General features: G+C 41.3%; 1 protein-coding gene across 1 annotated transcript; it reads left to right on the top strand.

The window, feature by feature from the left end:
- Nucleotides 1-18,288: 18,288 nt before the first annotated feature.
- Nucleotides 18,289-91,413, top strand: LOC142149957 (hydroxylysine kinase-like). The gene is made up of 5 exons (XM_075205233.1): nt 18,289-18,449; nt 50,629-50,974; nt 68,487-68,629; nt 79,094-79,277; nt 90,551-91,413. The coding sequence occupies exons 2-5, from the start codon at nt 50,632-50,634 to the stop codon at nt 91,018-91,020; spliced, it is 1,140 nt and encodes a 379-aa protein (XP_075061334.1). The 5' UTR covers nt 18,289-18,449; nt 50,629-50,631; the 3' UTR covers nt 91,021-91,413.
- Nucleotides 91,414-144,179: the final 52,766 nt, after the last annotated feature.

Raw genomic sequence — 144,179 nt, forward strand, 5'->3', positions numbered from 1 at the left:
GGTTATTATTTGTTTTAGGGTTAATCTAAAACATATAATATGAGGGGTGCTACTGGGAGTAGAAGAAGAGCACTAGCCAAGAGATGGATTAAGGCTCTGGGGGGTATTAAAGTTATTTTATCGCTTACCAATAAAACATTGTCCAATGCGATTGTTGTGGTTCCAACACACAATGTATTTAATTGAAAAATATAGCAGGATTTTACAGCAAGCCATTGTTACACATTAAAGATATTTAAAATAAACCAGGAAAGTATAAAAACACCAAAAACATTACATCTTCCTTATAGGGTTCACCCAGATTTAATGAATGCAGCCATGCTCTCATGTTGCCAGGATCAAAGAGAGCCAGTGGCGGATCAAGGGCGCCCCCCCCCCCCCCTAGCGGGGGCTTGCTGCCGGCGGCTGCACACTATGTGCAGGTCCGTTCGGCAGTGACAGTGTGCTGCCCGGCTGCTCTGATTGTGTTTAAAATACAATCAGAGCAGCCGGGCAGCACATTGTCACTGCCGAGCGGACCTGCACATATTGTGCAGCCGCCGGCAGCCTTGAAGTAAAAAAAGGGGCGGGGCCTAAATCCCCCCCCCCCCCCTAAATTGCCCGGGGTAGGATACTTTCTAGATCTGCCCCTGAAGAGAGATAGAACAAAATCCAGCATGCTTGTATATACTGTACAGATAACACTAAGTGAGGTCTTCATTGGTCCAGGGTTAATGCTATTCCAGTTCCTTGCAAGTTATAGGTCAGTTCATTTGATCCTTACAAAGAGTGAGGGGTAACTTTCCCAAACCCATTGCTTACATGTTTTGACTCTGAATGACCAGTTCAAACTGACCCACACAAAAGTATTTTTGAGTATTTCATCTCATATTGCTTGTATCTTGCGATCGCTAGATGCGATCGCTACTCTGTCCACACCGGGTTAATGCTGGTGAAATAAGCTTTAATATGAGACCAAACTCTTTACCTTTTATAACACCTGAACCATAAATACCTGTCACACGCCGGTCCCATAGTCAGGTGCCGGCGCTGTGACTTTCCCTTTAAGAACCATGATCCTGCTTGCTCCTGCTTCAGAGACATTGCTTTCACAGGTATTCCTAGTTACTGTGAGCTGGACCTCTCCCTAAACCTCATTGGTCCTGGAGCACTATATGAACCTCCCAAGGTTATGGGCTCATGGCCTGATCTTCGTGTTACTCAGTTTGCCTTGGTCCAGGCTGCTTACTGTATCTATTCCTGCTGTTACCTGTGTATTGGACTTCTACATCTACAACCACTACACCTGGTACTCGTAGTTCCACGCTGCTTACTGAATCTATTTCTGCTGTCACCGGTGTACTGGACGTCTACATCTAAAACCACTATACTCGGTACTTGTAGTTTCACGCTGCTTCCTGAATCTACTCGTGTTACTCACTGCTGTGGGTTCTGGCTGTATATCGTACTCCCTGATTATCTCCTGGATACTATCGGTTGGCGAAGTTACCTGTCATCGTTGCTCTCCATCGGCTCCGCCGTATGCCAGTTCATGGTTCATCCACAAGCTGAAGTTACTTGTCGTTTATCATCTGCACACTGAACTGTTTCGTGAGTTGTCTACTACATCTGCGCTCATATTGTTTGGCTCAAGTTCCTCCCTGCTCGGCTGTCTGTATTGCTGTATTCTATACTGAACTACTATCAAGTTTCCTTGTTATCTGTGGTTCTATGTCTGGCACGGCTATTATTATTACTCTGCTGATTATTGTGCTGGACTGTTACTAAGAATACATTGCCGAGCCGGTGGCCAGTTCCTCATTTCAAGTTCTGTGCGTTATCAGCTGTTCTCTATTAATTGATGAACTTATGCTTACCTGTGAACCGGATCATCTGTGACTTCTAGTTCCACGCATCGTTTGGATTTCTGTCTTCATGTTGTTACTTCTAGGCAACACCCTATTGCATGTGCCCTGTTACACTCAAGTTCCTGGACAGCATATAACGGTCTCTGTTCCGCTGATATGAACTATTGTGATACCCATACCACCTGCTAAAGTGTATCATATTATCTATTTGGATCAGCCAAGTCTACTTACTATTCTCATTGGACTTTCAGCTGTGTCAGTGGTTCACCTTTATTGCTGTGTGTATTGTGAAGGGTCCAAGTGTTCTGATTATCACCTCTGCCTTGAACTGTCATATTGTCTATCTCTCATGCTGTTGCCATTGGTTACCAACTGAAGTACTTTCGTGATTACATTGTATTTTGTGAACTGCCGTGTACTCAGCTTTGCTGAGCTGTACATATCTTATACTGTTGCTCTTATACCATCTATCAATATACTATATTGCAACGCTACCAACATCTTCTGTATTTTGTTCAACCTCCACCATCCACTACTGATAACATCTAAGTAGTGGTAAAGGGATCCACAAATTACCTTGAGCCGTGACAATACCTTTACTACAGTATTATACATGCATAATAAACAATCTAATACATTTTACTAATAAATAAATGTGGATTGGAACCTTAATAAATATGAACTATATATAAGTGAATGTGTAAGTGTATGCGTGCATTATTTATCGTGCGATTGCGTCATGACATGTGGCGTACTGAATGCAATCGCATGGTAAAACAATATTAATCAATATACTTTCATCCAATTATTCGACTTTGACAGCACCACCCTTTGATAGTACACAAAACTATCACCTTAAAGATTTTATTGCAGGATCTCAGTAGTACGTTTCATTGTTCTGTAATGTATGTCACCCTTGGCGTATGACAGCAGTGTCTGTAGTTATTAGTTGGGTTACCATTAAAAGAGTGTCACAATCCTAGGAACAATTTTTCTTTTACTATGAAACCTATACCTCTGGAGCTTGGAGATAACCTTTTTATGCCCTTCAAGGGTGCGATAGAACATATATCAACAATATAGAATATTCTACTACAGTTCTTCATGCCTAACATGTTCATCTGTCCAAAGCATGTCTTTTAGCTCAGACAACGTTTAAACACTGCATGTTCATCAATAACATCATCCTATGTTTATCAACAATGTCATTTACGATCTCCTTCAACCTGAGTTAGTATAAACACTCTAATAATATCAACATTTCTTGTCTTCAACACTTGTGGGGCGGGCTATTGTCTGTTCGTTCTTCCCAGTCTCCCAATACTCAAGTTTCTTTGTATGTGAAACAGTGATCGGCCTGCCAAATATTGGGAGACTCCAACCTAAGGGACCTAGCTGTTTTACATTTCCCCTACTGACCTCCCACCCCATAATACTGGTACTTCAGGAATATTTAGTGAAAAGAGAACTAGTCCTACTTGATATAATCTCTGAAGCATGTGAGAGCACACCCAGCACTCAGTTTGGTCTAAAACCTTACCCACCCAAGAATGATAATCATTCTCAAGGATGCCTGCTCAAGTCCGAATTATTACTGGACTGGCATCGCTGGATCCGCCTCTATTCAACTATGGGGTCAAAGTACTTACGGATGTAATACTCCTCAGACAATAGCCCCTCACACTGTCTCCAAGATCCAAGGTTACCAATTTTTCCTTTACCCCAGAATTGAATCGAGTAATTGCCTGGACCGATTGTACTAACAACTTCTCCTTCATGTCCTACTTCTCAATTTCACTACCTGAACCAGCCTCTGTCACCTGTTCATAATTGAAAGAATTGTCTGTCCTGAAAAGAGAATGAAATGAGAGAAACACAGAACAGGAAAAACAGGAAAAACTACTAATTCATGCTGGACAACAGCCTTTGCAAAATCCTTGGCTCAGGTATTGTTAACTGTAATTGGAGTCCCCCAGAGCAGATTCACGAGTGTAATTGGAACCTTCTCCGGGTGTTGACTTCTCTGCAGTGGATGGAATGGGTACCAGTGTCTCTCTGCTGCCCTTAAGGACGTGATGCTGGTCGTCAACACTTGGTACCTGTCTGTCAAACAACATGAGCATAGGAAATTACAGTTCCACAACTTACTCTCCCAGTCCAACATACTGACAGTTAGTGTAACACCTCAGGAGACAGTGTTTTGAACGTTCTCGGTTGCTGTCTCACTATTTGCCTTTCCTCTCAAGGTCTAGAACAACCTCTCCGTTACAAACTCGTCACAAGAAAAAGTCAAAAACATTTCAAAAGATGACAGGTTAAGAGGCAGTTTAGTAGTGATTTTGATAGTGGGGAGGACTAGTGGCCAAATATACCAGCCACTCCAATCAAGTTTCAACCCTCATTCCATTCAATTCATTCTAGCTAGTAGCGTTACTTTATTTTCCCACTGGTTTGTGGCTGATCAAAAGTATGTAACTTGCTATTACTGCTCCTACATTATACAGTTATTGCCAATAACATGAATACTCCTATCACCTTTTATAACTCTAGGGATACCACATTTACTAACAACAACCCTGAGTATGATACAGCAATACATTAGAAACATTTCAATACATCTTTACCCAGATATATTTCATCGGTACACTAGTACATATTTGAGGATTCTGCAAGGTGGTAATTGGATGACGTGGATTTGTTTTACCTGGCGAAAGTCCATCTGTAGGAGGGGTATGAGATGGCTCTATTGGTATCATCTTCCTGACACTCTCTCATTCAAGACAGGACATTGCCTTCCTACTAGCTTGAGAAGAAACGTCTGGTGCACATCAATATACTCTTACCAGCTCGCACATACCTTCTGTACCAAGCTGAGCCAGACCATGTGCTACCTCCGCTAGTCCTGGAAGATACACTCTGTTTATTATTGAAGTAGCACAAATCTCATATATTAACTAATTTGTGTGTGTGTGTGTGTGTGTGTGTGTGTGTGTGTGAACACAATTCAAAGCAATACAAAGAAAAATAAAACAAAACATAGATTTGTCAGCTGTCACATAAAACTCTGCTGTATATTTGACAGCTATGTCCACCCATGTGTGATAGGCATGTGTGTAAGTGTGGACTTAACTAACAGCTACTTCAGTTAGTAACTGTGTCAAGTCAGTTTCAAATAACAAAAAAACAAACATGATATTTCTTTTTGCTTTCAATTCTTATCATCGGCCAGTGACAGGAACCTAAACACAAGTGTTAGGAACCCCTCCAGCCGGCACAACACAACCCGGAATCTACTCCGCCAGTCAGGTGTTCACTGGAGCCCCTGATGGTGGGGACAGACTGGGCCGCAGACTGACAGAGGGTCGTGAAGTGCGTACCAGCTGGGGAGAACCCAGGCCAGAGGAGGCAGGTCCACGCAGAGGTCAAGGGCCGGCAGCAGACAACGGAATCGATGAACAAGCTGAGGTCAGGGGTCACAGGCAAATATCAGAACGGGTAAACAGGCCAAAGATCAGGGTCACAGGAAACACGAGCAAGGTCCAAATCAAAGCCAAGGGTCATACACGGGGAGTCAAATAGAGATATCAGGATACAGGACAGGAACTAGCAGGTCAGCAGACTGGAACACAGAAGCTATAACCGGCAATGAGGTGGCAGACCTCATTGCCTTAAATACTTGAGACAGCCAATCAGGGCCTGGCTCAGATAGAAACCAGCCCCCTAACTTCATTAACCCGCAGGCTAGTAATTCTGTAGAGCGCATGCGCCCGGCTTCTCAATGCCGGGACGCAGCGCTGGAGCGTCTAGTCGTTGCCCCGGCAACAGCCGGGACATGAGAGGAAGTGACGTTCCGGTCGCCATAGCGACGGCCGGGACGCAGGTGAGTGAGTCGCGGCGGCTGGGCACCGCCGCGGCTCGTAACAACAAGACATCATAAAACAAATAAAAAAAAACAAAACAAAACACAAAAACAAAACAAACAAAAAAAAAACAAAAAACAAAACTCTCAGTCTGCTTTCATTCCTTGGTGACCATTTCTTATGCAGAATAACTCCTTAGCAACTGCTATCTCCAGTCTTTTGTGTATTGTTCTAAGGCCATATAGCCTCATTGCAGTCAGGGTCAATTAACTAAGACCATTTGTCTGGACACAATGGATATCTCTCACCTACATGTGAAATCTGATTTTTTTTCTAGGATTCCTGAATATAAGCCATTGCATAGACACAACATATTTATTTTGTTACACTTCTTTCCCCTGGCTGTACTTTATGCATGGAATAAAAACAAAAGTTTCTTCAGACTGTTTGAAAAACCTGGTCTTTTATTTTTTTTCTATTGCAGGGTTATTTTCCTAAATTCAATCACACCCACCATACACAAACACACACAAAAAATATACATTTAAGTAACTCAGCCTTTAAACCTGAATAGTTACACATATTATCAGTTACATTTGCTATATTTATAAGTTTTTTTATTATATTCGGTTTTATACTTTCCTGATTTGCGCCCGCTTCGCTTCGCTTGGCAACGCTTACTTCCACTATGCATGTATTACCCTGCCATGTGTTACATTCCTGTTGCCACAGTTTTAAACAGTCATTATGTTCAATTCTCATTTTTGTTGATTTAATCAATCAATTTTATCGCTAACATTATTCAGCACCTCTGCATTAAAACTACCGATCAATTTTATCGCTAACATTATTCAACACCTCTGCATTAAAACTACCGATCTTTAGGAAAGGTCTCACACACTCCCGGGTCATCTTGACCCATTTGTCGCAGTAAGCAGTTGCGTATGCACCATATTTATTATGCATAATATACCTTGCCGAAACAACCAGCCATTCCTTAGGCAGCACACAATTGGCCATCTCTTATTGACCGTGGACGATTTCAACAGGTACATCCCCTCAACTCCACATCACTGAACAATAACACGCGATTGTTAACATGCTCAATGGAGAAACAACCTAACACAAATGGGATCAGACAAGTACCAACTTCGCAATACCCTGCCTTTCCTAGTTTGAGTACTTAACAACTGTTAGCACCCGATATTTATCAGAATATCAGTGGTTGCAGCGTATTTCCTCCCACATCTCCCAAGTCACAAACAAGGCTGCACAATCAACCATGCGGTCGGATCACACTGCTTACAGATACTAACTATCAGTAAGCTTTGCGATTACTATTGGGAATGCTGCAAAAAACCTGTTGTTTTCACTTCGAGTATACCTGCCATGTATACTCTGTGGCGTCTCTTTTTCCCCTGTTCTTTGTTAGACCAGAACGCCACTCACACAAAGGTTTCTTTATATCCTGTTTGCCTTTCAAACAGAACCTTTGTTTTCAGGTCATATTTTTACAGAGTTTCGTCAAACACACCTAAACAACACCCCTGTATCATTTCATCAGTAAATCAGCTCTTGTCTGTCTCTTTTCAACAGTAAATCAACTCTTCTCTTATCTGTCTCTTTTCAACAGTAAATAATCTCTTGTCTTTATGCATACCATTCACATACACATACACCTTTTGTTTTCTGTGCAGAAAATTAATTTTCCAAACAATAGTAATATCTTTTCAGAGGCTTTAACAAGTAATTATACTATGCATATATTGCAGACTATCAAAACGACTGTTTAAACATGTGGCAACATAGAAACACATATGCGTATGCTAAGGGCATAAAGGCATAGCAATATTTGCGTTCTCATCCCACCCTTTGTTGGTAAACCGAAATCTGGCAGTTTTGTGAATCTTTGAGCAATGTAGTGCCTTTCGAGTACCCAAATTATTAAAGTTATTTTATCGCTTACCAATAAAACATTGTCCAATGCGATTGTTGTGGTTCCAACGCACAATGTATTTAATTGCAAAATATAGCAGGATTTTGCAGCATGCCATTTTCACACATTAAAGATGTTTAAAAAAAAAGCAGGAAAGTATAAAAACACCAATACATTACATCTTCCTTATAGGGTTCACCCAGGTTCAGTGAATGCAGCCATGCTCTCACGTTGCCAGGATCAAAGAGAGCCAAAAACAAAAACCAGCATGCTTGTATATACTGTACAGATAACACTAAGTGAGGTCTTCATTGGTCCAGGGTTAATGATATTCCAGTTCCTTGCAAGTTATAGGTCAGTTCATTTGATCCTCACAAAGGGTGAGGGGTAACTTCCCCAACCCATAGTTCACATGTTTTGACTCTGAATGTCCAGTTCAAACTGACCCACACAAAAGTATTTTTGAGTATTTAATCTCATATTGCTTGTATCTTGCGATCGCTAGATGCGATCGCTACTCTGTCCACAACGGGTTAATGCTGGTGAAATAAGCTTTAATATGAGACCAAACTCTTTACCTTTTATAACACCTGAACCATAAATACCTTTACTACCGTATTATATATGCATAATAGACAATCTAATACATTTTAGTAATAAATAAATGTGGATTGGAATCTTAATAAATATGAACTATATATAAGTGAATGTGTAAGTGTATGCGTGCGTTATTTATCGTGCGATTGTGTCATGACATGTGGCATACTGAATGCAATCGCACGGTAAAACAATATTAATACTTTCATCCAATTATTCGACTTTGAGTTAAATCAAAATAGCACCCATATTTTATAATTAGGCCTCTCTCCAGCCCCAACATTAATAGTATTCACGTTTGATAAATTGATCTATTTCCATTCAACTTGCCTCGATATTAAATTAATAGCATACACATTTAAGTAATAACCCTATTTCCCTCCCTCCAAATAGCCCCAGCAATAATTTAAATAGCATTTACATTTAATAAATATAACTATTTCCTACAACAATCCCAGGTATTAAATAATTCATAATCACATTTAATAAATATACCTCATGTTCCCCACAAAGCCCCACAATCAATTAATAACTCCAAACCATTCCATTAAATTAAAGGTCCAATTACTCCATCTTAAATTCACCCCAAAAATAAAATAGCACTCAATAATTACCCCCCACCTGCACGCCATGATTTAATTAAGACCAGCCTCCCTCACACACAATACATTCATTTACTGGCACCCGCACACACAATACATTCATTTACTAACCCCCCACTCCCCCATTTAGCTGGTTCCATCCAGGCATGCTGTGTAGTTTCTTCACCTCTTCGCACATAGAATGGCACCTGTCACGTGGTGCGCATCCCATGTGACACCAATAGAGGTGCAGTGCAAGGGAGGGACAAATTATAAGGATCAGCAGCAAGTGAGAGAAGGTGACTGGTCTTGGGGGAGGGGCCAGCCACCAAGTAGAGACGATAGGTACAGGCCCAAAATAATCTTTTTTTTGTCCAGCCCAGTCCGCCCTTGTCCAGCCCAGTCCGCATCCTTTAGAGGATACCTCAATAGGCCCTGTTAGGTCCATTCCTATTTTTCCAAAGGGAACCCCAACAATGGGGAGAGGTACCAGTGGTGAAGGGGCTGGATGTTTCGTAGCTGGTCTTTTAAATCAGAACAGGCTGCACAAAATGTAGCTGCCTCTGCATACATAAAACCTTGCCATGATCCTATTCATCGTTTTATCCCATCCCAGGTGTTCACCCTAAGGAACTGAGTGGGCAAAATCGACACCTGTTTTCTGAAAGTGTTGAAAACAGCCAATTGACCTATAACCTCACCTGCTTGTTTAAGCTTGTCCTTTGCAGTATAATATATAATTTTGCAAAATGAAACTAGGGTAATTAAGCTCTTTTACACTGTGCAACATTTTCTCATCAGCAGCCACAACATTTTCAAATGCTCTTTTAAGCGCTGGGTCTTTTCCTTGGGCTGCTCTGAGGTTAGAGAGGGGCGCAAGAGGAAGAGTTAATATAATGCAAACCAAAGTCATCATTGCTATTAGTATGAACAGCAGATGTTACAATGCTCTCTCCTACCAGAGTGTTTGTGAGAACCAGTGCTTGTGGTCTTATCTTCTCAAATAATCCAACATTCAACTTGATCCCTCTCTGACACCAACTTGTAATGGGTTTTAACATCAAGTCACCAGACTAAATCTTTAGTCAGGGTTAAACAGGAGCTTTATTTTGAGGATCCATAGCACAACATATCAACACACACAAACAGCAAACCAGAACTATGCACAAAGTACAGAGTATGTTGGCTCCTTCATTGGAGAGGTATAAGACTTCCATTATTCCCAGTCACCAGTCAAGACTAGATTAAATTTGAACCCTAAAATATGCCCAAACTCCTCCCCTATGAAGAATGAGTGGGACTTCCACCTTCCTTTTCTCATATGTGGTATTTGCTCACCCTGCCACGTCTCCAATGATATTCTTTAAGGAATGTGCATTCTGATTGAAACAAATAAAATAGTTAGAGAGAGTTTTAAGATACTCCTCTGACTGGATCCATCTTGCCCCACACTAAAATGGGAGAAAATGTATTCATACTTGCCGACTCTCTGACTCTGTCCTCCGGGGAGTAGGAGGGGGGCGTGGTGACATCTTTCCGCAACCATAACTCAAATAAGCCCCCGTCCCTATATTCAATGCCGTGATTTTCGGCAATTTTTTTTTGATCCGGGTTTGATTGCCTACTCTTCGAAATTCGGGAGAGTAGGCAAGTATGTGTATTATTTCAATGTATTTATTTTATTGACACAGTGTGTATATTTTTGTGAATGCAACAGGTACACTTATTTCTAAGGTAGTACTGTATGCTTACACCAAAACAGGAAGTTACATGTAAATTAGCATCAAGCCTCAGCTAGATAGGGAACGGAGAATGTTGGAACTTTGGCACCACATTTCTTTGCTAGCATGCGATCCCCCTGTGTCTGTGTGTGTGTGTTAGAGATCATAGGAACACTGTCCTAACAATTGAAATATGTACAGTCATGGCCAAAAGTTTTGAGAATGACACAAGTATTGTTTTTCACAAACTTTGCTGCTTCCAACGCGGGTATCTCAAGTGATATATACCCGAACTGTTGGCCAAGAATCACATCTGAGATACACACTTTAACACACTGAAGTTTTTGCTAATTACGTTCCATGAACTTATACCGTACTATTCTTATGTACGTTTAAAGTCCATATCTGACTGAATAAGAAATTATCTCTAACCAGCAAAATTAGAGCCCTGCCTGGACTCCCCACATAGCTAATCATCCAATTAACCACAGGGATAACAGGAAAACATATACAGTCATGGCCAAAAGTTTTGAGAATGACACAAGTATTGGTTTTCACAAAGTTTGCTGCTTCTGTGTTTTTAGACCTTTTGTCAGATGTTGCTATGGTATACTGAAATAATGACAAGCATTTCATAAGTGTCAAAGGCTTTTATTGACAATTACATTAAGTTTCAATATTTGCAGTCATGACCCTTATTTTTGAAGACCTATGTAATTTGCCCTGGCATGCTGTCAATCAACTTCTGCTGTTGAACACCTCTAGAGGAAATCTTGCTTTCTGATCGACTTCCTTCCCTTCAAATTTATCTTCTCTTCCTATAGCTCTGCCCTCTTCCTCACTAAACAATATTTCTTTAAATCCATAATTTCTTCTCAATCCTCCAATCCCAGACGCTTTTTTGCCACATTCGAATCTCCACCCTCCAATCCCGCCATCCTTTTTCTCTACCAAAATTGAGGCCATCAGATTCGATATCTCCTCCTCGCCACCATCATCACTCCACCATCCTTTGCCTCCAGCAACCAACTCTGGTGCTCTTTCTGCCCTACTTCGGGTGAAGAAGTCCATATTCTCTCCCCTGTCTATCTGTCACCTGAATTCAATCCCCTCTCACCTCCTTTGCTCCCGCTCACCCACTGCCTGCTTCTACCTCCCACACCTCTTAAACCTGTCACTCTTCACTGGCATCGGCTCCTCATCCTTGCCCTTATCTCTCCCATTCTCAAAAAAAACAATCTTGAACCCTTTCTAACTACAGCCCCATTTCGCTTTTCCCCTTTACTTTAAATTACTCGAGTGGATTGTCTGCAACCGCCTCACCAGGTACCTCTCAGACTACTCCCTCCTTGATCCTCTCCAATATCGCTTCCACCCCCTCTCCACTCCACTAAAACTGCCCTTGCCAATGTTAACATCGATGTTCTCTCGGCAAATCCAGGGGTCATTTCTCCTTGCTTATCCTCCTGGACCTCTCTGCAGTCTCCAACACTGTGGACCAACCCCTCCTGCTGCAGACCTTTCTTTCTTTTGGCCTTTCTGGTTCTGTACTTGCATGGTTCATCTTATACCTCACCAACCACTCTTTCTCTGTATCCACTTTTGGTTCACCCCCCTCCTCTTTCCTCTCTGTACTAGTCCCACAGGGCTCTGTTCTCGGTCCCCTGATCTTCTCTCTGTACACCACCTTACTGGGTGAATTCATCATTTCCTTCGCTCTCTAGTATCACATATACACCAGTGATAGACAACGCTACCTCTCTTCTACTGGTCGTTCCCATCCCCTCATTTCTCATGTATCTGATTGCCTCTTAACCATCTATTCCTGAATGTCCTCATGGTTTCTCAAAAGTAACATAGCCAAAACCGACCTCAAAACCAAAACCGTCTTCCATCCTTCTAGATCATCATCTCACCTTGATCTCTCTATCAATGTTAACAATACCACCATCTCATCTGTTCTCCAAATTTGCTGTCTGGACATCACCCTTGACTCCTCCCTCTCCTTTGCCACCTACATTCAATCTCTTACCCAATCCTGTCGCTTCCAACTACACAACATCATTCATATTTGGTCCTTTTTATCCCAGGATGCCACCAAAACTATTGTCCATGTACTTATCATTTCCCTTCTTGACTACCATAATCTTCTCCTCACTGGCCTTCCCCGCTCCCACCTTTCCCCTTTACATACTATACTTGATGCGGCTGCTAGACTTATCTTCCTTTTGCTCTTCTACTGCCTCCTCTCTCTGCCTTGCCTTACACTGGCTCCCCTTCCCTTACATAATTCTCTTTAAATTATTCATATCCATACTTACAAGGCCCTCTCTCTCTTCACCGCCCCATACATCTCCAAACTCCTCTCCATACACACTCCCTCCCGTCCCCTGCAATCTGCCAATGACTATCTCCTCTCCTCCTCTGTTTTCTCATTACCTCATCCCACCTCTGAATCCAAGATTTCTCCTGAGATACCCACCTCCAATGGAATGAGTTCCCTCATCCTATCTGACTCTCCACTAGTCTGTGCACCTTCAGACGGGCTCTGAAAAATCACCTATTCTTAAAAGTCTACCAACCATCCGCTTGATTACCTCACCCTCTCTCTTCCCCATCCCTCATTTATGCTCTACTTGGCCTAGATCTTCTCCACTGACTACTCCTTGTGCCTGCTGTCTGTTTGCCCTCCCTTTAGAGTGTAAGCTCTTATGAGCAGGACCCTATTCCATCCTGTCTCTATAACCAATACTTCTGCTTCTGCTACACAGGTACTAGCTATGCTTGGAGCTTTTGGAATTTTAGTATTACTCATTTATAGTTCTGTGCTGTTATACCCTATATGGTCTACTGTTTGTAATATGTACGGTGCTGCGGAAACTATGTGGCGCCTTATAAATAAAGGATAATAATAATAATAATAATATGGTGTTTGTGTACATTCGGCATTGTGATCTTAATAATACGACAATTACCCTTAATCTCAGTAATAAATTAAAACAATACTGTTAATTACGTATCTGTAATAATATATCAGAAGGCATTTTAAACAAGTGTTACAAGCTTTAACAAACAACTCTGACAATAAAACAGGAATTAACTGGGGGCTGCAGGTAAAAGCTTGGAGGCCCCATCACTGGCTTAGATGTTCTCATTTTCAATACTGACACTGTATTTCAATTAGAGATGGACGGGCTCGGTTCCCCGAGATTCGAATTTATCCGAGTTAAGCCTATCCGAGTACCGAGCCGAGCACGCTCTGTACTCTCCCACCCCTTCAGAATTGAAATCGATGCAAAACGTCCATCGTGACGTATTCGTATTTCTGAGCTCGGTTCTCGTGAGATTTGAAAAGCATAAATACCAGCCTCCACAGCAATCCATAGCCATTTGACAGAGGGAGAAAGCAGGGCTAGGTCACACAGGCTATATCAGCGCAGGGACAGATCAGTAATTGGACACATTATTTTTTCTATTCAATACCATTCTAATCTTAATACCAGTCGTTACAGCAGTAAGAGGAGGATAGAGGAGGGTTTTTTTGTTCAATTTCTAGCACTCCAAGTGCTTTTGGGGTGTTCCTCATTCTTTTGCATTAATTTTGCTGGCTGTCAAAAGTCATATTTGTCAGCAGTATAAAAAACTATTTTTAGCACTCCAAGTGCTTTTGGGGTGTTCCTCATTCTTTTGCATTAATTTTGCTGGCTGTCAAAAGTCATATTTGTCAGCAGTATAAAAAACTATTTTTAGCACTCCAAGTGCTTTTGGGGGTGTCCCATATTTCCCAGTGTTTTACTGTAATTTTTCTGCCTGTCGAAAGTCAGATTTGTTAGCAGTATAAAAAACATTTTTTATCACTACAAGTGCTTTTGGGGTGTCCCATATTCCCCAATGTTTTACTGTAATTTTTCTGGTTGTCAAATGTCATATTTGTCAGCAGTATAAAAAACAATTTTTAGCACTCCAAGTGCTTTTGGGGTGTTCCATATTCCCCAGTGTTTTACTGTAATTTTTCTGCCTGTCAAAAGTCAGATTTGTCAGCAGTATAAAAAAACAATTTGCAGCACTACAAGTGCTTTGGCCTCATTATAATGGATTCAAAGCAGTCCACATATGAGCAAAATCAGCAACCAGGTTCTGTCACCAGTCCTGATGGTAGTGTTCCCAGTACGTCATCTGGGAAAGGTGATGTCAAACTACATAGTCTTTTGAAATCAGGCAAAAAAACACACATAAAAAGAAAATTTACAGCGTGGAAGCGAAAAAGAGGAAAAGTTAACTGCCGATAAAAAAAAAATGCCAACATGCCATTCTACACACGCAGTGGCAAAGAGAGAATGAGGCCTTCGCCTTTCTCTATTAGTGGCAGATCCAAAAATTTTACCGAGCCTTCTTCTTGTACGGTCACTCGTGACCAAGCAAGACCAAGTAATTTGGAGTCTACAAGTGGTGCACAACTACTGTTACGCGTCAAAGTCGAGCTGAAAGATAACAGTAAGGCATTAGAGGATAATGTATGCTCTGAATCAGAAATGACACAATCCCTGTGGAGGGTCCATCCACCAGTGGATTGTCTAATCGTGAGCATTCTGTTAGTGCACCCATAAAGAAGGGGCCTTTCAGCAGTTCTGCTGATGTGTGCCTGAACAGTCCGAGTGTAGCCGGTGATACACCAAGTGAGGATGACACTTTGGAAGTAGAAGAGGATGAGGGGGAGATTTGGGTAGCCGACGAGGGCGCTGATGAGGATGCGGTTGATTGTGTAAGTCCTGCGCCAGTGGCAGCAGGGTGGCACCAGTGGCAGCAGTTCTGGCACGTGAGGTTCTGGCACCAATTTGCACTTTCCAAACACAAGCAGAGATGACGCAGGTGGCAGACCACAACAGTTTGACATCTGGGCTGGTTTGAAGGATTTGACAAAAAAAATGTGTGACCTTGCCCAAAACTGCAACCAATCCTACTATTAACATGCAAAGGATGGTGGAGGGCCTAGCATCATCATCATCATCATGATTTATTTATATAACGCCAACATATTCCCTAGCGCTTTACAATTGGGGACAAACATATTAAACTAATAAACAAACTGGGTAAAACAGACAAAGAGGTGAGAAGGCCCTGCTCGCAAGCTTACAATCTATGGGACAATGGTAGATTGACACATGAGGCAGGGATTAAACTGTAGATTTCCTCATTTGCACTAATACGGTTTGGGTGTAATATACACCCAAAGTCGAGTGCTCAATTGCTAAGAGTCATTGATGAAGAGGAAGACAAGCAGGCTTGTCTGTAGAATTTGCAGGCAAATTCTACCTCGTTATATAGGTAACACCCAAAGAGAAGAGCTCCATTGCTAATTGTAATTGCTGAAATAGAAATAATAGGGCTGACACTCTTAGTGTAAATCTACAGTTACATTTTATTGTACCATAGCTCACTCAGAAACAGGAGAGGTGGCAGGGTTCAGTGCTAATCTTCCTCAAACAATACTAATTCATCCCACCATCATAGAAGTCTGTGTACTATGATGTAATTGCCAATAATGTCCTTCGAAATGGAATTAGTAGTTAATTTTAGGGCAGAGCTGTCACGATTTTTGGCTAATTCTTTTAAATATCTAAATGTTGTGCGGAATCATCTGCATCACCACTGGGTGCCTTGGGAAAGAAATTTTTTGTACAACAAGCAGTTGCCTGAGAAACTGAAGGAGAAGACGTCTAAACAAGATGTCGATAGGTCTTGGATCCTTGCGAAGCAAATTAAGTTTTTCGTCTACAATTAAAATATAGTTAGCACATTTACTTTGTTTTATGTCACACGTTAAATTTCTGTAGCTCCTTGTCAAAATGTATTATTAAGGCAATCACTTGACTCAAGCTAACCGTGTCTGCACTCTCTTCACAGGTGACTACTTCGCTGGACTAAAGTACATTCCACTCAAATGCTAGTCTTCTTGCAGCTGCTGCATTCTCCTACATGCTGTTGCAGAAAACTGAAATTGCCCCTAAATTTTTACGGCAAAAATCAGCATCTCCTGCACGTAATTTTTTAAAAGTTCTGTAACACCAAGTTGATTGTGTGTGCAAAACAGGAAATGTGATGGAATTCACCCCTGTAATGCTTGAACAATATTGGGGTCGTCATCAGAAATGACATATCCTCAGGAGAGTCCAAGCAGGATTAGCCATCTTTCAATGACATCCCTTAGTTTTTGGAACAGATTGTCAGCTGTATGCCTGTTAGTGAAGCTGCTGATACACAAAGTAGCCTACTTCTGAAAAATGTGACGTACTTGGGTACATGCTGCTGCTGTCCCTGCTGGTGAAGGCGAATGACCAACCCAGTGGCCTGTCACAATCATATAATCTATACTTTGCCCAGTTCCGTTGCCCACATATCTGTGGTTAAGTGTACAGTGGGTAGAATGTCATTTTGTAGCCCAATGATTACATTTTTAAGAACTTTCTGGTAGAGGTGAGGAATAGCTTTTCGAGTAAAATGGGGTCGTCATGGAATTTGGTAATAGGGACAGAACACCTCAAGTAACTGTCTAAAACCAGCTGCATTATTAATGGACATTGGACGCAGGTCTAATACTAGCATAGACCTTATGGCGTCTGTGATCCACTTTGCGACTGGGTGACAGATTTCATACTTGCTTCCTCTTGCAAAGGATTGTTTAACTGTAAATTATTGGTTCTGGGGATATTAATGATGAAGGTGTTGGGGGGGTAGATTTCAGGTGCTGGGATGTAGATGAGAGAAGGGAGGCAGATGATGTTGGACTGCTTGTTGTTATTTTTTTTAACCTAAGTTTCTGATTTTCCCAACAGCTTTCCAAGAACTCGCTGAAAAATGATGTAACATGGATGAGGATCTCAGATGGTTAAGGTCCCTACCTCTACTGTGTGTGGCTTTAAAAACGCCACAAATGGCCAGACAACTGTTGTCAGGATTTCTGTAAAAATAATTCCACACTTAAGAGGTGGATTTTTGGTCTTATGCCCAGGCATGACAATGGCCTTTTTCTTATCACTGGCAAGAACTGCAGCAATTTCTCTTTGAAAGTGTATGAAAATCATATTGTGATCTAGGAGGTGGTCAAAATTGAATGGAAATGACTGGAAATTAGTGTTAGTTGAGGTTAATAATAATATAGATACAATATAATACCTAAATTATGTTATTTTAGGCCAAAAAAATGTAATTTTTTTTAACAAATAGCATAACAAAACCAAACAAAACCAAAACAGAAACCAGAACACACAATGGCGGTTTGGCAAAACCAAAACACGACGGTAATCCAGATCCAAAACCAAAACCAAAACACGGGGGTCAGTGAGCATCTCTAATTTCAATTACTGTGTGTTGGAGCCACAAATGGTATGGGAAAGTTAAAGACAAAAAACACAGCATTATTTCAGTGGTAAAAATATTCCAAAACAATAGTAGTAAAAATGTGTTATGCATTTGATAGGATTCTGTTTAGCACTGCATTCTACATTTTTATCCGCAGGATAATTTGTAGCTTAGCTTGTTTATAGCAGAAAGAGCAATGTGCTGAGTTGATGAATATTTAACAGTACCACACAACAGGTAAAAGTAATCTGAACATGTAGCAATGCTCCTTGCTACCTTGTTTATCAGGCATGTAAAGTTCATTTCTGCCCTAAAGCCTGTAAGGAAATTTGCAGCTGCTCCATTTATGGTTTTACTGGCCAAGAACTCTGTTTTCTGATTGAAGCAAGCCTCCCACATTGAGTCACATGATTCTTAAAAGCAGATCCTCTGTGTGTTTTTCTAAGTGTTTTCTTTACAATCATCTCAAAAACATTTTAAACAGAAAATATATGCCTTGTGAGTGATTGACAACAAGAACTGTTTGGTGAAACCACTGGGAATTCAAGGTATGATTTTAATGCTTATGTTAAATGATTGGCATAAAATATATTTTTAACTGTGTGCCGTTATTCACTTTAATGTACTGACTCTTATAAGAAATAAATGAAAATATTGTTTTAACACTTGCTCTGCTAATTTAATCTATTGCATAGAATGTATACTATGGAATAAATGGTAAACTTAAGTCAGTTTATGGATCTTCAGAAGCTGTTAAAGTTTAATTCCCAGATGGTCAACGATACTTGAAGCAAGAAAATAATTTACCCAGAAATACAAAAAGTATAATGTTAATTTAATTAATTTCAAGGTTTCTATCTCATGCTGGTAACAACCAGAGAGCCACAGGTTGTTTTGTGTTCTTGGATTCTGGTCACTGTTAAATGCATAGAGTAAGAATTCAGGCAGTTCATCACCTAAAGTGGAATGTCAATCATAATAGTTAATAACCTGAATAGCCTGAATAAACTGAACCTCAAACTAATTCATTCAGCTTCCAGGACACACTAACTGCTAGAGATGCTCACTGACCCCCGTGAAGTGGTTTTCGCTTTAGTTTTGGATCTGGATTAGCTTCGTGTTTTGGTTTTGGTTTTGGCAAAACCTCCCTTGTGTGTTTTGGTTTTGGATCTGGATTTTTTAGCTAAAATATGCTAAAATCACATAATTTTGCTCTTTTTTTGATCCTACATCATTATTAGAGATGGTCACTGACCCCCGTGTTTTGGTTTTGGATTCGGTTTTGGATCTGGATTACCGTCGTGTTTTGGTTTTGGTTTTGCAAAACCGCCATTGCGTGTTTTGGTTTTGGTTTTGGTTTTGTTTGGTTTTGTTTTGCTATTTTTTTTGGAAAATCCATGTTTTTGGGCCTAAATTAACCCAATTTAGTGCTCCAACTGTTTTAGAGACAAGTAATCTAATTGTTGAGGTAATAAATCATCCAAAAAAACAGTTTAATTCTTTGTTGGTAGGCCTATTCTACACACAAAACAGATTGTCTTCCTCTCCATCTATGCATATTGGCAATGCAGCCATCATCTTTGAATGTATATTACACCCTACACTTATAGTTAAATATGTAAAGAAATGGAAAAAGCCAGTTTGGTTTCTGTCTCTCAAGGCCCCCCTCCACTTGTATAAAATACCAAAAAATTCAGCCATTATAGACTGTACAATATTAATTGACATGGAGAAAGCCAGTTTGGTTTCTGTCTCTCTAGGCCCCCCTCCACTTGTATAAAATACTAAAAAAATTCAGCCATTATAGACTGTACAATATTAATTGACATGGAGAAAGACAGTTTGGTTTCTGTCTCTCTAGGCCCCCCTCCACTTGTATAAAATACCAAAAAATTCAGCCATTATAGACTGTACAATATTAATTGACATGGAAAAAGCCAGTTTGGTTTCTGTCTCTCTAGGCCCCCCTCCACTTGTATAAAATACCCAAAAATTCAGCCATTATAGACTGTACAATATTATGAAAAATGGACAAAGCCAGTTTAGGGTCACTCTGTCTATGACACCCTACCCTTAAGGATAAATTGCCCTAACAGCAGCCTTTCAAGATGGTATGTGATATGGAAATGCCACAAGTCCCTTTCCTCTTTGGGGGTAGATTGCACCCTACACTTACATAGAAAGTTTTAAAAAGATGTTATCGGCATCATCTTCAGCTTAATCCTCACCCTCATCAGTGTGTACGTCATCATCACAGACTATCAATTCATCGCCGCTTGAATCCGCCATTAGAGAACAGTCAGTGCTTGGATGTCTTGGATGGTGAAGGCCTTCCTCGTGGAAGATGTAGTTCATTTTTATAAACATCATTTCCTCCACATTTTTGGGAAGTAACCTTCTACGGCGATCACTGACTAAGTTCCCTGCTGTGCTGAACACTCGTTCAGAGTACACACTGGAGGGTGGGCAGCTTAGGTATTGCAAAGCAAGTTTGTACATGGGTTTCCAAATGGCCTGCTTTTCTTCCCAGTAAGGAAAGGGACTGTCTGACATTTCCATATCAACTACCTCTTGAAAAGTAATCCTCCACCATCCTTTGCATGTTTATACTCATATTGGATGGAGTTATGGGCAAAGTGACACATTTTTTTGAAAAATCCTTCAAACCAGCCCAGATGTTAAATTGTTCTGGTCTGCCCCCTGTGTCTTCCCTGCTTCTTTTTTGGAAATTTAATTTTTTACGAGCAACAGCTTGAGAAAGTGAAGGAGGACACGTCGTCAAGCCGAGGCCCAGTTCAGCGGCCAACTTGCTGAGCAATAGCTCCTTGCAAAAGTTCACATCTCGCTCATTTACAAGTAAAGACTCAATGTAGGTTTTAAACCTTGGATCAAGCACAGTGGCCAAAACGTACTGATCCGAGTTCAAGATCTTAATAACTCGAGGATCATTGTGAAGCGAATTAAGTACTTGATCGACAAGGCCAACATACTTTGCTGAATTGCTTGCTTTCAGCTCCTCCTTCATTTTCTCAAGCTGCTTTTCCAATAGTCTAATTAAAGGAATGACTTGGCTCAAACTAGCAGAGTCTGCACTGACCTCACATGTCACAACTTCAAATGGTTTCAGCACCTTGCACAGCACTGAAAGGATTCCCCACTGTGCAAGAGTGAAATACATCCCCCCTCCTTTCCCAATGTCATGACTTGTGCAATATGCTTGGATGGCTTTGCGCTGTTCCTCCATCCTCTGAAGCATGTACAGGGTGGAATTCCACCGAGTTACCACCTCTTGCTTAAGTTGGTGGCAGGGCAAGTTAAACTGCTCTTGGAGCTGCTGTAATCTCCTACATGCTGTGGCTGAATGCCTGAAATGGCCTGAAATTTTACGGGCCACCGAAAGCATCTCCTGCACCTCACGGTTATTTCATAGGAAGCTCTGCACCACCAAGTTGATGGTGTGAGCAAAACAGGGAATATGTTGGAAATCACCCAGCTGTAATGCTCGCACTATATTTGTCACGGGCACTAGGAGTCTTTACCCAGGGATCACCAGATGGTAGGCTTACCAGAGCAATGTAGATGGTAATAGGGTACTCTGGTAGCTGGGTGATCACGGAACATGAAATGATGGCCGATGAGATGCTCAGGAAAGTCTATGACTAGCAACACTGGTAATAATGAGGTAAAGATACACAAGGAACTGTATGGACAAGGACACGTGAAGGCGGTCAGTGGTCTGCGATAGCAAGTTGCACCACTGCTATAGTGAGGAGGAATGTCCAACAGAAACAAGGAGGTGATGAGAGTCAGCGGTCTGCGGGTAGCAAGTTGTACCGCTGTCTGAGTGAAGGAATGGAATCCAAGTGGAGGTATCCAGGTAGTCAGTGGTCTGCGGTAGCAAGTTGTACCACTGCTATGTGAGAGGATAATGGAACAGGTGATACCGGAAACAGGGATCAGTGGTCTGACATCAGCAAGTTGTACCACTGAATATATATGTGAGGAGGTGCACGGGGGAAGACTGCAACACAGGATATACACAGGCACCTTATACACGATCCACAGTAATTGCACAATATAGGTATATATATATATGTAAATGACTGATCAGGTCTGCAATCTAGAAAGTCTCTTGAAGTAGTCCAGCACAATGATAACACAGTCAATGATGGCAATAGACTCAGCGGATAGCAGACTCCAGAGAGAACCAAACACAGTCCAGCAAGATATGCAATACACAGCACAGTCAATGAGAAGTATGCATACCGTGGTTCAGCAGTAGCAGTCAGATGGGATTGCAGCGGTACCTGAGCGGCTGGAGGCCGACTGGATAGGAAGTCCCTGGATAGGAGAAGCAGCGGTCTAGCAGGTGCAGCGCACAGGTGAGTAGACCGACAGGGACACGAATCCACAGGAGTTAGCAACACGTGGAACTGGACTCATAGGAAACCCAGGAGAATGGAGATGATCCAGCAGAGGGTAGTAGAAGAGATACAAATCCAATGCTGACAGGAGGGTAGAGACCAGTGGAACACGTGAAGGCGTGGAGAGTGGATCAGCAGGAGATGGACGATAGCGCTGACCACAGCGGCAGGACTCAGCGGCACACGGAGGTAACCAGTAGCAACCACAGGAACCAACAGCGATGGGAAACAGGAGTGCAGCGCAGGGCAGGAGCAGTAGATCACGAAGTGTAGCAGATGGTAATGAAAAGCGGCAGTCTCGAGGAAGCCACAGCAAAGATGAGATGAGAATGTAGTGCACGGAGGCAGCGGATAGTAATCAGCTGGCAGTCACGATGTTGAACACAGGCGAGTTGCAAGCAGGAGACTGTAGTGCACAGAGGCAGCGGATAGTAGTCAGCTGGCAGTCACGATGTTGAACACAGGCGAGTTGCAAGCAGGAGACTGTAGTGCACAGAGGCAGCGGATAGTAGTCAGCTGGCAGTCACGATGTTGAACACAGGCGAGTTGCAAGCAGGAGACTGTAGTGCACAGAGGCAGCGGATAGTAGACAGCTGGCAGTCACGATGTTGAACACAGGCGAGTTGCAAGCAGGAGACTGTAGTGCACAGAGGCAGCGGATAGTAGTCAGCTGGCAGTCACGATGTTGAACACAGGCGAGTTGCAAGCAGGAGACTGTAGTGCACGGAGGCAGCGGATAGAAATCAGCAAACAGACTTGATGAGAAGCAGGTGAGTGAGGTAAAAGCTGGAGTGCACGGAGGCAGCGGATAGCAATGAGCAAACAGTCACATTGATATAAAATAACATTGAAGTGGTGTAGAAGACTGTAGTGCACGGAGGCAGCGGATAGGAATCAGCAAACAGTCATGATGATACAGTTGATGGTAGAAGTGGTATGGAACCACAGTAGTAGAAGTGGTTTGGAAACCACAGGAATCAGCAGCGCTGAATAAACGAGTAATACAGGAACACCTTCAGAGACTCATGAGGAATGAGACTCCAAGATCAGGCAACGTGGTGGTGACCACAGGTGCTTAATATAGGGAGGTTGCCTGATCTGCCAATTAAGTTAAAGGAGTATACACTGAAGTATAGAAAAGGGCTGCGCATGCGCAGACCCTCAGGATGGTGGACGGCCACGGTTCCTAAATGTCCGGGAAGAGGCACTCACGGTCCGGTGAGTGACAGTACCCCCCCTTTTAAAGGTGGGCACAGAACGCCTGGAACCGGGCTTGTCCGGATTTTTGGAGTAAAACTTCTTCAAAAGGGCAGGAGCATTAAGATCTTCAGCTTTGATCCAAGAGCGCTCCTCAGGACCAAAGCCCTTCCAATGAACGAGGAAATGGAGGACTCCTCGCGAAATTTTTGCATCTAGTACCTCGGTAATCTCAAAATCCTCCTCCTGGTGAACTTGAACTGGCTGCGGAGCTGAGGGAGGAGTTGAAAAACGGTTGATAATAAGAGGTTTGAGTAAAGATACATGGAAGGCATTAGAAATCCGAAGACTCTTAGGAAGAAGGAGTTTCACACATACTGGATTGATAACTTGAATGATCCTATATGGACCAATAAAACGAGGGGCGAATTTCATGGATGGAACCTTCAAACGAATATTTTTTGTGGATAACCAGACACGATCTCCAATTTTTAGTGGTGGAATAGCCCGCCTCTTCTTATCAGCGAAAGATTTATATTTGACAGATGTCTTCTTTAAACAGGTTCTGACCTGAGACCAGATATTTTTAAAGGTCTGACAAACCGTTTCCACCGCAGGAACTTGGGTGGGCGGGAGGGCAGGAAATTCCGGAAAAGACGGATGGTGACCGTAGACCACAAAGAATGGAGTTTTGGATGATGACTCATGGTACATGTTGTTATGGGCGAACTCAGCCCAAGGGAGTAACTCTACCCAGTTGTCTTGATTGGCTGATGAAAATATCCTTATAAAAGTCTCAAGATCTTGATTGACACGTTCGGTTTGTCCATTGGATTGTGGATGGTAAGAAGATGAGAGTGCTAATCGTATGCCCAAGGTTTTACAAAGGGCTCGCCAGAATCTGGACACGAATTGTACTCCTCTATCAGACACAATCTCAGATGGACATCCATGGATACGGAAGATCTCTTTAATGAAATGTTCAGCCAGGATAGACGAGGAAGGCAAACCAGACAGAGGGATGAAATGAGCCATCTTCGAAAATCTGTCCACTACCACCCAAATAGTGTTATGGTTCTTACTAGGTGGTAAGTCAGTAACGAAATCCATACTAATATGGGTCCATGGTTTGGACGGAATGGGTAGTGGTCGCAGCAACCCTGCTGGGGTTCTGCGGGAGGATTTGAATTGCGAACATAATTCACAGGAAGCAATGAACTCTTTGACGTCTCTCCTCATTGAAGGCCACCAGTAACTTCGAGAGAGGATCTCAAAAGTCTTGTGTTCACCGGCGTGTCCAGAAAAACGAGAGGCATGGAACCACGAAAGGATTTTCCTCCTTAGAGTAGGAGGCACGAGGGTTTTCCCAAATGGTAGCGTTTTGGTGGATGAAGCAGCCAGTGAAATACATTTGGGGTCTAGAATGGTATGGTTGGAAACCTCTTCTATATCAGAGGACGTAACAAAGGCTCTAGATAAGGCATCAGCTTTTTTGTTTTTGGCAGCTGGTTTGAAGGTAATTATTAATTCAAAACGGGAAAAGAAAAGAGACCATCTTGCTTGACGAGGGTTCAAGCATTGGGCAGACTGGAGATATGACAAGTTCTTATGATCCGTGAAGATCGTCACCGGATGGCGAGCTCCCTCCAACAAGTATCTCCATTCCTCTAATGCGGCTTTGATAGCCAGTAATTCCTTGTCTCCGATGGTATAATTCTTCTCTGCGGGTAGGAGACCCCGAGAATAGAAGGCACAAGGGTGGAATTTTTGCTGTTCCGAGCGTTGGGAGAGAATAGCTCCTAAGCCCACATTAGAGGCATCTACTTCTAGAAAAAAGGGGAGTGTCACATCAGGCTGACGAAGGATTGGAGCCGAAGAGAAGGACTCTTTTAATGTTTGAAAGGCTTGAATAGCCTCAGTAGACCATTGCTTAGGATTAGCCCCTTTTCGAGTCAGGGCCACAATAGGAGATGCAATGGAAGAAAAGTCTTGAATGAAGCGTCTATAGTAATTGGCAAAACCTAAAAAACGCTGGATCGCACGAAGAGTAGTTGGCTGGGGCCAATGTAGTACAGCATTTACTTTGTCAGGATCCATCTTCAGACCAACTCCGGAAACAATATACCCCAAGAATGGAATCTGGGGTAATTCGAATGAACATTTTTCTAATTTACAGAACAACGAATTTTTCCGTAGCCTGGAGAGGACTTCTGCCACATGTTGGTGGTGAGAAGGCAGGTCCTGTGAAAAAATCAATATGTCGTCCAGGTAGACGACGACACATACATATAATAAGTCCCGAAAAATCTCATTGATGAAGCCCTGAAAAACAGCGGGAGCATTACATAGCCCGAAAGGCATTACCAGATATTCGTAATGCCCGTCTCTGGTGTTAAACGCCGTCTTCCATTCGTCACCGGAACGGATTCTGATTAAATTGTAGGCACCACGAAGATCCAACTTAGTAAAAATACGGGCTCCCTTGATGCGGTCAAATAGCTCAGTGATCAACGGAATGGGATACCGATTCTTGATAGTAATGGCATTGAGTCCACGAAAATCTATACAAGGGCGTAATGATCCATCCTTCTTTTTGACAAAGAAGAACCCAGCTCCAGCGGGCGAGGTGGAAGGTCGAATGAACCCACGCTGGAGGTTCTCCCGTATATATTCAGATGTAGCTTGAGTTTCAGGTAACGAGAGTGGATAGACCCGGCCCCTGGGAGGAGTCTTGCCAGGAAGAAGATCAATCGGACAATCCCAAGAACGATGAGGAGGAAGACGTTCAGACTGAGCTTTATCAAAAACATCGGTAAATGAAGCATATTGAGGAGGGAGTCCCGGTGAAATAGCTGAGATGGAAGCTTGCTGTACATTGAGAGGAATGACTTGGGAAAGGCAATGATGGTGACATTCAGGCCCCCAAGACGTGACTTGAGGGGTGCGCCAGTCAATCTGGGGAGAGTGACACTGAAGCCATGGAAGGCCTAGGACAATCGGACTTGTCGTAACAGGAAGAATTAAAAACGATATCTCTTCATGATGCAGAGCACCAATCTGAAGGGTTACTGGAGACGTACTCTGGGTGATGAGACCGTTGATGAGACGTGATCCATCGATAGCCGTCACAGTAATGGGAGTTTTTAAGGTAATCATTGGTAGAGACCATTGATTAACTAACGATTTGGAAATAAAATTTCCTGCTGCTCCGGAATCAATCAATGCCTGTGACTCAAAGGTCTTGGTAGCAAAGGAAATAGTCACATCAAAAGCGCAGACTTTAGATTTCATAGACGATGGAGAGGACTCCAGGGACCCTAACTTCACCTCTCCAGAACTAGTTAGGGCCTGGCATTTCCCGATCTCTTAGGGCAGGAGCTGAGGACATGAGTGGAATCAGCACAATAGATACAGAGTCTATTCTTGACTCTTCGTTTCCTCTCCTCAGAAGATAACTTGGAACGTCCTATCTCCATGGGAATCACAGCGGGTGACACTGGACGAAATTGAGGGTTAGAGCGAAAAGGTGCTTTAGCAGAAGTCGTTTTCTCAGCCTCTCTTTCACGAAATCTCATATCAACACGATGGCATAGAGAGATCAAATCTTCAAGTGACGAGGGAAGCTCTTGGGTAGTCAGTGCATCTTTAATTTTATCGGAAAGCCCCTGCCAGAAGGCGGCAACTAGGGCTTCAGTGTTCCACTGAAGTTCAGAGGCTAAGATCCTAAATTGAATGACGTACTGGCCTACAGTATGAGATCCTTGTCGCAGACGGAGGATGCTGGAAGCAGCGGAGGTCACACGACCTGGTTCATCGAACACACTTCGGAATGTAGAAATGAATTTGGCACTATCTTGTAATATTGGATCGTTCCTCTCCCACAGAGGGGAGGCCCAAGCCAGGGCTTGTCCTGAAAACAAAGAGATAAGATAGGCCACTCTGGAACGATGGGTAGAAAAATTTTGAGGTTGGAGCTCAAAATGGACTGAACATTGGTTAAGGAAACCCCTACAAGTTTTGGGGTCTCCATCGTACTTTGACGGAGTAGGCAGGTGAAGCGTGGAAGCTATAGACACCTGGGATGGCAATGGGGAAACGGAGGAAAGCACAGGAGCTTCAGTAGTAGCTGTCACAGTCTGTCCAGATGTTCCTTGGGAGGTTAATGACTGATAACACTGAAGTAACAGCTGTTGGCGGGCATCCTGTTGCTCCACACGGCTAACCAGATGTTGCAGCATCTCTTTGGCGGTAGGTTCCACATCTGGGTCTGTCATGGCCTGATCTTACTGTCACGGGCACTAGGAGTCTTTACCCAGGGATCACCAGATGGTAGGCTTACCAGAGCAATGTAGATGGTAATAGGGTACTCTGGTAGCTGGGTGATCACGGAACATGAAATGATGGCCGATGAGATGCTCAGGAAAGTCTATGACTAGCAACACTGGTAATAATGAGGTAAAGATACACAAGGAACTGTATGGACAAGGACACGTGAAGGCGGTCAGTGGTCTGCGATAGCAAGTTGCACCACTGCTATAGTGAGGAGGAATGTCCAACAGAAACAAGGAGGTGATGAGAGTCAGCGGTCTGCGGGTAGCAAGTTGTACCGCTGTCTGAGTGAAGGAATGGAATCCAAGTGGAGGTATCCAGGTAGTCAGTGGTCTGCGGTAGCAAGTTGTACCACTGCTATGTGAGAGGATAATGGAACAGGTGATACCGGAAACAGGGATCAGTGGTCTGACATCAGCAAGTTGTACCACTGAATATATATGTGAGGAGGTGCACGGGGGAAGACTGCAACACAGGATATACACAGGCACCTTATACACGATCCACAGTAATTGCACAATATAGGTATATATATATGTAAATGACTGATCAGGTCTGCAATCTAGAAAGTCTCTTGAAGTAGTCCAGCACAATGATAACACAGTCAATGATGGCAATAGACTCAGCGGATAGCAGACTCCAGAGAGAACCAAACACAGTCCAGCAAGATATGCAATACACAGCACAGTCAATGAGAAGTATGCATACCGTGGTTCAGCAGTAGCAGTCAGATGGGATTGCAGCGGTACCTGAGCGGCTGGAGGCCGACTGGATAGGAAGTCCCTGGATAGGAGAAGCAGCGGTCTAGCAGGTGCAGCGCACAGGTGAGTAGACCGACAGGGACACGAATCCACAGGAGTTAGCAACACGTGGAACTGGACTCATAGGAAACCCAGGAGAATGGAGATGATCCAGCAGAGGGTAGTAGAAGAGATACAAATCCAATGCTGACAGGAGGGTAGAGACCAGTGGAACACGTGAAGGCGTGGAGAGTGGATCAGCAGGAGATGGACGATAGCGCTGACCACAGCGGCAGGACTCAGCGGCACACGGAGGTAACCAGTAGCAACCACAGGAACCAACAGCGATGGGAAACAGGAGTGCAGCGCAGGGCAGGAGCAGTAGATCACGAAGTGTAGCAGATGGTAATGAAAAGCGGCAGTCTCGAGGAAGCCACAGCAAAGATGAGATGAGAATGTAGTGCACGGAGGCAGCGGATAGTAATCAGCTGGCAGTCACGATGTTGAACACAGGCGAGTTGCAAGCAGGAGACTGTAGTGCACAGAGGCAGCGGATAGTAGTCAGCTGGCAGTCACGATGTTGAACACAGGCGAGTTGCAAGCAGGAGACTGTAGTGCACAGAGGCAGCGGATAGTAGTCAGCTGGCAGTCACGATGTTGAACACAGGCGAGTTGCAAGCAGGAGACTGTAGTGCACAGAGGCAGCGGATAGTAGACAGCTGGCAGTCACGATGTTGAACACAGGCGAGTTGCAAGCAGGAGACTGTAGTGCACAGAGGCAGCGGATAGTAGTCAGCTGGCAGTCACGATGTTGAACACAGGCGAGTTGCAAGCAGGAGACTGTAGTGCACGGAGGCAGCGGATAGAAATCAGCAAACAGACTTGATGAGAAGCAGGTGAGTGAGGTAAAAGCTGGAGTGCACGGAGGCAGCGGATAGCAATGAGCAAACAGTCACATTGATATAAAATAACATTGAAGTGGTGTAGAAGACTGTAGTGCACGGAGGCAGCGGATAGGAATCAGCAAACAGTCATGATGATACAGTTGATGGTAGAAGTGGTATGGAACCACAGTAGTAGAAGTGGTTTGGAAACCACAGGAATCAGCAGCGCTGAATAAACGAGTAATACAGGAACACCTTCAGAGACTCATGAGGAATGAGACTCCAAGATCAGGCAACGTGGTGGTGACCACAGGTGCTTAATATAGGGAGGTTGCCTGATCTGCCAATTAAGTTAAAGGAGTATACACTGAAGTATAGAAAAGGGCTGCGCATGCGCAGACCCTCAGGATGGTGGACGGCCACGGTTCCTAAATGTCCGGGAAGAGGCACTCACGGTCCGGTGAGTGACAATATTGTTGGCGTTATCTGAAATGACATACCCTGGGGAGAGTCCGAGTGGTATAAGCCATGCATCAATCACATCTCTCAGTTTGCGTAACAAATTGTCAGCCGTATGCCTGTTAGTGAAGCCGGTGATACAAAGAGTGGCCTGCCTGTGACAAATGTTACGTAGTGGTGTACATGCTGCTGCTGTTCCTGCTGGTGAAGGTGAATGACCAACCCAGTGGGCTGTCACAGTCATATAGTCTTTGGTTTGGCCACTTCCACTTGTCCACATATCTGTGGTTAAGTGAACAGTGGGCAGAATGGCATTTTTCAGCGCAATCTCTACATTTTTACACACTTTTTGGTATTGTTGTGGAATAGCTTTACGGGAGAAATGGTGTCGCGATGGAATTCTGTAACGCGGACACAAAACCTCAATTAACTGTGAAAAACCAGCTGCATTTATTGTGGAGATTGGACGCAGATCTAACACTAACATTGCAGCCATGGCGTCTGTGATTCGCTTGGCGACTGGGTGACTGCTGTCATTTTTGCTTCCCTTCGCAAATGATTGTTTCACAGTTAATTGCTGAAATGTAGGACTGCTCATTTTATTAACCTGCCTCTGGGATGACGATTCACCCCCAGCAGCAGCAACAGCAGCAGCAGGACTAACGCTTTCTTCAGAGGAATCAATAATAGTGCCGGAGTCATCCAGCCTTAAGTGGGATGCCGGGCTAACTCCGAGCGCTACTGAGGATATTGATGAGGATGGTGTGGTGGGTGTATTTTGTAGCTGTCGGTATGTCGGTGAGCGGAGGGTCTTAGCTGATGAGGGAGTGCTTGTATTCTTTTGGGAAGAACTTTCAGCTTTTCCCAACACTTTGCCATGAACTCTCGTTAAATGGCGTAACATAGACGAGGTTCCAAGATGGTTAAGGTCCCTCCCTCGACTGACTGTGGCTTGACATACACTACAAATGGCTATACAATTGTTGTCTGGATTTGGGTAGAAATAATTCCACACATAAGAAGTGGATTTTTTTGTTTTATGCCCAGGCATGACAATGGCCTTTTTCTTGTCACGTGCCAGAACTGCTGCCACTGGTGCAGGACTTACACAAACAACCTCATCCTCATCAACATCCTCATTAGCGCCCTCGTCGCCTACACAAATCTCCCCCTCATCCTCTTCTAATTCCAAAGTGGCATCCTCAATTTGGGTATCACCGGCTACACTCGGGCTATTAAGGCACACATCAGCAGAATGCTCACGATTAGACATCCCACTGTTGGATGGACTCTCCACAGGGATTGTTGTTTTTTGTGAATCAGAGCAAATATTCTCCTGTAATGCCTCACTGTTATCTTGCAGCTCGGCTTTGACGCGTAACAGTAGTTGTGCACCAATTGTAGGCTGGGTAACTTTTTGGGATCTGCCACTAATAGCCAAAGGTGAAGGCCTCATTCTCTCTTTGCCACTGCGTGTGTAGAATGGCATGCTTGCAATTTTTTTTTTATCGTCACTTAACTTTTGCTCAGTTACACTTCTTTTTCGCTTCAATACAGTAAATTTTTTTTTGGTTTTTGTTTTTTGCACTAATTTGAAAACACTCTGTTGTTTGACATCGCCTTGGCCAGATGACGTACTGGGAACACTAACATCAGGACTGGTGACAGAACCTGGTTGCTCATTCAGATCATATGTGGACTGCTTTGAATCCATTCTGAGCGCAAACCACTGGGGAGTGCTAAAAAATATTTAGTAGATACTGCTGACAGATATGACTTTTGACAGCCAGAAATATTAATGCACAATTAGGGAGGACACCCCAAAAGCACTGAGGAGTGCTAAAAATTATTTAGTAGATACTGCTGACAGATATGACTTTTGACAGCCAGAAATATTAATACACAATTAGGGAGGACACCCCAAAAGCACTGAGGAGTGCTAAAAATTATTTAGTAGATACTGCTGACAGATATGACTTTTGACAGCCAGAAATATTAATGCACAATTAGGGAGGACACCCCAAAAGCACTGAGGAGTGCTAAAAAATATTTAGTAGATACTGCTGACAGATATGACTTTTGACAGCCAGAAATATTAATACACAATTAGGGAGGACACCCCAAAAGCACTGAGGAGTGCTAAAAATTATTTAGTAGATACTGCTGACAGATATGACTTTTGACAGCCAGAAATATTAATGCACAATTAGGGAGGACACCCCAAAAGCACTGAGGAGTGCTAAAAATTATTTAGTAGATACTGCTGACAGATATGACTTTTGACAGCCAGAAATATTAATGCACAATTAGGGAGGACACCCCAAAAGCACTGAGGAGTGCTAAAAATTATTTAGTAGATACTGCTGACAGTTATGACTTTTGACAGCCATTAATATTAAGGCACAATTAGGGAGGACACCCCAAAAGCACTGAGGAGTGCTAAAAATTATTTAGTAGATACTGCTGACAGATATGACTTTTGACAGCCAGAAATATTTATGCACAATTATGGGGGACACCCCAAAAGCGCTGGGGAGTGCCAAATATGAAGAAAAAATAATAAACCTCTATCCTCCTCTCTGCACTAGCGATTTTGGTTAGAGCAATTGCAAGAACAATATTGTATTCTCTGTCCCTGCTCTAATTAGCCTATGACTACACCCTGCTCTCTCCCTCTGTCAAATGGCGATGGATTGCTGTGGAGGCGTGTATTTATAAAGTTGAAGTATCGCGAGAACCGAGCCCCGAGATCCGACAACGTCACAATGACGTTCGGCCTCGATTTGGATTCGGAACGGGCGGGAGAGTACCGAGCTGCTCAGCTCGGTACTCGGATACCCAAAGTTCGGGTGGGTTCGGTTCTCGGAGAACCGGACCCGCCCATCTCTAATCATTATTAACCTCAATAACACTAATTTCAAGTGATTTGCATTCAATTATGACCACCTCACAGGTTACAATATTATTTTCATACACTTTTGGACAAATACTGCAGCAACCTGGCTGGATGCTAAGCGACAGAGCAATGACTCAAACACACGGCAGTTCCTAGCACATCTAGGACACATTGACACACAGCAGTGGCAGAAAAGTTGTGCAAGATGGAACTGTCCTTGGGCCCTCCCATCCACCCTTATGTTGGATCTAAAAAAGGACATGCACACTTTAACTAACCAAGCACTTCAGCCACAAAAGTGCCACTCTTTGTGGCTGAAGTTCTTGATTTGTTTGGGCCCCCACAAAACAAGGTAACAATGTTTCATGTAACACACACATATCGACTTTAAATTTCAGTGTACAAATAAGCTATCAAGTATTTGTGTGTTACATGAAAAAACAGTCAGTATTTAACTTATGTGCAAAACAGAGCACTCATTTGCACCCCTTGCATTGTAACATGGTTTTGTCCAGGAGACTGAAATAAGGATCCTCTTCATTTAAGATCCTTAATGAATAAGGCCCATAACTCTTAAACCGAGGATCAAGCACAACGCCAAAATGTAGTGATCCGATTTCAAGATTTTGACAACTTTTGGATCCTGGCGAAGCGAATAAAGTATTTGGTCTACAAGTCCGACATACTTAGCGTAATTGCTTTGTTTAATCTCCCTTTTCAGTTTCTCAAGCTGCTTTTCCAAAAGTCTAATTAAGGGGATCAATTGACTGAAGCTAGCAGTGTCTGAACTCTCTTCACAGGTGACTATTTTGAAAGGTTTCAGCACCTTGCACAACACAGAAAGTATTCTCCACTGCGTTTGGCTAAAATACATCCCCCTCCTTTCCCAATGTCATGGCTTGTGGAGTAAGCATGGATGGCTTTTCGCTGTTCTTCCACCTGCAGAAGCATATACAGGGTGGAATTCCACCTTGTCACCACCTCTTGCTTCAGTTGGTGGCAGAGCAGATTAAATTGCTCTTGCAGCTGCTGCAATCTCCTATCCGCTGATGCTGAATGTCGGAAATGTCCAGATATTTTACAGGCCACAGACAGCAACTTCTGCACGTCCCTGTCCTTTATAGAAAAGCTCTGCACCACCAAGTATATTGTGTGAGCAAAACAGGAAATGTGATGCAATTCACCCAGCTGTAATGCTCTCACAATATTGGTGGCGTTGTCAGAAATGACATATCCTGAGAGTCCAAGCAGGATGAGCCATGTTGCAATGACATCCCTTAGTTTTTGGAACAGATTGTCAGCTGTATGCCTCTTAGTGAAGCCAGTGATACACAGAGTAGCCTTCCTCTGACAAATGTGACATACTTGGGTAGATGCAGCTGCTGTTCCCGCTGGTGAAGACGAATCACCAACCCAGTGGGCTGTCACAGTCATATAATCTTTAGTTTGCTGAGTTTCGCTTGTCCATATATCTGTGGTTATGTGTACAGTGGGTAGAATGGCATTTTGCAGCCCAATAATAACATTATTACGAACCTTCTGGTAGAGGTGAGGAATAGCTTTTCTACTGAAACAGTGCCGTGATGGAATTTGGTAACGGGGACACACCACCTCAAGTAACTGTCTAAAAACCAGCTGCATTAATAGTGGATATTGCATTAATAGTGCAGATCTAATACTAGCATTGTCGCCATGGTGTCTGTGATCCGTTTTGCGACTGGGTGACAGCTTCCATACTTGCTTCCTCTTGCAAAGGATTGTTTAACAGTCAATTTTTGTAAACTGCTAGTAGTCTTCTTCTTGGTCTACTTCTGGGATAAAGATCCAGCAGCAGCAGCAGGGGTCTGAAGCTCAAGGATTCTTCTGAAGAATCCTGGATACTGGAGGAGTCATCTAGCCTTAGCAACTTGGATGCAGGACTAACTACGATCACTAATGAGAATATTGATGATGAAGGTGTTGTGGGTGTAGATTGTAGGTGCTGTGATCTAGCTGAGAGAAGGGAGGTAGCTGATGCTGGACTGCTTGTTGTTATTTTTTTAGCATGAGTTTCTGATTTTCACAAGAGCTTTGCATGAACTCGCTTCAAATGGCGTAACATGGATGAGGATCCTAGATGGTTAAGGTCCCTACCTCTATGACTGTGGCTTTGCAATGCTACCAATGGCTAGACAACTGTTGTCAGGATTTGGGTAAAAATAATTCCACACATAAGAGGTGGATTTTTTGGTCTTATGCCCAGGCATGACAATGGCCTTCTTATTATCACTGGCAAGAACTGCTTCCACTGGTGTATGACTTGTCACTGTAGAGTTCATTAACAGTACTGATAGCTTAGGTGCCTTAAGCCCATTGTTAGCTTGTTTTGTGGGGGTGCAAACAAACCAAGCATTTCAGCCACAAAAGTGACACTCCTTGTCACTGAAGTGCTTGGTTTGTTAAAGTATGCATGTCCTTTTTAAGATCCAACACAGGGGCAAACGCAGGATTTGTAGAGGGGGTTTCCAAAACACGCCACCAGTGTGCGTGACCAGCATGCATGGGGGCATGGCTATAATATTAGACAGTGCTTGGCTGCTCTCCAGCTCTACCTATCTCTATAATATACATGGGCAATGCTGCGTGCACTACTGTTAGGTGCACGCAGCTCTCCCTTTTCAAGCAAAGCTGTGTGAAGGGTGGGCAGGGTCCAGCCACCTCAATTATACAGTTCCCCGGGCTTGGAGGGGGGTTTCCAGGCACTTGGACCCCCCTCGGTTTGCCTATGCAACAGAAGGATGGGTGGGAGGGCCCAGAGACAATTCCATCTTGCACCACTTTTCCTTTCAGCTACTGGCGTGTGCCAATGTTACCTACATGTGCTATATACTAAAATAAGCAAAAAAGAAGAATCAATTTATGGCTCTCCACTTCACAGCTGCTTGTAGCTACCTCTGGGCAGAGACACCTATTAAGCCCCAAGCATACAATATAACAACAAATAATGAGGAACTGACAAGCGCTCCTATACAACTAAGAGATCTAGGGCAATGTAAATGCGGACTCTTTTATGTTGGCCGCACTTCCCGTCCTCTAAAGATCAGATTAACTGAACACCTTCGCAATATCAGGAAGGGTTTTGAGAACCACTCAGTGTCTGCTCATTTTAAAAAAAATGTCATAATTGTTCAGTTGCAGGCTTAAAAAATTGGGCTATTGATAGAATTGATTATAATTGGAGACGAAAAGACTCCTCTATCAGTCTAGCTAAGTGTGAAATGAAATGGATCCACCGTTTAAATACACTTTCCCCTAGAGGGTTAAACTTGGATTTCAAATTAAAATGGTTTTGAACTCATGATTAAAGATTTTGTTTTATTTGATTTGATTTATGTAAACAGCTTGTCAAACTAATATATTTATATACGGTTATTCTATAGGAGTCAGTGTATATAAATGTCTGGATTTTTATCCACCACTATCTAAAAAAAGGCTCAGAGTGAGCTGAAACACGTTGATGGTTTAGTGGGAAATTTTTGAATGTCACATTTGGACTGTTTCCTGTGTACTGTTTGCCGCATGTTGATTTCAGCCCGACCCGGGAAGAGCTTGATGTATTTTATGCGCATTGCAACTGTAATCAGGTACGAGTCCACCTTGTATTTTAATAAAAGAAATACCTTTGTTGCTTGAAGATAAGACACTATGGCCCTGATTCATTAAGGAACTTAAATTAAGAAGTTTCTTATTTAAGTCTCCCGGACAAAACTAAGTTACAATGCAAGGGGTGAAAATTAGTTTTCTGTTTTGCACATAAGTTAAATACTGACTGTTTTTTCACGTAGCGCACAAATACTTGATAGCTTATTTGTACACTGAAATTTAAAGTTGATATTTGTGTGCTACATGAAAAAACAGTCAGTATTTAACTTATTTGCAAAACAGAAAACTAATTTTCACCCCTTGCATTGTAACTTAGTTTTGTCCGGGAGACTTAAATAAGAAACTTCTTAATTTAAGTTACTTAATGAATCAGGCCCTATGTGTTTTTGTCTTTTTTAAACACTCTTAAACATAATCGGATACATGGACCTATGAGAGAGAGCCAATTACCATAAGACGCTGAAGGACTGGAGGTAGAGATTACAACGTCACTGCAAGGCACCCTGGGCGCTGAATCGGAGCACTGTTAGAAATGATGCACAGAGAAGTTTTCCTTCTTATTCAGTGATCGATACAGTGGCGCTTCACCTTTTACCTACTGCCGGATCCCTATTTAATCGTTTGAGGATCTATATGATAAGTATTATTATTATTATCTTTGACTTATAAGGCGCCACAAAGGGTCCGCAGCGCCATACATTACATATACAGAAAACAGAACCAAGACACAACATGATACAAAAATATATACAAACACAGGTGACCGGGTAAAGCAAATCAGATTATATCTGACAGATAGTGAAAGGGATGGTAGAAATCAGCAAGAAGAAGGCCAAAGCATAAGAAAACAGGGCTAGCTAAGCAGGCCAAGAGGTACAGAGGGCGAATGAGCAGTAGAAGGAGCACACAAGGAAAGAGGGCCCTGCTCATGAGAGCTTACATCATAAAGGGGGAGACACAAAAAGGGTGGTACTAACTGGGGGAGAGAGCCAGGACAAGGAAGTTAGGAGGAGGACTGATAGACTTGAATAAAGAAAAGTCTTAAGGGCACGCTTGAAGCCTTTGAGAGTAGATGCTAACCTGCTGGAACGTGGAAGTTCATTCCACAGCAGGGGAGCATCCCGGGCAAAGTCCTGAAGACGAGAGTGAGAGGAGGTGATCAGTGAAGTAGTGAGGTGGCGGTCAGAGGCAGAGCGGAGGGGACGGGTAGGAGTGTAGGTAGAGATGAGATTTGAGATGTAGGGAGGGAAGGATTGACTAAGAGCTTTAAAAGTGAGGGTGAGGAGTTTAAATTTAATTCTGCAGGGTATGGGGAGCCAACGTAGTGACTGTTGGAGGGAGACTGCAGATACAGAGCGGGAGATAAAAATGAGGCGGGCAGCAGCATTGAGGATAGACTTAGGAGGATCAAGGCGAGAATCAGGTAGGCCAGAGAGAAGAAGCTTACAGAAGTCAAGGCGAGAGATAAAAAGCGAGTGAACAAGGGTTTTCGTGGCTTCCGTGGTGAGAAAGGGACATTTCTTAGATATATTTCAAAGGTGGAAGTAGCAGGACTTTGAGAGGGACAGAATGTGAGGCTTAAATGAGAGGGAGGAATCAAGGATGACCCCAAGGCATCGGACTTGGGGGACAGAAACGAAGGTAGTGTTATTAACAGAAATAGAGAGGGGGGTAGGTGGGAAAGTCCTGGCAGGGGGGAAGACTATAAGCTCGCTCTTGGAAATATTGAGTTTAAGGAAGCGTTGGGACATCCAAGATGAGATGGCCGAGAGACAGGAGAAGACATGAGACAGAAGGGAATGGGAGAGGTCAGGGAATGAAAGATAAATTGGGGTATCATCAGCATAGAGGTGGTACTGGAGGCCAAAAGAGCTGATGAGGACACCAAGGGAGGACGTGTAGAGGGAGAAAATCAGGGGCCCCAGAATGGAGCCTTGAGGAACATCAACAGGTAGGGGAAGAGGGGGTGATGTAGAATCATGAGTAGAGACTGAGAAGGAGCGGTTGGTGAGGTAAGAGGAAAACAAGGAGAGGGCAGTGTTACATAGGCCTATAGATTTGAGAGTGTGCAAAAGGAGTGCGTGGTCAACGGTATCGAAGGCAGCAGAGAGGTCAAGAAGGCTAAGAAGGGAGTAGTGTCTATTGGATTTAGCGAGGAGAAGGTAATTAGTGACCTTAGTGAGGGCAGTTTCAGTGGAGTGGAGGGGGCAAAAACCAGATTGGAGCAGGTCAAGGAGTGAGTGAGAGGAAAGAAAGGAGGTGAGACGGTTGTAGACAACCCGTTCAAGGAGTTTGGACGCAATAGGAAGAAGCGAAATAGGGCGGTAATTAGAGAGAGCGGCGGAATCAAGGGACGGTTTCTTGAGTATGGGGGAGACAAGAGCATGTTTAAACAAAGAGGGGAAGATTCCAGAGGGGAGGGAGGGGTTGAGGAGGTGTGCAAGGTGGGAGCAGGCTTTGAGAGAGAGGGAGCAGAGGAGGTGGGATGGGATTGGGTCCTATGTGCAAGTGGAGAGGGGAGAGGAAGAGAGAAGGGTATGGACTTCATCTGCAGATACCGGAGTGAAGGAAGAGAAGGAGGGTGAGCTAGCAGAAGGGGAGGGGAGAAAGTAGATAGCAGCAGCAGAGGAGGGTGAGAAGGGGGACAGAATGGGCATGGAGAGGGGAGAGGGTGGGGTAAGAAGGGACTGCTGGGAGATGTCATGACAAATAGACTCAATCTTGGAGGTGAAGTGGGTAGCAAAGTCGACAGCAGAGAGCGTGGGTGGGAGGGAGAGGGAGAGGGGAGTCGAAGGTGGCAAAAAGCCGACAGGGGATGGAGGCGGGGCCGGTGCTAGGGTCCACGGCGCCCTAGGCATTTTTTAAAAAGCGGCGACCCCCCCCCCGCAAAAATCACCGTCCCTCCCTCCCCCACCGCAAAAATCGCCGCCCTCCTCCCTCCTCTCCTTACCTTGTCTCACCACCGCCGCCTCTCTGTTCCGTCTCCTCCCCTCCACTCACTGACACTAGTGCTTCTTCCCCTACCTCCCCATGCATCTGAATGCTGTGCGGCGGCCGTGACAGGTATGGTCAGCGGTCGCCGCACAGTTTTAAAGTCTTTTAGTATTCTGTGGCGCCCTCCAGAGCCCGGCGCCCTAGGCAAGTGCCTAACCTTGCCTAATGGGAGCGCCGGGCCTGGTTGGAGGATTGGGAAGAAATGAGAGCTTTAAAGAAATATTGTTTAGAGAGGGATAGGGCTGACCTGTAAAAGGCAAGCATGAACTTGAAGTGGAGGAAGTCAGCATGAGTGCGTGACTTTCTCCAAAGCCGTTCTGCACTGCGGGAGTATTTTTGAAGTTAGCGGGTAAGTTTAGTGTGCAGCGGTTGCGGCGGGGACCGGCGAAGCTTGACAGTGACAGCCGGGGCGACAGAGTCAAGTGCAGCGGAAAGAGTGCGATTGTAAAAGGAGACAGCCGTATCGGGGCAAGAAACAGAGGTGATGGGGGAGAGGAGCGAGCCCAGAGAGGAGGAGAAACTGATAGGATCAACTGTGTCAAGATTACGCCTGGTGAGAGTAACCTTGGGGGACGGGGATGATGAGAGGGAGTTTTACCAAAACCAAAACATAAACTTAATCCAGATCCAAAACCAAAACCAGAACCAAAACACGGGGCTCAGTGAACATTTCTAGATTTAAGTAATGAACCCACCTACCTCTTAACTTCTATAGGTCTCAAAGAGAGAACATATCAGGATTTACCTACCCCCCTACCCCGAAGACATCTATCGACTACTGGATTGCAAATCTTTTTAAATCAATCAAATTATTTTATAAGTAATTTAAACGTTTCACATGTTCTCAGACTAACCCTTTGATTTAAAGGACCGTTCTCGACTTTTGCCATTTATTACAGAATGCTTAATCAAGTTTGACATATTCATATCCATATTTGTATGGGTCCACATACTTTGTACACTTCTCATGCTATGCTATCCATGTCAGCAGGGCCGGATTTACCGCTAGGCAACCTAGGCACCTGCCTAGGGCCTAGCGGCTCTCGGGGGGCACAGCTGGGGGGGACAGGAGTAATTTTTAAAAAAATGAAAAAAAAAAAAAAAAAATTCGGCCCCTCCCCCGACTCGTGGCACCCCCCGCGACTCGTGCGGGGGGGGGGGGGGGGGATGCCGCGAGTCAGGGGAGGGGGGGGGTGCCGCGAATCGGGTCCCGGCAGCCTCTTCTCCTCTCAGTGTCTCAGTGATAGAGAGAGGAGGAGAGGCTGCCGGGACCCGACGAGCGATCACGTGACTCTTTCTTTTTTTTTTTTTTTCTTTACATCTGGACTGACGGAGGAGGAGCAGCGCGCAATAGAAAGGTAAGTAAAACACAGAAGTGGTGATGGTGAAGGGGCACAGAAGTGGTGATGGTGAAGGGGCACAGAGGTAGTGAAGGGGCACAGAAGTGGTGATGGTGATTGGCACAGAAGTGGTGATGGTGAAGGGCACAGAGATGGTGATTGGCACAGAAGTGGTGATGGTGATTGGCACAGAAGTGGTGATGGTGATTGGCACAGAAGTGGTGATGGTGATTGGCACAGAAGTGGTGATGGTGGTTGGCACAGAAGTGGTGATGGTGATTGGCACAGAAGTGGTGATGGGCACAGAGGTGGTGATGGTGAAGAGGCACAGAGGTGGTGATGGGCACAGAGGTGGTGATGGTGAAGGGCACAGAGGTGGTGATGGTGATTGGCACAGAAGTGGTGATGGTGAAGGGCACAGAGGTGGTAATGGGCACAGAGGTGGTGATGGTGATTGGCACATTGGTGGTGGTGGTGATTGGCACAGAGGTGGGGATGGTGATGGGCACAGAGGTGAGGGGGAAAGGGCACATGTGATATTGTGAAGGGGCAAAAGTGACAATGAAGGGGCACAGTGTGATGATAGAGGGACAAAAGTGACAAGAGCACATACTTGGATTTATGCGTATTATTTTTGCAAACAACTTAAGTATTTCTGCCCTGACTTCAATATTTATTATGTTGTTTTGACCCAACTACTTAAAAAAACGGGACTGCTTGGTAATTATTTAGGGGTGCCTTTTTCTGCAGCAGGGTGGCCTTGCTCTTTTCACATGTTAGGTACGCCCCCAAAGATGCAAGCCACGCCCTCACCTCCTTTGTCGGCGTGCGCGGCGGCACATGCTTTCATATCTACGTAACTATAGGGGTATATGATAGGCTGCAAAAATATAGTGCTATAGATTGTTTCAGGGAGGGGGCCCAAAAACAGTATCCTGCCTAGGGCCCTATGAGGTCTAAATCCGGCTCTGCATGTCAGACAGTAATATGTTAAGCACCACGTGGGCTTAACCACAGTATATGTAAAGTAACAATCTGCACCAGATTTAATTTTCAGCTATTTTTTTTTAACCATATCCGGAGATTCAATGTGACCTTGAATAATATTATCCCCTATTCTTTCTTGCTGTATTTGGAGTACCTATCGTTGTACCAGCATACATGCATCTGGATAAGGCATAGATTACATAGTGAACATTATTCATGTATCTGACATTTCCCTTCCAGTAGTATTGAGAAAGTGGTTTTGATTCACAGCTGTTATCTCAAGTGACATATACCCGAGCAAGAAACACATCCGAGATACACACTTTAGCACACACTGAATTGTTGCTGATTACGTACCATGGACTTATACCATACTATACTCATGTATGTTTAAACTCCATAACTGACTGAATAAGAAATAATCTCTAACCAGCAAAATTAAAGCCCTCCCGCCTGGACTGCACACAGACCTAATCATCCAATTAATGGGATGGCTGCTCATTCTTGCCTAATCAAAGCTTGGAGTTTGACAGAATTTGTGGGTTTTTATTTGTTCACCCGCCTCTTGAGGATTGACCAAGTTCTCAATGGGATTAAGGTCTGTAGAGTTTCCTGGCCATGTACCCAAAATTTTGATGTTTTGATCCCCGAGCCACTTAGTTATCACTTTGCCTTATGGTAAGGTGCTCCATCATGCTGGAAAAGGCATTGTTCGTCACCAAACTGTTCTTCGATGGTTGGGAGAAGTTGCTCTTGAAGGATATTTTGGTACCATTCTTTATTTATGGCTGTGTTCTTAGGCAAAATTGTGAGTGAGCCCACTCCCTTGGCTAAGAAGCAACCCCACACATGAATGGTCTCAGGATGCTTTACTGCTGGCATGACATAGAATTGATGGTAGCGCTCAGCTTTCCCTCTCTGGACAAGCGTTTTTCCAGATGCCCCAAACATTCTGAAAGGGAATTCATCAGAAAAAATGACTTTATCCCCATAAGTCCAATCCCTGTACCTTTTGCAGAATATCAGTCTGTCCCTGATGTTTTTCCTGAAGAGAAGTGACTTCTTTGCTGGCCTTCTTTTTGACACCAAGTCATCCTTCAAAAGTCTTCACCTCACTGTGTATGCAGATGCACTCATACCAGCCTGCTGCCATTCCTGAGCAAACTCTGCACTGGTGGTGCTCGATCCCAAACCTGAATCAACTTTAGGAGACGGTCCTGGCGCTTACTGGATGTTCTTGGGTGCCCTGAAGCCTTCTTCACAACTATTGAACCTCTCTCCTTGAATTTCTTGATGATCCGATAAATGGTTGATTTAGGTGCATTCTTACTAGCAGCAATATCCTTGCCTGTGAAGCCCTTTTTGTGCAAAGCAATGATGACTGCACGTGTTTCCTTGCAGGAAACCCTATTTAACATAGGAAGAACAATGATTTCAAGTACCACCCTCCTTTTAAAGCTTCCAGTTTATTATTCTAACTCAATCAGCTTGACAGAGTGATCTCCAGCCTTGTCCTCGTCAACACTCTCACCTGTGTTAACAAGAGAATCACTCACCTGTTGTCAGCTGGTCCTTTTGTGGCAGGGCTGAAATGCAGTGGAAATGTTGTTTGTGGTATAATGGTCATTGTCGTGAAAAAGAGGGACTTTGAAATTAATTGCAATTCATCTGATCACTCTTCATGACGTTCTGGAGTATATGCAAATTGCCATCATAAAAACTGAGGCAGCAGACTTTGTGAAACATAATATTTGTGTCATTCTCAAAACTTTTTGCCATGACCGTATTTTCACAAACAAATGTTACACAGAAACTCACACTAATCCCTAAAGAAACCTAAGATAAAGTGAACCACATAGATAATTCATTTATTACACATATTCAGTGTTCATACCTGTAAGTAGAGATGAGCACACTCGGATTTCGTGAATCCGAGCCCACCTGAACGTTGCCGATCCGATTCGGATCCGAGACAGATCCGGGTATTGGCGCCAAATGAAAACCTGAAACCGAGGCTCAGAGTCATAATCCCGCTGTTGGATCTCGCGATACTTGGATCCTATAAATTCCCCGCTAGTCGCCGCCATCTTCACTCGGGCATTGATCAGGGTATAGGGAGGGTGTGTTAGGTGGTCCTCTGTCCTGGTAGATCTCGTGCTGTGCTGTGTTCTGCAGTATCAAACCATTGGTGCTGTGTGCTGTGCTCTGTCAATTTTGAGTTCAGTGGTGCTGCTGGGTCCTGTTCAGTCCAGTGGTGCTGTGTCCTGTGCTCTGTCCTTCTAAGGGCATTGTTATTTCCCCATTATTCCCAATTTATAAAAAAAATCAAAAAAAGTTATAAAAAAAATTACAAAAAAAGAAATTATATAAAAAAAATAAAAATATCCCAAAACAATCCTGCAGTATAAGTCCATTGGTATACTGCTATATTACAAAGTTCACTGATTCTGCAGTATAAGTCCAGTGGTACTGCTATATTACAAAGTTCACTGATTCAGCAGTATAAGTCCAGTGGTACTGATATATTACAAAGTTCACTGATTCAGCAGTATAAGTCCAGTGGTACTGCTATTACAAAGTTCACTGATTCAGCAGTATAAGTCCAGTGGTACTGATATATTACAAAGTTCACTGATTCAGCAGTATAAGTCCAGTGGTACTGATATATTACAAAGTTCACTGATTCAGCAGTATAAGTCCAGTGGTACTGCTATTACAAAGTTCACTGATTCAGCAGTATAAGTCCAGTGGTACTGATATATTACAAAGTTCACTGATTCAGCAGTATAAGTCCAGTGGTACTGATATATTACAAAGTTCACTGATTCAGCAGTATAAGTCCAGTGGTACTGATATACAAAGTTCACTGATTCAGCAGTATAAGTCCAGTGGTACTCTCCTGTGCCACATATAATTTTTAAAGGCTTTGCCGAGTGTGTGTGGCTTAGGGGTACGCTCTCTTGTGCTACATATAATGGAAAACCAAAATTTGGAGGATAAAGTAGGGAAAGATCAAGACCCACTTCCTCCTAATGCTGAAGCTGCTGCCACTAGTCATGACATAGACGATGAAATGCCATCAACGTTGTCTGGCAAGCCCGATGCCCAATCTCCTAGTACAGGGCATGTAAAATCCAAAAAGCACATATTAAAGTAATTTTATCGTTTTCAAATAAGCATTGCCCAATCAATTGTATGTGTTTCCAAAGCACAAAGTGATTTTATTTTAGCAGATGTAAATAGTCAACAATTCAATACATTATTATATTATGATACAGTACAGTACAGCCAATACCAAAAGATAAATACATACATACCGCTGCAATCGCTGCGCTTCCATGGGTCCCAATGGAACAGTATATCTTTAAGATAACTGTGGTCAGAGTAGACTGGCTGGCAGCTGCAGCTGTGATCATATATATATTCATTCAGTGTTACAGAGAACAATGCAAATGACGTAGCTTGCTTCTATAGGTCCAGACAAAGGGTATCTCCAGGGCAAACAGGCCATAGGCTGATTCAATCTAAGGAATCCAAAGGTGGGGGTCGTCCCTCTAGGGGGTCTGCTCCTTTCATGGCCAGCATCATACAAAGGTTCATTCCCTAATATCAATAACTAAAGTATGCAATGTGCGATCTCTTCGCTGACTGCACCGGACAGCTGCTGATGAATAGGGTTTCAGTATGATACCAGACATGCCACCTTTCCCACAACCTGAACCATATATATCACTGAAGTGCACATATAATCTTATTATATAAACTAATAATAAACCAAATGCTATCTGCTCATAAATTACAGTGTAACGGAACCAATATGAATATGAATTATATAAATAACTAAATGTTGTAATGCAAGTGTGTGCGTGCGTATTTTACCGTGCGATCGCACAACGTGCTGTGTTAGGTGACGTACGGATCTGTGTTACGTGGCGTACGCATTGCGATCGCACGGCAAAGCAATATTAACCAATATACTTTCGTTCATCCAATTATACGACTTCGACAGTTCCACCCTTTGATAGTATAATAAACTATCACCTTAAAGATGTTATATGCAGGATCTCAGTACCACGTTTCATTGTTATGTAATACAAATCCCCCTTGGTGTATGACCACGCTGTTTGTAGATCTAAACAAGTTATCATAAGAGAGAGAGAGTCTTAATCCTCTAAACGATTTCTTCTTTTACTATAGACCGTACATTTCTGGAGCTTGGAGATAACCTTTTGTATGCCCTTCAAGGGTGCAATAAAACACGTAATACATTATTTGGAAATGTACAGAGTATAACAGAACATGTATCAGTTATACAGAATACTCTACTACAGTTCTTCAAGTTTAACAGGTTCATCTGTCCAACGTATGTCTTTAAGCTCATAATACATTTAAACACTTCATGTTCATCAATAGCATCATCCTATGTCTATCAATAATGTCATATACAATCTCCTTCAGCTTGCGTTAATATACACACTTCTAATAATGTCATCAGTTCTTTTCATCAACACTTGTGGGCGGGCTATTGTCTGTTCATTCTTCCCAGTCTCCCAATACTCAGATTTAACAGTGATCGGTTTGCAAAGCATTGGGAGACTTCAGACTAAGGGACCTAGGTGTCCTACTTTTTCCCCTAGTGACCTCCCACCTATAGTTCGGGTACCTCAAGAATATTTAGTGGAAAGAGAACTAATCCTACTTGATATAATCACTGAGGCACACGTGAGCACGCCCAGCACTTTGTTTGGTCTAAAACCTTACCCTCCCAAGAATGATAATCATTCTCAAGGATGCTTGCTCAAGTCCGAATATTACTGGACTGGCATCGCTGGGTGTACCTCTTTTTTTTTACTATGGGGTCACCGTACTTACGGACGTAATGCTACTCAGACAATAGCCCCTCGCGCTTTCTCCAAGCTCCAAGGTTTCCAAATTTTCCTTTACCCCTGAATCGAATAGAGTAATTGGCTGGACCGATTATGCTACTAACTTCTCCTTCATCCCCAATACCTCCTTATCATTACCTGAACCAGCCTCTGTCACCTGCTAATAATCAAAAGAATTAACCGTCCTGAGAAGAGAGTGAAATGAGAGAACACAAAACAGGAAAAACTACAACTTCATGCTGGACAACTGTCTTAGCCTTTGGCTCAGGTGCTACTAACTGCATTTGAGGCCTTCCAGAAAAGACTCATGAGTGCCCTTGGACCCTTCTCTGAGTGTTGGCCCCTCTGCAGTGGGTGGAATGGGCACCAGTGTGTCTCTGCTACCCTTGAAGCCGTGATGCTGGTAGCCTACACCTGGTACCTGTCTGTCAAATAACCTGAGCCTAAGAAATTACTGCTCCACAACTTACTCTCCCGATCCAACATCCTGACAGTTAGTGTGACTTTTCAGGAAACAGTGTTTTGGACGTTCTCGGTTGCTGTCTCACTATTTACCTTCTCTGAAGGTCTGACCTAGCCTCCCAGTTACAATCTCATCTCACGAGGGGTCAAGAACATTTCAAAATCGTCAGGTTAAGAGGCTACCCAGGAGTGATCTCTTGGTGGCGTGGAAGGACTAGTAGCCGAAGCTATCAGTCCCTTCAATCGAGTTCGAACTCTTATTCTATTGTCACGGGCACTAGGAGTCTTTGCCCAGGATATCACCAGATAATGGACTTACCAGAGTAATATAGCTGGTACTATGGTTCTCTGGTAGCAGGGTGACAACGGAACAGGAGAATCAGCAGATGGTGAGAGAATGCTCAAGGAAAGTCTATGACTAGCAGCAACTGGTAATGAGTAGATGTATGTACACGAGGAACCAGATGGACAAGTAAACGTGAGGAGAGTCAGTGGTCTGCGTATAGCAAGTTGTACCACTGCTATAGTGAGGAGGAATGTCCAGGAGTAGCGAGGAGGTAGTGAGAGTCAGCGGTCTGCGTATAGCAAGTTGTACCGCTGTCTATAGTGAAGGAATGGATGGAATGGAAGCATACTGAGGAGGAAGTCCCGGTGAACAGGGTGAAATGGAGGATTGGTGTATTTTTGTCACTCACCGGACTGTGAGTGCCGTTTCCCGTGTGTTCAGGAGTCGTATCTTGTGGTAAAAATCCTATTCCAATATTCTATACAGAGATGCATATCTGTATGTCTAACCTCCAGCAATCTCCTATCCACCCTTTGTGCATCCATATAAAGGCACAATTTTGTACAGGAGGCACGAATCATAAAAGGAAAAAAAACAAAAACGAAAAAAAAAAAAAAACAGATATGCAATCTATAAAACATGAATCGTATTTCCACAACAGAACCTTTCTGCTTAAAATCAGCAGTTTCTATACGCATGAAAACAAAACCCCTGACTGTTTCTGTAACTCATGTTAATCTAGTGTGTGTATCTCTGAACTTGTCTTATGTAAAAAAAATAAAAATATGTCTTAGCCCCACTGTTGAGACTGTGTCTAAATTTTATCTCCACCAGAGCAGAGAGAGAGAGAGAGAGAGAGGGAGAGAGAGAGGGAGGGAGAGAGGGAGAGAGAGAGGGAGAGAGAGAGGGAGGGAGAGAGGGAGAGAGAGGGAGAGAGAGGGAGGTACTAGCATTTGTGTAAAGAATGAGAAATAGGAAAGCAATGAATGATGGGAATACAAAGATTTGAATACAAACATACATGCAGAAAGGGAGATTTTTACGACAAAATGACAGCTGGATTGGACTCTGACTCTATGGGGAAATGGCTGTATTCATTTAACTATGATCCCTCCCAAGAATGACTAGAGGGTCTTAACCGTGCAATCCAGTGTGTCCGTCATTTGTTCATTAAGAACTCGGTATCTCATTGACTACATACCTTTTCAACGGACTTTCCTAACTTATAATAGAGAAATGTAAAAATTAACTGTTGATGACTCATCTGAGATACATAAACGATATTTTGGAGCAAAGTATGTATATACTTCATTGTTGGATAATGATTCTCAGCCAAACAAATTATCATGAGACACTGCAGCCTAAAACAAAGAGTGTTCCATTTGTCTATTGTTAATTAGTCTTTCAAGAGTAATTCTTCTATTTCTCTATCTCACCCCTTTCAAACACTACGTCTATACTTCTTTTGTCTACCTTTATCTGTGAAGAAAAGACAAGATAGTTATCTTTAAACAACAAACAAACCAAACATTCTCATTCTTTACCATCGGCCAGCGATTTAGGAAAACAAACATTTGACAACATAAAACAAACAAACAAAATCAACAAAGATTACCTTTTAAAATCAGTTTCTTTCTACACTTTGCACCTTAATACATACCACAGTTTTAAACTTTACTTTGTCTAGTTGTAGGATTACAGGTCTGACCTGAACTCTAGAGTTGATTATTGCTTTCACGCACAGCATTTGCTGCTATAACATGTGCGGGCAGGTGTGAGTTTTCTAGTCTATGTGAATTCCTTCTTGGATGATATCTATGTGACCCACCCCTATGTGTATTGTCACTTTCCTTTTTACAATCTCTGCTAATGTGTCCTTCTTCTCTGCAATTGCAACATCTCACTATTCTGGGTTTCCTGTTATGTGGGTTGTATGCTGGTGGTCGTGTGTGCAGTCCCTCTAGTGCTGGGATACTTACCATCATTACCCTATTACTTAGTGTCTCTTTCTGTTTATTTTTATCATGTCCTATAGCTGACTCCCTGAGAACACTTACAGTACTTCCTCTCCAGTACAGGTGCATTTTTTGGTGGGATTCAGACCATTTGAGGGTTTTTAAATTATATTGTGGTGACCACTCCTCTACGCAGTCCAGATACAATTTTTGGTGTAATTAAGACCAGTTGATGGTTTTCTTATTATATTGTGGGGGCCACTCCACTAAGCAGTCCAGAAAGATACCTCCTTGCAACGTTTTGGACTAATAACAATATTGTGAGGTGTTTAGAATACACTGTAAATTAGTGGAAATGATTGTTATTGAATGTTATTGAGGTTAATAATAGCGTAGGAGTGAAAATAAGCCCAAAAACTTGATTTTTGAACTTTTTATGCTTTTTTCAAAAAAATCTGAATCCAAAACCTTAAATCCGAACCAAAACCTTTCGGCAGGTGTTTTGCGAAACAAATCCGAACTCAAAACCTCAAGAAAATCCGAATCCAAAACACAAAACACGAGACACCAAAAGTGGCCAGTGCACATCCCTACCTGGAAGTACAGGTAAATCGAACATACAACAGGCAAAGCCGCTATTAGTGGGGTAAAAGAACAGCCAACACTGCAGCAAAGACTCATCATCCAGGAAACTTAAACACAAGAATTCCCACGCGCATGTGGAAGACAAGAAGAGGTGCAGAGAAGGGGATCAGAAGAGCCAGGCAAAGACCGCTGAAGACGTTAAGGATTACCCCTTATTTCAAGTTGTTATTCCTGTTCTTATGATATTTGACATTATGAAAGAACTAACAACAGAAATCATTTAACAGAAAAGTCAAACTCAACCATCAAGAAAAACTTTTACACACTTTTCTGACCGTTATACTACAAGAGACATTTCCTTTTGGAACTGTTAAAATTCACACCAAGATAAAACACTTGACGGAATCTATAAAGTAACTTTTTAAGTTCCTGGATAGAGTTACAGTTATTACTTGTTACATTTATTCAGTGCAAATGTATAAATGTTGCTTCTGTCTTTGATTAAATGTATTGTTTTAACTTATTACTGAGATTAAGGGCTATGTGCGGCCCATTTGAATATTGGAGGGCTGCATTAGGCGGCCCCTGAAGTGTATCAGGTTGCCTGTCACTGTTCTAATGTATAACAAAACATATTCATTTTCCTTTACTGGACTACTAGAGAATGACTTCTGAAAATGATTCTGGAAAACCATGCATTGCCAGTAAGCCAGCACTTAGTGAAGCACAGGCCATTAAGCTTGTGAAGACGTTGTTTGGCTTTGAAGTAACTGCTGTGAAGTCTCTGCCGAGTTATGTTGATCAGAATTTTTATATCCAGGCTTGGAATAGAGGGACCACTGAACAAATGGAGTATATTCTGAAGATCATTAATGGTGAAGACAGTAAGAATATGGAGCTAATTGAAGTGCAGACATATGTCATGAAGTTCTTGTACGATGAAGGACTTCCTATACCTAATCCAGTATTCACAAAATTTGGTAAAGTCATGTCTATAGAGGCTATAGGTAAGATATCATATAAACATCATTCATCGGCCAATAGTGAGTGTTCATATAAAATAATATTTTGTTTTATGTAGTATTATAGTGCTGTTTAACTTCATGGGTATGGAGACCCATACTTTTACTTAGCCACTAGAAAGAAATAAAATAGAAAATGGAAATATTGACTAATACTTGTGTTCAGATCTTCATATGCAGAAACATACCGTTTTTCACATCAAGTATTGCCTTACACTAGTATGGTCATCTACTCTGCATACAGCCATCCACTTGGTATACCTAATATTTAAGCAGCACAAATAGCTTACACAAATGATTAGAACCAGTGCCTTCCCAATTGGCAGGATGTACCAGATTGCACGATACTAAATTGCTCTGTTGAACCCAAAAAAAAAGGTCCATAAAATTTGCTTGGTATAACAATTCCTCCATATCTGTTCAACCAACCTGCAAATCTCTCTGACCCTGTCACTCTACTGCTCAGGGGCGGGCTGGGCCGGGGGGCATGGGGGCAGCATGTCAGTAAAATGTGTGTGTGTGTGTGTGTGTGTGTGATGGGCAGCATGTCAGTATAATGTGTGTGTGTGATGGGCAGCATGTCAGTATAATATGTGTGTGTGTGATGGGCAGCATGTCAGTAAAATGTGTGTGTGATGGGCAGCATGTCAGTAAAATGTGTGTGTGTGTGTGTGTGTGTGTGTGTGTGTGTGTGTGTGTGTGTGATGACCAGCATGTCAGTATATTGTGTGTGTGTGATGGGCAGCATGTCAGTATATTGTGTGTGTGTGATGGGCAGCATGTCAGTATAATGTGGGTGTGCTATGGGCAGCATGTCAGTATAATGTGTGTATGTGATGGGCAGCATGTCAGTATAATGTGTGTGTGTGTGTGTGTGTGTGTGTGTGTGTGTGTGTGATGGGCAGCATGTCAGTATAATGTGTGTGTGCTATGGGCAGCATGTCAGTAAAATGTGTGTGTGTGTGATGGGCAGCATGTCAGTATATTGTGTGTATGTGATGAGCAGCATGTCAGTATATTGTGTGTGTGTGATGGGCAGCATGTCAGTATAATATGTGTGTGTGTGTGTGTGTGTGTGCTATGGGCAGCATGTCAGTATAATGTGTGTGTGTGTGATGGGCAGCATGTCAGTAAAATGTGTGTGTGTGATGGGCAGCATGTCAATTTAATGTGTGTGTGTGATGGGCAGCATGTCAGTATATTGTGTGTGTGTGTGTGTGTGTGTGTGTGTGATGGGCAGCATGTCAGTATAATGTGTGTGTGTGATGGGCAGCATGTCAGTATAATGTGTGTGTGTGATGGGCAGCATGTCAGTAAAATGTGTGTGTGATGAGCAGCATGTCAGTATATTGTGTGTGTGTGATGGGCAGCATGTCAGTATAATATGTGTGTGTGTGTGCTATGGGCAGCATGTCAGTATAAGTGTGTGTGTGTGTGTGTGTGTGTGTGTAATGGGCAGCATGTCAGTAAAATTTGTGTGTGTGATGGGCAACATGTCAGTAAAGTGTGTGATGGGCAGCATGTCAGTAAAGTGTGTGATGGGCAGCATGTCAGTAAAGTGTGTGTGTGTGTGTGTGTGTGTGTGTGTAGCATGTCAATACAATGTGTGAGGGAAGGGTGGTCTTAATTTAGTGTGGGTAGACTATTTAATGGTGGAGTGCAGGAGGGGGCTAGTTATTTAATGGGTTCTATTTTGTTTTTGGGGTGGTGGCGGCAATTTAATTTATTGGTGGGGCTGTTTGGAGGGAGGGAAATAGGTGTATATATTAAATGTGTTTGCTATCTAATGTCAGAGTTGGTTGAAGGGAAAGAGATCTATTTAGCAAATGTGAATGTTATTATTTTAATGTTGTGGCTGGAAGGAGGCTTAATTATAAAACGTGGGTGCTATTGATTTAACACCAGGACCCAACTAGTCTTTCCCGACACCACCTCTGCACTAATTGCTCACACCACTATTTGGGCAAAGGGGCTATAGCTTTAAAATATTGCCATTTCAGTCTGTTCAAGCTTAAATAACGACATTTTATACCATTTTCAAGTTTATTTTCATTTTAACAGCGGGCATTACAGTGTTCGAATTTGATTAAAAGCTTTGGAGCTAAAGGACTGTGCATACAAACCTGAACACATGAGGCTAACATAGATAGTGACAGTGGCTCTATTCATGTGCTAGTTCTAGTAAAGTTTCTTTTTAACTTTAGCTTACCTTTAGCAACCATTACATTTGGCTTCATTAAAAGCACATATATGCATATCTCCTAACATTACAAATGGTGATAGAAGTAAAATATCATAATATCTTAAAGTATTATGAAACCATACCTTCTTTCATTTGACGCTGCAGAGACAGAGAAATCCGTCTTCTTCTCTTCCCTTCTGAACACGTGTGGTGACACACATATCATGTGGGGTGGCACCAGAGCTGGATTAAGGCTCTGGGGGTCCCGGGCACTTTAGACTGGGGTGACTATGGCTATAATTTTAGACAAATACACAGACAATACTGTGTGCAGCACTACTATTAGGTGCAGGCAGCTCCCCCTTCATGAGTAGAGCAGTGTGAAGTAGGACATACCTCACAACTGCCCCTGTAGTCGGGACAAAGTCCTGACTAAGTGGGTCAGTCCCAAAACTCAGGACTGCCCCACCAAAATCAGGACCGTTGGCAGAATGTCCTGCTCTTTCCTACCTGTTCTTCCCGCTTTCAATACTTGTTGCTGTCGCTTGGGTCCTAAGCTCAGTTGTGCTTGTCTGGATCCTGGAATGTTGGTTCCCTGTTTGAAAATAGAATAGGTACATGACATATAGAAATATCAGCGATGAGTGAACACAGTAGGCCTCCCTGCCTCTATGCAGTCCAACATTAAATCAAAACAATTCATGTTTTATTATTAGTGCCCCTTTCCTGTAACCAGCCCGACTGTAAAATAATTTTATTCATCTTTAATAAAAAGACCCATTGCCCCAAAACAACCCCAACATTAAATTTATAGTAATCACATTTATTAAATAAACCAATTTCCTACCATACATTAAATAACTTGCATTCACTTTTAAGAAATAGCAATCCTTTTTCCAAAACTCTGCCACACATTTAATTAATAGCTCCCAAACCACCCCAACATTAAAGTAATCATCTCAACCTACATTGATAAGTCTGCACCAACCCCACTATTAAATTAAATTGGCCCACCATCACCCCACAAACAAAATAACACCTATTAATTAGCCACTACCTACCTCACACATTACATTGACTATATTGCCACAAGCCCCCTGTGCCCTCACACATTATGCTGCCACAAGCCCCCTGTGCCCTCACACATTATACTGCCACAAGCCCCCTGCTGCCCTTACACACATTAGACTGCCACAAGCCCCCTTCTGACCTCACACATGTTAGACTGCCGCAAGCCCCCTGCTGCCCTCACACATGTAAGACTGCCACAAGCCCCCTGTTGCCCTCACACACGTTAGACTGCTACAAGCCCCCTGCAGCCCTCACACACATTAGGCTGCCACGTGCCCCCTGCTGCCCTCACAGCAGTTAGACTGCCACAAGCCCCCTGCTGCCCTAAAACACAGACCACCACACGCCCCCTGCTGCCCTCACACACAGACTGCCACAAGCTCCCTGCTGCCCTCACACACAGACTGCCACAAGCCCCTATGTCAAAAACCACACACACACACTTACCTTGCTCTCTGCTGTGCATCACCTGCGCTGCTCAGACAGGAAGTGAAATGAGCACTTCCTATCTGAGGCCAATCAGCAACAGGCAGCCTCACAATTGGCTGCCTGTTGCTGCCACTGACCACCAATAATGTTTTCATTAACTTTCTTTTTCACACCCACCCCCCCCCCCCCCGCATCCCCCACTCGCGGGTGCCGCGAGCTGGGGAGGGGGTGTGAAAAAGATAGTTAATAAAAACATCCAGTAGCTTCTCTTCTCCCAGGCGGCGGGGAGCCCTTTTGCATTTCTGTTTGCTGTCTGCTCTTGACCGTTTGCTTCAAAACTGATTATACTCTGTATACTGCCTGGTGGGTGTACTATTGCTACCATCAGTTACTACCAGTCTCTATACCTCTTGACTGCCTGACACCAAAGATAAATATTTACTATGCTGAGCTTAAGTTCTGGGGGCATCTGAGTACCTGAGAGAATATCGCTGTCTAAGGGAAAGGCGACTGCTGTAGATGATTACCTCTCTCTCATAACTATAGATTTGTCTAGGGACCAGTGGGGGCTGTTACAGGAGCCTCCTGAGTCTTTAACAGCTAAGAGGTTGCAGGATTATATTGTGGCATAAGATTTAATGACTAGTGGGCTTGATTCATTAAGGATCTTAAATGAAGAGGATTCTTATTTCAGTCTCTTGGACAAAACCATGTTACAATGCTAAGGGGTGCAAATGAGTGTTCTGTTTTGCACATAGGTTAAATACTGACTGTTATTTCATGTAGCACACAAATACTTTATAGCTTATTTGTACACTGAAATGGAAAGTTGATATGTGTGTGCTACATGAAAAAACAGTCAGTATTTAACTTACGTGCCAAACAGAACACTCATTTGCACCCCTTGCATTGTAACATGGTTTTGTCCAGGAGACTGAAATAAGAATCCTCTTCATTTAAGATCCTTAATGAATCAGGTCCTAGGAACTTGTCTGTCTTATCACCTTTCTCATGGTAAGGCTGCCATTCCAGCTTATTGGCTGCTTATTGAGAAAGAAAAAGGTTAAGTTCATTTCTAGTTGTTCGTAATTCTGAAGGGTGGACAGACCAGGGGAGAGTTTAAGTTATGCCCCATCATATGTAAAGTCGTAGTTAATTGTATTGTTTTAGCCAGGGGAGGGCTGGCAGACTATAGCCCGGGGGGCAAACACACAGCACTGGCCCACAAGTAGCGGCCCATCCTTAATGGGTACAATATATATTTTTGGTACAATATATATTGGTATTTTTTTGGTACAATATATATTTATCTATATAAAAAGAGGCTATTTTAGTGTTGCTTAATCCATATATATATATATATATTTATGGGCACTTTAGACAGGGTGACCCCCTATGATGTAACATGGTTATCATTTTAGACAAATACACAGACAATACTGTGTACACAGTTCTGCCTTCACGAGCAGTACACAGTGAAGCTGGACATACTGCCCAACTGTCCTAAGCGTAACAGGCACCCAAATTCGGGACTTTCCCACCAGATTCAGGACAGTTGGAAGACTGTCCTGCTCTCTCCTACCTGTCTTATCACTGTCACCACTTGTGGCTGCTGGTTACTTTAGCTTATTTGCTGGTTGTCTGGATCCTGAAATATTGGAGGCCCTATTTGGAAAAAAAATGGGTACATAAAATTTAGAAAACTCCAAACAGTTCCAGTGTTAAATCAATAGCACTCACGTTTTATAATTAGTCCTCCCTCCAGCCACAACATTAAAATAATAATATTTACATTTGCTAAATAGATCTCTTTCCCTCCAACCAACCCTTACATTAGATAGCAAACACATTTAATATATAAACCTATTTCCCTCCCTTTAAACAGCCCCAGAAATAATTTAAATAGCATTTACATTTAACAAATATAACCATTTCCCACAACAATCACAGGCATTAAATAAAACATAATCATATATTAATAAATAGATCTAATTTTCTACAAACAGCCCACAATCAATAAATAGCTCCCAAAACACACCAGCATTAAACTAGGTCCAATTACTCCATCTTAAATTCATAGGACCCTCTCACACATACATACATTCATATACTGGCCCCCTCTCACACACACATACATTCATATACTGGCCCCCTCTCACACACACATACATTAATATCCTGGCCCCTCACACACATACATACAGTCATATATTGGCCCCCTTCTCACGCATACATACATACATACATACATACATACATACATACATACATACATTCATATCCTGGCCCCTCACACACATACATACATTCATATACTGGCCCCTCACACACATACATACATTCATATCCTGGCCTCTCACACACATACATACAGTCATATATTGGCCCTCTTCTCACACATACATACATACATACATTCATATACTGGCCCCTTCTCACACATACATACATACATACATACATTCATATACTGGCCCCCTCTCATACATACATACATACATACATACATACATACATACATACATACATACATACATATATTGGCCCCTAACATACACACATTAATTTATTATACTGACACAAACACACTATATTAATAAAGTACTACCCCCCCTGACACTCACCTGGTTCATCGGCGCGCAATGTGCAGTTCTTCATCTCTTCGTTCCATGTGACACTTGAAGGGATGGAGATCCGCGCCGCAGCTAGACTGGATGAGGTGGCTGGCCCGGGGGAGTGGGCAGTCACTAAGTACACTGCACAGGGACCGACCCAAATACATCTTTTTTGGCCCGGCCCAGGGACCATGTGCCCCCCTGCCCCCCGGCCCAGCTCGCCCCTGGTTTTAGCCAATCTATCATTTTTGCTCTGAAGCCATGGAAATCAGAAGGCCTCTTAACACAGCTTTGTGGGCGTCTCAGAGTAGTATTAGGGATATTTCAGGACTGTTGTTAATTTCAAGGTAAATTAAAATAATTGTCTGAAGTTTTGTGATGATCGTAGAAACATGGAGGAGAGGGTCATTAATCTTCCAGGTGGACCTAGGGGATTTAAGAGCCAGGTTGCAGAGATCAGCAGCAATAGGTCCAGTATCCGACAAGATCATGGGGAATATAATTTTAATATGAGCTTGTGGCTGAGCAGGACCATGCTTTATGGGGTGGAGAAATGGAATAATAGTCTTTAGACAAGGGGTCCTTGACTCTCTAGGTGTCAAACAGATGTTGCAATTTTAAGAATTCCTGCAAAGCTTTGGAATTTTGTGTCTCCTGGCATCAGGCAGGAAGGAGGCTCTATTCTAGCCATAAAAACAGCATTAAAGTCTCCTGCAACTATTAACTCATCTTTTATAAGGTGTGAAAGTAAGGCTTTCAACTTCTTAAATAATTTTTGCAGATCTTTGTTGGGAGCATTTTTCAAGAATACATGGGGGATTATTCATTGTGGCTATAATAATTAGATACCTGCTCTCTTTATCTCTATAAATTTTCAAAGAGTCCAGGTTAAAATGATGAGTTACCAAGATTGCTAACCCACATTTCTCCAGCCTACTATCACACACATGGAAGGTATTGGGGAAATTTTTAGGCGAACTCAGGATCAAGATGCTTGTTTTTTAAGAAGCACCAAAGCGCCTTTCATGCTACGTAAGCAGGGTCGGACTGGCCCAGCGGACTACCGGTCAAACCACCGGTAGGCCCGGCTACCGTCCGGCCACACCCCCTTTCACCAGTGGGCGGTGCTTACCTGGAGGCCCCTCACGTCGTCCCCGCTGCATCCCCGCTGCTCAATTGCGATCACAGCTGCGATCGCAATTGAAAGATGACTGGCTGTCACTGACAGCCAGTCATCTTTCACATGTGATCGCAGCTGCGATCATGTGACCCGCCCCCCTCACCCTGTCAGCTAATGTTCCCGCGCCGCTGAAGGGAGAAGAGCAGAGAGGCTGCAGCTATCAACTTTTGGGTAAGTATTAATGATTTGTTTATATTGTTTGTGCTATATATATATATATATATATATAGTTAGTGTGTGTGTATATAGCTCAATGAAACACAGAGTACATTTAGACAAGGTATGTGGGAGGAAGAAGAGAATCACTGCTGTTACTGCAAATCTAAAAGCACAACCCATGGGACGCTCTATAAATGGAAATCGGTTTACAATTGAGCTGATAATCTGTCCCAGACTTTGTAATAATGTTCTATATTTGAGCAAGGCAATAATATATGTTCTTTTATACAACTGACTTTCATAAGAAAAGTTGTTTACATTCTTCACTATGTGGTACTGATTACATTGTCACTGCTGCATACTGGAACTTTATGCAAATGTACTGTGATTTGTATGTATAAAGTATTGCTGGTAGAGTCACTAAGCAATGTTTCGTCTTTTAAAGTGACAACCTCTCGACACAGTGGAATGAGGATATTTGCAAGTACTTTCCAACACACAGAGATTCTCATATACTTGTTACCAAGTTACAGTGAATAATTTGCAGTTGTAGCAAAGGTTCCACACATACAGCAAATCAATATGCATAGTAACAGAGCCGTTAAGTATTTTAATGGAACCCTTTTTCTATATAACAACATATTAGCAACCAACTATATTGTTTTTCCATTTGTTATGTTAGGATATGTTAGGAAATGTGGGAAATGGATGTAATAAACGTAAATGCTAATAATTTATTGCTGGGGCTGTTTGGAGGGAGGGTAATAGGTTTATTTATTAAATGGGAATACTATTAATTTAATGTTGGGGTTGGTTGGAGGGAAATAGATCTATTCATCAAATGTGAGCACTATTACTTTAATGTTGAGGCTTGAGGGAGGCCTAATTATTAAATGTGGGTGCTGTTTATTTAATGGCAGTGATGGTTGACGTTTCTAGATGTACCCATTATTTTTTCCAAATAGGGCCCTCAACATTACAGGATCCAGACAAGCCGCAACTAAAGAAACCAGCAGCCACAGGTGGTAAAAGTGACAACAACATGTAGGACAGTCTGTCAAATGATCTGAGTCTAGTGCAGGCTTGGCTAACCTGTGGTACTCCAGGTGTTGTGAAACTATAAGTCCCAGCATACCCTTCCAGCAATAAGCTGCTATATATTGGCAAAGCATGCTGGGGCTTGTAGTATCACAACACCTGGAGTGCCACAGGTTAGCCAATCCTGCTCTAGTGGGACAATCGTGATTTTTGGTGACTGCTCTGCCCAATCTAAGGGGCAGGCCAAGACTGTATTCTTTATACACACACTGCATTGTTTATATACTGCACTAAGGTGCTAGCTGTCCTTCGTGGACTGACCACTCCCCCTCTAGTGTCTGGTCCCGCCTCTATGATGACTGACCACACCCCCTTTGGTGGGCCCCTAGTGTTGCATTCCCCGGTGGGCCCTTCATGCCCCAGTCCGACACTGTACGTAAGTATTGAAGAGTTTGAAGCATTTTGGGGGGTGCCCCTTAAAATTATAGGATATTAGACACAGGGCCATCAGAGCGATGCAAGTGAACTGTCAAGCAGGAAGATAGCAAGAACCCAGGGAATATGGGGGCTCTCTATAGATTGTGGACCAGTAGCTTAAGTAATATGGGAAAGGTAATTTGGCAACTGTGGAAGGACTAAAACTGGAGAGAGGGAGGGAGGAACGAAAAGAAGCAGGGAGGATAGAAGATAGAGGTGGCTAAGTGAGGTTCATTTCACCTGCCAAAGGTACTGGAATGGGAGAGGCCAGCAGAGAGCAAAAGGCTCCTGGGGGTTTTGTAGTGCAGACTATATAGATGCGCAAATATGTTGTATTCTGTTCTGGGGGGGAGGTAATTTTACTCTTCCAAATGGGCCATATGGCAAAGTTATGGGTAATACATAAGCATTCAAAAAGATAACAGTAATGTTAGAAAATATATTTTGTAACACTATATATAATACAAACCGTGTGGATCAAACCTTGACCAACATAAGTTGACATGGTGGCATAAATCTCCTTGGACACTGTGCAGGGGAGAATTGGGGGGCTGCGGAAGCAGCTCCTGAATTTAAGAAGAGATTCGAGAGGAGGACAACAATAGGGAGACAAAACATTTTAAACAGTTGCAACAGTTATAAAGTTAACTACAGGGCACTGGTAGAATGAGCCCTGGTAAGTAAATACCATTGGGGGCGGTTAAAAATAACAAGTTCAAGGATAAAATTAGAAACACCTTGAGACATGTGTTAGAATCTCGAGGAAAGGGTGGATTTGTCTTGCAAGATTTTGAGACTGTAGTCTAATCCCATCTCGGTTCTCTCTGAGATATTGATGTAGATGATGAAGAAGGGATGTTGGAGGGTTGTGAAGGGTTTTGAGTCCTCAGCGAGAGGCCCAATTGTTGGAATAAGTCCTGGGCTTTGGGCAAAGATCTAGTTGAGAGGTGGCAGTCTTGATGCAAGAGAGACAGGCGGAGAGGGAATCCACAAAGCTATTGGATATTGTTATTTCTTAGGACTGTGGTCATCGGTTGAAGATCACGTATTTTGACCAGTGTAGTAGGAGAGATAGGGGAGCTAACCTGAAAGATAGCACATTAATATTGGGGATTTTGGAGTTTCCTGGATTCCCTCAAGATAATCTTCTTAGATGTAAAGTAATGAAAACATAGCATAACATCTCAAGGAAGGGACTGATTTGGGGATCACAGCTAAAGTGCTCTGTGAGCCATATGGAGTAGGAAGTGTTCCTCCAGGATTTCTGGAGCTAATTGGGCAAAGAGCTTTTATATGTAAGGGTCCAAGTGGATTGGTTCCACAGCCTCAGGAATGCTTTTGATACGTAGGTTGTTTATCCATGTCCTCCTGATGTGATGTTCCTGGATGGCCTGTAGCTCTAATTACGACTCTGCCTATACTTTGTATGAAGCAGCAGTACCTCAATTCTACCAGAGGTGCTGCTGTTCTACTCCTGACCTTTACACCTTGACTGTAGGAGTTAATCTCCTTACCTGATTAGAACTGCACCTGTCTCACAGCTTCAAATACCTGTCTCACTGCTTGTTCCAGTGATTGCTCTACTGCTGTTTGATCTCCCCTTATGACCTCGGCCTGATTACCGGTTTATACTTGTTTGCTTGTGACCCTAAACTCTGCCTGAACTCTTGTTGCCCAGACCTCTGCCTGGTCACCGGACTCGGCTATTCTGTTTGCTTCCCTTGACAAACTCATGTGTCCTGGCAATAGGGTAACTCAATATACTTGTTCCTACATTTTAACTGTATTTGTAATTGCTTGGAACCTCTTGCTCTGTGGGCTTTCCTGCCATTCATCACACCTGTTCATATTTGTGTATTGGAGTTATACCTGTTTATGCTGCTACCTGAAAATCTGCATATTCCATGAAATTAATCCTTGGTCACATATGTTGCCTAAATAAAGACACTTGGTTTCTATACTTCCGTTGCCACTTCCTGAAGTCGCTAGGAATCATAAAAGAAAGTTGAGTCTTCTTCATCAGAATCTGTATCCTCGGGGCATTGAGGTGAGGGAGGCCTTGTTGGGCAAGGTTTTCAGAGAGACTACGCTGCAAAAAAGTGAGGGAGACCTTTAATATGTAATTGTTTTCCCTTTGGTTGGTTATGTCAGAAAAAAAGTATTTGAGCAGCCTGTACAAATTTTGAAGAGTGTACAATATTGTTTATGATACAGCAGGTAGAAAAGAAGGGGCCCACTTATTTTTAAAAGCTTAAACTGAAGTTAGATGTAGTTAGATTACTGTCCACTCCTACAAAGTTTGCTATTCTGGTTAGAGCATGTATCAAGACACCCTTAGCTCTTGGAGCTTGATAAGTAAGGTTAGTTGGAAAGTTAGGGGACGGGGTAAAGTCTTATCAATATCAAAGGTAATATAGAAAAGTGTCCTATCTGCGCTCCTATAAGATGGGGAAGGGGGTAGGAAATGCAGCCCAATTCACTTGAAAGTACCTACTAAACTTCCAAAATTGCAGTCAAGTTAATACAGAGGGTTGGAATAAGGCGCAAAAAGGAGGTAATTGGATAATAGGGTTTCTGAGTATCACAACATCAATACAAGTACTTCAGTGTCAACAAAAAAATGATATAATAGAATAGTCCATAGTCACAATAAACGTTATTAATCCAAATGTGCAGTCTCTCTAGATCCTCTGAATAAGGTTCCAGATAATCGCTCGGTGTATCCTCACATATTCTCCCAGAATCCACCATAAATTTCATATATATGCGGGAGACAAAAAGGACAAAAAATGCCCCAATAGTGTAGTAGTTCAATATAAAATGTTTATTTTACAACGATTAAAATTCGCTTACATTTAGTAAGGGTTGCAATGCATGTCAAGGTATCTTTAATCACGCAGAGAAGTTTCTGTTCGTAAGCTGCAGCGTGGTCAGATCTCCGTAGTAACTTCCGGGTATGATTGTCCCGGTAACCAATCTCAACACTTATTGGACCCTACGCGTTTCGTCACTGGGACTTCGTCTTCAGAGTACCCCTGAAGAAGTCCCAGTGACGAAACACGTAGGGGCCAATGATTGTTGAGATTGGTTACCGGTTACTGGTTACTACTTATGACCCTGCATGTGCAGGGACCCCCTGATCATTTATACCCATGCCCATCAGCTAGCCAGGGCTTGAGGAGGTGCACTGTGTACCCTTTGCACCCCTCACTACACACAGTGACAGGGGGTTACATAAGGAACCCTCTGACCACCTACTTATGACCTCAGATACACAAGTGAAATCTCAATGTTTAAAACTGGTCTTTAGAAGCCACACAGGCACACTTATTTGTAGAGTCATGGGCCTCTAAAGTTTTTTATTATTACCAAAAAATATACTTCACCATAGAAAAACTTAATTTCGAGGTAGATATGTAACAATGAAAATACTTTAAACCTTGGGCAAGAATTAACAGAGCAATTCTAAGACACGAGAAAAATGTATATGAATACTTGAACACAATTTGTACGTTTCCCCACTTTCTATACTCTACCACACTAAGAGATATGTCTGACACACTTATCTATAAACTTGTCAAAACATGCACAATAATCTAGTCACATTAATAGCATCTTTTGATTATAAACTGTTATCACATTCAACCTCGAGCAGAACAATATAAATCATGCAATACAACTTAGAAACATGTACAAATGGTCAAATCCTTGATGTCAGAAAGTGGCAAAGATGTTGATTCTTGTTATTTGCTCCTGACTTTGACGTGCACAAATACAATATATAGGAATGAATCAATATCACAGTCCCTCTTAGTCGCTGGGCTTCACAACACACAAAAGAATGACCAATAATTTTTCGTATAGAGTAGAAGAGTAAAAGAGGGAAGTGGAAAGAATAAAAAATAGAGAGATAGAAAAGAATGGAAAGGTAAAAATAAAGAGGAGGGTGGCTAAATCCAAATTAAGAGATGCATGAAGCTAGCAGAAAATAAGGGGGGGGGGGAATAGATAGAAGGCAGTACTAAGTTATGTGAATGGTGAGTGAGCCTGAAAAAAAAAAGCCACGGGTCCCATAACTTGGCGAAAACTCTAGATGATTTGCAAATGTGATGCTGGTCATATATTCCAATCGCTGCGTCTGCCAGACTCTATTAATTATAGTCTGGAGGCATGGGAAAGTTTGCTGCTGCTGCTAGACCGCTTCTATTTCGCAGGTAGCTGCTGAAGGAATGTGTCTAACTTGCTTTGATGTCGGCATGCCGAGGGGGTTCTCAGAGGATGCAGAAAAATGTTTGGCTCCAGGGGAACATCCACCTGAAGAATTGCAGTGTTTGGTATCTTTTCCTGGTAGAATAATGTTTTTCTCATGTAGGTCTATTAAATTACACACCTTCTCTTTCCAAAATAGATGCAGAAACACATTCACTCCTTTTTCATATGATAACGCAGCTCAATGTTTCTCTTTCTGTAAACTGCATCACAAAGCACAATACTAATGCTTTCCACTGAAAAGGCTTTGTTTTCATGGTTTTACACACTCTTTCTCCTTAATTTCTTAGTTACAAAATTACTATCTCTCCTTGCACTATCATGAGCAGCAGCTATTTATATAGCACCACTAAATCTGCAGTGCTGTGCAGAGAACACACTCACATCAGTCCCTGCCCCAATAGAGTTTACAGTTTAAATTCCCTATCACACACACACACACACAAACACAGATTAGGGTCAAATTGATAGCAGCCAATTAACCTACTAGTATATTTTTGAATTATGGGAGGAAACCCACGCAAACGCTGGGAGAACATACAAACTCCACACAGATAAGACCATGGTCGGGAATCGAACTCACGACCCCCTTGCTGTGAGGTAGAAGTGCTAACCACTAAACCACCATGCTATACCCTGGAGAGTAAATAATAGTCCTACAACAGGGTTTTTTAAACAAATCTTCAGGTCTCCCCACCAGTCTCCTATCTCCCTAACAAAACTCAGTCAATGTAAATAAGTAATATAAGAATTGGTTTCTACTTCTACCTTGTCCACCTTCCCACTCTGCACCTCCTCTATGCAGTGCCGTAACTAGATATTTTAGTGCCCTGGGCTAGACGGGGCACCGGCGCGCCCCATGTAAGTGGGAGTGACATTTCCCAAGTAGGTGTGGCCAACTTAATGTGTGGGTGTGTCTAGCACTTTACTGAAAGAATTCTGTCTGTATTTCTCTAGTTGTAAGTATTCCAGGGAAGTTTTAGATTTTTCACCTCAAGATGGAACGATCTACAGATTGATATCTCATCACCTTTTCAGACTTTAGTGCATCTCTTATGCTTGCTCACAAGCACAATTCACTTACTTTCAGTCTGAGTGGAAATTTGTCAGAGGAAGAGAAGGTCTAGGTTAGGATTCTGCAGCATTGGCACATGTCCCTCCCATTTATTTACCAATTTCCAGAATTTGCAGTCAGGAGACCACTGATGTTATCTGTGCACCAAATTTAAATATAGGCTTCATTCTTGCTCCTGCATTCTATCACTAATGTGATTCCCTGTGTTTCAGACCTCGGGTAGTTTGATCATCCTACACCCACACTGTACCTTTGATCTTGCAACACTTTGACTGTAAACAGATAAATTAACATTTATCTACTGAAAAAGAGGAGCGCAAAATAGATGGATGCAATATGGGCATGTAAATTCTAATAAAACAAAGGATGGGATAGTGCAAGTCAACAATACAATGTTTATAGCCTTCTGCCGAAATTTCTGACTAACTGCACTTACCCTATTCTCCGGTACCGCATTTGATCGGGGACGATGTTCATCCAAATCTTCTTGTCGAGATCCACTGGTATGCATGCTTCCTCTGTGTGTCCGCGGCTTCTCTCAATGGAGATTTCCTGTGTAACAGTGTCCGCATAGGGTCACAAGGGTACAGTCAGTTTCAATGCGTCCCGCTTGAGGACTTTGTCAAGAATACTGACATAGTGAAAGGGAAGCTATTTATTCATTCCTCCCTATTTCACATTATTGAGAGTAATAAGTTAAAATAGCACTACTTATATAAAAGTAATTCAGAATCATGTAAAAAGGAAAAGAATATAAAATTGTGAAAAATGTAAAAAAATATAAAAAATATATAAAACATTTATCTACTAATTTACTGGCTAAAATGACAAGCAATATATCACTTACTGACAGACAAATGTTTAACTACTAATTCACTGACTAAAATTACACTTTTTTACTCAATAACGGATTATCACTTAGCTACTACTTATTCATTTTATAGGTGTACTTTCCACACCCCCGCCCTGGAACAATACATTTTCAACTTTTCCCAGCCCCTTCCCTACTTCTCCATTCCCCCAGTAGCTTACTTACGGTTTCATAATGTCTCTTCGCCTCTCCATGATGGCACGTGTCGGCTCTTCTGCATTAGGTCACGTGACCACGTCAGCTGCAGGGAGCCGGCGCCGCTAGCCTCTTTGGTTGTGGCTGACCGTACAGGTGCTGTCTGTTTTGTCATACTTCAGTCTTGGGGTAAATTGCGCCCCCTTAGTGCTTTGCGCCCTGGGTGGTCTCACCGCCCTCGTTACGGGTCTGCCTCTATGTGACTCTGAATGTCAGATCTCATCCCTAGGTATGCTTAGTGATATAGTTCTGTGACATCCAGGACCTGGTCAGTTGCGTATGCGTGGCCCATCTCGCACTCGCACTGCAGAGCTAAAGATATTGCAAGGTTGAGGGGGATAAGAGAGAATGAAGAGAAGGGGGGGGAGATGATGAAGGTAATGCTGAAGGGACTGATGGAGGCTGAAGAGTTAATGGAGAATGAAGGAGGGTTAATGATGGAAGATGAGGGGATTAATAATTGGATCAATATTTGCCTTAAAAAAAATATTTGGGCACACCTTAATGAACTGTGTTGTTTATTGATTTCAATGAATACACTGTAAGCTCTCACACGCAGGGCCCTCTTTCCTTGTTTTCTCCTTCGATCATCGCACCTTCTGCCCAGATCTCTGCACCTCTAGGCCATTTTCTTAAGCCCATTCTCCTGGGCACAGGCCTACTTCATGCAGGTATTACTCTGAACTTTGTTATTTCATTATTGACTGATCTTAATATAATTATGTACAGAGCCGTAACTTAGAAAGAGAGACAAATGCCATCCCCCTAGCCCTCAATTTTAACCAAATTAACCTAAAATATTCCTAAATTGCGCCCCCCTTCAGCGCTGCGCCCTGGGCGGTCGCCCCTGTCGCACAGCCCTAGTTACAGCCCTGATTATGTATAGTATAATTATTTATTTTTCATTGCTGTCTGTATAATGTGAAACACAGTAAATGTCTACTCTGTTCACCCCCTATTTATAGGTCAGACCATTTGTACTGTTTATAAATAAAAGATAATAATAATAAAAGTATAGCATTTAAACCAGAGGCAGATTTAGCCTTTGAGTGTAAAAATGTTGTAATGTTTTTTGAGGTAGTAGAAATTTGTGTAGGGGACACTTAAATCATAAAAGATCACTTGATTTTATTTTATTAACAGACTCAAAATCTTGTTCAATGATGGAACAATATCATTCTAATTCTGCAGTGTGTATGCACTCATGACAACATCTCCATAGAGTTTACAGAGTCAAGATCTTTTCAGCTGATGGTTATGACAGATAAAGAGAACAGATCTGAAGGTGGCTTAGTGGGTAGCGCTTCTGCTGCACAGCACTGAGGTCCGGTTTCCATCGAAAAACATACTAGTAGGTTAATTGGCTGCTATCAAATTGACCTTTATGTGTGTGTGTGTTACAAAATTTAGACTGTAAGCTCCAATGGGACAGGGACTGATGTGAGTGAGTTCTCTGTATAGCTCTGTGGAATTAGTGGCGCTATATAAATAGATGATGTTGATAAAACATGTAAAGTGTGTACACATGAATCAACATGCTGATCTTGACTTTCAGTCCTTGGTAAAATCATTAATGATATTGCACAGGGAGAAATTTTCTGTAGTGTGTACCCAGCCTTATTGTACCACACTATAGATTTGAGGTCGACCAAAAATCTTAAGGGTACTTCTCAACTGTATTCCACACAGCTGACTCTGGGTAGTAGTGGACTCACAATCTGGTGCGAACAAGTACCCTTGTTGATAGAGGAGATGTTCACTGATCCATCAGCATTTTATCTGCATTTTGGTACCTAAAGAGAGGCAGCTAGCTGACAGAGGTGGGTAGTCCCTTTAGAGCACAGTATCACAATATAAAAAAACAGCAAACCATAATTGGTTTCTTAGATAGTCTATAAGTCCCATAATGTTAATATAATTTTTACTTATTTTGTAGACTATGGACGTGTAGTACAATATCACATGGTGAGACTTCTTACTTACCTTCCCGGTACACCCGCAGCTGAAATTGTACCAACATCTGAAATTTTATTTGACATCGGTAAAACGGCAGCAATTCTTAATGAAAAATTAACCAAGGTATATTGTACTTTTAGAAAAACTAGCTCTGTGTGTATCTCAGTATCTCAGTAGTTACTCACTTTTTAATGTCCTGGTAAACAATATTTGCCTGTAGAATCTGTTGACTGTGTGGAGATTGTGTGCTGAAGTTCTTCTTAAAATACTTTAGCATTACTTCCTTATTTAATTTAAACTTACATTTTCTTCTAAAATAGTGGCTGATCGAGCAATAATAATAGTTTTGATAACTCATGAGGGCAAGGTGACATCAAGACTTTGTTTATTTAATATGTCACATTTGTACATTTTAATGGTTTATTATATTGGGATTTGTGCATATAAAAATGCTCATGTGCATATTAAATACCTGAAAAGTGCATAAGACATATCATTGAAAGAACACACAAATGCCTGATACCCACCTCCTCTGAGGACATTTAAAATCATGTATTTTGTGAACAGGAGAGAATCTATTGCCTCTCTGTTAAGTAGGGAATGCCCTGAAAAAACCTCCACTTAAGCATGTGGTCATAGTTGGATTTAAATCTTTTTGTCCTGATATATTTTATTTTAATGCATTTAATTTGCCATAAAAGCATGTGAATTGGATTATGCAGGGTAGAATATTATTATTATAAATTATTATTACCATTTATTTATATAGCGCCACTAATTCCGCAGCGCTGTACAGAGACCTCACTTACATCAGTCCCTGCCCCATTGGGGCTTACAGTCTAAATTCCCTAACAAACATAGAGACAGACTAGGGTCAATTTGTTAGCAGCCAATTCACCTACCTGTATGTTTTTTTAGTGTGGGAGGAAACCAGAGCACCCAGAGGAAACCCACGCAAACACGGGGAGAACATACAAACTCCTCACAGATAAGGCCATGGTCGGGAATTAAACTCATGAACCCAGTGCTGTAAGGCAGAAGTGCTAACCGCTAAGCCACCGTGCTGCCAATACACCCATAGTGTAAAGTATGGGTGTAACATGGCAAAATAATCAAGCTGTAAGGATCCTGAAGATCAAAGAGAGTGGGTATGGTCATGAGTGAGCCCCACCCATGACCATATCCACCCCACCCCAGTTGTGTTCTATAACACAACTGGGGCTCAAATTCAAGAATTCAGCTACAGAGATAAAACACAAATGAATGTTGGTATATCTTTAAATGGAATAAGATTTATGATTCTACAATATACTTAAGATAGAACAAATAGAATTCTATGAAATTAGCTGTTTTCACATTCTTTTTATAGATTCTATTTAATGTTTAATGATAATCATAATTCATTTACTGTGTACAATCTTGAAATCATTGTTTTAGTGAAGAGTTTGGAAAATTTGATTTCATTTTAACATTTACTTATGTATTTACTATAATATTTTTAAGTGATAAAGGTTGGGTAATGCCTACTGGTTAAGAATAGCAATATTAGTGCACAGTGTGAGTGAAAGTCTAATGTGTAGGGTTTAGTGGTATGTAAAGAGGTTTTAGATTAGGTGGTGGAGGACTGTGTAAAATGTGGGGTTTAGTATTATTTTAAAGCTGATGAAATAAAGTATTTTCAAGATCACATTTTAAAATATAGTTTTAACTGAATTTATCAATTTTTAAAAGCATTGGGCCTGATTCATTAAGGAAAGTAAAGTAAAAAATTAAATTTGAACCTTGGCAAAACCATGTTGCAATGAAAATGAGTTTATTATTTTGCACATAAGGAAAATACTGGCTGTTTTTTTTATGAAGGATGCAAATACTTGATAGCTCTATTTTTACACTGACATTAAAAGTTGGTCTAGGACATGCTCTACCCCAATTATAAATTTGTCCTCAAATATTAAATTTACCTCCCCCTCCAGTGCAACATGGTTTTGCCAAGGTTCAAAGTAACTCATTTTTTTGCTTTACTTTCCTTAATGAATGAGGCTTATTGTGACCTATTTGAAACACTATAACTGATACTATAATTCAAGGGGACAGGCCTCAAATAACCTGGAAGCAAACAACATCTATTTTTATAACTTTTTTTTGCTGAATTTCTACTCTATTGATGCTCAATGTGTTGCTTATGTTTTAAATAAACACAGTTTCTACTTTCAGCTTTGTGCCAAACTCATAGTTGCCTACTCTCCCGGAATGTCCGGGAGACTCCCAAATTTTTGGGAGTTCTCCTGGACTCCTGGGAGAGCAGGGCAACCTACCGGGTCCAGCTCACCTTGTTTGTGAAGTGGGTTTGGGCGGGGCTAAAAGTGTCATCCTGCCCCCACCCCATCCACTGATAGGCTGAAATGGGTAAATATTGGCAGGGGTGTGGCCTAACGGCGTGATTCGCATGGCCACGCGCCCATTATGGAGCCCCCTCCCGGTAAGCAGGCTCCAAAAGTTGGTAAGTATGGTCAAATTCTGTTGATTGGTGTATATTTTCAAAAATCACACCTCAGTGGATGTTTAATCATCCTATCAAGTGCTCTTGATGTAGGGCTCATTGAAGTACACACAGAAGTATCAATAGATCTGAAATTCTCATTTCTCCAGTGCAGGAGGAATGTTGCTGAAGCACCAGAGTACCAAACAAACAGTGGGAGTGCCGGACATCAGACCCTGCCTTTGTGCTAGCTGGTGAACACGGAGCCTTACTGCTTAATATTACTGGTGGTTGAAGATCTTCTTAAAGGGCATGGCCACATTGACTCACTCCCAAACATAGCAAGTTGGTTATGGTCCTTTTTCCTTATATTGGTGAAGCCCTCATTTGTCAGGAAATGCTTTACAGACAACTCTTTAGGGAAAGATTCGGCATTGAGCTACTAATAAGTAGTAGGTTCATAAGTGATTGCAGCTGTAAAAAAAAGACAATGTCAAGTCCCAATAGAATTTAACAAACAAGGAAACCACATTAAACACTACAATATACAGTACCTACTAATGGAAAACAATACATCTTATCATGACAGAGATATCACATTGAAGAACTGGCTCATAAATATAAATGCATTTTGTATTAAAAAAAAAAATCATAATTGTATTTATAAAAAAAAAACACAAAAATAGCTGAAGAGCAGATATATATTCAGTATAAGACTTAAAAAATTGTCTTCAGTGGCTAAAAGTTCTGTAATTATCCAAACTGCAAAGAACAGCTGTTCAGTTTCTTAGCAAGATTAATATATGAGAAAGAGTTTTGTATGATTTTGTATATGAATTCCTCTGTATGTAACAGCAAATCCAAATAAACGTACTTCGTCTAGAGTAGAGATGGTCACTGACCCCCGTGTTTTGGTTTTTGATCTGAATTACCTTCGGGTTTTGGTTTTGGCAAAACCACCCTTGCGTGTTTTGGTTTTGTTTTGCAATTTTGTTTAAAAATCAATTTTTTGGGCCTAAAATAACCTAATTTAGTGCTCTACCTGTTTCTTGGATAAGTAAGGTAATTGTAAAGCTAATAAACTATGAAAAAAATAGTTTAATTCCTGGTAGGTCGTCATTAATTCTACTAGAGATGGTCACTGAGCCCCGTGTTTTGGTTTTGGATTCGGTTTTGGATCTGGATTACCGTCGTGTTTTGGTTTTGGTTATGGTTTTGCAAAACCGCCATTGCGTGTTTTGGTTTTGGTTTTGTTTGGTTTTGTTTTGCTATTTTTTTGGAAAATCCATGTTTTTGGGCCTAAATTAACCCAATTTAGTGCTCCAACTGTTTTAGAGACAAGTAATCTAATTGTTGAGGTAATAAATCATCCAAAAAAACAGTTTAATTCTTCGTTGGTAGGCCTATTCTACACACAAAACAGATTGTCTTCCTCTCCATCTATGCATATTGGCAATGCAGCCATCGTCTTTGAATGTATATTACACCCTACACTTATAGTTAAATATGTAAAGAAATGGAAAAAGCCAGTTTGGTTTCTGTCTCTCAAGGCCCCCCTCCACTTGTATAAAATACCAAAAAATTCAGCCATTATAGACTGTACAATATTAATTGACATGGAGAAAGCCAGTTTGGTTTCTGTCTCTCTAGGCCCCCCTCCACTTGTATAAAATACTAAAAAATTCAGCCATTATAGACTGTACAATATTAATTGACATGGAGAAAGACAGTTTGGGGTCACTCTGTCTCTCTAGGCCCCCCTCCACTTGTATAAAATACCAAAAAATTCAGCCATTATAGACTGTACAATATTAATTGACATGGAAAAAGCCAGTTTGGTTTCTGTCTCTCTAGGCCCCCCTCCACTTGTATAAAATACCCAAAAATTCAGCCATTAGAGACTGTACAATATTATGAAAAATGGACAAAGCCAGTTTAGGGTCACTCTGTCTATGACACCCTACCCTTAAGGATAAATTGCCCTAACAGCAGCCTTTCAAGATGGTATGTGATATGGAAATGCCACAAGTCCCTTTCCTCTTTGGGGGTAGATTGCACCCTACACTTACATAGAAAGTTTTAAAAAGATGTTATCGGCATCATCTTCAGCTTAATCCTCACCCTCATCAGTGTGTACGTCATCATCACAGACTATCAATTCATCGCCGCTTGAATCCGCCATTAGAGAACAGTCAGTGCTTGGATGTCTTGGATGGTGAAGGCCTTCCTCGTGGAAGATGTAGTTCATTTTTATAAACATCATTTTCTCCACATTTTTGGGAAGTAACCTTCTACGGCGATCACTGACTAAGTTCCCTGCTGTGCTGAACACTCGTTCAGAGTACACACTGGAGGGTGGGCAGCTTAGGTATTGCAAAGCAAGTTTGTACATGGGTTTCCAAATGGCCTGCTTTTCTTCCCAGTAAGGAAAGGGACTGTCTGACATTTCCATATCAACTACCTCTTGAAAGTAATCCTCCACCATCCTTTGCATGTTTATACTCATATTGGATGGAGTTATGGGCAAAGTGACACATTTTTTTGAAAAATCCTTCAAACCAGCCCAGATGTTAAATTGTTCTGGTCTGCCCCCTGTGTCTTCCCTGCTTCTTTTTTGGAAATTTAATTTTTTACGAGCAACAGCTTGAGAAAGTGAAGGAGGACACGTCGTCAAGCCGAGGCCCAGTTCAGCGGCCAACTTGCTGAGCAATAGCTCCTTGCAAAAGCTCACATCTCGCTCATTTACAAGTAAAGACTCAATGTAGGTTTTAAACCTTGGATCAAGCACAGTGGCCAAAACGTACTGATCCGAGTTCAAGATCTTAATAACTCGAGGATCATTGTGAAGCGAATTAAGTACTTGATCGACAAGGCCAACATACTTTGCTGAATTGCTTGCTTTCAGCTCCTCCTTCATTTTCTCAAGCTGCTTTTCCAATAGTCTAATTAAAGGAATGACTTGGCTCAAACTAGCAGAGTCTGCACTGACCTCACATGTCACAACTTCAAATGGTTTCAGCACCTTGCACAGCACTGAAAGGATTCCCCACTGTGCAAGAGTGAAATACATCCCCCCTCCCTTCCCAATGTCATGACTTGTGCAATATGCTTGGATGGCTTTGCGCTGTTCCTCCATCCTCTGAAGCATGTACAGGGTGGAATTCCACCGAGTTACCACCTCTTGCTAAAGTTGGTGGCTGGGCAAGTTAAACTGCTCTTGGAGCTGCTGTAATCTCCTACATGCTGTGGCTGAATGCCTGAAATGGCCTGAAATTTTACGGGCCACCGAAAGCATCTCCTGCACCTCACGGTTATTTCGTAGGAAGCTCTGCACCACCAAGTTGATGGTGTGAGCAAAACAGGGAATATGTTGGAAATCACCCAGCTGTAATGCTCGCACTATATTGTTGGCGTTATCTGAAATGACATACCCTGGGGAGAGTCCGAGTGGTATAAGCCATGCATCAATCACATCTCTCAGTTTGCGTAACAAATTGTCAGCCGTATGCCTGTTAGTGAAGCCGGTGATACAAAGAGTGGCCTGCCTGTGACAAATGTTACCTAGTGGTGTACATGCTGCTGCTGTTCCTGCTGGTGAAGGTGAATGACCAACCCAGTGGGCTGTCACAGTCATATAGTCTTTGGTTTGGCCACTTCCACTTGTCCACATATCTGTGGTTAAGTGAACAGTGGGCAGAATGGCATTTTTCAGCGCAATCTCTACATTTTTACACACTTTTTGGTATAGTTGTGGAATAGCTTTACGGGAGAAATGGTGTCGCGATGGAATTCTGTAACGCGGACACAAAACCTCAATTAACTGTGAAAAACCAGCTGCATTTATTGTGGAGATTGGACGCAGATCTAACACTAACATTGCAGCCATGGCGTCTGTGATTCGCTTGGCGACTGGGTGACTGCTGTCATATTTGCTTCCCCTCGCAAATGATTGTTTCACAGTTAATTGCTGAAATGTAGGACTGCTCATTTTATTAACCTGCCTCTGGGATGACGATTCACCCCCAGCAGCAGCAACAGCAGCAGCAGGACTAACGCTTTCTTCAGAGGAATCAAGTGCCGGAGTCATCCAGCTTTAAGTGGGATGCCGGGCTAACTCCGAGCGCTACTGAGGATATTGATGAGGATGGTGTGGTGGGTGTATTTTGTAGCTGTCGGTATGTCGGTGAGCGGAGGGTCGTAGCTGATGAGGGAGTGCTTGTATTCTTTTGGGAAGAACTTTCAGCTTTTCCCAACACTTTGCCATGAACTCTCGTTAAAGGGCGTAACATAGACGAGGTTCCAAGATGGTTAAGGTCCCTCCCTCGACTGACTGTGGCTTGACATACACTACAAATGGCTATACAATTGTTGTCTGGATTTGGGTAGAAATAATTCCACACATAAGAAGTGGATTTTTTTGTTTTATGCCCAGGCATGACAATGGCCTTTTTCTTGTCACGTGCCAGAACTGCTGCCACTGGTGCAGGACTTACACAAACAACCTCATCCTCATCAACATCCTCATTAGCGCCCCCGTCGCCTACACAAATCTCCCCCTCATCCTCTTCTAATTCCAAAGTGGCATCCTCAATTTGGGTATCACCGGCTACACTCGGGCTATTAAGGCACACATCAGCAGAATGCTCACGATTAGACATCCCACTGTTGGATGGACTCTCCACAGGGATTGTTGTCATTTGTGAATCAGAGCAAATATTCTCCTGTAATGCCTCACTGTTATCTTGCAGCTCGGCTTTGACGCGTAACAGTAGTTGTGCACCAATTGTAGGCTGGGTAACTTTTTGGGATCTGCCACTAATAGCCAAAGGTGAAGGCCTCATTCTCTCTTTGCCACTGCATGTGTAGAATGGCATGCTTGCAATTTTTTTTTTATCGTCACTTAACTTTTGCTCAGTTACACTTCTTTTTCGCTTCAATACAGTAAAAAATTTTTGGGTTTTTGTTTTTTGCACTAATTTGAAAACACTCTGTTGTTTGACATCGCCTTGGCCAGATGACGTACTGGGAACACTAACATCAGGACTGGTGACAGAACCTGGTTGCTCATTCAGATCATATGTGGACTGCTTTGAATCCATTCTGAGCGCAAACCACTGGGGAGTGCTAAAAATTATTTAGTAGATACTGCTGACAGATATGACTTTTGACAGCCAGAAATATTAATGCACAATTAGGGAGGACACCCCAAAAGCACTGAGGAGTGCTAAAAATTATTTAGTAGATACTGCTGACAGATATGACTTTTGACAGCCAGAAATATTAATGCACAATTAGGGAGGACACCCCAAAAGCACTGAGGAGTGCTAAAAATTATTTGGTAGATACTGCTGACAGATATGACTTTTGACAGCCAGAAATATTAATGCACAATTAGGGAGGACACCCCAAAAGCACTGAGGAGTGCTAAAAATTATTTAGTAGATACTGCTGACAGATATGACTTTTGACAGCCAGAAATATTAATTCACAATTAGGGAGGACACCCCAAAAGCACTGAGGAGTGCTAAAATTATTTAGTAGTTACTGCTAACAGATATGACTTTTGACAGCCAGAAATATTAATGCACAATTAGGGAGGACACCCCAAAAGCACTGAGGAGTGCCAAAAATTATTTAGTAGATACTGCTAACAGATATGACTTTTGACAGCCATTAATATTAATGCACAATTAGGGAGGACACCCCAAAAGCACTGAGGAGTGCTAAAAATTATTTAGTAGATACTGCTGACAGATATAACTTTTGACAGCCAGAAATATTTATGCACAATTATGGGGGACACCCCAAAAGCGCTGGGGAGTGCCAAATATGAAGAAAAAATAATAAACCTCTATCCTCCTCTCTGCACTAGCGATTTTGGTTAGAGCAATTGCAAGAACAATATTGTATTCTCTGTCCCTGCTCTAATTAGCCTATGACTACACCCTGCTCTCTCCCTCTGTCAAATGGCGATGAATTGCTGTGGAGGCGTGTATTTATAAAGTTGAAGTATCGCGAGAACCGAGCCCCGAGATCCGACGATGTCACAATGACGTTCGGCCTCGATTTGGTTTCCGAACGGGCGGGAGAGTACCGAGCTGCTCAGCTCGGTACTCGGATACCCAAAGTTCGGGTGGGTTCGGTTCTCGGAGAACCGGACCCGCCCATCTCTAAATTCTACACACAAACCAGATTGTCTTCCTCTCCATCTATGCCTATTGGCAATGCAGCCATTGTTTTTGGGTGTATATTACACCCTACACTTATAGTTAAATATATAAAGAAATGGACAAAGGCAGTTTGGTTTCTGTCTCTATAGGCCCCCGTCCACTTGTAGAAAATAGTAAAAAATTCAGCCGCTATAGACTGTACAATATAAATTGAAATGGACAAAGGCAGTTTGGTATCTGTTTGCATCAGACCCCCTTCTCCACTAGGAGTAAAATAGAAAACTATTCAGCCGTTATAGACTGTAGAATATAAATAGAAATTAAGTAAGGCAATTTGGTATGTGTCTGCATCATCCTCATCAACATCATCATTAGCGCCCTCATCGCCTACACAAATCTCCCCCTCATCCTCTTCTAATTCCAAAGTGGCATCCTCAATTTGTGTATCACCGGCTACACTCGGAACTGCTGAAAGGGCCCTTCTTTATGGGTACACAAACAGAATGCTCACGATTAGACATACCATTGTTGGATGGACTCTCCACAGAGATTGGTGTAATTTCTAAATAAGAGCATACATTATCCTCTAATGCCTTACTGTTTTCTCGCAGCTCGGCTTTCCCGCGTAACAGTAGATGTCTTGCTTGGTCACAAGTGACCGTACAAGAAGAAGGCTCAGTAACATTTTTTGATCTGCCACTAATATAGAAAGGCGAAGGCCTCATTCTTTCTTTGCCACTGCGTGTGTAGAATGGCATGTTGTCAATTTTTTTTTTTAGCGGCAGTTAACTTTTCCTAAGTTACACTTCTTTTTCGCTTCAATACAGTAAAAAAAATTTTGGTGTGTGTTTTTTTGTACTTTTACATAGGCTTTACCAGATGGTGTGCTGGGAACACTACCATCAGGACTGGTGCCAGCACCTGCTTGCAGCACCTGCTTGCTGATCCTGCTCATATGTGGACTGCTTTGAATCCATTTTAAAGAGGCCAAAGCACAAAATATTGAATAGATAGTGCTGCAAAATATGACTTTTTGCAGCCAGAAAAATTATTGTTTCACACTGGGGAATATGGGACACCCCAAAGCACTTGTAGTGCAAAATATTGAAAAAAAATGCATTCTCTATCCTCCTCTCTTCCTGCTCTAACAATTGCTAATAGAATTGGTAATAATAATAGAATTGAATAGAATAGAATTGAAATAATAATAGAAAGAATAAGGTGTACAATTATTGCTCTGTCCTTGCTCTAATACAGCCTGTGACCTAACCCTGCTCTCTCCCTCTGTCAAATGGCGATGGATTGCTGTGGAGGCGGGTATTTATGCTTTTCAAATATCGCGAGAACCGAGCTCTGAGATCCGACTACGTCACGATGACGTTTTGCCTCGATTTCGATTCCGAATGGGCGGGAGAGTACCGAGCCTACTCGGCTCGGTATTCGGATAGGCGAAGTTCGGGTGGGTTTGGATCTCGGGGAACCGAGCCTGCCCATCTCTAGTCTAGAGAGAGCACTTAACAATGGTTGTAGGTTCTGATATAAGCACAATAGTCACTTGTGTCTCAAGATGATATAGGCTTGATTCGGTTCCACAATCGTCACTACTAAGCAGGTTGCTTAAGTTTAGATGTGATCACACATAACATAGAGGGCACCGTGTATTATTCAGCTCGGTTTCCTTTCTTGACAAAAATTATGCAGCCTACTTTGTCAAATATTCTTATTTCCATGTTTTTAGTGTTGTAGTGAATGGATTTCCAGCATAAACTACAGGAGAGTTTATTGTCCAACATGTACTGAATACCCACCTATCCTAATGTCTTCACTACTAATAGATAATAAACTATGTTTTATTGGCGCTCTGAATAATAATTTAAGCAACAAGATCATCGATGACTATTTTTTTTTTTACTGAAAACAATATATTGCCCATTTCAGAAATTCCAGCATCCATTTAAGGAACATTTTCATCGTGGTGATTTTATTTGGAACTTGTCAAACACCCCATTGCTGAGAAAGTACATTTATGCTGTTAAGGAAGAGAGTTTGCGTGAAAAAATTGAAGTAGTCATCAATCAATATAAAGCTTCTGTGCAGCAAAATTTGAAAACCTTTCGCAGATGTAAGTATTATGTTCTTGACCTTTACATATTTTGCAATCAAAGAGTTACACAGTGTACTATATCTGTTTCCTACTCCAGTACTGGGTTGGCTGCACCGATTGCATAAGAGGTATGGGTCCCTGACACAATGGCTCAGATTCACTGATTAAATAGTGCTATAATTATCTGTTCTGCAACTCTAGGCCAAATTCTGCTGCAATTAATGCGTGACAATGCACAATGTCAGAAATATGGAAAGATAACTTTGTAACTGCAAATATACCTGGGCACACAACATCAGACTGACTCTCTGGACTGCATATATTTATACGTTTAAATTATAGAAAAATTTCAGGAAGACACAAATGTCATCCTACACATCCTAGTTCCCCAAACTGCTACCTTTATGCCTTTACATCCAACATGAATTTAGTTTAACTAGCGTCTCACTAACACACTGTACATTACAAAATACAGAGCTAACTGTACACAACTGTCAGGAACCCCTCCAGCCAGTACAACAAAACCCGGAATCTGCTCCGAAAGTCTGGTGTTCACTGGAGCCCCTAGTGGTGGGAACAGACTTGGCTGCAGACAGACAGAGGGTCGTGAGATGTGTACTGACTGGGGAGAACCATGGGATATTGTGAAACAGCATACATCGGTGGTGAAGTCCAGGCAAAAAGGTCAGGGCTGGCGGCAAACAACAAATCCAGGAAACAGGCAGAGATTGAGGTCACAGGCAATACAGCAGAGTCCAGTACACGGTCCAAGGTTATACACAGCAAGATCAATCCAAAGGCAGAGAAGGGGAACTGAGCAGGGAGCAGGTAAGTATACACAGAGCAGGAACTATAACCAACAGTGAGGCCCAGTCCTCACTGCCTTAAATACTATGATGGACAAATCAGAAAGGAGGAGGACAGGGCTGACAATGAGTCTCAGGAGGCTGCTAATTAATTACTAGCTGGGAACTAGCATAGGTAATAAGATAACCAGGAAGCATGTATAAAAATATAAATGAACCAGTTTAAATAATATGAGAGCTCTCCCTGGAGTTGGAGAATGTCACTACACCCTCCTGCATCTATGCAACAAGGATAATCCCAAAGAATAAAACCAGAGCATAGAAATAGAGCACGCGCCCGGCTGCTAGATCACGCCAGAATGTGGCGTACCACCGCGGCTCGTGACAACTACTCACTATATACTCTTTATTTGTTGGTGAAAATAATAGCCATGTAAAAGTGATTCTAAATATTTAAAAATAAATATAGATGTCTAAGGAATGACATTGCCTACATATGGTATCAGATGAATGTGGATGAGATAGCTAGGAAAGAAATTAGAGCAGTAGTCTCACCTATGGGGTTTCCTATTAAAAATAAAATTATCCTAAACACAATATTTATATTTATATTATTATTTGTTAAATATATCAAGTAAAAATGCAAATATCTTGTCAAGGAGACTGTTTAGAGCTTGTAAAGTATATTGTATAACATGCAGCTCAGGGGAAAAGAAATTCATTCACAATACTCATGAGCTTCTTTATCAAATATTATTTTGCCAAATTAAGGCACTTGTTAGTATTGGGGTTATTCAACAACAGTGTAATGCCAGATATATCACAGATATGTCTGGTGTTCAGTAAAGTATCACTCTTTATGCTGTTCCTTTAGTCCAGGGGTCAGGGAACTTTTTTACCTTTTACTCCAAAATATATTTAGATACGCTGACGTTACCCCCTTGATTTGAAAGGAAGGAAATCATATATTATTAATGATTGGAATTCAAAATTTTATTGAATCTATTCAAAATTTCTTTGAAAGCTTCAACTTCAAAACTTCAGGTTTTGGAGAAATGATGTTACTTCATTTTTGATACGAGAGCATCAATATTGGGGCATTTTGATGTCAGAGCAATTTGGATAAAGTCTTCAGCATCCAATCGATTTCTCTGCTTTGTTTTTATGTTCGTTAGAGTGGAAAATCCTTGTTCACAAAGGTAAGTTGTTGCAACAGACTGCCTCCTCATGTGCAATTTTGAATGCCTTTGCAGCTGTTGACATCCCAAAATATGACAGATCTGCTTTGTTTTTTAAATGCAATACGTGCTTAATTATTTCATCGAAGCTGAAGAAGTGCCTCTGCCAACCCTTGAGGCTCTTCTTGTACAACAGCAATTTCACATTTAAAGGGGTCTACAATCCAACTGACAGCATGTGAATCGGCAGCATTACCCCCAGGAATTTAATTTTTACCATATTTGGGGTAATTTAACCCTGTTTCCTGACCACTGCTTTAATCCTCTATGGGAACAGTGGACTTGTGCAATTTAGCAAGATCCGAAAACGTTAACTTTGTGGAGCTTGTCTCTCATAGTTAACATCACCTTCAGATGGCGTTAGCATCTCTCTCCCAATAGTAAAAGCCTTGTCAGAGAGGGAAGTTCTGCTTGACACTCCTCCACACCTTCCCCCAAGTTCAATAGCTGCGCATGTGCAGAGAACAGATTGGCACAGTACCTGGAAGTACACTCTTTCACTGTTGCGATCATTTCTCCGTTACGGCATCTCTTATCGCTGCAGATAGCAATAGTAAATAAAGGTTAGTTAACAGCCAAAATTTCTGAAAGGACTTTAATAGACCGATTGGACTTCAACTTATCTCCAGAAAAGCAGAACCACCTTTAGTTAAAGTTACTCCACACACACATGATAACAAAACTTCTCTACACTGGAGCACATTCCCTAAATCCAAAGTTACAATTCTTCTTACTACATTTGTTTAGTAGAGTCTAAAAACATACCCTATATATGGCCATGTGAACTATTTGTGGTGCTTTATAGATTAAATATAATATCAAATAAAGACATACTATATGGACAAAAGTATTCGGACGCTTGACCATTACAACAACAGGGACTGTAATGACATTGTATTCAAATACATATATTTTAAAATGGAGTTGGTCCCCCTTTTACAACGATCACAGCTTTCACACTTCTCAAAAGGCTTTTCACAAGATGTTGGAGTGTTTCTGTGGAAATTTGTGACTATTCATTGTATAGAGCATTTATGAGGTCAGGCACTGATTTTGGACAAGATGGCCTGGCTCGCAATCTCAGTTCCAGTTCACCCCAAAGGTGTTCAATGGGGTTGAGGTCAGGGCTCTGTGTGAGCCAGTCAAGTTCTTTCACACCAAATGCATCAAACCATGTCTTTGTTTTGTACACTGGGGCACAGTCATGTTGGAATAGAAAACGGCCTTCCCCCAAACTGTTGCCACAAAGTTGGAAGCTTAGCATTGTCCAAAATGACTTGGTATGCTTAAACATTAAGATTGCCCTTCACTGGATATAAGGGGCTTAGATGAAATCCTGAAAAACAGTCCGATACCACTATCCCTCCTCAACCAAAAACCCAGAAACTTTATTTCTACCTTTACACTAAATCACAATTTCCTTTCATAAACCACAATGAAGTCCCTTGACACAGAGTTAACATAAACCAAATGATCTCCTCCATTTCAACTATGTAGCATTGTAAAATCAAGTCTGAATTCATAAGAACACAGAGACATGAACTTATTAAGTGTAATTTTATATGATTAAGATGAAAAACAATTAACATAATGGCATTCAAAGATATAATACAATAGTTTTGTGTAAAATAAAAGGGAACAACAGAAATGGTACACTCCCAAAAGTGAACAAAATTGTTAGATTTACAGGACATTTTAAACATGCTGCAGGTATCAAAAGCCCTCCTTACAGTGTGATGTCAGGACCAAGTCTGTGTAAATGCAAATTAGTTGTTTATGACCGCTCTGCAAACACCTTTCTGCAAACACCTTTCAAGTCAAAATTTGTTTACACTGGCCTAACTTTCTAACAGAAAGTCCTAACAAGATGATATTACCTCTACACAGCAGGACGTAAGTTTCCCTTCATTTACATACTTTACATAACTCCTGTAAGTATGACTTTTGAGAAAATTTGAGGTGCATTAATTTAGCCACCCCCTTTCAGGTTTTAACCCATGGCTGGCTACAGAGTTTATCTGAGCCACACTAACCTATTACTATGAATTAATTCACAAACACATATTTGCAGTTTTATATGATTAGAAATTGGCTTGCATATGACACCTTCCTCATCATGGGGGACTTTAATGGTCTTATAGACAATCCCTCTGGTCCTGCTGCCTCCAAACTTCTTTCCCTTTCCTCCTTTATCTCAATGGACCTCCTCTTCCTCCCACCACAGTGTCCATTTCCTTGATCTAGTCTTTTCCCACCTCTTTAATGTCTCTAACTTTAACAATTCACCTTTCTGTCTCTATGACCACCATCTCCTCTCTTTTAGCTTCTCCACACACCTCTCACCTTCCCCATACCCTAAACTTACTGTCAGAATTCAAACTCACTGGGGACTGCTGCTTTGCTGAGTGAGCAATTCTGGCTGCTGGACAGATCCCTGCCTTTACTCTGTGTTATAGCTCCTATTCTCCTGATGTTTCAGTATGTTTTAGCTCCTCCCTTTGACTCCTATTAAAGCCTTGGCTGTTTCTTTCCTTAATGTGTGGTTATTGTGCTCCTGCCAGTAATCTAGTATCTGTTGCTGAATTTCTGCCTCCAATTATCCATTATTTGTGTATCAATCCCGGATTGTCCTTAACTATGCCTCTGCCTCAAAACTTTGCCTTATTTACTTGCCTGTGTTCTTCCTTCCTTCTTGCCATTGGATGCCAATTTAGTCTGGACAGAATAATCTGGCCAAAATAAAGAGTCTGCAGGAGGTACTACTCTGCAGAACCAAATAAAAGAGTTGCAAGAGTTTGCTTGTATTTCTCTGAACAAGATCAGAGAACTAGAAACCTTTGTTAACACTTGGCAAAAACAAATAACTAAATTGCAGGAACATTAAAAACATAATGACAAATTTCACCTCCACCATTGCCTACAAAATACAATGGTGATTGTTATATAGAGATTTCCTAAAAAGTGCAACATTTCTTTTCAGATGCAACCTACACAATGCAAAAATGATAAGATGAAGATCTTCTTTATAATTATTGTTTGTGTCAGGATTGTTAGTATGAACACCACAGAGCGTAATGTTAATGAAACAAATTGGTTTCTTTTAAAAATGGGTCACTCAGGTAAAAGTGAGACGTTGTATAGTTGTAATTGATAAGACAGATAACGCAAGTCCATAGAAACCGTGAAACAGGACCCAAGGATACCAAGTAACGAAGGAAGCACTAGATTTGTGTCACAATAGGTTGACTGAAAGTACAAGTGGGTCTGGGTAAACAGGTTTGGCTGGGAAGTTGGGGACCCTGGTTTTCCAAGGTAGACAATAGATTGCAGATATTGGATGTCTGGATTGTCAGATAGAGCTGAGAGGCTTGTGAGCTGGATATCAGACAGGTGAGATGATCTGCAGGCACAGAGTGTCCAGATGTCCAGGTTAAGCTGTGAAGCTTGTGAGCAGGATACCAGGCAGATGTGATTGGGGGCCAATGGTTCTATGGATTAACACTCCCTTTTGAAAAATGGTTATGATGCTGATACTTTCCTCAGAAATCCTTCTACAGATGTTTATTTATTGTGTCATAATGGCTACTGGACTAAACTTCATCGCCTTTATGTATTTGATTGAGTATGAGTAGAAGTATTAAAATTAATTCATGATTCCAAACCAGCTGGACCTTTTGGAGCATATAAGACTCAAGAATTGTTAGCACATTCCTTCTGGTGGCCAAATTTTTAAGAGATGTAAAAAGATACATTTCATCATGCCTGACATGGTCCCAAAACAAGACTCCACGCAACTCACCACTGGGTTTACTCCAACATCCTCCTATGCCATCTCGTCCCAGGATTTTATAGTCGATCTAACACCTTCAAAAGGTATGACATTAAAAGGGATGGCAAAAATCCTAGTTGTAGTGGATTGTCTTACTAAGATGGCTCATATCTCTGCCAAAGGAGTACACACAGCTGAACAGACTGCAGAACTTATGTTTCAGGAAATATTCAGGCTTCATGACATACTAGATGATATAGTTTCTGATCGAGGCGTTCCAAAAAAAATGTCAAACAACAGATACCTGCTCTGAAATTAGGTAAAAAATGTAGCGGAGAATTTAACATTTTGTCACAATTAATCAAGTTGCTTTCCACTTAGAACTTCCAGCCTCTATGAAAATACATCCGGTATTCCATGTTTCTTTGCTTAAACCATTTCATAATAGCCCCTTTCCTTATAGAATTTTGGCCCCACCACCACCATTCGTTGTGCAAGGAGAAGAATTTATTGTTGAAAATATCTTGGACACTAGAATCTACAGAAATAGATTACAATATCTGGTGAAATGGAGGGGATATGGGAGAAAATGTTTGAGAGCCGACAGAAAATGTTCATATCTATAGATTAACTAGACACTTCGATCTAAGACAGACTATTACAATTACTTTCACCAGATATAACCTGACACCATTTATTCTACCAGATTCTCGTTCTCCCTGGTCTCTTCTCTTCCCCACCACTATGTATTCTTGCTCCAATTAGGCTGCTTCATTCTACAATCAGACCAATACCACTGCCTTTGACTCTGCCACCCCTGCTGCACCCTTCAGTGGCCCCCACCTCAACCTTGGCACTACAAGCTTACCTGCTATCTTCAAAAATTCTCCCGTAGCACGGAATGGCTCTGGTGGAAGTCATGCACGTCTAAATCCTCCAACCCCCATCGCATCTTTGCCACCTTCAACTACTGCCTCTCTCCCACTCCCCTCCTCACTTTCAGCACTTTTATTTGCTACCCATTTCATCTTCAAAATTGAGTCCATACATCATGACATCTCCTCCCATCAGTCCCCCTCAACCACCATCTTCACCCTCCCTACCCACCTTGTCCCCCATTCCATCCTTTTCTGTGGAGGCTATCTCCACTTCCTGCTCCCCACTATCACCCACATTCACTAGCCCACCCACCTTCTTTTCCTTCACTCCAATATCTGCAGATGAATTCCACACTCTTCTATCCTTATCACCCCCCTCCACCTGTAGCACTGACAGGGGCAGGCTGGGTTGGAGGGCAGGGGGGCATCTGTCCCCCGGGTCGGTACCATAGTGTGCTAACTTGGGCTAAGTCACTGGACCACCTGCATTTCTTTCCCATTAAAATAGGCTGCTTAATCGAGTCTTGCCCCCCGGGCTCAAATTTGCCAGCCCTCCCCTGGGCACTGACCCCATCACTCTCACCTACGCTGCTTCCTCTCTTTTGAGACCTGCTCCAACCTTGCCCACCTCCTCAACCTATCCCTATCCTCTGGTATTGTCCCCGCCTCCTTCAAACATTCTCTCATCTCTCCATACTCAAAACAATGTCCATTGACCTTGCCTCTTTAATTACCACCCTATCTCCCTCAATGCTTTGGCCTCCCAAATTTATGAAATGGGTTGTCTCATCCCTCCTCGATGCACTCCAATCCACTTTTCGCTCCATCCATTCAACCAAAACTCTCATCACTAGGGTCACTAAATACATTCTCTTCACTACACCTAAGGGACACTACAGCCTAACTTATCTTTCTTGACCTGCCTTTCTGCTTCCTTTTATACCGTTTATCACTGCCTTTCGCAAACTCTCCAATCTATAGGCTAATGTAATCCTGTAGTCATCTGGTTTTCTTCGTACCTCACCAAGCACCCCTTTTCTATCTCTACACCTGACTCTACATCTCTCCCTCATCCCTCACCCGTCGCGTACCCAAAGGATCTGTTCTGCTACGCTCTTCTCCATCTACACCTTCTTACTTGTTAACCTCATTAGATCTCCAATACCACCTCTATGCTGATGACACCTAAATCTATCTCTCTTATGTCTCATGTATCTGCTGTCTCTTGACTATTTCATCTTTAATGCCCCAGCACTTCCTTAAACTCAATGGGCCTGATTCATTAAGGAAAGTACGGCAAAAAATGAATACTTTTCTCCTAAACAAAACCAAATTACAATTCGAGGAGTGCAAATTAGTTTTGTTATTTTGCACATAAGTAAAATACTGGCTGTTTTCTCATGTAGGACATTAATTTTTACACTGAAATTTGAAGTTGATCTAGGACATACACTACTGAAATTATAAATCTGTCCCCACATTTTAAATTTACCTCCCCCTCCAATGCAACATGGTTTTGCCAAGGTGAAAAGTTACTACATTTTTTTGCTTTACTTCCTTAATGAATCAGGCCCAGTATTTCTAAGACTTAAATATCCCCCCCACCACTACCAGTAAGTTCAAAACAATGAATGACTTAAATGTGTTTGAAATGTAGTAATATGTTTTTTCTTACTATTAGACACAACTCTGACTCAAAAATATCTTCTCTGAATCTCTATCCCAGTGATTCTTAGGAAACATTCTATTGTCCAGCAAAGCTTTGGAGACACCGTTGACTTATTTAGGCCAAACCCCTGGCAATTAGACCACCACCCTGAACCTGATCAGTTAATAAAGCAGAACCAATATGACCATCAACTACAACTACCAATAACATTGTCCCGTATTGGTTCTCAAGTGGGACTAAAAAAATCCCAATTATGCTGTTGTTTGTAGGAAATCTTTTTGTTTGTTGCACTTGAGAATCAACCTCAACCCTTTACATATTACGCAGCATAATACAATATTTTTCTGTGTAATCGTCAGGCCCTATTGCTATAGACTTGGTTGGTTAAGTAGAGCTTTGGGGATTAATTCACTATATTATTATACCTGTTGAATATAACATGTTTCAGTTTAATTTCACTCCTTGTTTATTCTGATTAGGGACCATCCCACAATATATTTTGACTATAGTTTTATTTAAATTTAGCCAAGATAATTAGATCTTACCTGTCAATGTGCCTTCAGTTCATATTACTTTCTTACCTTATTCCCCCCTTTTAATTTATTTCATGTGACCTGCCCCACCTACATTCAATTTTACTTCTCATATTGTACCATATGTATTCACGCATGCAAATCTTCAGCACCCACTAGGTGGCAGCATTATTGCACTGCACCTACTGTAGGCCATGGTACAATATTGATTTCTCAACATTTGAGTGTCTGTTGCCTACATGTGGCAATAATGATGTGCTATAATAGGAAGCACATCAGACATATGTAGCAAACACTAATTTATTGTTGCCAGGAACATGGCCAGTTTTCAGAGGTTAACCCACCTTCATCAAGACAAACCATGATGAAGTGCACAAGCTTGACAATGGTCAACAAATAGGTGAATTGAGAGGACAGCATTTACAGGGTACCTGGGTAAATAGAAAAGCATAGGCTACAGTTGCAATGGCGACAAGAAACATTTGGCAAAATACACAGTATATGTTTTTTAGCTAGTGATTTATTAAGAATTTGTTGAGGATAAAATCAATATTCTCAGGATCATGTTTGATTATTGAAGAACTTTTGAAAATTATTATGGAATAAGTTAGTTCTTGCTGAGGAAAAAAGTTAACTCATTAACAATAACGTTCTGAAAGATTAAATACTACAGTTATATTCAGTTAAAAGTATGCTATTGATTATGAATTTATGACAATTTAAAGTACACCTGTCTCTTCCACACATTGGAGGCAGCTTAAGCAATGTTAATGAGAATGTATTGAACAGAAATAGGAAATAATTACAGCCGAAGAGTACCATTTCATATTTTAATACAGCTGTCATTTTATCTTTCTATGATTTTGTAACAGGGCAGATGGTTGGCACCCCAGAAGTAGTGTAAGGAAGGATTCTACAGGCCTGGTGGTATGGTAGAGAGGCGAAGGTTCCCCAGTAGTGTTGGAAATAAACAAGGAACACAGGGCTAAAACTGCTTAAACTAATGGGTTTATTCTCTTTGCTTGTGGCATAAGGTTTTACCACAGCAGCAGATTAGTAGAGGTAATGTAGGGAAGTAATACCTCAATACCATCAACATTCAATGTTATTCAACATGTCACAAAATAAATAGCATTTTAGAAATCTTGGTTCACCAATATGCAAACATAAATCAACACCACACATAGGTCACTGAATAAAGATATCCCACTTTACATTTAGGCACTGTGCTTTAGTGAAATGGATTTCACTGGATAGATACTTTAGGAGACAACCAGTTGCTACAAGTTAAAAAGACCATTACACTAAATGCTGCGGCAGCAGATAATATAGACCAATCAATCACAATCTTTTAGTGCAATTATACAGATTATAGTTATCACACAAAAATCAGTAGAGATGCAACAAGGATTATTCCAGGAGGTTCAGGTTAGATGCTTTAGAAGAAATGACTGTAGACTAGCGTCACTTTATGATATACAAAACCCAAGTGGGTAAATTGTAATCCACAGATTTAAGCAAAGTTTCAGCTGACACATGAAGCTTATTTACTTGTTAAAGTTGAAATCAGTAACCTTGATGCATGCGTAACTCCTGAGCTCCTGAGCTCCAGTATAAAGACCTCAGTGTCCATTTAGCAATCTGTCTAATGGAATAAGCAGCTCTCTCCAAGCAACTGTAGGGGTAAACAACTTGCAATTCTCTCATCATCAACCATTTTAGGCAGTTTCACAACAGAATCAAACTTCTGATGCAATATAGACAAACTACTGGTGAATGATTGCTCTCTGTGTCCCAGTCAGCTTGCAGATAACTTTAAATACAGCAGATTTGACTGCAACAAACTCTTCCTTTAGACAATGCTATAACACCTCACAATAGCAATACTGCAATCCCGGTAAGTGGTTTTAATATCACAGTTTGATGTTTTACTTAAATAACTTAAACATAGCAAAGCAAAATAAACCTATATGGAAGTTAGGTCTTTTCCTATACTGCAAAGGTGCTTCTTTCTGGGCTGGCTGCAAACATTCCTCAGGACATCAATTCAGCCATGGCATTCAGTGGCTCTTTGTGGGAAGATCCTCTATTAGCTCAGCCAACAGTCACACATCACTTCTCTCCCTAGCCAGTCCGTGTTTGGCTCCTCCCCTTTTCACGCAAGAATATCCTGGAACTTTCTAGTTCATTCACTGCAGTTTACCCATCCCAAAATAGCAGATGCAATTTGCATTTAACTTCCCAGAGGCACTCTGGGGAACTCTAGTTTTATGAATGAGTACATACAGTAATATACCTGTGATTTGCAGGGTATTACATTTTGGTAAAATGTAAATGAAAATTTGAGCCGTTTTAAATAAAAAATAAATTTCATGCCAATTTATTTCCCTCCTTCTAGGCATAAATCACGGAGACCTCAATGACTACAATATCTTATTACAAAAGACTAACTTATCAGATGGATGCACTAAGGAACTGTACAAAGTTTCAGGAATTTTAGATTTTGGTGACATGAGCTATGGTTATTATGTTTTTGAAGTAGCAATCACTATAATGTACATGATGATTGAAAATCCTGACCCTATTTCTGTAGGGGGATATGTACTTGCAGGATTTGAAAGCATTGTTCCATTGACAAGAGAGGAAAAAAATGCTCTGTTCACTTTAGTGTGCTGTAGATTTGCACAGTCTCTAGTAATTGCCAGGTACAGTGTCCTACTTTGCTCAGAGAATGAAGAGTATCTCATGATAACTGCAAAAACTGGATGGAAGCATTTAATAACACTGCTTGATATGGGCAAAGAAGCTGTGGAGAAGATATGGTATAAAATTGCAAGATCATACAGTGATAAAATAAATCAGAACTAATTGTTGTATTCTGGATGATGAATGGAACAAAATAAAAATTACAATAATGCAGAGAAATTAAAAGGAGCAGGAGATGACCTGAAGACAATACAAAGCATATCAGGATTAATATTGAAACAATGTTGTATTTCATATGCCTAAGAAAAGCTTGGAAAGAATGTTTCTATATTTGGTTAAAATGAATCACATAAGATAACACCCTTGTGCATGAGCTACAATGTATAATATATCCCTTCTAAGCTGACATTCCCAAGTCAGGAGGGTACAACAAGCTGTTTTTTAAAATAAAATCAACAAGAAAATACATGTGCCAAGCCATTCTTAACAGAGCCACAAAATCATAGCCCTCAGACCAAAAAGATTTGTTTTCATAATAAAGCAACTTCCTACTTATGCTGATATGTCTTCTTACAGTTCTGTTGTATGTTACATATTAAATACACTCTATTAGCTCTTTATTTAGGTAGAAACAGCTTACATGATCTTGAGAATAGAGTTTAATGACCCCATGTGGAAATTTCTTGCATACACTAGTTGAATGAGTTTTCTCAGATCAAGAACTGTTTAGAAGTCTAATGACTGTTTCTCCACCAGAAGGAGTTTAGATAAGTTGGTGCCTCTCTGAGTGGTAGGTACTAGGTAAATTAACTGAACCAAGAGAATAATTGAATCTGAAATTCTTCCTACGACAAGGCATTTGTCTTGGGTAATCTTTAATGAGGATATAGAGCTAGAGGCAAGATTCTGGGATGGGTCAACAATGAGTTAAATTTCTTCCTGTGATTTAGAATATTTAATGTCAAATTAATTTAAACTAAAAGAGAAAGGGCATCCGATTTAACGTTTTTGGACCCAGGACAAAAAACTAGCAAAATATCAAACTGAGAAAAGAAAAGTGCCTAGCATACTTGTGCTTTTCATTTATTCTTCTGTTTGGAGGTATTGAGGATTCTTGTATTCCTATCCTAACAGCTTTCTCCCTGTTTTCACTGATGCATTTTTTTTTTCTGCAGGCATTTTTCTAGAGTAGAAGCAACAAGGAGGATATTTCCCAAAATTATAACATTTACATAATACTTCTCCTAATCTGTTGAAGAATCTACCTCTAAGAAGATGTTTTGAGAAAGATCTGGGTGCTATAGTACTGGAGATGAAGGAAACCCCTATTTTAAGGAAAAGAAAGCAGGGATGATAGTGGGAGGCTATTGATTGAATCTTAGTGAGAACAGTAATGGGAGCAATCAGAGATAAATAGTACTTAAAGTGGTGATAAGAATTGGTGAAGCTGAGGAATCTTTGAGTACCTTTTAGGCCTACAGACTGAGCCCAATTTAGAATAACTGAAACAATTTAGGATCCATCTGGAATGTTATCTATCCAAAGTATGTTGTGACTGTTCAAATTGTATTTTCCAAAACTACCACTGGTATATCTTACGGTGTTAGTCTATTTAGACATCAACTTGACTGTGGGAATGGATAATGGATATATGCAATATAATCACGCTCTAAATGGAGGTGTCCTGGCTAGATGTTTATGGCACAATTGTATGGGCAGTCATGTGGCAAGGTCTCCACATAGTAGTACTTGGAATAATGATGAGGAAGAGTAGAGACAATTTCTATGCTTACCAAGGCAAGAGATGAAACAAGGGTGTCCCCAGGAAAGAATTTGTCCCGAGTTCTAGTACTAGACAGGGTTATGCTTCTGATAGTGGCCATATTGTCTGTGATTCTCATTGACTCTATGGATCAAACCCCCCTCCATATGGCTAGGGTTTTCAGTTGAGGTTGTGATACAAACCACAAAGCCCTGGCTATAACTGCTGCACAGATCGGCCTCCAGGAAAGAAATAACTTTAAGATTTAGTTTTTACTGTAGTAGTAACAAACAACTACACACAAATGTAATTTTTATGTTTTTGCTGTATTTGTAAAGCTTCTTATTGTGTTGCCATACACTATTTGATGTTTAATGCAAATACTGCATGTAAAAAAAGTACTTGCTAAGTATACGGCAGCACAGCCAGATCAGCAGATTCCACACACTTGCATGTAGGGCCACAAGTATGCAGAATAAATGGTGCCTCATTATAAAATAGCTGCCCCTTCATAATGTTAACACTGTCATAATTAATTATTACCCCCTTTAACAGTCAAATAATGTTGTCACCTTAATTTCATTATAAATTAATATTGCTGTCTTAATCTCATGATATCCTGACCTTATTGTGGGAGGTAATATTGAGAGGGGATGAACGGGTGCATTCATGTGTTATCACACTTTGCAGTAATTATAAGGCATCTCCTCCCCAAGTGTTGTGTGCTGGTGACAGTGTTGGTGTTTGCTGACTTATAAAGTAATTGACATAGGAGTAGTCAAGCTTGTACAAGAACAAAACTTTATTAAATGTTTGAATTTACTTTATTAATGTTCACATCCTTTCTGCCAGACAAGTCCTTTTAATTGCAATAGGAAAATCAGTAAACAAGTGCTTTATCAGCTTATTGTAAGTTTCGTTATTATTGTGGTTATATCAAACGGTTTGATGTGCTACCAGCAGCTATTCTATGCTCTTTGGCTTAGCCACCTTTTAAATGCCTTTTTTTCATTAACGTCCACAATAATTAAGTCAGGTTAAAATCAGGCAACTCATAATATCAATTAAACAATATACAAATTATTTGTGACAAGAACACAAGCATATCAAGTCAGTCCATTACAGTCAGTGTATTCCCATAGTAATGTGAATAATATCAACTTACTCAGGTGTGTGGACCCAATTAATGCTATTCTCCATGTGCACAAATATGTATACGTTTGCCTACTAATTGCATAGAAATGTGGCTTGGCAGTTGTAGCAGTAGATGTGCAAGTCACATTACCATATCTGTACACTATACATAATGTAATGAAGTGTCATATACATAAGAAAGAACAGTGCAAAATAGTGTCTTAACAGTGTTAACAATTAATATGAAAGATCTTTGTTGTGAACATAGAGAACTTGCAGTTATTTATAAGGGATAAATCATAACTGCAGTGTAAATATGTTATATCAAATGAGTCCATTGATAAGTGTAGTTATAGTGTAAAACGTAAAGACAGAGTCTGATGTAAATGTATTTGCTGGCTTTGCACATTCCAGTGTGAAAAGGTAAGTTGGTCACCTGTCACAGCTTCAGAGGGCTCCTACTGTGAGACAGCCTGGCCTGGGAGGGTGTTCTGGACACTTGAATAGACTGTGTGGGGCTGATCCCAGCTGGAGATCCTTGTAGGCAGCATGTGAAAGCCTATACAGGTATATAGAAATATGACGTTGAAAGGAAAATGTTGTCATAGTAATATTTTGGGAAATCTGGGTGTCACTCCATACTGAGGAGCAGAAATCACACCAGGGTTGTGAATGACAGGTACAGGTGGTATCCGTGAACAGCTAAAATCACATATCGTTGGAAAAGGTATGTCACATTGTCATAATTCAATCATGTATGATATTTAAATGTGCGGGAGATTATGACTGGTTTATTGAAGGGGGAGTTATTTCTCTGGGATATATCTGTGAAGAATTACCCACAGGTCAAGACTTTGGGAATATTTGTGAGCCAAGTATAGTGACACCCAGGGGACATCCCTGCCCCCTATTAGCATTAAACACTGCCCCTATGAAGACCATCCCATTTCATTGTGCTTAAAAAAACCTGTGTTGGGAAGGGGCAAGGGTCAGCTTCTTGGGGAATCAATCTAATTGAAGGACCATCCATCTTTTCTGCCTACCCCCAGGCATACAGATTATGATAAGTAAGTTATGCTCTTGACTTTTATCTCTTTTATTTTTAACTGTTTTGCTTGTTATGACAATCTTTTAATTATTTATTCATTATTTTTCTTTATATCTGAATGCCCTGTACTTTTGTATATTAAATCTATAATTTAATATGTTGCGTCCTTGATACTCTAACGAATCCATTAGCCTGTTAGAAGAGAGCTCGACCAAGTTAACCCTTGGAATGCCAGTGTGTGATTTGTTGATACATTTAATAAACAAGCTGTGTGTGCTTGCATTTACTTTTGATAACAGTCTGGAGGTGTGAAGAGGTAACCCTTTGTGTGCTGGTGTGGGTCTTGCTAGTCTTTGAATAGCTAGAAGCCCACGTGCCAGTGTGGGACAGTGTATTGGGGTCTTATTGCCCGTATTCAATAGGTGGTGGCAAACCTGAAGTGTCTGGGGGTGTGAGATTGCTGTGATTGGGGGCGATTCCGTTGGTCTATAACCTGTGTGATAGGTATCGATAGACTGCAGGCTGAAATTGTGTGTGACCTCATACAGCAAGCACCCCAAAGTCACGGCAGCTGGGAGCGTGTTTCTTGACAAATTGGTGGCATAGCGGTAGGATTATTTAATTTCTTAAAGTATTAAGTGCATGGTTTAAGCAATTAACCCTAATTGTAACTTTGCTAGGAATACAATAGTTTTACAAGGACAAAACTCAGGGCTTATTATTTTTAAACACATACGTGCAAAGTAGTTCCCTTCCCTTCTCTATGTTTTTTTCTTTTCTATCTTTTATTTTGCAACGTAACTAAGGAGATGACTGCCGCATATAAACGAATGACAAAGGAGGTGCTGATTTCACATTGTGAGGATGGAGGAATTCCCACTAGTGGCAAAAGCAAGGAACAATTGATTGAATCTCTTGTGCAGAGGGATCAGCATCAAGTCGTAGATGTGTCCTTGGAAGTGCATAGCCAGGATTTAGAAGCGGACCTGACTGTGGATATTGCTCAAAACCAAGGATTGTTAATTTTGGATGATTCTAATAGTTCATGTGTGGACACTGCTATGGACGTTTATTTGCAAACTGCCTTAAAACATTTGGGCCCAGCGGACATTACAACCAAAATGCAGCTTATACAGCAGTTCCTGGAGAAGGACACTGCTGACCGTCGGGAGAGGGAGAGAGAGAGGCGTGCTGCTAGGGAGATAGCGGAGCACCAGGCAGAGAGAGAAGCTGCCGAGCAAGAGACAGAGAGGAGATATGAGCTAGAGCTTGGCAAGCTCAAACGCTAGCCAGAAGCCAGAGAGGCTGGTTTCAGCAGACTCCGTCCAGAGAATTTCCCTGTGTTGGAAAAAGATGGGGATTTGGATGCTTTTTTGCGAGGATTTGAAAAGACGTGCCGACAGTATGGACTGGGCAACGATCAGTGGGCACAGTATTTAAAACCTGGTTTGCAAGGGAAAGCACTAGAGGCCTTTGCAGATCTTCCACCTGAGATGGACGGAGATTATGAAGCAATCAAAAGTGCCCTGTTGCAGCGTTTTAATATCACGCCAGAGGCACATAGGCAGAAATTCTGAGATTTAAAACGCAGTGCCTCGGACACTTATTCAGGACTTGTGGCGCAACTGTCTAGTTCTTTCAAACAGTGGATTGAAGGGTTAAAGATCACCACCATTGATAATCTGAAAAATTTAAAGATCCAAGAGCAGTTTATCACTTTGTGCCCAGCTGATGTGAAGGAATGGGTAGTGAATAGGGACCCTCAATCATCTGCGGAAGCAGCTAGACTGGCTGACAAGTACACTGTCACCCGGGGACCTGCAGCTAAAAGAGGGACTTTTGTGCCAGGGCAGTCTGCCTGGAAAGGGGGACGGCCAGGAGGATCAATGCCACCCCCCTCAACACTACCACCCACTGTTTCTTCATCTTTCGGGAGGGTTGGGGCAAAGCCTGTTTTGGGAGACACCGCCGGTGTTTTGTGTGCAACCAGGTGGGGCACATTAGTACCGCCCTTCCAGAAAAGAAGACCAGTTCACACTCCTCTGGGGGGGGTACCTTCCCTGCAATCTGCTCCAGCTGTCCTGTGTGTTGCGGGACCACATGGGGGCCGGAAGGACAACCTGCAAACAGTCACTGTGGGTGACAAGGTAACTTTGTGGTTAAGAGACACTGGTGCGGATGTGACACTAGCGCGTTCAGAACTGATAGGGTTAGAGGACTTCATTCAATGAAAGTGTATTTATGTGCAAGGGGTGGGTGGAATTTAGCTTACTGTGCCTGTAGCCAAGGTTTACCTTGATTGGGGTGCTGGAAGAGGTCTAAGAGATGTCGGGGTATCAGATAGTATGCCTACAAATGTGTTACTGGGGACAGATTTAGGAAGAATGCACTCTCAGTATGTCTGTAATGATGATGTTAATGCCAACCCTGTTACTGTGTCAGAATGAACTGAAAGTACCAGCGTTTGTTCCCAGGTAGCAGGAGGTGACAAGGAAAAGGTCTGTTCAGTTGCACCTGAAAGGTGTAAACCAGGATGTGACAGGGAAAGGGAATGTTGTATTATATCTTATGTATGTAATGATGCTAATGCCACTGTGTTAGAATCTACTGAGAATACCCATGGTTGTTTCCAGGTGCCAGGGTTTGACAGGAAAAGAGAATGTCGTATGGTACCTAATGCGGATAATGAGGATAATGCCAATAACAGTATTGCGTTAGAATCTAAACCTGTTTTTACTCTGACATCTTGTCATGAGGTAGGGACAGCGGACACTGTTATTGCAGATATTGGCATTGATACTCGTGTAGATATTATGCTTACTAGAAATGGGACAGATGACAATGTGGGTAATTCTGTTGTGCTAGAGAAAGACAATGTTTCTACCCAGGTAATATGCTCAGAAGATGGGGTACAAGCTAACTGGGAGGGAGGGCAGAGTGAAGATGTGTGTTCTGGGCCTGAACCAGCTATACACAGAGGTGTTGAGCATGTGGGTGAGACACAGTCCTGAACAACGAGAAGTAGCAATTAACAGCAATCCTTACATTGCTGCTGGGACCTGTAGTTCGAATGTTCACCACTCAGATCTCCATCTGAGTTCTGACCATTCACCTGAGTTTTTTATAGAGACATGGGGGTCAGTGGCTAGCCCACACTTACCTAGTCAGCCGTGTAACGGTTTAGAGGAAATAAATGAGAGGCCCAAACTCCCTGTTACTTTACACCCCCAGATAAATGAGTCCAAGGGGGAGGGCAGTGTCCTGTTTCTTAGACCCTCAGATCAAAATCGCATAGTGTATCCCACTGACAGGGAATCTTGTAGCGGGGAAGCAGGGCAGAGTGGAAGTAGGTATTCTGCTATGCCAGGATTAAGGGGTTCCCACTTTCAGGAGTTTTTGGGAGGGAGGCGTTCTCTCAAGCAGCACCCACAAAGAGACACAGTCAGAGAGAGGTCCAGAGAGTGTAGATAAGAATGCAGAGGTTTGACCACAGCTACTGCAGGACCAGAAGTCCCAGCTAAATGAGATATTTAACCCCTTCTTAACCCGTCTCACCAGAGAACCTATTGAGACCCAGCTGACAGCTATCCCATTTGAACCAGGGGGAATCTGTGGGAATTGGCCTGGTCAATGACCTGTCAGTCAATTCCCATGCCATCTCTTAAAAAGTGTCGTGAACATAGAGAGCTTGCAGTTAGTTATAAGGGATAAATCATAACTGCAGCAGTGTCGGACTGGCCCACAGGACTACCGGAAAAATCATCTGTAGGCCCCTCTGCCTTACGGCCACACCCCCTTCTAGAAGTGGGCGGAGCCCATTCAGCTCACATGTTCGGTATCCCTGCTGCCCTCCCCGGCGTCCCTGCTGCTGTGTGTACAGAGTTCATCTCGTCTGCTTGTTATAAACCTTTGTAATCATTCTCACTGCCGGCCTGGTGTGGAGAGTTCCCCAATCACCATCTTGGGAGACCAGGTCCATGGATTCTTGTCAGATATTTCCAGATAAGGTTTGACCATAGGAAACAGTTCCCCCTACGCACATCAGACTTCTTGTCAGTAAGTGTGTTACACACAAACTGTCTGAGCGTGAGCGGAATAATAAAGGGAATACTCGTAGAATATTTAACTTAAACCAGGAATTAATGAATGGCTGCTGAACATACGTATCCTGTCATCCAGCCGGCAGCCACGTTCTGGATCAAAGGGGGGGGTCAGCTCACCTGGTGATCAGCGTCCCTGCTGCTACAGATGACTGGCTGCAGTCATCTTTCAAATGCGATCGCAGCTGCGATCATGTGACCTGCCCCCTCCTCCTCCTGTCATCTGACTGTCTTATGCTCCCTCCGCCGCTGAAGGACTAAGGAGCAGAGGCTGCATCAATCAAAATATGGGTAAGTAGATTTTCTTATTTTTATTTAATATTATTGGATATGTGTTTTAATTTCCTCCAAATTCCAGGACTTTCACTTGACACAGAATTCTCTTATATATATATATCCTCCATCTGTTCTCTAGCTACTGGGTAAGCAGAGGCTTTCTGCAGAGAATATATATATATATATATATATATATATATATATATATACACATATATATATATATATTAGTGTGTGCGCGAATTGAGTGAGCACTATTCCATGGCATATGTGAATTGGGGTATTTGAATTGGGGACACTATTGTGGGCATAATATGAATTGGGGACAGTATTACGTGGCATATGTGAATTTCGGGTACTACTGTGTAGCATAACATTGTTTGGGGCACTACTGTGTGGAGTAACATTGTTTGGGGGACTACTGTGTGGCATAATATTGTTTTGGGGGCACTACTATGTGGCATAGGGGGCTGCCTATCTATACTAAACTATAGTGAGGGGGGCTGCCTATGCTAAACTATAATTAGAGGGGGCTGCCTTTGCTAAACTATAGGGAGGGGGGCTGTACAGAGAACACTATAGGGAGGGGGTGATGGGACCTTTAATTTAATGTTGGGGTGGTTTGGGTCTATAATTGAATGTAGGGCTGAGTGTGGGGAGGAGGGCTATCTATTAAATGTGAATATTAATATTTAATGTGGGAAATGGATGTATTAAACGTAAATGCTATTAATTTCTTGCTGGGGCTGTTTGGAGGGAATGTAATAGGTTTATTTATTAAATGGAAATAGTATTAATTTAATGTTGGGGTCAGTTGGAGGGAAATAGATCTATTTATCAAATGTGAGTACTATTACTTTAATGTTGGGGCTGAAGAGAGGCCTATTTATTAAATGTGGGTGCTGTTGATTTAATAGCGGGGATGGTTGGTGTTTTCTAAATGTATCCATTATTTTTTCCAAATAGGACCCTCAACATTCCAGGATACAGACAAGCCGCAACTAAAGAAACCAGTAGCCACAGGTGGTAAAAGTGACAACAACAGGTAGGACAGTCTGTCAAATGTTCTGAGTCCAGTGCAAGCTTAGCTAACCTGTGGCACTCCAAGTGTTGTGAAACTACAAGTTCCAGCATACCCTTCCAGCAATAAGCTGCTATATATTGGCAAAGCATGCTGGGGCTTGTAGTTTCACAACACCTGGAGTGCCACAGGTTAGCCAAGCCTGGTTTACTGGAACAATCTCAATTTTTGGTGACTGTTCTACCCAATCTAAGGGGCAGGTCAAGACTGTGTACTCTATATACACACTGCATTCTTTATATACTACACTATGGTACTAGCTGTCCTTCGTGAGCTGACCACTCCCCCTCTAGTGTCTGGTTCCGCCTCTATGATGGCCGGCCACACCCCCACTGGTGGGCCCCTAGCGTTGCAGTCCCCCGGTGGGCCCTTCATGCCCCAGTCCGACACTGAACTGCAGTGTAAATATGTTATATCAAATGAGTCCATTGATAAGTGTAGTTATAGTGTAAAATGTAAAGACAGAGTCTGATGTAAATGTATTTGCTGGCTTTGCACATTCCAGTGTGAAAATATAAGTGGGTCACCTGTGACAGCTTCAAAGGGCTCCTACTGTGAGACAACCTGGCCTGGGAGGGAGTTTTGGACACTTGAATAGACTGTGTGGGGCCGATCACAGCTGGAAAGCCTTGTAGGCAGCATGTGAAAGCCTATACAGGTATATAGAAATATGACCTTCAAAGGAAAATGTTATTATAGTTCATATTTTGGGAAATCTGGCTGTCACTCCATACTGAGGAGTAGAAATCACACCAGGGTTGTGAATGACAGGTACAGGTGGTATCCGTGAACAGTTAAAATCACATATCTTTGGAAATGGTATGTCACATTGTCATAATCCCATCATGTATGATATTTAAATGTGCGGGAGATTATGACCGGTTTATTGAAGGGGGGGTTATTTCTCTGGGATATATCTGTGAAGAATTACCCACAGGTCAAGACTTTGGGAATATTTGTGAGCCAAATATAGTGACACCCAGGGCGCATCCCTGTCCCCTATTAGCATTAAACACTGCCCCTATGAAGACCATCCCATTTCATTTTGGTTAAAAAACCTGTGTTGGGAAGGGGCAAGGGTCAGCGTCTTGGATAATCAATCTAATTGAAGGACCATCCATCTTTTCTGCCTACCCCCAGGCATACAGATTATGATAAGTAAGTTATGCTCTGTACTTTTATCTCTTTTATTTTAAACTGTTTTGCTTGTTATGTCAATCTATTCATTATTTTTCTTTATATCTGAATGCCCTGTACTTTTGTATATTAAATCTATAATTTAATATGTTTCGTCCTTGATACTCTAACGAATCCATTAGCCTGTTAGAAGAGAGCTCGACCAAGTTAACCCTTGGAATGCCAGTGTGTGATTTGTTGATACATTTGATTAACAAGCTGTGTGTGCTTGGATTTACATTTGTGTAACAGTCTGGAGGTGTAAAGAGGTAACCCTTTGTGTGCTGGTGTGGGTCTTGCTAGTCTTTGAATAGCTAGAAGCCCACGTGCCAGTGTGGGACAGTGTATTGGGGACCTATTGCCCGTATTCAATAGGTGGTGGCAAAGCTGAAGTGTCTGGGGGTGTGAGAGCACTGTGTTTGGGGGGATTCCTTAGGTCTATAACCCGTGTGACAGGTAGAGAGAGACTGCAGAATGAAATCATGTGTGACCTCATACAGCGAACACCACACAGTCACGGCAGCTGGGAGCATGTTTGTGACCATCTTGAATATAAAATGTAATAAAATACTAATACTTCCACATGTGTTGTGTACAACTTTAAAAAATAAATTGCAATTTTCATTCCTGCTGTAGACTGGAAATTATGGAAATGACAAATGACTTGATATAATAGAACCACAGAGCTAAAGAATTAAGTATTATCAACTCGGAAATACGCTGTTTTCTGTGGGAACTGGAGTTCGTTATCGGGACATCGCCTTTTTACTTATCATCACATAAGAACTTTACAGAGGGAGCATCTGTATATTAAAAGGATTGCGGATATATCATATGATCATTAAATGTTTGATTTAACTTGCCATTTTGAATATATTGTAAGACAATCTATATCCCGCATTGAATTTATTGTTTACCTGACTAAAGTTGGCTTTACTCTATAAATACTGTAACAAGCCTTACATTTTTTACCAGATAACATGCAATAGGAACAGTGTTTTCCATAAAGTAATTAACCCCCTTGAAAGTGCTTTTTCTTTTCACACTAAATATATTGTATAAGAAAGCCCTTTTTGCACTTGGATATTATTATTAATATTGTTTTATTTATTCATGAAACCTTGGGAACGTTTTATTAATTGTGTGTCCTGGGCGAACTTATGAGGTTTCTTGGTCTATCTATCCAATACACAGTACCTAGTACTTTCAAAAATCATAGCCCGCGGAACAGCTTGAGAGATAGCACCTCATCCATGAACTTTCAGGGGATGTTTTTCTTTGTTTGTTTGAGAGATGTGTACGATGCCTAAAGGAGCTGTTATAGTCTCTCCAATGCTGTAACATGTTACCAAGACTGCAAACCTAAAATACTAACAATAATAAAGAATGACAAACTGACAAAAATGATGATTTAGTTGGCTTTGGTAATTGATATATATATATATATATATATATATATAAAGTTTTCCTTGTTCAGTATAAGAATCCAAGTCCCAGGTCGAGCCTTTGTATCAATTCCAAGCAATCTTTAAATAGAGATTAGATCTGAAAGTGGAATGCGCCACGATATAAAATAATAAATGTAAGAAAAAAGAAATAAAAAATATTACCCTTAGATGGCGGAAAATGTATAATATAAATCTATTTATTAGATATACTGCAAAAATATACAGTTTAATAAAAAGAAAAAAGACAATATTAAATGATAACATTTAACAGGCCAGTACACTAATGTATAATAGTCTCATATATTAAGTATGACTGTGCAGCATCAATGATCCAAAAATAGATATGTATCTGTATACTCTGGTCTGCAGTGCATAAATAAAAGTATATCCGTATCAATATATTGATAGGATAAGAGCTTTAGGAAAAAATATAAAAGTAAAAAATATGTCTCAGCTGTTGCAATAATAGTTCGGAGCAACTACACCTCTTTATCTAAATTATTTCATGCAGAGGTTTTTGCTGAATCACAGATTACAATAACACCACAGAGTAATCTGACATTTATTATTTCTACCAACACGGAAATACTATATTTTGATCTCAATCAGGAATAAGATCATATTTAATCATTGCAATAAGAGACATACAAGTGTCCATTTTTCATTTTATATTTTTTCATTTTATATTTTTTCCTAAAGCTCTTATCCTATCAATATATTAATACGGACATACTTTTATTTATGCACTGCAGACCAGAGTATACAGATACATATCTATTTTTGGATCATTGATGCTGCACAGTCATACTCAATATATGAGACTATTATACATTAGTGTACTGGCCAGACACTATTTTTATATGATCTGTCTGTTAAATGTTATCATTTAATATTGTCTTTTTTCTTTTTATTAAACTGTAGATTTTTGCAGTATATCTAATAAATAGATTTATATTATACACAAGTTAACCCGTGCATGATAGTCATGCATTCTAGTCAAATCAAGATACTTAAGGTCTTAAAAAGGTTCTTGTCATGCATTTGGGCCTAGCCCAGGCCTCCTCAAAGGAAGATCGTTACTTACCGACGCAAGCGCCCTTTTTAATGTGTGTTCATGAGGTAAAATTACCTCACGAAAATGAGTTTGACCCCTCAACTCATAAATTTAGCCTTTACTACCCCTCCCACGGGGGGAAGGGGGGATGATGAAAGTTAACTGACTTGACTATTCTAATTTTTTTGTCAAATAATGTCAGTATACCAAATTTCAGGTCAATTGGATGAGCCCTTTCTGAGAAAATAGTTTTTTACACACACACACACACACACACACACACACACACACACACACACACCTCTACACATGTGTGTTCATGAGGTAAAATTACCTCACGAAAATGAGTTTGAGCCCTACCAAATTTCAGCCCTTTTTGAATTTTTTTTCCCACACACACTAAGAATTTAGTAGGTCAGTGTATAACCCAGCAGGTGGCGCTGCAACTTGTTTTTTTTTTTTCCACACACAGACGCCACTAAGCATTTATATATTAGATTGTCCGCCATCTAAGGGTAATATTTTTTATTATTTTATTTTTTCTTGCATTTATTATTTTATATTGTGGCGCATTCCACTTTCAGATCTATTGGTATACCTTTTTGAGATTGGCACTCTCATGTGGTGTTGCAACTGATATCATATTGTTTTTATATTTTAGAGTACAGTGGTTTTAATATATTTTTTTGTTTAAAAAGAGAAGTCTGGTACAATATGTGTGCATTCAAAAGAGAGATTCCAAAGAATATTTGAAATATGTAGTCCTTATATAGGTCTTCTTAAGTCTCAGTAGAAATAATTGACTGCATTGTGTTTCAGAAATAACAAAACTAACTTTGAACAGTAGATGGCAGTACCACTTTATTGAAGATTAAAATGTGAATTGTAAATAAGTGCCATTAACAATACATCTAAAATTTGTTTTGGATCAATCCCGAATGAAATGAAATTTATGTTAAATGGGTGGGTATTATATATATATAATATATATATATATATATATATATATATATATATATATATATATATATATATATATATATATATATATATAGAGAGAGAGAGAGAGAGAGAGAGAGAGAGAGAGAGAGAGAGAGAGAGAGAGAGAGAGAGAGAGAGAGAGAGATATCATAAAGATAAGAATCTATATTTTACAATGGAGAAAAGGGAAGAAAGGCAGAGAAAAGCTTAATTAGTTAATAAAGGGAGCAATCTCAAAGGCTTCATTTATTCCATAGGTGTTAAAGTATCATGTTTGAAAACCCAATACATTTCACGGCATGCAGCATGCAAGCTTAGTAATCAGGCTACCACCTCTAGTGCCCAAGGTTACATGTTTGTTTTATTACCTTGAACTTGAGGCCACTATAAACCGCATTGTGATAATTTATAAAATGTCGGGAAACAGAATGTAATTCAGACTTATTTTGATAGCTCTAACATGCTTTTGAATCCTCAATTTTGGAGCCCTTTTCCCCCCCACATATTTTAGAATACAGGGACATTTTTTTAGATAGATCACAGATGTGGTTAGACAGTTCATCAAGTTTTGGAACATCTATAAAAACCACAGGCAACCTTATCTAGAAAAGTCCCTTTTGCACTACTTACACTTTACTAGGTGCTATAAGAGCTTTCCAATTTTTTGTTCTCTTAAAGATTATATCCATTGTTTTATCCATTATTAGACCTAAAATAGTTATAGTTATAAAGGTAATTCTTATATCCTACTTTTTCTTAATTTTATAAGTAGGTCAGTTTGTAACAAATTGACCTCTATCCATGATCTCTTTATCTCTAGATCCTTCAACCTGCTTGCCATCACTGAAACCTGGCTATCCCCTGAGGACACTACCTCTCCTGCTGCTCTCTCTTTTGGGGGCTTGTCCTTCTCCCACACACCCAGACCTGGGGACCGGCAAGGTGGTGGCGTCGGCATACTTCTCTCCTCCTGCTGCTCTTTTCGGGTTCTGCCCCCTGAACCCTCCCTTTTATATATATATATATATATATATATATATATATATATATATATATATATATATATATATATATATATATATATATTTTAGGTTTATGTGTATTTTAATTTGTGTTCCGATATTTATTGGTCTTAGCCCTTTACACGTATATGCTTATTTATTCCATTATATTTCACATATAATATTTTAGCATTTTTATGTGCTCAGTATATATCTTTTATCTATCTATATATATATATATATATATATATATATATATATATATATATATATATATATATAGATAAAAGATATATACTGAGCACATAAAAATGCTAAAATATTATATATATACACACACACATATATATATATATATATATATATATATATGTGTGTATATATATAATATTTTAGCATTTTTATGTGCTCAGTATATATCTTTTATCTATATATATATATATATATATATATATATATATATATATATATATATATATATGTGTGTTTTTGAAGATCTCTTAGCTACAATTCCTTTGTGCATAGTGTACTACTTCCTTATGAATAGTTCATATATGTTAGACCCATGACTTTACTTGCTATTTTTTGTGGTTCTATTTATGTTACATAATTTGTAATTTGTCCCATGTAGTATGTTTATATAGTACTAGGATGGGATACACCTGTCATTACTTATCCTAATGCTGACTTTTATAATATATCCCTAGTGGGCACAATACATTTCTAGCCACTATCTTTTTTCACACACCTTGGGCTACATGTCAGAAGGACTCTGCTTTGAAATACTGCCTGCCCTTTTTAAAGATGGCCGTCGCTATCTATTATCATTACAAGTATTTACCCTCTCTCATCACTGGCATATGATGATTTTCACCTAATCCATTGCCTTTATTTCATTCATTTATTACTTCCCATCTCACCCATTGCCAAATACCTGACCTAGTCAGGTTTCATATGATTTTGTGTATATCAAGGGATATCGCTGAACCGGAAGTCCGGAAGTCACTTGTGCGCATGCGCAAAGATGCATGATACTGCGCATGTGCAAAATGGTCACCGGCACCGCTATTTAAGGGAGCACTTTCTGTTGCTCCAAAATAATCCTCCTTATGAAGTCTATGTGACGAAACGCGTAGAGGTTGTTCACTATTACCTACTCCTGGTACATTTGAGGCTATACTGTCTTCCTGATCTTTGAGAGTGATCCCTTTGAGAACTTCTGTGTGGAGCCCATTGGTGTTTACCTCATGAAATATCCAGAGATCTACACTGTTAAGCAGTATTCCCTATATCCCAGGATTTCAGATAAGCTTTTAAACTTTTTATACATTGTGAGTTTGCATTTTTTATGATATATGCTGAATAAATTATTTGTACTACACTATATGGCTCTTTCCTCTCATAATACATCGACTGAGTGGAGTTTGTGAGCTGTGACTGTGCTGTGATCGGTGATCCAGATATACTATATCCGCGCAAGCTATCTATACATCTGCTCCTGACCTACTGGGCTGATTGGAGGCATTCCTGATACAGATTAGGGGCCCTAGTCATTAAGGAGAGCAAAGCATAAAGAAAGGAGTATCATTTGCACCTGGGCAAAACCATGTTGCATTGGAGGGGGAGGTAAATTTAAAATGTGGGGACAGATTTATAGTTGGGGTAGAGCATGTCCTTGATCAACATTAAATTTCAGTGTAATAATAAAGTTATTAAGCATTTGTGTGTTAAATGAAAAAACAACCAGTATTTAACTTATCCGCAAAATAATAAACTAATCTGCACCCCTTGCATTGAAACATGGTTTGACCCAGAGAACATTTACTCCTTTTTGCCTTAATGACTCAGGCACAAGCTGTTTATTTATACCTGTTTGGTACGCTGCCACCTATTACTGTTCATTATACTTCACGGGTGCCTCTGACATTCTTTCTTTTGCTTTTCTCTGTGTCGGTCTCGGTATATGGTTGGAACCCATTGGAAACTGGACGATATTGATCTTACCAGCTAGACACATATTTAAGTCTGCATGTCACGGGCACTAGGAGTCTTTACCCAGGGATCACCAGGTGATAGGCTTACCAGAGCAGTATAGGTGGTAATATGGTACTCTGGTAGCAGGGTGATCACGGAACAGGAAATAGCAGATGATGAGATGCTCAGGAAAGTCTATGACTAGCAGCACTGGCAATATGGAGGTAGTAATACACGAGGAACTGTATGGACAAAGGACACGTGAAGGTAGTCAGTGGTCTGCGGAAGCAAGTTGTACCACTGCTATAGTGAGGAGGAATGTCCAACAGAAACGAGGAGGTGATGAGAGTCAGCGGTCTGCGGATAGCAAGTTGTACCGCTGTCTGAGTGAAGGAATGGAATCCAAGTGGAGGTATCCGGGGAGTCAGTGGTCTGCGTTAGCAAGTTGTACCACTGCTATGTGAGAGGATACTGGAACAGGTGAAACTGTAAACAGGAGTCAGTGGTCTGCCACTAGCAAGTGGTACTACTGAATATATATGTGAGGAGGTGCACGGGGAGAGACTGCAACACAATATATACACGGGCACCTTGACTTTGATCCACAGTAATATGCACAATATAAATGTATAAATGACTGAACAACACTGCCAATATAGAAAGTCTCTTGAAGCAATCCGGCATGAGATAACACAGTCAATGATGGCAGTAGAGTCAGCAGATAGTACACTCCAGAGGAGAACCAACACAGTCCAGCAAGGTATGCAATACACAGCACAGTCAATGGGAAGTATGCATACCGTGGTTCAGGAGAAGGCAGTCAGACAGGAGTGCAGAGATACCTGAAGGGCAGGAGGCCAGCAGGATACAAGTCCCTGGATGGGTGAAGCAGGGGTCTAGCAGGTGCAGCGCACAGGTAGGTAGACCAGCAGGGAACACAGGAAGGCGTGGAGAGCGGATCAGCAGTAGATGGATGAGTAGCGCTGAGAAGTAACAGCAGCGGGTCTCTGCGGGAACACGGAGGTAACCAATAGCAACCAGCAGGTGCAGTAACGATGGGACACCGGAGCAGAGTTGAACTGGAACAGATGATCACGGAGAGTAGCGGGTAGCAATAGTGGCAGCAGACTCAAGGAAACACGGTAGAGTTGACAAGGACTGAAGACTGAAGCGCACAGAGGCAGCGGATAGGAATCAGTTAAACAGTCACGATGAAACACAGACGGGTTGCAGGTTGAAGACTGTAGTGCACGGAGGCAGCGGATAGGAATCAGCTAGCAGTCACGATGATGAAACACAGACGAGTTGCAGGTTGAAGACTGTAGTGCACGGAGGCAGCGGATAGGAATCAACCAAACAGTCACGATGATGAAACACAGACGAGTTGCAGGTTGAAGCCTGTAGTGCACGGAGGCAGCGGATAGGAATCAGCTGGCAGTCACAATCATGAACAGGTGAGTGGATGTGGTTGAAGCCTGTAATGCACGGAGGCAGCGGATAGGCATCAGCTAACAGTCCCAATGATACATGGTAGAGTTGAAGTGATTAGAAGACTGTAGTGCACGGAGGCAGCGGATAGAAATCAGCTCACAGTCACCATGATACAGTAGATGGTAGAAGTGGTATGGGAACCACAGTAGCAGAAGTGGTTTGGAAACCACAGAGGTAGAAGTGGTTTGGAAACCACAGGGATCAGCAGGGCTGAATAAACAAGGAAACACAGGAACACCTTCAGAGACTCATGGGGAATGAGACTCCAAGATCAGGCAACTAGGTGTTGACCACAGGTGCTTAATATAGGGAGGTTGCCTGATCTGCCAATTAAGTTAAAGGAACATACACTGGAGGTATAGAAAGGGCTGCGCATGCGCAGTCCCTCAGGATGGAGGACGGCCACGGTTCCTAAATGTCCGGGAAGAAGCACTCACAGTCCGGTGAGTGACAGTACCCCCCCTTTTAAAGGTGGGCACAGAACGCCTGGAACCGGGCTTGTCCGGATTTTTGGAATAAAACTTCTTCAGAAGGGCAGGAGCATTAAGATCTTCAGCTTTGATCCATGAACGCTCTTCAGGACCAAAGCCCTTCCAATGAACGAGGAAACGGAGGACTCCTCGCGAAATTTTTGCATCCAATACCTCAGTAATCTCGAAATCCTCCTCCTGATGAACTTGAACTGGCTGCGGTGCTGAGGGAGGAGTCGAGAAACGGTTGATGATGAGAGGTTTGAGCAAGGACACATGGAAGGCATTGGAAATCCGAAGATTCTTAGGAAGAAGAAGTTTAACACATACTGGATTGATAACTTGAATGATCCTATATGGACCAATAAAACGAGGGGCGAATTTCATAGATGGAACCTTCAAACGAATATTTTTGGTAGATAACCAGACACGATCTCCAATTTTTAGTGGTGGAATAGCCCGCCTCTTCTTATCTGCGAAAGACTTATATTTGTTAGATGTCTTCTTTAAACAGGTTTTGACCTGAGACCAGATATTTTTGAAGGTCTGACAAGCAGTCTCCACAGCAGGAACTTGGGTGGGCGGGAGGGCAGGAAATTCCGGAAAAGACGGATGGTGACCGTAGACCACAAAGAATGGAGTTTTGGATGATGACTCATGGTACATGTTGTTATGGGCGAATTCAGCCCAAGGGAGCAATTCTACCCAGTTGTCTTGGTTGGCTGAAGAGAACATCCTAATAAAAGTCTCAAGATCTTGATTGACTCGTTCCGTTTGTCCGTTAGATTGCGGATGGTAAGACGATGAGAGTGCTAATCGTATGCCCAAGGTTTTACAAAGGACCCGCCAGAATCTGGAAACGAATTGTACTCCTCTATCTGACACAATCTCAGACGGACATCCATGGATGCGGAAGATTTCTTTAATGAAATGTTCAGCCAGAGTAGACGAGGAAGGTAAACCGGACAGAGGGACGAAATGAGCCATCTTCGAAAATCTGTCTACCACTACCCAAATAGTATTGTGATTCTTACTTGGTGGCAAATCAGTAACGAAATCCATACTAATATGGGTCCAAGGCTTGGACGGAATGGGTAGTGGTCGCAGCAACCCTGCTGGAGTTCTGCGGGAGGATTTGAACTGAGAACATAAATCACAGGAAGCAATAAACTCTTTGACGTCTCTCCTCATTGAAGGCCACCAGTAACTACGAGAGAGAATCTCAAAGGTCTTATGTTCACCGGCGTGTCCAGAAAAACGAGAGGCATGGAACCACGAAAGGATTTTCCTCCTCAGAGTAGGAGGCACGAGGGTCTTCCCAAATGGTAGCATTTTGGTGGATGAAGCAGCCAGAGAAATACATTTGGGGTCTAGAATAGCATGGTTGGGAACCTCTTCTACATCAGAGGACGTCACAAAAGCTCGAGATAGAGCGTCAGCTTTCTTGTTCTTAGCAGCTGGTTTGAAGGTTATAATTAATTCAAAACGGGAAAAGAAAAGAGACCATCTTGCTTGACGAGGGTTCAAGCATTGAGCAGATTGCAAATATGACAAGTTCTTATGATCCGTGAAGATCGTCACCGGATGGCGAGCTCCTTCCAACAAGTATCTCCATTCCTCTAATGCAGCTTTGATGGCCAGCAACTCCTTGTCCCCGATAGTATAGTTTTTCTCTGCGGGCAGAAGACCCCGAGAGTAGAAGGCACAAGGATGTAATTTTTGTTGCTCCGAGCGTTGGGAGAGAATAGCTCCTAAGCCCACATTAGAGGCATCTACTTCTAGGAAGAAGGGGAGTGTCACATCAGGTTGTCGCAGAATGGGAGCAGACGAGAAGGACTCTTTGAGGATTTGAAAGGCTTGGAGAGCCTCAGATGACCATTGCTTAGTATTAGCCCCTTTCCGAGTTAAGGCCACAATGGGAGATGCAATGGATGAGAAGTCTTGAATGAAGCGTCTATAGTAATTGGCAAAACCTAAAAAACGCTGGATGGCACGAAGAGTAGTTGGCTGAGGCCAATGTAGTACAGCATTTACTTTGTCTGGATCCATCTTCAGGCCAACTCCGGAAACTATATACCCCAAGAATGGAATCTGGGGTAACTCGAATGAACATTTTTCCAATTTACAGAACAACGAGTTTTTCCGTAGTCTGGAGAGGACCTCTGCCACATGTTGGTGATGAGAAGGCAGGTCCTGTGAGAAGATCAATATGTCGTCCAGGTAGACAACGACACATACATATAATAAGTCCCGAAAGATCTCATTGATGAAACCCTGGAAAACCGCGGGGGCATTACATAGCCCGAAGGGCATTACTAAATATTCGTAATGCCCATCTCTGGTGTTAAACGCGGTCTTCCATTCGTCACCGGAACGGATTCTAATTAAATTGTAGGCACCACGAAGATCCAACTTAGTAAATATCCGAGCTCCCTTGATGCGATCAAATAGCTCAGTGATCAGCGGAATGGGATACCGATTCTTGATAGTAATGGCGTTGAGTCCACGAAAATCTATACAAGGGCGTAATGATCCATCCTTCTTTTTGACGAAGAAGAACCCAGCTCCAGCGGGAGAGGTGGAAGGTCGAATGAACCCACGCTGGAGATTCTCCTGTATGTACTCAGATGTGGCTTGAGTTTCAGGTAACGAGAGAGGATAGACCCGACCCCTGGGAGGAGTCTTGCCAGGTAGAAGGTCGATCGGACAATCCCAAGAACGATGAGGAGGAAGACGTTCAGACTGAGCTTTATCAAACACATCGGCAAATGAAGCATACTGAGGAGGGAGTCCCGGGGAGGAAGATGAGATGGAAGATTGCTGTACTTTAAGAGGAATAACTTGAGAGAGACAACGATGGTGACATTCAGGCCCCCAAGACGTAACTTGAGGGGTGCGCCAGTCAATCTGGGGAGAGTGACATTGAAGCCATGGAAGGCCTAAGACAATCGGACTTGTCGTAACAGGAAGAATTAAAAACGAAATTTCTTCATGGTGTAGTACACCAATCTGAAGGGTTACTGGAGACGTACTCTGGGTGATGAGACCATTGATGAGACGTGATCCATCTATAGCCGTCACAGTAATGGGTGTTTTTAAAGTGATCACTGGTAGGGACCATTGATTCACTAGTGATTTAGAAATGAAATTTCCTGCTGCTCCGGAATCAATCAATGCCTGTGACTCAAAGGATTTGGTAGCAAAGGAAATCGTAACATCGAAAGCGCAGACTTTAGATTTCATAGACAATGGAGAGGACTCCAGGGACCCTAACTTCACCTCTCCAGAACTAGTTAGGGCCTGGCATTTCCCGATTTCTTAGGGCAAGAACTGAGCATATGTGTGGAATCAGCACAATAGATACAGAGTCTATTCTTTACTCTTCGTTTCCTCTCTTCTAAAGATAATTTGGAACGTCCTATCTCCATGGGAATCACAGAAGGTGAAACTGGACGAAATTGAGGGTTTAAACGAAGAGGTGCTTTAGCAGAAGTTGTTTTCTCAGATTCTCTTTCACGAAATCTCATGTCTACACGATGGCAAAGAGAGATCAAATCTTCTAGTGACGAAGGAAGCTCTTGGGTAGTCAGTGCATCTTTAATTTTATCGGAGAGCCCCTGCCAGAAGGCGGCAACTAATGCTTCAGTGTTCCACTGAAGTTCAGAGGCTAAGATCCTAAATTGAATGACATACTGTCCTACTGTATGGGAGCCTTGTCGCAAACGAAGAATGCTGGAAGCAGCGGAGGTCACACGACCTGGTTCATCGAACACACTTCGGAACGTGGAAATGAATTTGGCACTATCTTGTAGAATTGGATCGTTTCTTTCCCACAGAGGGGAGGCCCAAGCCAGGGCTTGTCCAGAAAACAATGAGATAAGATAGGCCACTCTGGAACGATGGGTAGAAAAATTTTGAGGTTGGAGTTCAAAATGGACTGAACATTGGTTAAGGAAACCTCTACAAGTTTTGGGGTCCCCGTCATATTTTGACGGAGTAGGCAGGTGAAGCGTAGGAGCTGTAGACACCTGGGATGGCACTGGGGAAACGGAGGAAAGCACAGGAGCTTCAATACTAGCTGTAACAGTCTGTCCAGATGTTCCTTGGGAGGTTAACGATTGGTAACATTGAAGTAACAGCTGTTGGCGAGCATCCTGTTGCTCCACACGGCTGACCAGATGCTGCAGCATCTCTTTAGCAGTAGGTTCCGTATCTGGGTCTGTCATGGCCTGATCTTACTGTCACGGGCACTAGGAGTCTTTACCCAGGGATCACCAGGTGATAGGCTTACCAGAGCAGTATAGGTGGTAATATGGTACTCTGGTAGCAGGGTGATCACGGAACAGGAAATAGCAGATGATGAGATGCTCAGGAAAGTCTATGACTAGCAGCACTGGCAATATGGAGGTAGTAATACACGAGGAACTGTATGGACAAAGGACACGTGAAGGTAGTCAGTGGTCTGCGGAAGCAAGTTGTACCACTGCTATAGTGAGGAGGAATGTCCAACAGAAACGAGGAGGTGATGAGAGTCAGCGGTCTGCGGATAGCAAGTTGTACCGCTGTCTGAGTGAAGGAATGGAATCCAAGTGGAGGTATCCGGGGAGTCAGTGGTCTGCGTTAGCAAGTTGTACCACTGCTATGTGAGAGGATACTGGAACAGGTGAAACTGTAAACAGGAGTCAGTGGTCTGCCACTAGCAAGTGGTACTACTGAATATATATGTGAGGAGGTGCACGGGGAGAGACTGCAACACAATATATACACGGGCACCTTGACTTTGATCCACAGTAATATGCACAATATAAATGTATAAATGACTGAACAACACTGCCAATATAGAAAGTCTCTTGAAGCAATCCGGCATGAGATAACACAGTCAATGATGGCAGTAGAGTCAGCAGATAGTACACTCCAGAGGAGAACCAACACAGTCCAGCAAGGTATGCAATACACAGCACAGTCAATGGGAAGTATGCATACCGTGGTTCAGGAGAAGGCAGTCAGACAGGAGTGCAGAGATACCTGAAGGGCAGGAGGCCAGCAGGATACAAGTCCCTGGATGGGTGAAGCAGGGGTCTAGCAGGTGCAGCGCACAGGTAGGTAGACCAGCAGGGAACACAGGAAGGCGTGGAGAGCGGATCAGCAGTAGATGGATGAGTAGCGCTGAGAAGTAACAGCAGCGGGTCTCTGCGGGAACACGGAGGTAACCAATAGCAACCAGCAGGTGCAGTAACGATGGGACACCGGAGCAGAGTTGAACTGGAACAGATGATCACGGAGAGTAGCGGGTAGCAATAGTGGCAGCAGACTCAAGGAAACACGGTAGAGTTGACAAGGACTGAAGACTGAAGCGCACAGAGGCAGCGGATAGGAATCAGTTAAACAGTCACGATGAAACACAGACGGGTTGCAGGTTGAAGACTGTAGTGCACGGAGGCAGCGGATAGGAATCAGCTAGCAGTCACGATGATGAAACACAGACGAGTTGCAGGTTGAAGACTGTAGTGCACGGAGGCAGCGGATAGGAATCAACCAAACAGTCACGATGATGAAACACAGACGAGTTGCAGGTTGAAGCCTGTAGTGCACGGAGGCAGCGGATAGGAATCAGCTGGCAGTCACAATCATGAACAGGTGAGTGGATGTGGTTGAAGCCTGTAATGCACGGAGGCAGCGGATAGGCATCAGCTAACAGTCCCAATGATACATGGTAGAGTTGAAGTGATTAGAAGACTGTAGTGCACGGAGGCAGCGGATAGAAATCAGCTCACAGTCACCATGATACAGTAGATGGTAGAAGTGGTATGGGAACCACAGTAGCAGAAGTGGTTTGGAAACCACAGAGGTAGAAGTGGTTTGGAAACCACAGGGATCAGCAGGGCTGAATAAACAAGGAAACACAGGAACACCTTCAGAGACTCATGGGGAATGAGACTCCAAGATCAGGCAACTAGGTGTTGACCACAGGTGCTTAATATAGGGAGGTTGCCTGATCTGCCAATTAAGTTAAAGGAACATACACTGGAGGTATAGAAAGGGCTGCGCATGCGCAGTCCCTCAGGATGGAGGACGGCCACGGTTCCTAAATGTCCGGGAAGAAGCACTCACAGTCCGGTGAGTGACACTGCATTTCCTTTATACTACAGTACTTATTGAATGTCTGGGTGATTTAAACCAGCAAATATTGCTCTATTTGGCGCCACTATTCCTCCTACCTTTGTGTGTATATATATATATATCTATATATATATATATCTATCTATATATATCTATCTATATATATATCTATCTATATATATCTATATATATCTATATATCTATCTATCATCATCATCATCATCATCATCATTTATTTATATAGCGCCAACATATTCCGTAGCGCTTTACAATTGGGGACAAACGTAATAAACTAATAAACAAACTGGGTAAAACAGACAAAGAGGTGAGAAGGCCCTGCTCGCAAGCTTACATATATATATATATATATATATATATATATATATATATATATATATATATATATATATATATATATATATATACATATATATATATATATATATATATATATACATATATATATACATATATATACACACATACATATACATATATATATACACACATACATATACATATATATATACGCACATACATATACATATATATATACACACATACATATACATATATATATATACACACACACACATTTTTGCGTTGTTTATTTTTACAGATGGAGCCATGAGCATTATAACTTTTTGTTTTTTGATTAACGTAAACACACTCATCAGAATATTGCAGATGTCAGAGCATATGTATATATATATATATATATATATATATATATATATATATATATATATATATATATATATATATATATATATATATATTAGAGATGGGTGGACTCGGTACTGTCCCGCCCGTTCGGAATCGAAATTGAGGCAAAACATCATCATGACGTAGTTGGATCTCAGAGTTCGGTTCTTGCGATATTTAAAAAGCATAAATAACCGCCTACACAGCAATCCATCGCTTTTTGACAGAGGGCGAGAGCAGGGTTAGGTCACTGGCTGTATTAGAGCAGGGACAGAGCAATAATTGTACACCTTATTCTTTGTATTATTATTTCAATTCTAATCTATTCAATTATATTATTATTACCAATTCTAGTAGCAATTGTTAGAGCAGGAAGAGAGGAGGATAGAGGAGGCTTTTTTTTTTTCAATATTTTGCACTACAAGTGCTTTGGGGTGTCCCATATTCCCAAGTGTGATACAAGATTTTTTCTGGCTGCCAAAAGTCATATTTAGCAGCATTATCTATACAATATTTTGCACTACAAGTGCTTTGGGGTGTCCCATATTCCCCAGGGTGATACAAGAATTTTTCTGGCTGCCAAAAGTCATATTTAGCAGAATTATCTATACAATATTTTGCACTACAAGTGCTTTGGGGTGTCCCATATTCCCCAGGGTGAAACAATAATTTTTCTGGCTGCAAAAAGTCATATTTAGCAGAATTATCTATACAATATTTTTCACTACAAGTGCTTTGGCCTCTTTAAAATAGATTCAAAGCAGTCCACATATGAGCAGGATCAGCAAGCAGGTGCTGGCACCAGTTCTGATGGTAGTGTTACCAGTACGTCATCTAGTAAAGCCTATGTAAAAGTACATAGTCTTTTTAAATCAGGGAAAAAAACTCACACCCAAAAATTTTTTACCGTGTTGAAGCGAAAAAGAAGTGTAACTGAGGAAAAATTAACTGCCGATAAAAAAATAATTGCCAACATGCCATTCTACACACGCAGTGGCAAAGAAAGAATGAGGCCTTCGCTTTTCTCTATTAGTGGAAGATCAAAAAATGTTACTGAGCCTTCTTCTTGTACAGTCACTCGTGACCAAGCAAGACCAAGTAATTTGGAGTCTAAAAGTGGTGCACAACTACTGTTACGCGGGAAAGCCAAGCTGCAAGAAAACAGTAAGGCATTAGAGGATAATTTATGCTCTGATTTAGAAATGACACCAATCCCTGTGGAGAGTCCATACACCAGTGTTATGTCTAATCGTGAGCATTCTGTTAGTGTACCCATAAAGAAGGGCCCTTTCAGCAGTTCCGAGTGTAGCCGGTGATACACAAATTGAGGATGCCACTTTAGAATTAGAAGAGGATGAGGGGGAGATTTGTGTAGGCGACGAGGGCGCTAATGATGATGTTGATGAGGATGATGCAGACAGATACCAAATTGCCTTTCTCAATTTCTATTTCTATTCTAGATTCTATAACGGCTGAATAGTTTTCTATTTTACTCCTAGTGGAGAGGGGGTCTGATGCAGACAGATACCAATCTGCCTTTGTCCATTTCTTTTTATATTATAGTCTATAGCGGCTGAATTTTTTACTATTTTCTACAAGTGGAGGGGGGCCTATAGAGACAGAAACCAAACTGGCTTTGTCCATTTCTTTAGATATTTAACTATAAGTGTAGGGTGTAATATACACCCAAATACAATGGCTGCATTGCCAATATGCATAGATAGAGAGGAAGACAATCTGGTTTGTGTGTAGAATTATTGACAGCCTACCAGGAATTAAACTGTTTTTTTCATAATTATACAGCTTTACAATTATATTACTTATCCAAGAAACAGGTGGAGCACTAAATTTGGTTATTTTATGCCCAAAACATTGATTTTTAAACAAAATTGCAAAAGGAAACCAAACAAAACCAAAACTAAAACACGCAAGGGCGGTTTGGCAAAACCAAAACCAAAACCAAAACACAACGGTAATCCAAATCCAAAACCAAAACCAAACCAAAACACGGGGGACAGTGAGCATCTCTAATATATATATACACTGCACATACAGGGTATGGAAATATATACAAAATCATTCAGGGATTTCAGATTCAGAAGCAAAAAATTATGTTTCCTGTATATGCTATTTTCAAATCCAACGTATGCTATCCATGGATTGATGCCGAGCTTATACACAATCAAAGGAAATCTTCCTGCATGCATGCATTACAATCGATCAGAGAACAGAATATATACAACATCTCTTCTGTATAAATCTGCTCTGCTTTATTACATACAAGGTATATACATTTATAGTACGTTTGAGGAACTTGTTCATGTACAAAAACAGCTGATGAATCATAAGATCAGTCTCCTGACAAGCCTGTGGTTGTGCTTGCACTTTAGCCTTATGGTGCAATTTCCCAAAAGCCTTGAGCTAGTAGGTTATTTGTAATTAGCTACTTCTGCAGATTTTTACTTCTGCTTTTAGTCTCTGCAAACTTCTTACAAATTCTAAAATATATCCCTGAGCATATTAAAATGTGAAGCAATCTTAAAGGTAGACTATATTTCATATAAAATATATTATCACTATGCTCACTGTAGGGTGACCATTTATGTTGCTGTTATTTCAGCTGTTGTATGCTGCTTGGAGTGACACCCATTTGAAGTATTCAATCTGTCAATGCCAAACATTGGAATGAAAATATAATTTTCAATTCCTACCAAGTCCAGGAGTGCTTTTTTTTACTTTACCCCTTATTACATCAACTACAAGCACTGTGTAAAGCATCTGGGCGGTATGCAGAATTTATTAGTGCTATAAACAGTAATTTAGTAGTGTACAGTTAAAAATAGAATGGTTAAATTACAGTTTACGGTGCAGTATACACATACGGTAAATTATAGTGCAGATGAACTATAAGACCCAGCATGCAGGTGTCATAAAACAGACACATTATAATGTTCATCTATTTCAGTGGAGTTTTCAGTGTATACATGTTTGCACAGTATGTATATTATTGTACAAAAACGTAAATGACACACTATCACAAGGATTTACATTGTTGGAATTGAAATAAAAGGGTAAACATAGTTGGAATTGAAATAAATCAACTCCAAACACATTGGCTAACCACTTTGCTATAAATATCATTTTTTCTACTGTATGTTCGGTCTTCTTGGGATCCCATGGAAAGGATGTAATCAATTGGAAATTTTAAAAAAAACATACAGAACAGTACTCAAATGTTTTAACCTCTTAGAAAAGTGCTTTATTATTATTATTATCATCATCATCATCATCATCATCATTATTATTATATTTTAGTATAAAGGGGGTAGGGGTATAAGTGGCATGGTAGCGAGGGTACTGGAATCTCTGGATTGGCATAAATGCGACTCCAGAGTTCCAATTTTACCTACAGTATTACCATGGTACCTGCAACAAATTTGTGCCATTAGAAGCACCGCACTTTTCATATTGAGACTTGAAGCCTCTTGTAAGTACTTGGTTTTATTTGTCCAAATAGCGACCAAATATAACATGGGCTATAACATACATTGGTTATGAATTAAACAGTGATGCTACATAGCCAGTTTTTATTTATTTGTGGAGTTATCCCATTTATGTCCAAGCACATGCACACATCAATTTAGTCAATAAGACATCCGGAGGTAGATTAAGGGTACAGCATTATAAGCAGTTTAATAAAAACTTAAAACTTTTTAAACCTCTAAAAAGCAATATAATGTGTTTTCATGAAGCGCCACCTTGCATTACAATAATGGCAGTGTGATGTGCTGGGTGTCACATTAAAACCTTTATTTTACAAACATGCACATTTGTATTGATAAGTCAACAGTCTCACATTAAGTTTTATGTATATTTATTAATGTAATTTATTGCAAAATGTAGGTTGCTAAGGCCCTTCTTTGTAAAAGTAGGATTTTGGTGCTTAACATTCCTGATTTAAAAAATGTGCATATGCAGCAGCTTTAAAGATGAGTATCAACCCATTCACACATGACTAACACATACTTATAAAATGGATTTAGGCTGTATCTTGCATATGTGCAGTGGCCCTTACATTGTCCTTCTTGGTACCAAACAATAATGTTTATATAGAGCATTTTTTAGTGAGAAAATGTTTTGTTTCTTTTAATCAAAATGTTGAGGTATTTCATATTTCATGATAAGGGTGACATAGAATTAAACATTGTGTTATGTGTGATGAAATCCTATAGTGCACATCTAATATGGGATTTTCTCAGTCTCTGAATGTAATTTTGTCTTCGTATGTTTGTTAAATTCAGTAACATAACTCCAGAAACAGATACATGCCACAGACTGAGTCCAAATTCAACAGGAGTGTATACTGTAGGAAATAGTCTTTCCAAATTAAGTCTCATCAATTTTTAGTTTCGTTCCTACCTTTGTCGTCACCTGAACTTTAAATATTTTTTAATGGTCAGTCTCTTTATTGCACAGAATATCTGAAGGCATACTGGTGATCTGCAAATACTATGTTATAGCTAGTTACTCCTATAGCAACATTATGGTAGGATTCACATTGTCACAGTACATTGAGTACTCTAACGACAATGATCTTAACCTGAAATTCACCACCAACATCAGCACGAACAAAGAGGACTTCTTGGACCTTACAATCTATATGGAAGATGGGACCCTGAACACCAAAACTTTCATAAAAGAAGTAGATTGTAATAACTGCATCCCAGCAGACACCAACCACCTCAAACTGTGGCTACATAACATGCTGGGAGCCCATTTCAAAAGACTCGAAAGAAACTGTTCAACCCTCCAAAACCTTGGAGATCAAGCTAACAACCTGAACTAAAAATTCCAGGAAAGATATTAATACATGCTTCATCTGTATTGCTTTAGAATATTTTATAGTAAAGAACAGAGAGATGCGTCTTGTAATAATCTCATAATTTTGTTGGATCAAGGCATCAATGATTTCAATCCTCTGCCTGCAATACACAGATAGCAATATTAAAGTAACATATACAGTATATTGTGCCTTTACCTACAGTATCAAACAATCATTGTAGTATAGTAAAGATACTCTTTAACTTTCTGTGGATACTTGCCCAGTTTTCTTACCATGCCATGAGATTATAATAAAATTGTTTTCTTGATATGGAAATCCCTATATTTAATCATTTCCTTTACATGAACAGAACAGTCATGACAGATTTGTACATTTTCATAATTCATTTCATCAAGTTCTTTGGCTCACTACCATGATCCCTATGATCTGAAAACCTGAAATCTTCTATGCACACCAAGAGGTCCCGAAGACACTGGAAGTAATTTGGCAAAATGGCTGGATCTCATGTGGTTTAGCTATATGTGTGGCCAATCTGGACATCAATCATTGTACCCAGAACAGGATTGGCCCTCGTGTATTACTACATTAAGAAATATAATCACCACACCTGCACCTAGCTTCTACCCATCTGTCAAACAACAAATCAACAGCAACTTCTCCTATTTAAAAAAAAAAACATGATTAAAAATATTTACAAAAAATAAAACGGTAATAAAAATACAAAAAAATAGTTGAATGTGTAATATTCTTATATTTCACATTAGAGGACGTGTCATTCCTTATATAATTTTGCCAATAATTTATGTAGCACCTCAAATGTGTTTATTTATTGATAACAATAAAAACAATACTGTATATGAAGACAGAGTATTGTATACACATATGTTTTAGGTAGGTATGGTATCTTGTCTTAATCTGTTTTAAATTATTTTTTGTTTCTTGTTTTAAGTCTTTGTTTTTTATTGCTGCTTGCTAAGCATTCATCCTACCATTTATTCTGTTTCTTTGTTGCAAGAGGCTCTTTGATCTGTGCTTCCAGGAATTCCATTCATCCTGAATCTTTGTAGCATTTGAGTATCTGTTGTTTAACTTCTGTCTCATAGTTGTCTCATAGTCTATTTACTACTGGTTACCGAAATTCTGGTGGTGTAAATGTAGTGCAGGTGCATTGGTTAACCTCAAGAGTCTATAACTGTACATAGATGTGTGCTACGCAAATATTATATAAATATTTTTTGCACAACAAAAAGGACTGACCAGGGTAATATACGGTGTGACGGTATAAGTACACTGCTGCATTTTATTATATGCAAAATATGTAAAAACAAGATTCGGTTTTAAGATATTTAAATGAGCTTACAGGAGTGGAGAATGCACATGTATGAAAATATTGCTGATTTTACTTGCCACTGCCGGGCTTTTAAGCCACATAAAATAACCAGAAACTTAACTTAGGAGTAAAGGAAGGAAGTACTTTTCCAGAAAGTTTAGCAATGTCCCTTGCAATATGTGCATAGATGTAGACATAAAACAATATCGTCAATAAATATAAATACAAATATTTATACATTCAAATAAAGCCAACTGTTACTCTCAGGACTTATATCTTCTATAACATGAATGATGATGAAATAGGGCATCACGGTGGCGTAGTGGTTAGCACTTCTGCCTTACAGCACTTGGGTCATGAGTTCAATTCCCGATCATGGCCTTATCTGTGTGGAGTTTGTATGTTCTCCCCGTTTTTGCGTGCGTTTCCTCCGAGTGCTCCGGTTTCCTCCGAGTGCTCCGGTTTCCTCCCACACTCCAAAAAAAAAAATATATATATATACTGGTAGGTTAATTGGTGTTAACAAATTAACCCTAGTCTGTTTGCCTGCCTGTGTCTGTCTGTCTGTCTGTCTGTCTGTCTGTCTGTCTGTGTGTGTGTGTTAGGGAATTTAGACTGTAAGCCTCAATGGGGCAGGGACTGACTGATGTGAGTGAGTTCTCTGTACAGCGCTGCGGAATTAGTGGCACTATATAAATAAATGGTGATGATGATGATGAAATAGTAGAGTGTGCTTAGTGGTGCAGTTGGATATAAGAGGATCTTCTGCCCCATGTGGAGCAACAGGTATTTTGGCCTGTTTCATTCAGTGGTTCTCACAGAATATAGAGCCCAGGAGGGAGTCATTAACACTAAGGGCCCCATTTAGAGTTAGGCAAGGGTGCTGTGAAGATAACGGGTTTAACGTAACCTTCTGGACTGCACCTATCCAAGGTTCAAAATCACCCAGGCAAATATCCGAAATAACACAAATAAGTTTATTTAACAAAATGGTAGCACAAAACAGCAATAAACAGATGTAAATAATAACTTTAAACACCTAACTCTACAGTCTGGCATAGACAACATACAGGGTACAGCGTCGGACTGGCCCACAGGACTACCGGTAAAATTACCGATAGGCCCGGCTACCTTACGGCCACACCCCCTTTTAGATGTGGGCGGAGCTTACCTGGAGGCCAGTTGTTCACACCAGGGTGCTCACATTGCTCTCCGGCGTCCCCGCTGCTGCGGATGACTGGCTGTCACTGACAGCCAGTCATCTTTTACCTTTCACATGCGATCGCAGCTGCGATCATGTGACCCGCCCACTCACCCTGTCAGCTGATGTTCCCGCGCCGCTGAAGGGAGAAGATCAGAGAGGCTGCATCAATTAACTTTTGGGTAAGTATACTTTAACCAGTTGTTTATATTGTTTGTGCTAAAACAATCATTTATGTATTACAGTTTTTTATCTTGATAACACTGGATTACAATGTTATTAGTATTGGTTTTGATATTAATTAAGCTTTGTTGATCATTACACACACCCAGTATTAGATACACATTACAGTCCAAATAGGTGCGTATGTTTGTATCCTTGTGTGTCCCACTTCCCCCCTGATTTGCGCCCATCCCATAAAACCCTGTAAATTTTCATTTTTTTGAGTACTGGCAGGATACTCTACCCCCTGGGAATAGTGGCAGCTTCACCCTCTTCACCTTCTTTTTATTTTTAACAGAAAGTACTATCATCATTGGACAATGCATTTTAGTTTCTATGCCATTTTAAGATTTATTTTGGAAAATTATTCTTGATTGTTTTTGTTATTATTAAATTGTTTATTTTATCTGAACCCTGGATACATGTGGTTTATGTATCGATTGATATTATATCAACTGACACACATTTAGGTGGAGCTCCTCCCAGTGCTGTATATCTTTTTGTGTTTTTATACAGCAAAGTTTGTTTAAACAGAGATCAGGATCCAGACACCTTTACATTTAAATACACAATGGGGTATATTTACTAAGCTGCGGGTTTGAAAAAGTGGGGATGTTGCCTATAGCAACCAATCAGATTCTAGCTGTCATTTTGTAGAAGGTACTAAATAAATGAAAGGTAAAATCTGATTGGTTGCTATAGGCAACATCCCCACTTTTTCAAACCCGCAGCTTAGTAAATCTAGCCCAATGTCTTCCTCTGTAATTAAACTTCGAGCTCTGTCTGTAGACCGATTTCCTATGCTAGCACACATAGATCAAAGCTAAAGGAAGACAAGAAACTCCCTGGTGTGATGTCCATTCATACAGGACTGGTGGACAATAACCCTTTTGCCTAGACTGAAACAATGGACTAGTCTGCATGCTAACGATGCAAGCCGGCAGTTATTTTACTACTTTTAAAATAGAATATACACAAGCTTAAATATGACTGAGAAATATGGGGAACCAGACGGCTAAAAAAAGTATGTGTTTTTATAGTCTGCAGTTGACAGGTTGAGGTGATATTAATACCTCGTTTCCCCACAGGTGTAAATGCATTTCTTTTGCATATAATAAAAATAATACCTAATTTTGCATGTAGCATACAAATACTGGGCAGCTCTAGTTTATACTGTTATTTACAGTTGAGCTAGGACATTTTTTACTTGACTCTCCACTGCAGTGGAACATGGTTTTGTACCTTTTTGTTAGATTTACCTCTAACTTTAAATGAGGCCCTAATTGACCTTACTTTCTTAGGATCATCTACCTAATAGCAGGTTGTGCTCCAATTGGCACTCAAAACACCACATACTTTTGTTGGGACATTGGCTCAAGAAACATTTTTGAAAGCTTGGGCCAAAGATGTACCAGTGGTGGGTCTGTACTCTGAAAAGCTTATTCCACTACATTCCACAAAATCTTGGTTGAGTTGTCATCTGGTGACTGGGAGGCCATTACATTACCTGCCTGTTTATGACCACATGACCACTGTGTTGCTATTTCCGATACATTCATGTCAGTGGGTCTGGTGCCCACTACAACAGCACTTTCAAAGTCACTAAACATGATTTGCCAGCCAGCTTTTAATATCATTGTCTGCACATATAATATTAATTGAAATCTATGTGTTCTTTATAAAATGGAAAGAAAGTTGTCAGCGCTTATCCTTTAAACTGCATATCTGTGTGTGTCTAGCAAAATGAAAACATGAGGTATTAGTTTATATTTTGATCAAAAGACTTAAGCCTGCATCCCACGTCAAGGGTACCTCATTATATGCAGGTCCTACACTGACCTATATGCTTTAAACACTATTAAAATGCAGTTAAAATCAGATGCACTCACCTCCCAGGTATAGGGGTTTACATCTAGCAAAGGCTGGCTTGTGAGCCACACCCAAATGTGCCTTAAATAGGCTTGATAGACAGCTGCTATGACAAAAAGGCAATATTGCCTTTAATAGTGTTTAAAGCATATAGGTCAGTGTAGGACCTGCATATAATGAGGTACCCTTGACGTGGGATGCAGGCTTAAGTCTTTTGATCAAAATATGAACTAATACCTCATGTTTTCATTTTGCTAGACACACACAGATATGCAGTTTAAAGGATAAGCGCCGACAACTTTCTTTCTGTTTTGTATACATATATGGGCATTTATATTGCCACGCAGCTGGTACCACATACAATATGGAATATACCGAGCGCGGGCTTGTTGCCAAGCAGCTGGTACCATATATAATGTGGGACGTACCGAGCGCGGGCTTATTTTTCTTTGGTTTTGTTTCAAAATATTGCCTTTTTGTCATAACAGCTGTCCATCAAGCCTATTTAAGGCACATTTGGGTGTGGCTCACAAGCCAGCCTTTGCTAGATGTAAACCCCTATACCTGGGAGGTGAGTGCATCTGATTTTAACTGCATTTTAATAGTGTTTAAAGCATATAGGTCAGTATAGGACCTGCATATAATGAGGTACCCTTGACGTGGGATGCAGGCTTAAGTCTTTTGATCAAAATATGAACTAATATCTCATGTTTTCATTTTGCTAGACACAAACAGATATGCAGTTTAAAGGATAAGCGCCGACAACTTTCTTTCTGTTTTGTATACATATATGGGCATTTATATTGCCACGCAGCTGGTATCACATACAATATGGGATATACCGAGTGCGGGCTTGTTGCCAAGCAGCTGGCACCATATATAATGTGGGATATACCGAGCGCGGGCTTATTTTTCTCTGGTTTTGTTTCAAAATATTGCCTTTTTGTCATAGCAGCTGTCCATCAAGCCTATTTAAGGCACATTTGGGTGTGGCTTACAAGCCAGCCTTTGCTAGATGTAAACCCCTATACCTGGGAGGTGAGTGCATCTGATTTTAACTGCATTTTAATAGTGTTTAAAGCATATAGGTCAGTGTAGGACCTGCATATAATGAGGTACCCTTGACGTGGAATGCAGGCTTAAGTCTTTTAATCAAAATATGAACTAATACCTCATGTTTTCATTTTGCTAGACACACACAGATATGCAGTTTAAAGGATAAGCGCTGACAACTTTCTTTCTGTTTTGTATACATATATGGGCATTTATATTGCCACGCAGCTGGTACCACATACAATATGGGATATACCGAGCGCGGGCTTGTTGCCAAGCAGCTGGTACCATATATAATGTGGGACATACCAAGCGCAGGCTTATTTTTCTCTGGGTCTTTATAAAATGGTCATAAATTTGTATTTTATAACTACTTATCTACACTCTGGGCCTGAGTCATTAAGGAAAGCAAGGCAAAAAAGAGGAGTAAATGTTCTCCGAGACAAACCATGTTACAATGCAAGGGGTGCAAATGAGTTTCTTATCTTGCACATAAGTTAAATACTGGCTGTTTTTTCATCTAGCACACAAATACTTGATAGCTTTATATTTACAAATATAAAGTTGATCTACAACATGCCCTATCCCAACTATAAATCCATCCCCACATTTTAAATTTACCTCCCCCCTCCAATGCAACACGGTTTTGCTCAGGTACAGAGTTACTCCTTTTTAATGCTTTGCTCTCCTTAATGACTCGGACCCTCTGTATTTTACTTTTTATAATGTTACACAGGACTCTATGGAGTTTCTAGGGAAAGATCGGAATTCTAGCATAACTACTACAACTGTCTCGAGTTTGGTGGGTGGTGATTTGAGGGCTCTGTCCCATCATTCAGACAGCTTTATCCAAAAATGTCGGAGGTATCTCTATTTCAATGCTGCTCTGCATAGCAATGAAGGTTAGGGCAGCCTAATGCTTCAAAAGTGCAAGGCAAGCTCCCGGGGCTATGACCATGACTCCTGTCCCGATTCTCGAGCTTCAAAGTTTGGCAAAAGCCTATAAGAGTCACATTTGGACAAGCCTGAAAGTAAAATCTTATGTACATATGGAGAATTTACTTTTTTTTTTCATAGTGCCGCAAATGTTACTGTCTGGCCATGGAACAAAAGCCCCAAATACAAATAAACTATTGTTTAGATTTCACATTTAAAGTACAGATACTCTTTTGTTACACACAGACATAAGCTACATAGCATATCTTTGTCATCATTATTCAAAAAATCCAGACACACCTCTCAACCAGGATTCTAAAAAAACTCTAGGTGGAATATCCCACTGTAAAAAAAATGATGTAAAATAGAGCCCTTTTACACGTGCACAAAAATCTGTATTTTACAAATATGCACATTTGTATTGATGAGTCAACAGTCTCTCATTAAGTTTCATGTATATTTATCAATGCAATTTAATGTAATATGTAGATTGTAAGGCCCGTCTTTATATAAGTAGGATTTTGGTTCTTAACATTCCTGATTTAAAAATGTGCATATGTAGCAGCTTTAAATATGAGTATCAACCCATTCACACATGACTAACACATCCTTATAATATGGATTTTGGCTGTATCTTAAGTTTTCTTGCATATATGCAAGGGCCCTTACATTGTCCTTCTTTGTACCAAACAATAATGTTTATATAGAGCAATTTTTTGTGAAAAAATGTTTTGTTTCTTTTAAGCAAAATGTTAAATGTTGAAGCATTTTATCTTTCATGATAAGGGTGACATAGAATTAAAGATTGTGTTATGTGTGATGAAATACTATAGTGCACGTCTGATATGTGATTTTCTCAGTCTCTGAATGTAATTTTGTCTTCGTATGTTTGTTAAATTCAGTAACATAACTCCAGAAACAGATACATGCCACAGACTGAGTCCAAATTCAACAGGAGTGTGTACTGTAGGAAATAGTCTTTCCAAATTAAGTCTCATCAATTTTTAGTTTCGTTCCTACCTTTGTCGTCACCTGAACTTTATATATTTTTAATGGTCACTCTCGCCCAAAATATCTGAAGGCATACTGGTGATTTGCAAAAACTATGTTATAGCTAGTTACTCCTATAGCAACATTATGGTAGGATTCACATTGTCACAGTACATTGAGTACATTAACGACAATGATCTTAACCTGAAATTCACCACCAGCATCAGCACGAACTAAGAGGACTTCTTCGACCTTACAATCTATATGGAAGATGGGACCCTGAACACCAAAACTTTCATAAAAGTAGTAGATTGCAACAACTACATCCCAGCAGATAGAAACCACCACAAACTGTGACTACATAACAAATTGGGAGCCCATTTCAAAAGACTCAAAATAAACTGCTCAACCCTCCAAAACCTTGAAGACCAAGCTAACAGCCTGAATTAAAAATTCCAGGAAAGATATTACTATCCAACACTACTGGAGAAGAAATTTGACAAATCAAAAAACACAAAAGGGGAGCAACTGCTCAACTACAGAAAAAGGAACAAAAGACAGAGATAAAACAACTACTCTTCATTACTCAATACAGCTGCACCCACAAAAAACTGGAAACCGTTTTAAAAAAAACACTGTCAAATCCTCTTCCAGGATAAGATATTGAAACAGACACTGCCCAAAAGATTGAAAAGCATCTCCAAAAAAAAGCAAAGAAACGTAAAAAGAAACTTACCACGTGCTACATTCCAGAAGAATTTCCCACAACCCTTACCTGGCTTTACGAAAACAAAAACGGCTTCTCCTATTGCAACAGATGCGTAGCCTGTAAAACCAGCAAACTAAATACCACAAAACCAACTACAGAGATCACCTTAAACTAGAGATGCTCACTGACTCCCGTGAAGTGGTTTTGGTTTTGGTTTTGGCAAAACCACCCTTGTGTGTTTTGGTTTGGCTTTGGATCTGTATTTATTTTTAGAAAAATGGCTAAAATATGCTAAAATCACGTACTTTTGCTCTTTTTTTGATCCTACATTATGATTAACCTCAATAACACTAATTTCAAGTAATTTGCAGTCAATTTTGACAACCTCACAGGTTACATTATTATTTTCATACACTTTTGGACAAATACTGCATCGATCTGGCTGGATGGTAAGTGACAGAGCAATGACTCAAACACATGGCAGTTCCTATCACATCTAGGGCACATTGGCACATAGCAGTGGCAGAAAAGAAAAGTGGGGCAATTTGGAATTGTCCTTGGATCATGAAACCAGTTATGGTTCATTTGATCGCTACACCTGTTTCTTGGATAAGTGAAGTAATTCTACAGCTAATACATGGCAACGAGCGCTGCCCCCCCCCTTCCCCCGGATGTGTGCTTTTATCAGACACACAACAATACAGGGTGCCAGACAATGCACTGAAAAGAGCCATTGTTATTCCCAGCAAAAAGCCAGTTCATCAGTGAGCTTCGAATCAGCCACAATTCCCACAAACTTATAATTTAGTTAGGTACTGTGACTGGATCACTGATAAATAACTTTTGGTATAAATTTATTTAAAGACATAGCGCAGGGTTCTTATTTATATAATTGCACGTGCACTTATTTTTGATATTGTGGATATTGTGAGATAAAAAAAATTGTTATTTCTGAGACCACGGAAGAAATTTGTCTCTTGTTTAACCTTTCTATAGGATATGCCTATTTCTGATGTTTATATCTGATAAAATAAGCCTTTCTTTACAAAGTCTCTTGTGTTTTGTGATGTGGGAAACTGGCTTTTTTTTGGTTTTTGTTGTTCTGTGTGAATATGTATTCCGAACGGTCTGATGTTAATTAGATATTTTGATGTGTAAAGGTCCAACATTAAAGGTAGGAACTTTTAATTAAGACTGGCTCCTGCATCCTCTGCATCTGAAAACCAGATCTAGGACATCACAGCGTTTCTAGAATTTCACATATAAGTGTAAATATGGCTAGTTTTCCAATGCATGTAAATCCATGTTTGTGTAAATAGAGTGCATCCTGATTCTAAAAATAGCCTGTGTCCAAATCTGTATAAATGCACTGACTTGTACACTGAAATGTATCATTCTGATGTTCCATCTGACCTGACCACTGATACCTTAAATCAGTGTAACTGTCCTTGTCAGGACACTTGAGCAATAAACATCACTCTGCTTCAAGACCCTGCTTGACAATTTCTTCAATATTGCTGTAATCCTGTGACCTGCCGATTAGGTTGGACCCAGCTCTCCAATACCACCGGTCTGCCGCTACCCTGCAGCTCTGGTCACTGTGATAGGCCAGGGGGGATCCATCCACATCAACCCTGATCTAAACGGTCCGGAGCTACCAGCCCAAGTGTACCAGTACAGGAGTACACTAGCAGTGACATTTATCCAGAAGGAACGTGGTTCTGAGTGCCATAAAGGAGCTCAGTGGTGGCAGGATTGTAAGCCCCTCCTACTGCGGCAACAGGGCACATTTGGGATAGCAAAAGGGAACAGTGGCAAAGTAAGCCCAGCCGGTTCCCAGCAACAACAGAAAGGTTGGCATAGGCGGTCCATCCTGTCACAGGTACCTTTCATGTAAGGTGCAGATTACAAACACTTGATGAAAGTGGACTGGGAGAGCGTACAAGGCGCTCTCCCAGTCCACTGCCCCCTATATCACTGACCTCCTCTTCATTCACACTCCTGCCCGCTCTCTGCGCTCGGCCAATGACCGTCGCCTCTCCTCCACTCTGATTACCTCTTCCCACTCCAGAATCCAAGACTTCTCCCGCGCTGCCCCACTTCACTGGAATGACCTGCCTCGCTCCATCCGTCTCTCTCCCACTCTTAGCTCCTTCAAACGGGCACTAAAAACCCACCTTTTCCTCAAAGCCTACCCCTGCCTCCCCTCCTTTATACGCCAACTCACTCCCTCTGTACTTGTGTTGTGTTCACCCTCCCTTAGGATGTAAGCTCATTGAGCAGGGCCCTCCTCCCTCTTGTGTCCTTACCAGCTCTTCTGCTCCATCTCTACCGCATTAGCCTGCTTAGAGCTCCTGAAGTGTCAGTATTTTTTTGTTTACTGTTCAGTAATGTAATACCCTGTACTGTCTACTGTTTGTGCATTGTACAGCGCTGCGGAACTCTTGTGGCGCCTAACAAATAAAGGATAATAATAATAATAATACTAATGAAACACCTGCAAAGTGGAAGGTAATACATATACATGTCTATTTAGACATCCATGCTTACAATACTTCTGCAAGCAACATTGTTATTTGTTAATAAAACTGTTGTCTTAATACCATTCAAAAATGTTTTAAATAATCCTCCACCATTCTTTGGATGTTGATAGTAGGATCAGGTGGGGTTTTAGCAGAGGTGTCAATAATTCTGGTTAATACTTTTACAGTAGACCAGATGTCAAAATGTTGTGCTGAGTCATCTGCATCATCAATGGGTGTCTAAGATTTTTGCTAAGCACACAACAATATATAGCACATGTAAGTAACATTGGCACACAGCGGTAGCGGAATGGAAAAATGATGCAAGATGAAACTGTCCTTGGGCCCTCCCACCCACGCTTTTGTTAGATCTTAATGACATGCACACTTTAACAAACCAAGCACTTCAGCCACAAAAGTGCCACTCCTTGTGGCTGAAGTGCTTGGTTTGTTTGGGCCCCCACAAAACAAGGTAACAATGGCCTTAAGCCACCTAAGTTAACCGTGGTGTTAATGAATCTACTGTGGCAAAATGTTGTTGTCATCATCCTCAGCCTCATGCTCATCCTCATCAGTATGTACATGATCCTCACACATTATTAATTAATCACCGCTGGAATCCACCATTACAGAAGTCTCAGAATTTTGATGTAATGGGCGCGAAAGGCCTTCCTCGTGGAGCTTGAAGTTCATTTTTATGAACATCACTTTTCCACATTTTGAGGAAGTAGCCTCCTACGCCAATTGCTGACAAGGTTCCCGGCTGTGCTGAAAACTCTTTCCGGGTACACACTGGAGGGTGGGCAGCTTAGGCAGTGCAAAGCGAGTTGGTACATGAGTCTCCAAATTCCCTTTTTTCCCTCACAGTATGTAAAGGGACTGTCTGATGTTTCTATTTCTATGCTGTCATGAAAATAATCCTACACCATGCTTTGGATGTTGATAGTAGGATCAGGTGGAGTTACGGCAGAGGTTTCACGTCTTTTGGTCAATTCTTTCATACCAGACCAAATGTCAAAATTTGGTGCTGAGTCATTTGCATCATCCCTCGGTGTCTTGGGAAAGCTAAGTTTCTTCCTAGCAGCAGTTGAGTGAGAAACTGAAGGAGGAGACGCCGTCCTGTAATGTAAATTTGAGCTATCATCTTGTTCACCAGGAGCTTGTTACATCTCTTCAGATCTGGGTCAGTTGGAAACAAAGAGAAGACATAGCTCTTAAACTGAGGATCAAGCACAGTCGCCAAAATGTAGTGATCCGATTTCAAGATTTTGATAACTCTTGGATCCTGGTGAAACTAATAAAGTACTTGATCTACAAGTCCGACATACTTAGCGGAATTACTTTGTTTAATCTCCTCCTTCAGTTTCTCAAGCTGCTTTTCCAAAAGTCTAATTAAGAGAATCACTTGACTCAAGCTAGCAGTGTCTGAACTCACTTCACAGGTGACTACTTCAAATGGTTTCAGCACCTTGCACAACACGGAAAGTATTCTCCACTGCGCTTGACTAAAATACATCCCCCTCCTTTCCCAATGTCATGGCTTGTGGAGTAAGCGTGGATGGCTTTTCGCTGTTCCTCCATACGCAGCGGCATATATAGGGTGGAATTCCACCTTGTCACACCTCCTGCTTCAGTTGGTGGCAGGGCAAATTAAATTGCTCTTGCAGCTGCTGCAATCTCCTACACGCTGTTACCGAATACCGGAAATGTCCAGATATTTTACGGGTCACAGACAGCATCTCCTGCACGTCCCTGCCATTTTTTAAAAAGCTCTGCACCACCAAGTTTATTGTGTGGGCAAAACAGGGAATGTGATTGAATTCATCCAGCTGTAATGCTCTCACAATATTGGTGGCGTTATCAGAAATGACTTATCCTGAGAGTCCAAGCGGGATAAGCCATGTTGCAATGACATCCCTTAGTTTTTGTAACGGATTGTCAGCTGTATGCCTCTTAGTGAATCCAGTGATATACAGAGTAGCCTGCCTCTGACAAATGTGACGTACTTGGGTAGATGCTGCTGCTGTTCCTGCTGGTGGAGGCGAATCACCAACCCAGTGGGCTGTCACAGTCATATAATCTTTAGTTTGCCCAGTTCCGCTTATCCACATATCTGTGGTTAAGTGTTCAGTGGGTAGAATGGCATTTTGCAGCCCAATAATAAAAATTTTACGAACCTTCTGGTAGAGATGAGGAATAGCTTGTCTACTGAAATGGTGTTGCGATGGAATTTGGGGACACAAGACCTCAAATAACTGTCTAAAACCAGCTGCATTAATAGTGGATATTAATAATAATAATAATAATAATAATAATATATTGGACGTGTCACGAGCCGCGGCGGTACTTACAGCCGCCGCGGCTCGCTTCTCATGCGCCCCAGCGTCCCGGCCGTCACCTTGACGACCGGGACGTCATTTCCTCTTCCTGTCCGGCCGTTACCAGGGCAACGGCCAGACGCTAGTACACTAGCGCTGCGTCCCGGCGGTGCTGGTAGCCGGGCGCATGCGCATAGCAGGCAGCCTGTGGGCTGATTAGGCTTATTAACAGGCATTAGCCTGCAACTGTGTAGGTCAGGGGCAAGCCCTGATTGGCCCTGCTGGATACTAGTAAATTAGCCTGCAGGAGTGTGTTCAACTGCTGATTGGTCTGTGTCTGTACTTAAGGCAATGAGGTCTGCTGCCTCATTGCCGGTTATAGCTTCTGTGCTCCAGTCTGCTGACCTGCTTGTTCCAGTCCCTGTATCCTGTTTCTACGTTTGACTTCCCGTGTATGACCCTTGGCTTCATATTGGACTTCGCTTGTGTTTCCTGTGACCCTGATCCTTGGCTTGTTTACCCGTTCTGCTACTTTGCCTGTGACCTCTGACCTCAGCTTGTTCATCATTACTGTTACCTGCTGCCGGCCTTTGACTCTGCGTGGACCTGACTCTTCTTGCCTGGGTTCTCCCCAGCCGGTACACACTTCACGACCCTCTGTCAGTCTGCGGCCCAGTCTGTCCCCACCATCAGGGGCTCCAGTGAACACCTGACTGGCAGAGTAGACTCCGGGTTGTGTTGTGCCGGCTGGAGGGGTTCCTAACAGGACGCAGATTTAATATGAGCATAGTCGTCATGGCGTCAGTGATCCGCTTTGCGACTGGTTCATACTTGCTTCCTCTTGCAAAGGATTGTTTAACAGTCAATTGTTATAAACTACTAGTAGTCTTCTTCTTGGTCTGCTTCTAGGATGAAGATTCACCCCCAGCAGCAGTGGGACTAGCGCTCAAGAATTCTTCAGAGGAATCAAGGATAGTACAGCAGTCATCTAGCCTTAGCAACTTGGATGCAGGACTAACTCTGATCGCTACTGAGCATATTGATGAGGACGGTGTTGTGGGTGTAGATTGCAGGAGTCGCGATGTAGGTGAGAGAAGGGTCCTAGCTGATGATGGACTGACTGTTATTTTTTTTTACCGTAACTTTCTGATTTTCCCAACACCTTGCCATGAACTTGCGTTAAATGGCGTAACATGGATGAGGTTCCTAGATGGTTAAGGTCCCTCCCTCAACTGACTGTGACTTTACATACACTACAAATGATTAGACAATTGTTGGCAGGATTTGGGTAGAAATAATTCCACACATAAGAAGTGGATTTTTTGGTCTTATGTCCAGGCATGACAATGGCCTTCTTCTTATCACGTGCCAGAACTGCTTCCACTGGTGCAGGACTTACACAAACAACATCATTCTCATCAACATCCTCATTAGCACCGTCGTCGGCTACACAGATATCCCCCTCATCCTGTTAAAATGCCAAAGTGGCATCCTCAATTGGTGTATCACCGGCTACACTTGGGCTTTTCAGGCACAGATCAGCAGAAATGCTGAAAGGGGCCTTCTTTATGGGTACACTATCAGAATGGTCACGATTACAAATAGTACTCGTGGATGGACTCTCCTCAGGGATTGGTGTCATTTCTGAATCTGAACATACATTTTCCTCTAATGCCTTACTGTTTTCTTCCAGCTCGGCTTTTACATGTAAAAGTATTTGGGCACCACTTCTGGAGTCCAAATTACTTGGTCTTGCTTGGTCACCTTACAAGAAGATGCCTCAGTAACAGTTTTAGATCCCGCACTCATAAAAGGCAAATGCCTTATTCTTTCTTTGCCACTGCGTGTGTAGAATGGTATTTTGGCAATTTTTTGATTTTGGCAGATAACTTTGCCTGGATTACAGCTCTTTTTTTTCTTGACCACGGTAAAAGGTGCTTTTTTAGATGTTTGTTTCCCTGAGTTAAAAAGACTATGGGCTAGATTTACTAAGCTGCGGGTTTGAAAAAGTGGGGATGTTGTCTATAGCAACCAATCAGATTCTAGCTTTCATTTATTTAGTACCTTCTACAAAATGACAGCTAGAATCTGATTGGTTGCTATAGGCAACATCCCCACTTTTTCAAACCCGCAGCTTAGTAAATCTAGCCCTATGTACTTTTACATAGACTTTACCAGATGACGATGATGTACAGGGAATACTATCATCAGGACTGGTGGCAGCAGCTGCATGTTGCTCCTGCTCTTCTGTGTACTGCTGTGAATCCATTTGGATAACACCGTACACTTTTTGGTGCAAATTCAGAAGAAAAACAAGCAAGGACTAGTATTTGTATGTAAGCAATGGCAATTAGCAATGGAGCAATGAAGCTCTTGTCTTTGGGTGTATATAACACCATACACTTTTTGGTGCAAATTCAGAGGAAAAGCCTGCAAGGAATAGTGTTTGTATTTCAGCAATGACAATTAGCAATGGAGCAATGAAACTATCCTTTTTGTGTTACCTTTATAACACAGTAGAATTTGACTGCAGAATTACACTAACCCTTCCAGCACTAGTATTTGTATTTTTCTGCAATGAGATTTAACACTGGAGCTATGGAGCTATCCTGAATGTCACTGATTACTTTGTTTAACATTGCTACCACCCTCCTCTTTTAATTATCTAACTTTGTCTGCCCAACTGCTCTACACTCTATGCTACCCCAATCTCAGATCCCCTGTGTTAGGTCTGTCTGATCACGTGACCTGAGAGGCGGGAAATTCAACTTCTCCACTATTTGTTAGGTCTGTCTGATCATGTGAGCTGAGAGGCAGGGAATTCAAACTTCCCCACTATTTAGTCTTCACACTGACACTCTCCTGAGTCAGAGCAACAAGTTCACCTTACTACTATCTCTCTACCACGCATATTTAAGGGTATAACCGGCTTAAGGTTATAAGGTTATGTTTTGTTTAAGGTATTCATTAGTGATACAAGTCTACACATGAAGGTATGTCTTTTTGCAAATAATATGAAGATTTCATACCACAGAAATGGTAAAGCAAATACATAGTGATTTAGAGAAAATAGAAGAATGGACTAAAGTGTTGAATGTTAAATTGAATACATCAGAATGCAAAATAATGCATATTGGGCACAAAAGTCCAAACATAAACTAAACAATGAATGATAATATAATGTCAACAGGAAAAGAAGGGGACATTGGACACTATGAATGTTTAATGATATATGAAATTGAATACACCGTTCATTATAGCAATTAAGACCTTTGAATTGCCTTAATATTATGTGGAGGTGAATAGAGTTTGAACAATATATATTCTATATAGTAATCTATTGGCTATAAAACAGTAACCAAGCAAACACACAGAGTTGAAAGAAATTTTATAGTATCATAACAACAGCAACATTACAATTTCAAAATATTCATGGGGTTGCATGATCATTAAGACTTTATTTATAAATTAAGTTTGAATAACATTTAATATTTATTTGTGTGGGTAGTGACATGCTGCCTTTTTAACAGTGGATATTTCAATAAAATACAGTAACTTCTCAATTTCCTAATTTAATATTTAGCTAGTCCAGAGAATATATGGGGATTAAATGGATGTTGATTCTCCATTTTGATCAATAAAGCTATTAAAATATATCAATAAAGCTATTATGCATTTTTTTCTAATAATTAATTTAAATGATAAACCATTGATTGCCCTGTACACTACTTTCTTTTTTCTTTGTTTATGGTAAATTTTACAGGCATGTGATCTTGTTCTTCCATATGAACTGGAAGTGTTTTCTATTGTAACAGTTTTATGTGTTGAATGGTGCAGGGAAGGTGCTGTTGTAGGATTCGACAGGTATTTCTGGATTATAATTTATAATGCAGAAATTCCTGTCAACAGCCTTATAATGTACTGTACCCTTTATAATTTATAAAGGGAACAGTACTTACTAAATGCAACAATGCATCATCATCATCATCACCATTTATTTATATAGCGCCACAGATTCTGCAGTGCTGTACAGAGAACTCATTCACATCAGTTCCTACCCCATTGGAGCTTACAGTCTGAATTCCCTAACATACACACACAGACCGAGAGAGAGAGAGAGAGAGAGAGAGAGAGAGAGCGAGAGAGAGAGACTAAGGTCAATTTTTGATATCAGCCAATTAACCGACCAGTATGTTTTTGGAGTGTGGGAGGAAACCGGAGCACCCAGAGGAAACCCACGCAAACACGGGGAGAACATACAAACTCCACACAGATACGGCCATGATCGGGAATTTAACTTATGACCTCAGTGCTGTGAGGCAGAAGTGCTAACCACTAAACCACCATGCTGCCTCTAGAATGCACTTAGACATTAGATCATGGTCATTGCTCTTTGTATAGTATATGTTTGTTTGACTAGGAAAGGATTACTTTTGGGAACCTGATCTGCCTAGAGAATCCAGCCACTTGCTGACTGGCCTATGATTGGTTTGGCATCATGACGGGGGGACCCCACGCTGCTGGTTTCCCTGCTATAGGGCCACCAGCCTAGGCAGACAAAGCTTAGTGCTGGTAATAGTAAAATCAGAGGGACCTCATGCTTTTTGTCTCCCCATCTTTGCTAGTACCAGTCTAGGCTGATAGCACTAAAGTTGGCTAAACTGTTTGGTTTCTTTTTTTGGGGGGGGGGGGGGGGGCAGGCAATTTTTTATTCATATTATTCTTGTCGACATTTTAACTGTGCAGACAATATGAACACGTAGACATTATGACTGTCGACATTATGGTGTAGACATTTTCGAATGTTGACAATATCAATATAGACAATTCACATTCAGCCACGTCTTTTTGCTCCATAGATAACACAGCTGCTTGTGCTTGTTGTGTATTAATTCTAACTGTTGTTTTGTAGAATGTACTAAATAAATGATAACTAGAATCTAGTTGTTTGCTATAGACAACATCTGTAGTTTTTCAAACTCGCAGTTTAGTAAATATACCCCCTGATGTTTTTGCCATCAAAAGGGCTTGTTTCTGATTCACACTATATCCTAATAGGGTTATTATTTGTTTTATGGTTAACCTAAAACAAATAATATGGGGGGTGCTACTGGGAGGAGAAGAAGAGCACTAGGTGTCAAACTGACAACCTGGCTGAGAGCTGGATTAAGGCTCTTGGGGGCCTGAGGTAGTTTAGACGGGGGGTCCCTATGATGTAACATGGTTATCATTTTAGACAAATACACAGGCAATACTGTATGTGCACACAGCTCTGCCTTTACATGTAGTACACTGTGGAGCTGGACATACCTCCCAACTGTCCTTCCAATCAGACCAAAGTGAGACAGTCACCCAATTTCAGGATAGCCCCACCGGAGTAGGACAGTTGGCAGAATGTCTTGCTCTTTCCTACCTGTTCTTGTCATTTTCACCACCTGTGGCTGCTAATGTCTTTAGATCAGTTGCTCCTTGTCTGGATCCTGGAATGTTGGGGGCCTTATTTTGAAAAAAAAAAAAAAAGGTACATGAAATTTAGAAAACTCCAACCTGCCCCTGAGGTAAATCAAAATAGCACCCATGTTTTATAATTAGGCCTTTCTCCAGCCCCAACATTAATAGTATTCACATTTGATAAATAGATCTATTTCCCTACAACTTGCCTCAATATAAAATTAATAGCATACACATTTAATTGGAGGAGGGAAATAGGTTTATCAAACAGCCCCAGCAATAATTAAATAGCATTTACATTTAATAAATATGACTATATCCTACAACAATCCCAGGCATTAAATAATTCATAATCACATTTAATAAATATACCTCATTTCCCCCAAACAGCCCCACAATCAATTAATAACTCCCAAACCATCCCATTAAATTAAAGGTCCAATTACTCCATCTTAAATTCATAGGCCCAACTATTAAATTTAATTGCCCCACCATCACCCCACAAATAAAATAGCACTCAATAATTACCCCCACCTGCACCCTACAATTTAATTAAGACCAGCCTCCCTTACACACAATACATTCATTTACTGGCACCCTTAGAGACTGTAGGTACAGTCCCAAAATATATATTTTTTTGTCCATTGCAGTCCACCCCTGCTTAAAACCTTTAGAGGATGCCTCAATAGGCTCTACTAGGTCCATTCCTATTTTTCCAAAGGGAACACCAACAGTGGGGAGAGGAACCAGTGGTGCAGGGGCTGGATGTTTCATAGCTGGTCTTTGAAAATCAGAACAGGCTGCACAAAATTTAGCTACTTCTGCATACATAAAAAAACCTTGCCATGATCCTATTCATTTTTATCCCATCCCAGGTGTTCACCCTAAGGAACTGGGTGGGCCAAAATCAACACCTGTTTTCTAAAACTGTTGTCCTATAACCTCACCTGCTTGTTTAAGCATGTCCTTTGCAGTATAATATATAATTTTGCAAAATGAAACTAGGGTAATTAAGCTCTTTTACACTATGCAACATTTTCTCATCAGCAGCCACAGCATTTTCAAATGCCCTTTTAAGCGCTGGGTCTTTTCCTTGGGCTGTTCTGAGGTTATAGAGAGGCGAAGAGGAAGAGTTACCATCTTTTTAATATAATGCAAAACCAAAGTCATCATTGCTATTAGTATAAACAGTAAATGTTGCAATGCTCTCTCCCATCAGAGTTTTTGTGAGGCCCAGTGCTTGTGGTCTTATCTTCTCTGTCACTGGGTTTTAAGGTTTTTTACTCAGCTTAGAAATAAATCAGGGACTCAGTGGTCGAATAAATAACATTCTTCCTCATAGATCCACAAAGGCAAGAAAGTATGCCCAATTCTGGCCTAGCAAAACAGGAGCTGGTAAACAAGGACAATCCCCCACCCTCAACTTATCAGTCTCACTTTAATAGTTAAAAAGAGACCAATAAGTCTGAATGTTCCCATGGATACAACCAATACTAATAGGGTTAAGTTCTACAATTCTCTCTGGCAGTTCTAAGCCCTGTATTAAAGTGTTACCAGAACCAGAGTCCACTATGCCCTTAACCACCTTTCTCTCACCCTGCACCAGTACCTGTGTTACTGGTAAACCTGGACAACTGGAAGCCATGGTGAGCACCTTTGAAAAGGAACAGTCCAACTGCAGCCAAAAAGGGTCTTGCTATGTAATTGACCTCCATAACTCCATACGATGAACAAACAGGAACCAGAGGCTTTAGATTATTAATTGGAAAAGAAGTTCTGGGTTCCGGAAAATGTACTACAAGACTATTTTCCGCTGATCCGTTACCTTGGCCAAAAAGAACACTGACATGCATATAAACAGATAGTGACTAGATGGGTCTTACCCAGGGCCACTTACTGTAAAGCGGATGGAACTCTGACACCTTCTACCCCATTGCTGACTTCCCCAGGTAGGGTAGGTGAGGACTGTCCGAGCCGGTGAGTGATGACAAGGGTTCCACACATCCATCCGCTACCAAGGCATTTTCAATTAACTGTTGATGCCAATTTCTCTGTCCTATGAAGGCTTTAAGGAAGAAAACTGATGAACTGCTCCAAGACCAAGGTCTCCACCAGTTGGCTGCTGTATGAACTTTTGAGATAAGTCAATTGGCTGCAAAGAAAGCCAATTCAGAGCCAAGGCTCTTGGCCAACTATCTGTATGAAAGCGCTCTGTCTGGAACCGCATCACCAGTGAAGAGTGCCACTTTGGCTGTCTCAGTCTCCCCCTGTTAGCAGAGGGGCAGGTCAAATAATCCAACAGTCTCTGAGTCAAGTCTGAGTGGTGGCCACTTGCTCAAAGGTGATCAGGAAACATCATCACCAGACCTAATTTTAGGAATTGCAAAAGGTATTGAAAGGTGAGCAGAATCAGCTTCTACTCCTTATCTCAGCCTTCTGACCTCCTCCTGGTGACCAATCCTCTCCACCCGGAAGAACATATAGAGTAGATTTATCTGTTAATTTTGCCATCTACTCCATTTGGGGCTGTTGGCGCTGCTTCTGCACTCCTTGTTCTTGCAGTTCCTTAAAATTTACCAAAAACTGCTGCATCACTGACTCCATACTTGCTCCAAGTCTTCAAGGCAGGATTCAGCTTGATACCACTCTGACACCAACTTGTCATGGGTTATAACATCAAGTCACCAGACAAAATCTTTAGTCAGGGTTAAACAGGAGCTTTATTTTGAGGATCCATAGCACAACATAACAGACACAAACAGCAAACCAGAGCTATGCACAAAGTACAGTATATTGGCTCCTTCATTGGAGAGGTATAAGACTTCCATTATTCCCAGTCACCAGCCAAGACTAGATTCAGTTTGAGCCCTAAAGTATGCCCAAACTCCTCCCATATGAAGAATAAGTGGTACTTCCACCTTCCTTTTCTCAAATGTGGTATTTTCTCACCCTGCCACGTCTCCAATGATATTCTTTAAGGAATATGCATTCTGATTGAAACAAATAAAATAGTTAGAGATAGTTTTAAAATACTCTTCTGATTGGATTCATCTTGCCCCACACTAAAATGGGAGAAAATGTATTAATACACGCCAACTCTCTAACTCTGACTCTGTCCTCCGGGGAGTAGGTGGGGGCATGGTGACATCTTTGTTGCATCACCATAGCTTGAATAAGCCCCGCCCCCTATATTCAATGCTGTGAATTTCGTCAATTTTTTTGGGGATCCGGGTTGATTGCCTACTCTTCGAAATTCGGGAGAGTAGGCATGTATGTGTATTATTTCAATGTATTTATTTTATTGACACAGTGTGTATATTTTTGTAAATGCAACAGGTGCATTTATTTCTAAGGTGGTACTGTATGCTTACACCAGAACAGGAAATTACATGTAAATTAGCATCTAGCCTCAGCCAGGTAGGGAGATAGGAGGATGGTGGCACTTTGGTCACCACATTCCTTTGCTAGCAGGCGATCTCTCTGTGTCTCTGTGTGTGTGTTAGAGATCATAGGAACACTGCCCTAATAATTGAAATATGTATAGTCATGGCCAAAAGTTTTCAGAATGACACAAGTATTGTTTTTCACAAACTTTGCTGCTTCCAACGCTGGTATCTCAAGTGACATATACCCGAACTGTTGGCCAAGAATCACATTTGAGATACACACTTTAACACACACTGAAGTTTTTGCTGATTACGTACCATGGACTTATACCATACTATTCTCATGTACGTTTAAAGTCCATACCTGACTGAATAAGAAATTATTTCTAACCAGCGAAATTAAAGCCCTCTGCCTGGACTGCCCACAGAGCTAATTATCCAATTAACCACAGAGGAAACAGGAAAACATATACAGTCATGGCCAAAAGTTTTGAGAATGACACAAGTATTGATTTTCACAAAGTTTGCTGCTTCTGTGTTTTTAGACCTCTTGTCAGATGTTGCTATGGTATACTGAAATAAAATTACAAACATTTTATAAGTGTCAAAGGCTTTTATTGACAATTACATTAAGTTTCAATATTTGCAGTCATGACGCTTCTTTTTGAAG

This window comes from Mixophyes fleayi, chromosome 4 (assembly GCF_038048845.1).
Source record: "Mixophyes fleayi isolate aMixFle1 chromosome 4, aMixFle1.hap1, whole genome shotgun sequence".
NCBI classification, from domain to species: Eukaryota; Metazoa; Chordata; class Amphibia; order Anura; family Limnodynastidae; genus Mixophyes; species Mixophyes fleayi.

Bases quoted from the DNA above. Each gene is read 5' to 3' on its own strand.
- LOC142149957 (XM_075205233.1), top strand. From the start codon at position 50,632: ATGACTTCTGAAAATGATTCTGGAAAACCATGCATTGCCAGTAAGCCA. The intron at 68,630-79,093 runs GTATATTGTACT...TGCCCATTTCAG, and splicing joins TTAATGAAAAATTAACCAAG to AAATTCCAGCATCCATTTAA. The intron at 79,278-90,550 runs GTAAGTATTATG...CCCTCCTTCTAG, and splicing joins TTTGAAAACCTTTCGCAGAT to GCATAAATCACGGAGACCTC.